This window comes from Aquarana catesbeiana, linkage group LG05 (assembly GCF_042186555.1).
Source record: "Aquarana catesbeiana isolate 2022-GZ linkage group LG05, ASM4218655v1, whole genome shotgun sequence".
NCBI lineage: Eukaryota > Metazoa > Chordata > Amphibia > Anura > Ranidae > Aquarana > Aquarana catesbeiana.
The window spans coordinates 108,019,037-108,163,215 of record NC_133328.1 but is presented as its reverse complement, the minus strand read 5'-3'; the positions used below and the strand labels follow the sequence as shown (position 1 = coordinate 108,163,215).

Genomic DNA, 144,179 nt, shown 5'->3' with positions numbered 1-144,179 from the left:
GTCATAAGTGATTGAAAAATGACAAAAAAAAAAAAATTACACAAAGTTGTCACTAAATGATATATTGCTCACACATGCCATGGTTATATGTGGAATTACACCCCAAAATACATTCTGATGCTTCTCCTGAGTATGGAGATACCTCATGTGTGAGACTTTTTGGGAGCCTATCCGCATACAGGACCCCGAAAACCAATCACCGCCTTCATGATTTCTAAGGGTGTAAATTTTTGATTTCACTCCTCACTACCAGTTTTGAAGGCCATAAAATGCCAAGATAGCACAACCCCCCCCCCATGACCCCATTTTGGAAAGTAGATACCCCAAGATATTTGATGAGAGGCATGTTGAGTCCATGGAATATTTTATATTTTGCCACAAGTTGCGGGAAAATGAATTTTTTTTTTTTTTTGCACAAAGTTTTCACTAAATGATCTATTGCTCAAACACGCCATGGGCATATTTGAAAGTACATCCCAATATACATTCTGATGCTTCTCCTGAGTACGGGGATACCACATGTGTGAGAATTTTTGGGAGCCTAGCCATGTACAGGACCCCAAAAACCAATCACCACCTTCAGGCTTTCTAAGGGCGTAAAATGGTGATTTTACTTCCTCACTACCTATCACAGTTTTGGAGGCCATGAAATGACAAAATAGCACAACCCCCCCCCCCCCCCCAAATGACCCCATTTTGGAAAGAAGACACTTCAAGCTATTTGCTGAGAGGCATATTGAGCCCATGGAATATTTTATATTTTGCCACAAGTTTCGGGAAAATTACAATTTTTTTTTTTTTTTTTACACAACGTTGTCACTAAATGATATATTGTTCAAACATGGCATGGTTATATGTAGAATTACACCCCAAAATACATTATGCTGCTTCTCCTGAATATGGGGATACCACATGTGTGGAATTTTTGGGCATTGTAACCACGTACAGGACCCGAAAACCAATCCCCGCCTTCAGGCTTTCTAAGGGCGTACATTTTTGATTTCACTCCTCACTGCCTATCACAGTTTCAGAGGCCATGAAATGCCCAGTTAGCACAAACCCCCCCCAAATGACCCAATTTTGGAAAGTAGACACCCCAAGCTATCTGCTGAGAGGCATGTTAAGTATTTTGTAGATCTCACTTTTTTTCACAAAGTTTTGAAAATTGAAAAAAAAAAAAAGTGACTTGTACTCTAATGCTGCGTACACACGGTCGGACTTTTCGACCGGACTGGTCCGACAGACTTTCCAGCGGACTTTCGACTGACTTTTGACGGACTTCCGACGGACTTTTTAACGAACGGACTTGCCTACACGCGATCACACCAAAGTCCAACGGATTCGTACCTGATGATGTACACCGGACTAAAAAAAGGAAGTTGATAGCCAGTAGCCAATAGCTGCCCTAGCGTCGGTTTTTGTCCATCGGACTAGCATACAGACGAGCGGATTTCAGGGTCCGGCGGAGTTACGACCTAAAGATTTTAAGCATGTTCTAAATCTAAAGTCCGTCAGATTTGCACATATGTGAACCCCGCTTCACTGTTGGAAACTAGTTTGTCTGAGAAATAGTTTCGATCCTGTTTTTTAGAATTTTCTCATTACTATGGTCGAAAACAAATATCAAATGGACACCACTAAACATTAGAAAATCGAATGAACACTTGAGTGTATTCAGGTGTTTTTGGTCCCATAGACTTCAATGGGAGCACCAGTATACACGCAATACATTTGTTTTGACCCCTTTCACACTGGGGAGTTTTGCAGGTGCTATTGCGCTAAAAATAGCGCCTGCAAACCGACCCAAAACAGCCGCTGCTGTGTCTCCAATGTGAAAGCCCCGAGTGCTTTCACACTGGAGCGGTGCGCTAGCAGGACGGGAAAAAAAGTCCTGCTAGCAGCATCTTCGGAGTGGTGAAGGAGCGGTGTATACACTGCTCCTTCACCACTCCTGCCCATTGAAATCAATGGGGCAGCACGGCTATACCGACAGCAAAGTGCCCCTGCAGAGGCGCTTCGCGGTGGTTTTTAACCCTTTCTTGGCCACTAGCGGGGGGGTAAAACCTCCCCTCTAGCAGGCGAATACTGCCGCAAAAACGACACTAAAGCGCTGCTAATAATAGCGGCTCTTTACCACCAATGCACCTCCCCAGTGTGAAAGGGGCCTTTTGAAATTTAGAACGTCTCTTCTTTAGAACTGCTCACATTCCCCTGCCTAACCCAGGAAGCCAATGCTTAACCCTTGATACACCTGCAAAAATGCTTGCACAAAGCTTTTAAAAATACTTGAAAAAGGACCTGAAAAAATACTTCAATATCACCAGGGATAAGTTCTCCTGGGGACATAACTACAGGAGTTGCAATTGCGATCCGGGCCCATGCGGTCCCTCTGTACACCTTGATAGGAGGGGTGGCGGGGGCATCATATAGAAAAACAGGCCCCCTCCATTTTCCTCCTGCAGCCACCGAAAGCCTGCTTCTACTCCTCTCCCTCCCACGGGCATTCAGCGACTGCAGGAGGAAAATGGAGGGGACACCTACCCTGGGACACTTACCTTTCCCAGGGTCCAGCGATGCGGGGGATCGAAGCCCCGCTCGTCCCCCCCTCCGTTCGGCGTGATTGGCCGCTCAGTCATCTGGGACCTGTAATGGGTCCCAGATGATTGACAAGAGGGAGGGAGCAGAGCTGAGCCCTTCCTGTGCTGAGGGGAAGTGATGTCACCAGCCCAGGCACTGAAAGAGGCAGACTACGAGGGACCCCCTAGCAACAGGCATTTAGAGGTGAGTAAAAAAAAAAATTCCAAATGTTTATTTTTATTTTTTTTTAGGCACTTTGGTGTATTTTTTTTTTCTGGGTGGAACACCACTTTAAGTAATCTTCCCTCAGCGTGGCTCCACCCTAGCCTCTACAAGTCTATAGGATACACTATTTAAAACTGTGCTGTCCAAGCCTGCCTTGCCTGAGCAATATTGTGTGTTTGGTTTCCTGCTTGCTATGTGCTCTACGCATAGGCGTCACTAGCAGGTGGCTATTGAGGTTGGAGCGCCGAATCTGGTGCCCATAGCCCCAAGTCTAGATTTGCCACCTGTCAGCTTGAGTGTGGTAAGGTAGCTGGAGAGAAGAGTTTGTGTTCTCCCTCCAGCCTGCAGGGGGTGGCAGAAAGCCGACACAGCTCAGTGTGTCAGCGTGGGACTGCAGGGAAGTGATGCGTGGTCAATATATGATTATTGAGGATCCGTAAGTGATCGAAATTCTTCCCCAAGCATTGTTGTAGATGCCCCTTGTGTGTCTGATGCTCCCTGTACTTTGACTCTCACCACCTTCAGATTCTTCTAGTCTGATCTTCCTGCTTGTTTAACTGTCTGCTGTATGACTCTCATCCTCTCCTCGCATTACTGTTCCCTCTGGAAGTGCTGAGCTGCCTCCTGACCCTGAGCCCTGCCTGCCTGACTTCTAAAAGCTGTCTCTTTTCATGCAAAGTGAACAGTCAGCCCCCTCTGCGATAATCCTTTACAAGGCTTGTGTAAACACTGAAGTAAGGTGTTTGATGGCAGGCAGAAAAGGTGCACTCTGTATTGTGTGTGTTTATAGCAGGGGTAGATATGGTGATTCTAAAGTTGGTGTATGTACAATGCAGCATCACAAGGGACAAAGCAGAGCTGAAATAGCTGAATGCAGAATTCACTAATGTGTGGGATATCTGCAAAATGAAATCACACTCCACCATAATTGGAAATTGACTAGGGAATAACTAGGTGCTATATTCTGCCCACATCCTAATCCTCTGGTCTCTCTGCAGAGTGCTGTGTTCTGCCCACTTCCTAATCCTCTGGTCTCTCTGCAGAGTGCTATGTTCTGCCCACTTCCTAATCCTCTGGTCTCTCTGCAGAGTGCTGTGCTCTGCCCACGTCCTAGTCCTCTCGTCTCCCTGTAGAGTGCTGTGTTCTGCCCACATCCTAATCCTCTGGTCTCCCTGCAGGGTGCTATGTTCTGCCCACATCCTAATCCTCTGGTCTCTCTGCTGGGTGCTGTGTTCTGCCCACATCCTAATCCTCTGGTCTATCTGTTGGGAGCTGTGGTCCGCCCACATCCTAATCCTCTGGTCTCCTTGTAGAGTGCTGTGCTCTGCCGCTCTGCCCACATCCTAATCCTCTGGTCTCCTTGTAGAGTGCTGTGCTCTGCCCACACCCTAGTGCTCTGGTCTCCTTGTAGAGTGCTGTGTTCTACCCACATCCTAATCCTCTGGTCTCCCTGTAGAGTGCTGTGTTTTACCCACATCCTAATCCTCTGGTTTGCCTGTAGAGTGCTGTGCTCTGCCCACATCCTAATCCTCTGGTCTCCCTGCAGGGTGCTGTGTTCTGTCCACATCCTAATCCTCTGGTCTCCCTGCTGGGTGCTGTGTTCTGCCCACATCCTAATCCTCTGGTCTCCCTGCAGGGTGCTGTGTTGTGCCCACATCCTAATCCTCTGGTCTCCCTGCTGGGTGCTGTGTTCTGCCCACATCCTAGTCCTCTGGTCTCCCTGCAGAGTGCTGTGTTTTGCCCACATCCTAATCCTCTGGTCTCTCTGCTGGGTGCTGTATTCTGCACACATCCTAATCCTCTGGTCTCCTTGCTGGGTGCTGTGTTCTGCCCACATCCTAATCCTCTTGTCTCCCTGCTGGGTGCTGTGTTCTGCCCACATCCTAGTCCTCTGGTCTCCTTGCTGGGTGCTGTGTTCTACCCACATCCTAATCCTCTGGTCTCCCTGCTGGGTCCTGTGCTCTGCCCACATCCTAATCCTCTGGTTTGCCTGTAGAGTGCTGTATTCTGCCCACATTCTGGTCCTTTGGTCTCCTTGCTGGGTGCTGTGTTCTGCCCACATCCTAATCCTCTGGTCTCTCTGCTGGGTGCTGTGTTCTGCCCACATCCTAATCCTCTGGACTCTCTGCTGGGTGCTGTGTTCTGCCCACATCCTAATCCTCTGGTCTCTCTGCTGGGTGCTGTGTTCTGCCCACATCCAAATCCTCTGGTCTCCCTGTAGAGTGCTGTGCTCTGCCCACACCCTAGTGCTCTGGTCTCCCTGTAGAGTGCTGTGCTCTGCCCACACCCTAGTGCTCTGGTCTCCCTGTAGAGTGCTGTGCTCTGCCCACATCCTAATCCTCTGGTCTCCCTGCTGGGTGCTGTATTCTGCCCACATCCTAATCCTCTGGTCTCCTTGCTGGGTGCTGTGTTCTGCCCACATCCTAATCCTCTGGTCTCCTTGCTGGGTGCTGTGTTCTGCCCACATCCTAATCCTCTGGTCTCCTTGCTGGGTGCTGTGTTCTGCCCACATCCTAATCCTCTGTTCTCCCTGCTGGTTGCTGTGTTCTGCCCACATCCTAGTCCTCTGATCTCCTTGCTGGGTGCTCTGTTCTGCCCACATCCTAATCCTCTGGTCTCCCTGCAGAGTGCTGTGCTCTGCCCACATCCTAGTCCTCTGGTGTCCCTGCAGAGTGCTGTGTTCTGCCCACATTCTAGTTCTTTGGTCTCCCTGCAGAGTGCTGTGTTCTTCCCACATCCTAATCCTCTGGTCTCCCTGCAGAGTGCTGTGTTCTGCCCATATCCTAATCCTCTGGTCTCCTAGCTGGGTGATGTGTTCTGCCCACATCCTAATCCTCTTGTCAGGAAGATCCTGCTAGTAATCAGCGTTCCAGGCTCACTGGCGCGCGTCCGCGAGCGTTACTGCGCACGCGCACACACGGACGCTACCGCGCACTCGCACCCCCATTGGCGCCAGGCGGGCTATTTAAACCTGCCTGTCACACTCAGTCCCCGCTGTTTGCTCTACAGCATTCCGTGTGCCAAAACCTGATCTGATCAAAACCTATCTGACCCGGCTTCCTGTTTGACTATCCAGCTATCTGCCTGCATCTGACTCTTTGGCTTGCTAAGACCATTCTCCTGTCTGATCCTTGGTACCTCTATTGTCCGCCTGATATCGACCACTAGCCTGTCTGACTATCCTCCTGCTTGATACCTGTTACCAGCCTGCTACCTGCTGTTGTCCTGGTTCCAGTCCAACATTCCAGTACCCAGCCTGCTACCTGCTGTTGTTCCTGGTTCCGGTCCAGTGCTCCAGTATCCAGTCTGCTACCTGCTGTTGTCCCTGGTTCCAGTCCAGCATTCCAGTACCCAGCCTGCCACTTGCTGTTGTTCCTGGTTTCTGTCCAGCACTCCAGTATCCAGTCTGCTACCTGCTGTTGTTCCTGGTTTCGGTCCAGCACTCCAGTATCCAGTCTGCTACCTGCTGTTGTTCCTGGTTCCAGTCCAGCATTCCAGTACCCAGCCTGCCACTTGCTGTTGTTCCTGGTTCCAGTCCAGCGTTCCAGTATCCAGCCTGCTGCCTGCTGTTGTTCCCAGTTCCAGTCCAGCATTCCAGTATCAGCCTGCTACCTGCTATCGTTCCTGGTTCCAGTCTAGCACTCCGGTGTCCTGCCTACTTACCTGCTGTTGTTCCTGGCTCCAGTCTGCGTTCCAGTCTCCAGTCTTCTCTCCAGTTCCTGGTTCCTGAGTTTCCACCACTCCAGGACTTCTGGGTGACTGTTGATCCTGCCAGGCACCCATACCACTCCTTACTCCTGTGTCCTCTGTCCCCATTCCAGAGGTCCGAGAGTGGGAGCCGTAGGGGAGGTCTCTCTCTGCACTTCAGGCTCAAAACCTACCAGGTACGTGACACCTCTGGTCTCCCTGCTGGGTGCTGTGTTCTGCCCACATCCTAATCCTGTGGTCTCCCTGTAGAGTGCTGTGCTCTGCCCACATCCTAATCCTCTGGTCTCTCTGCAGAGTGCTGTGTTCTGCCCACATCCTTATCCTCTGGTCTCTCTGCTGGGTGCTGTGTTCTGCCCACATTCTTATCCTCTGGTCTCTCTGCTGGGTGCTGTGTTCTGCCCACATCCTTATCCTCTGGTCTCTCTGTAGAGTGCTGTGTTCTGCCCACATCCTAATCCGCTGGTCTCCCTGTAGAGTGCTATGTTCTACCCACATCTTAATCCTCTGGTCTCCCTGCAGGGTGCTGTGTTCTGTCCACATCCTAGTCCTCTGGTCTGCCCCACTAGATGCTGTGTTCTGCCCTCATTCTAATCCTCTGGTCTCCCTGCAGAGTGCTGTGTTGTGCCCACATCCTAATCCTCTGGTCTCTCTGCAGAGTGCTGTGTTCTTCCCACATCCTAATCCTCTGGTCTCCCTGCAGAGTGCTGTGTTCTGCCCATATCCTAATCCTCTGGTATCCTTGCTGGGTGCTGTGTTCTGCCCACATCCTAATCCTCTGGTCTCCTTGCTGGGTGCTGTGTTCTGCCCACATCCTAATCCTCTGGTCTCTCTGCTGGGTGCTGTGTTCTGCCCACATCCTAATCCTCTGGTCTCTCTGCTGGGTGCTGTGTTCTGCCCACATCCTAATCCTCTGGTCTCTCTGCTGGGTGCTGTGTTCTGCCCACATCCTAATCCTCTGGTCTCTCTGCTGGATACTGTGTTCTGCCCACATCCTAATCCTCTGGTCTCTCTGCTGGGTGCTGTGTTCTGTCCACATCCTAATCCTCTGGTCTCTCTGCTGGGTGCTGTGTTCTGCCCACATCCTAATCCTCTGATCTCTCTGCTGGGTGCTGTGTTCTGCCCACATCCTAATCCTCTGGTCTCTCTGCAGAGTGCTGTGTTCTGCCCACTGTGTTCTGCCCACATCCTAATCCTCTGGTCTCCCTGCAGGGTGCTGCGTTCTGCCCACATCCTAATCCTCTGGTCTTTGCTGGGTGATGTGTTCTGCCCACATCCTAATCCTCTGGTCTCTCTGCTGGGTGCTGTGTTCTGCCCACATCCTAATCCTCTGGTCTCTCTGCTGGGTGATGTGTTCTGCCCACATCCTAATCCTCTGGTCTCTCTGCTGGGTGACGTGTTCTGCCAACATCCTAATCCTCTGGTCTCCTTGCTGGGTGCTGTGTTCTGCCCACATCCTAATCCTCTGGTCTCCCTGCTGGGTGCTGTGTTCTACCCACATCCTAATCCTCTGGTCTCCCTGCAGAGTGCTGTGTTCTGCCCACATCCTAGTCCTCTGGTCTCCTTGCTGGGTCCTGTGTTCTGCCCACATCCTAATCCTCTGGTCTCCTTGCTGGGTGCTGTGTTCTGCCCACATCCTAATCCTCTGGTCTCCTTGCTGGGTGCTGTGTTCTGCCCACATCCTAATCCTCTGGTCTCTCTGCTGGGTGCTGTGTTCTGCCCACATCCTAATCCTCTGGTCTCTCTGCTGGGTGCTGTGTTCTGCCCACATCCTAATCCTCTGGTCTCTCTGCTGGGTGCTGTGTTCTGCCCACATCCTAATCCTCTGGTCTCTCTGCTGGGTGCTGTGTTCTGCCCACATCCTAATCCTCTGGTCTCTCTGCAGAGTGCTGTGTTCTGCCCACATCCTAATCCTCTGGTCTCCCTGTTGAGTGCTGTGCTCTGCCCACATTCTAGTCCTCTGGTCTCCTTGCTGACTAGGATGTGTGCAGAACACAGCAGTCTGCATGGAGACCAGAGGACTAGGATGTGGGCACAACACAGCACTCTGCAGGGAGACCAGAGGACTAGGATGTGGGCAGAACACAGCACCCAGCAAGGACACCTGAGGACTAGGATGAAGGGACACTTGGGGGCACCTGAAGTAATGAGGGGGGCTCGGGGTACCCAATCAATTAATAATAACAAACCATGGGATCTACATACATAAATATCTATATACATATATATATATATATATATATATATATATATATATATATATATAGAGAGAGAGAGAGAGAGAGAGAGAGAGAGAGAGAGAGAGAGAGAGAGAGAATCTCTCTCTCTCTCTCTCTCTCTATATCTATATCTATATCTATATCTATATCTATATCTATATCTATATCTATATCTATATCTATAATAAACTTCAGGTGGGTTTCCCTCTTCTCTTTAATCCTGTCCGGTCAAGACACCGTCAAGGTGGACTCCCAACCTTCCACCATAAATGGATAAGAAAAACGTGGATCGATGCTTGATGCAAAAAGTATCCTTTACTGAAATTTTTCAAATATATAATACATGCAAGCCACTGTACAGTCCCGAGCGCAAGTCGCTCTTCGTCAGGCTTTTTCTGGCTGTGTGTGAAAAGCCAAAACACAGATTTTCTCTTATCAACACCCAGATTGCCTCACACATGTGTTAACTTAATTGATTACAAGGAGAAAACCACTAGCACATATCTAAATAATTAACCCCTATTATATCAACCAAACAAGGTGAAAAGTATACCATATTCCCCAATATACAATATTTACATCTTCCATTACTACTATGTTATATAGCAAATAAACTCTCTCATATATTCCAATATACATCTCATTAAATCAGTACCATAATTATAATAAAGATATTCTAGATAGTGTCTCAGATATCAAAGTTTCCAGCTGATATTCTTACATTTAATCTTCCCAACGGGAGTTCATTCCAATATACCTAAAGGAGTATAATATATACATACCGTGACTATGAACGCTCCATACCAAGTATCCATATCCTATACAAATAAGTATAAATCATAGTCCTTGTTCATACCATCTGGATGCAAGGACTGTAATTTATTGATCCACCAGACTTCACGTTTCTTCAGTTTTAGAATCCTATCACCCTCTCTCTTATCCCGAGGAATTTCCTCTAGTATCATAAATCGTAAGTCGGTGTCTCTGTGTCACATCTCAGTAAAGTGGCGCGACACAGGGAGACCTGACTGAGGATGTCGGATCGTACTACGATGCTGTGCAATGCGATCTTTTATTTTTTGGGTTGTCTCACCCACATAAAGTAAATTGCATGGGCACATAAGGATGTAAATTACATAGGATGACTGACATGTGTAAAAACCATTTACTGTTATCTTAGTTTTTGTTACAGGATGAAGGAAATGATTGCCTTTAAGCATTAGGTTACATTGGATGCAATTAAGACAGGGATAACATCCCTTCTTTTTCTTACCGAGAAAAGTAATTCTTTTCTCCTCCTGATATTCAGGTTTGAACTCAGATCGCACCAAAAGATCGCGCAAAGTTTTATTGCGCCGATATGCCTTCCTCGGGATTTGTTGAAATTCTTCTATCTGTGGATATGATCGTCTCAATATTGCCCAATGCTTCCTTAATACGTTAAAAATTTTATCACTGTAACTAGTAAATTGAAAAACAAATGGGATCCTGGGTCTGTCAGGTTCGTATTTCTTATATTGGCAACTACCAGTTGGTTTCAGAATTCTATTTAATTCTTGTCTGATCAAACCCTCCGGATAACCCCGCTCTTTAAACTTGCAACACATTTCATCCAATCTTTGATCTCTTATTGCAGCATCACTAACAATCCGCATTACTCTAAGTAATTGGCTTCTGATAATAGAACGAAAAACATGAGGGGGATGGTAACTATCATATCTCAATAACTGATTCCTATCCGTGGGCTTAGTGTATATATCCGTTTCAATACCTCCCTGCTTGATATATACCCGTGTATCCAAAAAGGGAACAGAGTCTCCACCAATGTGCATTTGAAACTAGATATTCGGTGAAAAGCTGTTAATCATTTGATCAAAGACTCTGAGTGATTCAATGTTGCCCCGCCATATAGCAAAAATGTCATCTATATACCGCCACCAGGTGGCGCAATGCTTCCGAAAATTCTCATTAGTAAAAATATATCTCTGTTCAAAATCATGCATGAAAGAACATGCATATGGCGGGGCAACATTGGAACCCATAGAAACCCCCGTCAATTGCACATAGTACTGGTCCCTGAAAAGAAAATAATTGTTATGCAGAATCAGATTGAACAATTTTTCAAAAAAGGAAATCTGGGCATCGGAATACTCCTGACAGTCCTTGATTAGGTTAATCGCTGCTTTTATACCAGCTTCATGTGGAATTGACGTGTACAAACTTGTTACATCCCAAGTGACAAGGATAAATTCTTCATGGATTGATGATAAACCCCTAATTTTGGATAGAAAGTCACCAGAGTCCTTAATATAGGATGGGGTGTTTCTCACTAGCGGTGATAGCACTCTGTCCAATAGTTTGGCTGTGGGTACAAAAATCGAATCTCTCCCTGATACAATCGGGCGTCCCGGTGGAGAATGTTTATCCTTATGGATTTTAGGGAGTATGTACAGGACCGGGATACGGGTATGTGCTGGTAACAAAAAATCATGCAGGTCATGTGAAATCAACCCTTCCTTGAATGCTGGTTTAACAATACTTTCTAGAGTCTTTCTTATACTCCATGTGGGGTCTGAGTGTAGAGGTTTGTACACTGTATCATCATACAACTGGCGTTTGATCTTATTCTCATATGCCTGAGGATCCATAATAACCACCGAACCCCCTTTATCCGCGGGTTTACAAATAATATCTCTCCGCTTGGTTAACTCTCGCAAAACTATTTTTTCTTGGGGAGACAGATTATTAGGTACATGATCTTTAAAATCCACTTGTTGGATCAGACGCTTAACATCACGGGTAACCTCTTGTACAAACATCTCAACTGGTACATAAGTAGTAGGGGGAACAGATTTAGACTTCGTTATCAATCCTAAGGTTTTGTTATCCAAACTCCCTTCAGTTGTTTCATTCAAAACAAATGGTTTATGAAGAAAATGAACCTTCCATCTAATGTTACGAAAAAGACGATATAAATCTTGATCTAACTGGAACGGATCTAAATGACTTTTTGGGCAATATGACAGACCACGGTTAAATAGTCCTACCTCTTCTGATGATAAGACCCGCCTGGAGATATTGTGTACTAAATCTCCCTTGATCGACCCCGGTTGCCTCGTGTATTGCGATATCTGTCTTGACTCCCCTCTCTGTTGTAACGGGACCTGGTTTGCATCCGAGTGGTGGACAACTCTCTCCGATCTCCTTGCAAAAAATTAGATGAGGAATCGGTGTCTGTGTTAGCTGAGGAATTATCAGACATATCTCTCCTGTGATTGCCATATTCATTACGACCCCGTCGATTGTAAGGACGGGGCCATCGGTAAACCTGATTCCTTTCATAATCCTCAATGTCCCGATCAAATTTGTTGCGTTTTCTAATTTCCAGTTCAGACCGATATTTGCTGATGTTCTCATCAGCCAACTCTTTGCATCTGTTGAATTCCTCCACATTCATTCCTGCACGTAACTCTGATTCGATCTTAGTAAGTTGTTCTGATAGCGAGGACAATTCCTTATGTATAAATGAAATAGTTAAAGTCATTATATCAAATGAACATTTATTCAAAATTTGCATGAATGTGTTCTTGAATTCATCGTTATCGCTAAATAGGGTCGGGACCAATCTTAACCTCAAACCCCTCGGAATCCGTTGTACCCGATGGTACTCAGCTAGCGTTAGTCCATGTAGTTCCAAGGATGTATGTTTCTTTCTCAATTTCTCCCATGTACGAGAATTATAAACCGGAGTATTTCCCGTTAGGAAATTTCTGGATCCTGAAATCTGAGACATAATGTGTGTGGTCTCTTCCTGGGTGTACGAAAATGTAGAACCATTCGTCTCCATCTTGAATGAAGGTAACTTACTCACTGGGAGTATAATAATAAACTTCAGGTGGGTTACCCTCTTCTCTTTAATCCTGTCTGGTCAAGACACCGTCAAGGTGGACTCCCAACCTTCCACCATAAATGGATAAGAAAAACGTGGATCGATGCTTGATGCAAAAAGTATCCTTTACTGAAATTTTTCAAATATATAATACATGCAAGCCACTGTACAGTTCCGAGCGCAAGTCGCTCTTCGTCAGGCTTTTTCTGGCTGTGTGTGAAAAGCCAAAACACAGATTTTCTCTTATCAACACCCAGATTGCCTCACACATGTGTTAACTTAATTGATTGGAATATATGAGAGAGTTTATTTGCTATATAACATAGTAGTAATGGAAGATGTAAATATTGTATATTGGGGAATATGGTATACTTTTCACCTTGTTTGGTTGATATAATAGGGGTTAATTATTTAGATATGTGCTAGTGGTTTTCTCCTTGTAATCAATTAAGTTAACACATGTGTGAGGCAATCTGGGTGTTGATAAGAGAAAATCTGTGTTTTGGCTTTTCACACACAGCCAGAAAAAGCCTGACGAAGAGCGACTTGCGCTCGGAACTGTACAGTGGCTTGCATGTATTATATATTTGAAAAATTTCAGTAAAGGATACTTTTTGCATCAAGCATCGATCCACGTTTTTCATATATATATATATATATATATATATATATATATATATATATATATAATGTATGACTTTCTTTACTTTGCTATGGGCTCTAGTCCCAGATCTTTTGTAGACCTAGCAACGCCCCTGGCTCTACGTCTGTTTTCTGTTACTGATCTTGGCTTGTTCCTTGACTATCCCTGCCTGCTTGTTAATCTGACCTTTGGCGTGTTCTCTGCCTATCCTAGTCTGCTAGTTGTCCCGACCTTTGGCTTATCTCCTGACTATCCCTTGTTGTTCTGGGCTGCTGCTTAGTCTCTATCCTCCTGTAGCCTACCGTGAGCCTGAGCTAGGAGACCCTGGGGGCCGCGACCTGGAGCCAGAGCCAGCACACACACTGCTCGCTCTTAGACTTTGCGCCCTGGGGAATCTTATGCTCTAGCTCCCAGTGGGATCCGTGTTGGTGCTCCAGTGGACCTGCTTTCCTGAACCACCCAAAGTTCCATCCACAGCAGTCAGCCATAGGGTCCACTACCTTAGCGGTGCACTCCTGACCCCAGCAGTGTGCATCTGTCACCTGGCCTCAGGTGACCTGACATATGCAAACTATTGTGTTCAAGTTGGCCGGGTCCTTTAAATAGAGTTCCAGAGAAATAAGAGCAGACCCTCTGTGCTAAAACAACTTTAGTCACTTGAGCATATGAAGAGAGGGTAAAAAGGGTTAAAGTGCCACTCTTTGAAATCCAGACGTCTTCAGCTAGCTTTGTAATGATGTGATCAAATGGATAGGGTATAACAATAGGCAATAGGGTATAACAACAGATTTAGTGGATCTGTGTATCCTTATTTTACTTCTCTTCTCTTACTCTTCCTGTATGATTTTAACTGTGTTGTATCCTGTCAGATTACAATTAGCAAAGATGTGAACAGAGATGTCTGCATACAGTGTTCTAAAGAATATACAAACTAGCTTCCAGTGGCACTACAAGTACCAGCAAACTGGGGAGAGTAAATGATGTTTGTATGCAATGTCCTCAATAATCTAAATGGGCTATGCCCGCTCACCACTCTGGATAAATAAGCAGCTGGAGCAATGCAGGCGATTAATGAGACTCTTTCAGGAACTCCCTCTGGATCCTGGCTCTGGGAACTGGCGTCTAGTGTCCACCACACCACGCTGCGGCCTACCTGGATCTGAAGTGCAGGCATCGCTGGATAACGTGGAACAGCCTATGGTCTGCTGGAGGAGAGAAACAATGCTGTCCGCAGAGGTCCCTCCGAGTGTAGCTGAACGGCTCCCCGTTGTGTAGGCCACAAATCAGCAACAGCTCACAATGGCATAGAGCTCCCTGCGTGCAGATTCAAACCAGTGTCCCAAAAGAGCGATGTAGGCTTTTCCAGCCCTTTTTGCAACCTCTCCCAGCAGTCTGTTCTTCTATTCCCAGCAATCTGGTAGTCGTAGTTCAAGCCTGTCCTGCTGGAATGGAAACTTCAGCGTTCTGAACTACACAGCCCACAATGCTTTGCTCTAAGTTTTGTCATAAGAAAAAGGAAATGACACATAGTCTAGCCAACTTATATAACAAAAATGTGCGCTTGCATAAATTATGTACCATTCATTTTACAGATAAGGATTCACAAAAACACTGTAACCCACAATATATAAATGTGACAAAACAGTGCAGAGTGATTTTACAAATATTGCATACTCAATATATCCGTGAAGTAAAGTGAAAAAAAAGAAGTGTGGAGAGTTCAATCAAAATATAAAAAATATAATAAGTAAAAGCACGATATGAATTTACATTAAAAAATCCAAATCGCACAAAAAACACATTCATCAGTTCATAGGGATCAAAATCCCAAAAAAACGCATTAAACAGTTCCTTTGGTGCATCCCATATGAGTTAAGAGGGAAAGTAGGAGGATTAGAGGAAACTTCCAAACCACCTTCACGGATATATTGAGTATGCAATATTTGTATAATCACTCTGCACTGTTTTGTCACATTTATATATTGTGGGTTACAGTGTTTTTGTGAATCCTTATCTGTAAAATTAATGGTACATAATTTATGCAAGCGCACATTTTTGTTATATAAGTTGTTTACACTTCACCGATATTTGAGGTATTTTGTTGCAGCTGCAGCCCCACTCAGTTCTTTTTTGCTCTTTAGCGCAGGTTTTTTTCTGTTTTTTTTGTTTCTCTCTACATAGTCTAGCCAACACAACAGGGAGCTAACCCCACATTAACCACTTCAGCCTCGGAAGGATTTCCCCCCTACCTGACCAGAGCACTTTTTGCGATTCGGCACTGCGTCAATTTAACTGACAATTGTGCGGTCGTGCGACATTGTACCCAAATAAAATTTACATCCTTTTTTTCCCACAAATAGAGCTTTCGCCTCTGCGCTTTTTACTTTTTGTGCTATAAACAAAAAAAGAACGACAATTTAAAAAAAAAAAAAAAAAAAGCAATTTTTTTGCTTTAATAAATATCCCCCAAAAATATATAAAAAAAACAATTTTTTTTCTCAGTTTAGGCCGATATGTATTCTTCTACATATTTTTGGTAAAAAAATCGCAATAAGCGTATATTGATTGGTTTGCACAAAATTTATAGCATCTACAAAGTAGGGGATAGTTTTATGGCGTTTTTATTATTACATTTTTTTTTTATTAGTAATGGTGTCGATCTGTGATTTTTATCGGGACTGCGACATTATGGCTATAAAAATGCATTGATTACTGTGTAAATGACACTGGCAGTGAAGGTGTTAACCACTAGGGGGCGATGAAGAGGTTAAGTGTGTCCTAGGGAGTGTTTCTAACTGTGGTAGGGAGGGGCTTCAATACACATTACAGCGATCACTGCTCTCAATGACAGAGAGCAGTGATCTCTGTTATGACACTAGGCAGAACGGGGAAATGCTTTGTTTACAAAAGCATCTCCCCGTTCTACCTCTCTGTGACACGATCGCAGGCACCCAGCGGACATTGAGTCCGTGGGATCCGTGGTCATGGAGAACGTGGCGCGCAGCACCGCTTCTTAAAGGGGATGTACCTGTACGCCCTTTTGCCCACCAGTGCCATTCTGCCGACGTACATCGGTGTGCGCTGGTCGGGAAGTGGTTAATAACACTGCAAAAATTGTCTCCGAATTGCAGGCATAATAGCCAGCTCCTGGCTACATACATAATAAAATAGAATAGTAAAAAAAAAAAAATACTGATACCAGTGGTGCAAAGGTCGCAATTGTGACTGGGCCCTGGCGTTCCACCACAGGACTCAGACAGAAGGGCCCCGGGCTCGTAAGGAAGAGCCCTTGGCTCAGAGGGAAGGACTCTGGCTGGGGGTCAGGGGGACCCTTCCTGGTTTCTTGCACTGGTGCCCTGAGGGTTCAAGTTATGCTTCTGCTCTCTGCTCAGGTGTGAATACAGGCTTATGGCCTTTCATAAGTGTTAGTTTGTGGCCAGGCAGGTAACTGTCATTCAGTTTGTAATGATGGCACTATATATGATATGGTGTGGTAAAAGTCTGTGCATTTTGCAGTTCATGTGCACTGCCCATTCATTAGATAGTACATATTCTATGAATAGACCATGTGCTCCTAGCATATCTGCTTGCCGGTTCCCACATTGTCAGACTGTTGGAGCCATGGGGCCATGTTATACAGAGTAGGGAAGAGTTCGTTTTATTGTTGCCATGTCCTGTTGGTAGTAGGGAGAGTTCCCCTCACTTCCTGCCTGTCCCAGAAACACAACAGGAAGTACTTTTCCAATCCTAGCCAGCTTATGTCAAAATTGTTTTTTCCATTTTGGATAGATTTAGAAAGAGTAATTCATTCTGTCAGGTTTTGCATAATGTGGCTGTCATCACCAGTACAGGAATACCAGACAGTAACAACCTGACAGAAGTTCTAACCCTTCACCATTTTCCTGGAAGAAAGCGTGTTTACTTGAAGTTTACTTGAAGTTTGTACCCCTACCAAAGAAATTTTCCATCACATTCTGTCTGACAGGAAGTGAGAGAAAATCTGCTCAGTGGGGACACTGACCACAAATAAAAAAACTGACAGAGGTTCTCTTACCCCTTCTGTTCAAAACTAAACAAGTTTTGAGGAAAGTTGGTTTAAAAGTAAGAGGGTCAGCATGACATCCAGGTAACTAGCGTTTAGTTATCAATAGCCTACTCTTTGTTGCCCTCATACCCTCAGGACATGATTCTCTAAGGCAGCCCATATTGATCTTTTTCCCCTAATCGTCTTTCAGGACAGCCACCTGAGAGTGCTTGGCTCCTCCCCTCTGTAGCAAACACCGCTCCAGCCTTCTATAAATTTCCTCCTCCCCTGATGGCTCCTCAGTTGTTTGTGTTTCCTCCAGAGGGGAGACACCACAGGAACCAGCCAGGAGAGCCAGAGGGAGGCTCAGGCAGCATGTCCTGAAAGAGGAGTAGAGACTCCTAGGACAGACCAGGGAAGAGTTAGTGTGCAGTCCTCAGACCCACAGTGGTATGGCACTAACCTGGTCAAAAGTTTTGTTGTTAATGTCACCCCCGCATCCCTGAGCGCAGGTGGAGGTTGGGGGGGCGCCTTTTCATCACCGAGCGTGGTGGAACGGAGTGCAGGTTCAGCAGTCCCATGCCCTCAGCAGCGTGTGATACAGCAAACACGCCGGGTATTGGGACTGCACGGCCTGTGGCGTGTGACGTCATATCCAGCCAAAGGGGCGTGCACTTCCGGGGTCGCGGCTTCCGGTTCCGGCCGCGAATGCTGAAAAGGAGCCAGGCATGGGCTGGAGAGGTATATATGTGTAAACCTCGCGCCAAAAAACTTTTTTTGTGAAAAATTTAAACAAAAAGCTGCTATCCCCCAAACTGGGTGAGAAATCCAGTGCGAATATGAAAATGCGTAGAGCGGGGGGGGCGCTGGATATAAATTTACTGTTAGCTACAATGTATAAAAATGTGAAAACCCAACAGCAATGATTTAAATATGCATCAATGTGCTATACAAAAAAACCTATGTAATAGTGTGTAGATACAACGTATTCGAAAAAGATAACATCTGTTTTAACATGTATAAAATGAGTAAATGTCCTTTTGTGAAAAAATATTAAGAAAACGTCCATAAACAATTACATAGAGAAAACTCAAATAGGTGACTCTTCCGCTGATTTGATGAACACCTTCACCACCAACACCCAAAGTGCTCTGTGTAAGGATGTCCGCTTACCAAAAGTTGTTGACCTTTTTAATTAAAAAAAAGATCAAATGGGCTTTTAGCAAGAAATGGCTTGCTGTAATGATATGGATGAGCTGTGCTGTGTAGCCTTTGCCTCTCCCCCGGTATGGCATCAGGATATATGCATAAGGATACAGAAAAGACTACAATAGTGTAATCCCATTTATTGATAGAAAACAGTTAAAAACAAAAAGCCAAATGGCTGCTTACATCTCAGGGTGCCTTCTCCCGGCAATGAGGCTGAACTGCTCATAGGAGGCTGAGAGCTCTGCTCGGCGCGTGGTTACTGGCGTGCGTTCCAGCATCAGCCGCCGACAACGCCTCACGTGCCTGGTTACGTAATTTCCTGATTCCAATTCCGGCTTCTGTGGTTGTCGGTGGCTGATGCTGGAACGCACGCCAATAACCACGCGCCAAGCGGAGCTCTCAGCCTCCTATGAGCAGTTCAGCCTCAGTGTCGGGAGAAGGCACCCTGAGATGTAAGCAGCCAGGTAGGGGTAGGTAAAGGACCCTCCGGTGTCAGAGGGTGGTTCATAGGGCCCCTGGTGAGGTAAGCCCATATGAAGATGTTGCACTCCTGCAATTTTGCAGGGGAGGGTGCTTAATATTAATTGTGTGGATTTTTTTCTTTGTCTTTTCAGAAAACAGACAAAACCAGGGCCCCTCATAATTCAAAAAGGAGGTGCCCTTCTTGTAAAACTACCCTTAGAGATTCCTGGGGGAAGGCATTGTGTAAATAATGTATCAGTAAGTTAGTACAAGAACATTCCACGGAGCAGAGTGAACTGGCGGCATCTGTTAACCTGTTGCCGCCCGCCCACCGTCATATGACGGCGGAGCGGCTCTTGTTCTGGGCCGCCGTCATATGACGGCGGCGGTTTAAACAGGGCATGTGCGTGATCGCGGGCGCGCAGCCCTGCTCTGTCGGTATCGCCGTGTCCCCGGGACACAGCGCGTCACCGACAGGGGTGAACAGCCATTGGGCATGGCTGTTCACCATGTGATCGGCCGCGATTACGTCACGGCCAATCACAAAGGGTATTCCCGCTTTAGACCGCGCATGCGCGTGCGATCGGGAGCGCGCAGCGCGGTCACGTCGGTGGCGGCGTGTTCCCAGGAACACTGCTCGTCACCAACAAGGGTAAACAGCCAATGGCTGGTGGCTGTTTACCACGTGATCGGCTGTGACTGTAAACATAGACCGGTTACTAGCTGTCACCGGCTCTTCTCTCCTCACACACCGTTTCCAGTGTGAGGAGAGAAAAGCCAGGAGCAGTGAGTGACCGATCTATGTGTGTTCTGTAGTGTACTGCACCAACACCACAAAGAGAACCTGTCACATTGCCCCCCCCCCCCCAATTACAGCTGTCACCCAACAGTCACCACATCAGTACTTATAAAAGTGCACCTGTCACCCGTCAGTGCCCTTTAAGTGCACTGGTCACCCGTCAGTGCCCACTAAGTGCACCTGTCACCCGTCAGTGCCCACTAAGTGCACCTGTCACCCTTCAGTGACCGCCATCAGTGACCGTCGTCAGTGACCCATCCGTGACCCTCATCTGTCACCTATCAGTCCAATAAAGTGCACCAGTCACCATCAGAGACTGCCATCAGTGACTGTTAACCGTTACCTGTCACCCACCAGTGACCGTCGCACATCACCGATCACCTGTCGCCCATCAGTGACCGTCACCTGTCACCAATCACCTGTCACCCATCAGTGACCGTCACCTGTCACTTATCACCTGTCGCCCATCAGTAACCGTAATTTGTCACCTGTCACACAGCCCATCAGAAAAAATGTCCAAAAGATTTTATACAAGTGAGAAGGCGTTCCAGATCCTCTCCATGACTGATGAGAGCAGCGGGGAGCTCTCATCAGATTCAAATGCCAATTCCTGTGAATCAAATTCAGCATTTGAACCGATCGAAAGTAGTGGATCGGCAAACGATTCAGAGGAAGAATGGATCCCTCCTAAAAGAGCACGGCGCTCTGGAAACCAGGCAGCCACCAGCAATATACCCCAGGATCAAATTCCCAGTACTAGCGCTGCTGCCAGCGATAGACCCCAAAACCAAAGGCCCAGTCCTAGAGCTGCCGTCAGTGAAAGGCCACAAGAAATGCCCAGTATTAGCACTTCCGCAGCATCACGCCCAAATGCCAGCACAGGAACTCCAACTACCTGCACTGGAGTGCCACGTCCCCCAAGAGCCAGGGCCGCTACATATCTCCCAGAAGGTCTTGCCAATCCAACATGGCTGCCTTCCGACTCAGGATCAGCAAGAATTCCCCCTTTCACGGCACAGCCAGGTGTGCAGGCCAATACCCAACATTTTTCTGCAATTGATTGTTTTAATTTATTTTTGCCCAACACTTTGCTGCAACTCATCGTGGACCAGACCAATTTATATGCCCAGCAGCATATTGCCAACAACCCCCAATCTTCTTACGCCAGTCCATTCGAGTGGAAGGATTTGACTCTGGAGGAGTTCAAAATGCTTATGGGCCTCACCATAAACATGGGGCTTACAAAAAAAAATGAAGGACATGCCTATTGGTCCACCCACCCCATTCACCACATGCCCATTTACTCTTCTGTAATGCCCAGGTCCCGATACGAAATGATAATGCGCTTCTTTCATTTTAATGACAACACCCAGTGCCCTCCCCGCAATCATCCAAATTACGATAAATTATATAAACTTCGCCCACTCATTAATTTCTTTTCCCATCGATTTGCAGAACTCTATGTCCCCGATAAGCATATATGTGTAGATGAGTCCCTGGTACCCTTTTCTGGCCGGCTAGGAATAAAACAATACATTCCTAGCAAAAGGGCCAAATACGGAGTGAAATTTTATAAGCCTAGAGAGAGCCTACATGGGCACAACTGGTAAAATTGTATGGGACCTGGCCTACTCACTGCTGAAGAAAGGTTACCACATATACCTGGATAACTTTTATACCAGCCTGCCCCTTTTCAAACACCTATACCTCGCACAAACCCTGGCCTGTGGAACCTCCAGAAAGAATAGAAAGGGCTTCCCACAAGCCATAGTAAACAAGAAATTGCGGAGGGGAGAAAGAGCAACTTTGAGATGCAACAAAGTGCTGGCCTTGAGGTGGAAGGATACCAGGAATGTGTACATGATGTCCACCATCCATGACGACACTACCATTGAAGTTCAGAGAAGACGAGGTCCCATTGTAAAGCCAAAATGTGTACAAGATTACAATCTGTACATGGGGGGGGGGGTGGATTTCAATGACCAAATGCTTCAGCCCTATTTAGCAATAAGGAGGTCCCGTTTCTGGTACAAGAAAGTAGCACTCTATTTAATTCATTTGGCCATTTATAATGCCTACATAATTTACACCAAATCCACCGAAAGCCAAAATTCATTGAAGAAGTTGTCACGTCCCTCATCTACCATCAAAGACCCCCCCCAGAAAACCTTCGCTCTGATGCTGTAAGCCGACTGCATGAACGCCACTTCCCGGACCACATTCCCCCATCTGAAGCAGGCCGAAGACGCCAAAAAAGATGTCGAGTATGCAGCAGTAAAGGATTTCGAAGAGATACCAGCTACCATTGTTCCCAGTGTCCCCTTGAACCCGGCCTTTGCATTGGTGAATGCTTCAGACTATATCACACATCCCTTAAATATTAGCCCATATTCTTAACCACTTCCCCATTTTCATGATCTGTGCTGACCATTTCCCATACTTCCTCAAAATAACCATTCCACTGCCTTGTATGTGAACTGACCCTGGCCTGTTTTTTGACTATGCCTTTGCCAACCGTTTGGACTGCTTACATGTGAACCGACCCTGGCCTGTTTTACCAACTACGCTTCTGCCTACTGTTTGGACTGCTTTCATGTGAACTGACCCTGGTCTGTTTTACCAACTATGCTTCTGCCTAATGTTTGGACTGCTTACATGTGAACTGACCATGGCCTGTTTTACCAACTACACTTCTGCCTACCACTTGGACTGCTTGCACGTCATCTGACCCTGGCCTGTTTTATGGACTTTGCTTTTGCCTACCGCATGGACTGATCTGTTGCCCTGCTACTGTAGGACACAGGGGTCTCACATGTGAGGGGCTCCAGAAATGTTTTTCTGGATGGAGAAAACAATTTTTTTTGTTGTCTCCGGGTTTCGTAATTTCCGGATTAGGGTCTGGAGTCCGAAGGCTTCATAGAGATTTGGGTGGGTCGAAGCCTCTACCCCTGTGCCCCTGTGCACAGGTCTTACCTGATTGCGGCCCTCAGCCTGCTGCTGACTTACTGCCGCCATCCCCCTGCCTGCAGCATAAACTGACCACACCTCTGCCTGCTACCTGGACTATGGAAATAATTGTAGCAAGAGGCAGTATGTTTATGAAGGGCTGGAGAGAGGTACAATAATGAGTGCAGGGAGGTAACGGTGTACCAGGACCAATATTATGGCTGTGTTGGCTGTCTCTGCCTGGACAATTTCTATGGACAAATGCTTTGGCTGTGCTGACGATATCCTTGTGCTGACTATAGACAATATTCCTGCCTGCTGCCTGGATAATTACTATTGTTGCTAAGCACATCCCTGCCTGCTGCCTGCTGCCTGCACCAATTCTCTCCTCTGGGGACACTACTAAAACCACAGGTAATACTTTTTTTTTACCCTTTCCTCAATAGAATTTATTTTGGAGTGTAATTTTTGGTATGTAAATGCAATGTGTTAGAAATATAAGGGCCTTCAAAAATAATAGGTTGTCAGGAAATTAGATGTGTAATTTATGCTTGTAGAACGCCTGAAGGTGCTACTTCAATGGTGGGCCTCTGTATGTGGTCAGGCTGTGTAAAAATCTGACACATGTGGTATCGCCATACTCAGGAGGAGTAGCAGAATGTATTTTGGGGTGTCATTTTTGCTATGTACATGCTATGCGTTAGAAATATCTTAAAAATGTTCAACTTTGTGGAAAAAAAATGCGTTTTCATTTTTTTTCCACATTTTCCAAAAACTTCTGGAAAAAAATGAACCGTTCAAAAGACTCATTATGCCTCATAGATTATACATTGGGGTATCTGCTTTCCAAAATTGGGTCATTTTGTGGGCATTTCCATTGTCCTGGGGCTCCAGGGCCTTCAAAACTGTAATAGGTGGTTGAGAAATGAGATATGTAATTTATGCTTGTAGAACGCCTGAAGGTGCTACTTGCCTGGCGGGCCTCTATATGTGGCCAGGCTGTGTAAAAGTCTCACACATGTGGTATTGCTGTACTCAGGAGGAGTAGCAGAATGTATTTTGGAGTGTCATTTTTGCTATGTACATGCAATGTGTTGGAAATATCTTAAAAATGGACAACTTTGTGGAAAAAAAAATGCGTTTTCATTTTTTTTCCACATTTTCCAAAAACTTCTGGAAAAAAATGAACCTTTCAAAACACTCATTATGCCTCATAGATTATACGTTGGGGTGTCTGCTTTCCAAAATGGGGTCATTTTGTGGGTATTTGTACTTTCCTGGCTTGTTAGTGTCTCATGAAATTAGATAAGTCTTCAGTACATCAGGTGTGATCAGGTGTGATCAATTTTCAATGATTTGCACCATAGCTTGTAGACTCTATAACTTTCACAAAAACCAAATAATATACACTAACTAGGGTTATTTTTACCAAAGATATGTAGTCGTGTAAATTTTGGCCAAAATTTATGAAGAAATATTACTAATTTGCAAAATTTTATGACAGAAACAAAGAAAAAGGCATTTTTTCACCAAATTTTCAGTCTTTTTTTATTTATAGCACAAAAAATAAAAAACCCACTAGTGATTAAATACCACCAAAAGAAAGCTCTATTCGTGTGAAAAAAAGGACGCAAATTTCATTTGGGTACAGTGTTGCATGACTGAGTAATTGTCATTCAAAGTGTGAGAGCGCTGAAAGCTGAAAATTGGTCTGGGCAGGAAGGGCCCTGTAGGCAAGTGGTTAAGGAATTGTCCAGTACTTTCGAATCCTTTAACAACCTTTTTGAAGGTATTCAGATACCGCAGCTCCAGACTGCTCCTCCTCCGATGCAGGCAATGTTACCAAAAATGCAGCCAATACCCTCTACTAGTGCAGGTCCTTCGGTAGCCCCTAGAGAGGAGGTGGAAGGGGAACCTGACAGTGCAACATCCGACTCCCAAGATTCCGAGGGTGAAGCTCTGGATGGGGATTCCAGAAAGCCATCCCGATACAAGCTTTCATTAGAAGAGGTCGACCATCTTTTAGGGGCCATTTATACCACACTAGGGATATCAACAGAGAAGAAACCGCTATCTTTGCATGATCAGATGTATGAAGGCTTAGGGGAACAGGAAAAGAAGAATTTTCCTGTTCATGAGGTCTTAATAGAGGCTATTAAGAAAGAATGGCAGGAACCTGAAAGAAAACCATTTTTTTCTAAAGCCTTAAAAAGACGGTTTCCCTTTTCAGAGGATCTGGCATCAGTATGGAACAAAACTCCAAAATTAGATGCAGCATTCTCACAGGTGTCAAGGCACACGGACTTGGCATTTGAGGATATGGGGGTCCTATCCGAGGCAATGGATAAAAGGATGGATGCCTTATTAAAGAAGTCATGGGACTCAACAGTGGGCAGCCTAAAACCAGCTATGGCGGTCACAGTGGTGGCTAGGAACGTAGAGTTCTGGTTGAACCAAATACAGGCTCACATTGAAGAGGGAACTGCAAAAGAGCAGATCCTATCTTCCTTTCCCACACTCCTGCGAGGCGTTGCATATATCGCAGACACTTCAGCAGAATTGGTTTGGATGGCAGCCAGATCCTCCGCACTAGCCATTTCCACAAGAAGGGCCCTATGGCTAAAGACATTGCAGGGAGACTGCATGTCCAAAGCCAAACTTTGCGGGATTCCCTTTACAGGGGACCTGCTATTCGGGCCAGGGTTGGAGAAAGTGCTGGACCGTACAGCAGATAGGAAGAAATCGTTCCCATTAAAACGTAAAGCAAATTGGAGTCAACCACAACAGAATAAAAGGAGACAAAGAGGGGACACAAAATCCCACTTTTTTCAACACCCAAGGTGGATAACCAGAGAAAACCCTGGGTTCTGAGAGGGAAAGGCAAAGGGGGAGCGATTTTTCGTCCTCCTGAGCAAACCCACAAAAAATGACAAAGTAGTCACAATGGGAAGGAATATACTCCAATCGATTTATTCTGAGAACAATAAAGAAAGGGTATCATCTAGAGTTCTCAAGATCACCCCCAAACAGGATATACATCACCAAACTTCCAAAGAACAGGGAGAAGGCCAGAGGGTTAATGAGATCCATAAAGGAGCTCAAAGAACAAAGGGTAATCGTCAAGGTTCCAAAGGGAAAGAGGGCAGGATTTCTACTCCCACATATTCGGAGTGTGAAAATCCTCAGGAAAGGTCAGACCGATCCTCATCCTCAAACCTCTAAATATGTCCATAACCTACAAGAGGTTCAGAATGGATTCCATATATTCAGTAAAGGCGCTATTACCGCCAAACTGCTATATGGTTTCCCTAGACTTAAAATATGCGTACCTCCACATCCTGATACACCAGGATTGTCAGAAATTCCTAAGATTAGTGATAGAGACAGAAGAGGAAATCGTGCATCTTCAATTTCAGGCTCTACCCTTTGGCCTCTCCTCCTCGCCCAGAATTTTTACAAAGATTCTGGCTGAAGCTCTGGCACCATTGCGGGTCAAAGGCATATCTATCATTGCCTATCTAGACGACCTTCTCCTGTTTGCAGATATGCCCAGGAAGTTACTAGAGAACCTCAAATATACGCAGACATTCTTAGAAAGTCTAGGTTGGCTGATAAATTTAGGAAAATCCAATCTACAACCCACGCAACAAATAATATACCTGGGATATATCACAGACTCAACTCAACAAAGAGTGTTCCTACCCAAAAAAAAATAGAGAAAATTTAAAGGGAAGGAAGCATTATGCAGACCAACTTACCATGTGCCATAAGGCAAATAATGTCAACGTTGGGGCTATTATCACCTGCAATCCCAGCAGTACAGTGAGCAGGCCTGCATTTTCGGCCACTGCAGATGTTCCTGTTAAAGATATGGGACCACAAGCAGGAGGCCTTAGATACCAAGGTTCTCATACCAGCAAAGGTAAAAAGAACCTTGTGGTGGTGGAGGAGAACCGAGAATGTGAACAGAGGATGGCTGTGGAGCCTACCCATTTCCTGAATCTTAACCACAGACGCAAGCGGCGTAGGTCGGGGAGCACATCTAGGCTCTCAGATAACACAAGGGACTTAAGAGAAAAAGAGGAGAGGATGAGATCATCCAACTGGAAGGAATTAAGAGCAGTAGGGTATGCACTTCAAACCTTCCAGAAAGAGTTAAGAGGTCATCATGTGCAGGTCAGGTCCGACAACTCGTCAGTGATCGCCTACATAAACAAACAGGGGGGAACAAGAAGCGGAACCCTGTGGACTTTAGCAGAGGAAATCTTGAAATGGGGAGAGGAAAACATACTCTCATTATCAGCAGTCCACTTGAAAGGGGATTTAAACAAAGTGGCAGATTTCCTCAGCAGGATAAAAGTGAGAGAAGGCGATTGGGTATTAAAACAGGAGGTATTCGAGCAGATTGCTCATAAATGGGGAATACCTCAGGTGGACTTGTTTGCCTCAAAGGAAAACAGGAAAGTCAGAGCGTTCTTCTCCCTGAAAAGAGAGGACGGAGCGCTCGGGGTAGATGCGTTAGCACAGAGGTGGGCATTCAACAGATGCTATGCTTCCCCCAGTACTACTACCAGCAGTAATAAGGAAATTACGTACAGAGAATACAACACTTATTCTCATAGAACCTCACTGGCCCTGGAGAACGTGGTTCTCTATGCTCAAGGAACTCGCAGTAGAACCCCTCCCCCCGGTTATTACCGATCCAGGAAGATCTACTCTCCCAGGGCCCAGTACACTGCCCCCAAGTGGAAAGGTGGAACTTGGCCGCATGGTGTCTGAGGAGCAGCTGCTGGAAGCAAAGGGTTTCTCAGGCCGTCTAATAGATACACTGCTGAAAAACAGAAAAGTTGAAACACTTACCATCTACCAGAGGGTATAGAAGTGCTTTAACAGATTGTGCACAGACAATAACAGAGCTCAGTGGCAGTCTTAGAGTTCCTACAGAGCGGGATAGACAATGGACTAAGCCTTAGCACGTTAAAGAGTCAAGTGTCAGCACTTTCGGTTTACCAGGAAAAGAGATTAGCATCTGATCCGTGGGTAATCAGACTCTTTAGATCTGTGAGCAGACAAAGACCGATACAAGGTACAGTCTTTCCAAAGTGGGATCTGTCATTAGTGCTGCAAACTATGACAGCAGACCCCTTTGAACCATTAGATAATTGCAACCTGAAGATGCTGACGCTTAAAGCGGTCTTTCTGGTGGCAATTACTACAGCCAAAAGGGTCTGCGAGAAAGAGGCCCTATCAATCAGACCCCCCTTTTGTCAGATTTTTCCGGATCGCATAATCTTTAAAATGGATCCGGGATTTCTGCCTAAAGTGCCCTCGAAATTCCACAGAGGCCAGGAAATTGTGTTACCTTAATTTTGCCAAAATCCCTCTAAGGAACAAGAGGTAAAGTTTCATAGTTTAGACGTCCGGAGATGCGTCTTACATTATTTAGAATCAACAAAAGATATTAGGAAGACAGATTTTTTTTATTTATTTTAAATTCTGGAGCGAAGAAAGGGCACAAGGCCTAACAACGCACCATAGCCAGATGGCTCAAAGAAGCCATTGAACAGGCTTATAAGTTAGGAGGCATGCAGATCCCAAAGGGTATCAGGGCACACTCCACAAGGGCAATGGCAGCGTCACAGGCAGAGAGAGCTGGAGCAATGCAGGAACAGATTTGTAAAGCGGCAACCTGGTCCAGCTTTGACACCTTTGCTTCCCCCACGCCCAGTACCTAAGACACTATAGAGTGGATCTTTGGGGCGGCTAAAGATCAGATCTTTGGACGTAAGGTCTTACAAGCCGTGGTCCCGCCCTAGGGGTAAGTGCTCGTTTATCCTCTCAGGTGGCTGTCCTGAAAGACGATTAGGGGAAAAACGAAGTTACTTACCGGTAACGTTCTTTCATGGAGTCTTTCAGGACAGCTGGGTACCCACCCAAATGTGTATTAAGACATGAGGATTTCCTTACAGGAAATGTGATATAGTTAATTATGTGTATCATATGTTCTTGTGTCTCCCCAGCGGACTGGAGGTGCTCTTTAAAGAACTGAGGAGCCAGCAGGGGAGGAGGAAATTTATAGAAGGCTGGCGCGGTGTTTCCTACAGAGGGGAGCAGCCAAGCTCTTTCAGGTGGCTGTCCTGAAAGACTCCGGGAAAGATCATTAACGGTAAGTAACTTCGTTTTTTTTTTTTTTTCATTCAACCAGCTGGTTGAACAAAAAGTGATCCTATTCCCATCCCCACATTCAAAGTAGAGGGGGGAATCACTGTGTTATTGTAATAAGGTGGCGGGGACCCTCCCTACCAGCAGAACACAATGATCAGTGTTGCTGGCTATAGCCGGTTGGCACTGATCGTTTAAGAAGAAACTGACAGGCTGGTTGTACAAAAGTTGATCAATAGATTGACTTGTGTACAACCAGCTAGCCCATATATGGATTGGTCCCTGCTGGACTGGCCGAATTTCAATCTATGTGCATATAGCCTGCTTGAATTTTCTCTACTGTCATTGTGAATGAACAAAGTCACATAAGGTTTCCTGAGGTGCTGTTAATATATAACCATGGATTTGATAACTTGTTGAATCGTGTGTTAATATAAAACTTGATTGAACTAAACTAGAATACTTGGGTCTATGTTCACTGAAAAACAGTGGGTATATTCTATCACAATTTATCTAGAATTCCTAATTAAAAATGTATTTTATGAAGTCAAGTAAAACGCTGCATATATGATGGACAAAATTGAACAGTGTGACAGAAATGGCTGAAAAAAAAGTAATTTTAATGAAAATCAGAAATGTGGTATAAAATTGATAAGCCTCTTGAGAGGCTATAGATGGCCTGATTATCACAAGCAATGTCATCAACTTTTAAAAAAATGTAGGTGAAAGCATAGAACAATCAACTTTTATATGTGTAGTGCCCTGCTCCTGATGGGCAGGTGCTATCTCTGTAAATTTAAGTTTGTCTGAAGCTGTAGTATAGCTCAGACTAATTATGGTAAAGTTACTGGTTTCTGTATCGGTTCAGCTGGGTTGTGTCAGTTTCCACTTGACCGTGGGTGTCGCTGTGGCCCTCGGTAAGTCTTGGAAATGCAACAGGTTGAATGCATTGGGTACCCTTTTTACTCAGATACAGCCCGGTGGGAGTGGTTCACTCACTGTGCATTCTGGGTGAGGGTATTTAAGGTACAGGCGCCAATTGGTCGGGGTTTCTTTTATTGTTGTCCCTGTCCTGAAGGCCCTCCTGGCCAAGGGGGGCCGGGGCAGCTCTGCTGCCTCGGGGCCGGCTGGCCCGAGGCGTTGCTACTACAGTAGTTGGCCCAGAAGCTCTGGGGCCTGCTGATCCAAAGGGTGGTCCTGTGCTGTCTTGCCTGCGGGGAGAAGCCGATCGGTTGGAGGAGACCAGGGGAGGACTTCTCTGGAGGTGACCGAGCATAGTATGCTGGTATCTCAGGAGGAGCCTGGAAACTCAATCGAAGGATGCAACCTGGATCACCTATCTCACAGTATCGCCAGATCGGCTGAAAGAAACTGGTACTGTGCAGTTAAGCTTTAACTCTAGCAAGAGTTTGGTTACACCGTCCTGTGGCAGAGGATTGTGTTACGAACGCAATGATTGTTTCCTGTCAGGTCATTGCACCGGCTGCTAGGTCATTGAGAGATACCTATCCGGTGAATGCTATATCCAGTTAAGGAAATCGTTTGTCCTCTGGATAGAAGAAATGCCCTGATCCGCAATACAAGGTACCTGAATCCCCCCTTTAACCCTCCATCCCTCTATCTGACATTGAAGAATAAAAGAATTGCAAGAAAAGAAACTAAATGTTTGGTGCAGACATCATTGAATCTTCTCTCTTTAATGGGACCCCTATGACGGACACGGTGTAACGGTGAGGTAATGGTAAGCCCAATTCAAACCAGCAGCTCCTTCGGGGGTAAGTGCTACATATGTTTACTTATTTACAGTATTTTTCTTTCCTTTGACTATCTGTTATCTGCTTGCACTGTGGCTTTGAATTTACTAGAAGATTGGACTGCTTGAGTGTAGTGTTTTTTTTTTTGGGGGGGGGGGAATAGGTGCAGGAACTCATACCCTTCTTGCCAATCCAAAAAGAAATGGTAGGAGGGTCTTCAAGTGGGCATAGTTAAATAAAATCTGAGCCTACTTGCTGTAAACATGGCGCACACATGCTTTAACTGCTGTGGCACAAATGAGTCTAACAGACACATATAGCAATAACACAATTATTAAAAAAAAATAAACTCCCCCATGGCGCAGCTTGTTCCCATATGGGGTGTCTGGGGGTGTAAGACAATAATCCCTACCTCCAGCCCTCGGGACAGGCTACATTGTTCATGCAAGTGATTGTTAAAGGGGGCTTCCAGATTCCGATAAGCCCCCCACCCGCAGACCCCCACAACCAGGGTTGTGCGGACAAGGTGATTTGGGGGGATCCCAAAGCACCCTCCCCATGTTGAGGGCAATGTTGAGGGCAAGTGGCCTGATATGGTTGGGGGGGGGGGCGCTCGCTCGTCCCCCTCCTTTTCTGGCCTGCCAGGCTGCTTGCTCGGATAGGGGTCTGGTATGGATTTTAGGGGAGGACCACACGCCATTTTTTTTTTTTTTTATTTAGGCGTGGAGTTCCCCTTAAAATCTATGCCAGACCCTAAGGACCTGGTGTGGATTTGGGGGGGGGGCACTGTTTTTGTTTTTTTTATTTGGGGCGTGGAGTTCCCCTTAGAAGTCCATACCAGACCCGAAGGGCCTGGTATGGACTGGGGGTGGAACCCGACTTTTTCCTTGATTTTTCATCCATATTGCCAGGAGCCGGCAATACATTACAGCTGCAAGCAAGTTTAAATGACATTTTTTTTCCTTTAGAAAATGCTGCGGCACTGTTGTACATACCACACAGATGCGCCACTTTACAGGCAGGGACAAGAGGACCCCCCTCCATATTTAAAGGAATACTTCATTTTTATTGTTTCCCTTTTAAGGATTATTAAAATCACTGCTCCTGAAAAAACGGTAAATTTTAAACTTTTTTTTTTGCATTGATACATGTCCCCTAGGGCAGTACCCAGGTCCTTATACACTTTTTATGGCAATAACTTGCATATAAGCATATTAGCCTTTTCATATTCGTGTCCTATAGACTTTAATAGGGTTCACATGTTCTGGTGCGAACCGAACCGGGTGGTGTTTGGCCCATCCCTACTCATTTAATGCTCATACTACAGGGTTCAGGATTATGAAACATGCCTCAGGAATGTGTAACATAAAGAGTGCAGGGCTCAGAACTGCATATCGCATAGGACCCAAAGCTCAGCAGTGGGTAACACAGGCCAGTGTACAACCAAAAATTACCTTCCTCCTCCTAAACAAAGCTCTTCCCCAGCCTTCACCAGAACAGAGCTCTCCCCTTAAATATCCACCAGTACAGAGCTCTCCCCCAACTTCCCCCACGCCCAGTACAGAGCTCTGCCCCCACCCTCCTCAGTACAGAGCACTCTCCTCAATATTCACAGTACAGAGTTGTCCCTCCAACCACCCCAGTACAGAGCTCATCCCCAATACCCTCCCAATACAGAGCTCTGCACCCAACCATCCCAGGACAGAGATTTCCCCCATTCCCCAAGTACAGAGCTCTCCCCTTAATAACCCCCCTCAATACGGAGCTCTCCCCTCAATATCCTTGCCAGTACAGACTTCTCCCCTCAATATGCCCCCCCGTACAGAGCTCTACCCCCAAGGAGGGGGGCTCCTCCCCAATTCCGAGCTTCTCCACCAACTCCCCCTACCTTCACCAGTACAGATCCCCCCCACACTTACAAGCACAGAATGGCAGAGATAGGTGTTGCTGTGAGCAGCATGTACTTACTAGGGGAAGTCCTGGCTGGAAGTAAAGGCTGCTGGAGGAAGAGCTCCTGCTGCAGGGCTGGAGCAGCTAACCTCCTACCCTGTGTTTCCTGTGACAGGGAATGTATGCATCTGAGCCACCAGAGAGGGGTACTGTCATTGTAAACACAGAAGCTGGCAGAGAAAGCTAGCACCAGCTTCTGTATTTTTAAATAACAAGTCACTGAGCATAGGGGCTAGTGCCGGAGTTTCACCATGTTTAGGCCAAAAAAAGCCCCAGCCTCCTTACTTGTTTGACACACCTTGAGGCTGTTTTCAACTTGAATAAGCTACGCAGCCCGGCAGATGATGCTAATAATACGGACAATCACAAACACTAGTAAAAGGGGCAAAACCTAATACAGCAAATCACAGTTAACATAAATACTGTGATTAGCTAAACTACAGCCCTAAGAGGATGTGATTCTAACTGGGTACAGAAGATTGACACACACTTAAACAGTTCTGAACAGTCTCTACTTTGAGCTCTGACCTACACTCCTGACAGTGTCTAACTGGCCAGTTGATTTTGGCCAGCACTGGGGCCCTGTATGTCCTTCCTGGAGTGCTCATTGACTGGTCAACAATGTACTAATGGCCAAAAAGTATCTCAACACTCATGAAAGCTCGGGCAAGACCTCTCAGTGTGACAAATGTATAGTCTCCTCAGGTCTTGGAACAGTTGCAGTCTCCACCCCCCTCTTTGTCTCCAGCAGTGGTGCAGTGCTAGGGGTTACTTTGAAATCACTAACACTTACAATACACTGTCCTAGGGCTGGCCCTAGGGCAAAGCAGTAGGGATACTCACACAGTCTCTCAAGCCAGAGCACCCTGTTGAATGCAGTTCTTCTTTATCTCTCTTGCAGTGTGATGCAACAGGTCCAGGCAAGCTAAGGCTGGTAGTAGCTAAGTAACCAAGAACAGCAGGACTCAGTCAGACTGAGAAAGACAAATCCACAAGAAGAGGAGGAAGGTATGTCCACCTTTAGAATTGATAGCCAGTAATAGATGCCACAGTTACCGGCTGTCTCGCACCTCTGTTCCCCTCTGTGCCTCTCCACAGGTGTCATCTGGGTCTCTATCTCCACTTCCCCCACTTGGCAAACCCCTCACAGCCAATCACTGTCAATCCCCATCCATCCAGGCTCAACCAATATGGCCAATCCTTGGTGAAAATCAATCCATAGCTAAGCATTGTTAACGATAACCCCCGCCACTTGGTCTTTGGTAAGATGGCCATGGTCCATGTTGAAGACACTATCACTTTCAACCCTGTCCTGCAAGGAGAAAGATGCGCTAAGCAAAGAGAAAAATGTTCTGTAGTGGCAAACAGTCAAAATCTAGGCTACTCCAGGTAGGGTCAATTCATTAGCACAGCCTCTCCCTTCATGTCATATACCTCTCCTCTTCTGGAAGTGCCTAATTACTGTCTGTGCTGGCCCAGGCACCTTTGCATCTCCCTTTAGCTCAATGCATAACCTTCCATGTAGCTGCCAGGGGACACGTGAAGCAGAAAACTATAATATGTCACTTGAGTAAGTATGCTGGGACAAGATTGTAGGCAGGTGCCTACAATAGGAATATGTTGTCACAGCAAAAGAGCCCAGGCCAGGAAATTATTAAGTGTTTGCCACCGGTTTTCTGGGCTTTTTGGATCCTGCCTTCCTTCCTGTATATATAAACAAAGAAAAGGCCGAGCTCAGAAGTCTCTCTTTGACAAAACAGGACCGCATGGGTGCTGGAAGGTCGGTGTCACTAGGATAAATGTAACCTGCATCAAGTCATTCTTGATGGACACACCAGCATTGGACACTGCCAGTTTTGGGACTCTCGCCTTTTCAAGTATGCCTGGACATTCAGGAGTTAGTTAGGAAATGGACGAAGATTCACTTAATACTGGTTTGTTTCTGAAGTGCTTCCAGTAAAGTTCTGGAACTGTTCTTGAACCCAGTCTGAAGTTATTCAAAGGGATGCATGGTGGTATATGGCGTATCAGAGGAACAGGGCCTGTAACGCACATATGAAGCAAGGCCACTACAAAATGCTAACTTGGCAAGAAAGTTGGATTGTAGAATAGTTGCCACGGGTAACCAGGAACTGGTTGGAATTGTATAGCAGCTAGTCATGAATCGTGGTACCTGGCGTAGGTGACAGGTCCTCTGGTAGCGAGGGGGATGGTGATCTTTAGTTCCAAAAGAGGGACAGTCCCTCTAAATGAAAGCCAGCTGGGAAATACACTGTCCATGATTAGTCTCTCACTCACATTGTAACATTACATTGATTTTCTAATACAAACATAAATGGAATACATGGTATTTTTATATCTACTTAGACTTCAGCTTTGACTGTTGAATACAAAATAATGAAGCAGACAATGTTTATCTATGATAGATATATCTATAAATTAATAACGGTCACCTATATGAATAGTGTATATAGTTTATGAATAGTTACAAATATGAAACTGCTTCATTTTCAAAAAGTATTTGCTTATTTCTCCTTTTTTCTTAGTTCCTCTTTTTAGATTCAGTCAGCAGATTATATATAATGCTTGAATTGTATGATCATAAATCAGATGGTTATCTTATCTCTCTGATAAAGCGGATCTTAGTAAAGCTGTACAGATCTTCACTTTCTGCGATGCACGTGTTCTATTCAATCTTGAAGAATGGGTAATGACATCACATTAGATATGTAGAGCTACAGTTATTGCTGCATGCTTGCGTAACACTAACCTTTACTCCCAGCCTCTTTAATGATTACATTTTATGACATGTAGATGAGTCATAAGCTCTGGTACTTTTACATAAAAGAAGCAGGACAATTAATTTCTAGTTATTTCACAGACAAAAAGAACTGCTACACACAGGTCAGTAGATAATACTTTCTATGAATTCTGAGATGAAATCAGGCATGCTATATTTCACATTTCTGTGTCTTATATCAGATGCAATAGGTTTTTTAAATAAGTAAACAGATATGAATTACATTACATTTGACAGAACACTGTTCATTTACAGTAATTTAATTAACAAGTTAAATCACAGTGATTGAACTTGAGACTAAAAATACAAGGCTCCAGTCAGATCAGATATATGCCTATAGTTTATAGTTCCTATAGTTTATGTGACACCTTAAAGGAGGACTCCAGTCTAAGCTGAGGGAAGAAGTAGAACCTCTGTCAGGTTTTTAGTGCTGTCTGCGATAAAGCAGAGAGATCCATTCTCACTGTTTGCCGTCAGGACAGAAATTGAGAGGAATCCCAAACATGATTGTTGTTTTAATAGCAGGAGTAGAGAAAAATCTTCTAGTAGGGACATGGTGAGCGGTGACAGCTGTCAGAGGTGGGGAGATTGCTTCTTGTCACTTAAGTTCCACTTAAATCACAACTAATATTATTTTTTTTCTTGATAGAGGATCTTATAAATAAATGTTTAATTGCTGAGATTATTCTGTCAATGGATATATCCATAGTCCAAAAATGGATTGGAACCCCCACTGTTTTTGATGCTGTACTGGCATCCCTTTATTTATCCAAGGAAAAGCTATGAATATAATATTTTATATCCAGCCTATAATAAATTAACCATAACAAATAACATAATATATCATATAAATTATATAAAATATATAATTTTATTAAATAATCTACATTAAATCAACTCTATACCATAATGTTTTTATAAGATTAGCTCTTTTTAAGAGTACATAGGCACATTTTAGTTTAAAGCATGACTGGAATTGGGCAATACATTTTTTCCACGGTTGCTGTTTTGCTGAAATCTCATATGAAAATGAAAATCCTTTATGAGTTATCACTTACCTAGTGATTACTCAGATATAGATAAGTGACCTATTTAGTTCAATAAAGAATGCAGTTTTTAGGAAGTACATCTTAAATAACAGAACTAGCAATCAGGGGGAAACTTTAGTAAGCCTAATTACTATTTTGTGACTACCTTTAAACCAACCATAGACTTGCATGTCTCACTGAAAGTGATTGGTGGTGATGGGGCTGCCTTTCATTGATTCCAATGCTATGCTACAAGAACCAGTCATATTTCTTCCCTCCTCTCTTCCTGTACCAGTGGTTACTAACGGTTAAATGGAAATGCTCATTATGACCCCTATGAAATCTTTAAGGTGGCCATACTGTACGTGTAATGTTTTGTGATTGCTTTAGGTATGAACGACTGCAAACAAGCAATCAATCATAGATTAAAATATGATTACTAGTTTGAATTGAGGGTGAGGGTATTTGGCTTGTGATTTTTTTAATTCAATGTGCTTGTATTGAATGATATGGATACTTGCATGGCTACGATTGCACAGCTCAATTGTCACCTGATGGTTTCAAGAGATGCTAAAATTTGGGGCATCATTTGCAAACTTCAGGCCATGTATAGGCACAGCTGCTGTATAACCATCTGTGACCACCAAGTCACCTGTAACAAGCTCTCAGGTCAGTATTTCGAAAAAATAATGTCATGTTATTACTATTTTATGATTTCTTGCATGTTGTTCTTCATTTAACAGCTGCTTTTAAACTGGGTGACATAAATAAAGGGATGAATGACCTTACGGCAAATGGTTTAGGGCTCAATAAGCTTCAGCCTACAGCAGAAAATGATGGGATTCAGGAGGACCTCAAGTATGTATCAACAACAAAAAAAAATGTTATTGTTTTTTTTTTTTTTTTTTTTGTCAAATTATGCCCTACTTCACTGCTTTTTCACAAAAAATCAGAAAAACTGTATCTATTTGTAAAGACACCTTAATAGATGGAGACTCCAACTTCAATTATTTTACTTTGTTAACGGAAGGCTCTAACCAGGGACTCTGGAGTCACATATTATGAAGTTAGCAGTTCTTTTGTGTAATATTGAACTGTAGAAATTTTTGTAAAAAAGGCAAGCAGAAGGCAAAGGACTAGTCACCAATAATGCCTGTGGTCTACCTGATGGTGATCTTTTCCCTTTTACTTGTATTGCCATGTTCTACACTGTGTCTCTTTGTGGAAGTGGCCATCTTGGTAGAAGCAGGGCTTTGTTTCCTCATAATCTGATGACCGGTAGAGAAATATTTAAAAAGTAGCAGGAGACAGAGAATGCACAGATCAGGGAGATCCTTGCACTGCAGGTTCTCATGTACAGCGTCCTCTTCAGCAGGGAAAACTGTCAGCAGCACACTAGTGACATCACCAAATCTCATGCCAAATCTCTTGAGACTAGCTGTTAGATGAAGCAGTTCTATAGACCTCACACTGCAAATTTAGAGCTATAATGCTCAAGACAGGAAATGCACTGCGATTTCTTTCAGAAGTAATTAACCACTTGGCGCCCACGCTATAGCCGAAAGACAGCTACGGCATGGGCTTAAAATGCTGGGAGGGCATCCATGGACATCCCCACCATGCTCGCACTGCCCGCCCACTCTGTGATCGTTGAGTCCTTGGGACTCTGCTGATCACAGATCAGAGTAAAGGGCCAATGACGGTTCTTTACCATGTGATCAGCTATCAGCCAATGACAGCTGATCACATGATGTAAACAGAAGCCAGGTATTGGCTTTTTTTCCCTCACGCTGACAGCATGAGGAGAAAAGAATGAAGCCGATTACCGGCTTCTGTAAAAGGGACATCGGTCCCACACAGTGCTCACCAGTGCTGCTAATTAGTGCCCACCAGTGCTGCTATAATGAACTATGAAAACAGTTGGGTTTTTTTTCAACATTTTCTGTCTTTTTTGGTTTATTTTGCAAAAAAATAAAAAAAAACCCAGTGGTGATTAAATACCACCAAAAGAAAGCTCTATTTGTGTGGGAAAAAAAGATAAAAATGTAATATGGGTACATTGTAGCATGACCATGCAATTGTCATTCAAAGTGTGATAGCGCTGAAAGCTGAAAATTGGCCTGGTCAGGAAGGGGGCATATGTGCCCAGTAAGCAAGTGGTTAAAGACAAAAGGTAAGTCTTTTATGGTACTGCAAAGTCAAAATTAACATTTCTAGATGTTCCATATTAGATAGCAAATCTTTACCTTTTTGGCTTCAGGTCCTCTTTAAAGGAAACCAATAATGGGAGACTATGGAAGCTACCTCAGCTAACCTCTTCTGAAAATAATGGCTGCTTTGCACTAATCTAATAATGTCAATAATTTCTGACTATTCGTATGGACATCAGGAGTTGTGAATTTCTTATCTGCATGTAGACAGGTTTAAATATGTTAAGTTAGCAGCTGGCCCAGGCAAGGGGAAAGGGTTAACTATTGTAGCTCAGTTCCTGGGCTTTTTGGTGCTAGCCAGCCCACCTGTGCTATAAAAAGGGGGAAGGCTGAGGTCAAGCAGGAGGTAGTCGAACTGGTTGGTTCTGTTCTGCTCATGGCATCAGGAATGTTGACCTTGCAGTCCAATGAAGACACCCAGAATTTCAGAGACGTCCAAGCTATGGGGAATGCCAAGATAGACTCTCACCTCATGAAGGTATGCCTGGGCATCCACACTGCAGTAGTTAGTTTACGGACAAAGATGTTTTTCACATTGAACTGTTATGCTGCAACTTGTTCAGTAACGTTACATTAACTGTTCTGAGCTTGGTCTGAAGTTATTCAAAGGGGTTCATGTTGGTTTGTAAAGCACTATGGGGTATGAAGTAACACCACTACAAAGGGTTAACTCTGCAAGACAAGGAAGAGGAGTGTAGCTGCTAAAAGTAACCAAGTACAAGTTCAAAACACAAAGCAACCAGTCATTAGGCGTGGTACCTGGTAAGGTGACAGGTCTTTCTGGTAGTGAGGGAGTCTAGTTCCCTCCCTAGCAGTTGGATCCAAACCAGCATTACAGAAATCTATGTCCTGTCACAAGGTACAGGAAGTGAAGAGTAAATATGCGCATACATGCGGTCTGCGATAGGTGCACAGTGGGACCCCATTCTGTTTCTGGAAGTGAGGTAACAGAGGTACACTGGATTGGTGGAATGGGTACAGGCTTAGCACATCCCTCCTAATGCAACAGATATCATATACCATGTGTAGTGACATGGAACAGCACTTTTAAGAGGAACTCTGTATTTTATTACTGCACACAGCGAAGGCTCATCTCTAATTCTGGGAAATGCCTTAATTTGAGATTCTTCACATGACCGCAGTCTCCACCCGGCATTGATGAGAGAGTGCAGGTACACCCTGTGTGCAGGGCGAAGTAGGCCCTGTGTCATGGTTATGCAATAGAGTTTGTCTGTCAGCTTAACTGTCTCCACGTGTTCTTTTCTAGAGACCAGCTGACTCTCTCCTGACTGCTTTTATAATCTCTCCTCTAGCATGGCTCCACCCCAGCTCCTATCAGAGAACTCTATATTAACCTCTGCACTGCAGGCCAGCCCTGCTGATCGACCTTTGTGTGTTTGGCTTTCTGTTTGCCGTGTGTTCTACGTTTTGTTTCTGTTACCGACCTTGGCGTGTTCTCAACTATTCCTGTCTGCTCGTGACCCTGACCTTTGGCGTGTCCCTGACTATCCCTGTTTGCCTGTGACCCTGAACCTTTGGCGTGAACTCTGTTGTCCTTGTCTGCTTGTGGCCCCGACCTTGGCTTGTCTCTTACTATCCCTATCTGTTGCCTACTGTGGGCGTGAGAAGGGGGACCCTGGGGGTCGCAACCTGGAGCCAGTTGCAGCCCAGTCCATCCTCACCACTAGAGGCTCTGGTGAACACCTGCTGGCCCTTAGACTCCGCGCCCTAGGGAATCTTATGCTCTAACCCTGGTGGGCTCCGTGTTGGTGTTCCAGCAGCCCTGTCTTCCTTACCACCCTGACTCCCATCCGCAGCAGTCAGCCGTAAGGTCCACTGCCTTGTGGTGCACTCCTGATTCCAACGGTGTGCATCTGTCACCTAGCCTCAAGGTGACCTGACACCCTGCCCACATGCATGTTTGTCACAGATCACTGGCATTAAAGCCACAGACAGCCAAGAAACTAGAACAAGGTCATCAATGGCAGATCTTTATGACCAACTTTATTTTAGCCAGGATGGCCATGGGCAAGTTTCCAGTTATAAATTGTGTAAAGTTCCAGGGCTAAAGCTATGAGCGAAATCAAACCCTTACTGAGAACATGTTAGTTAAATATAAACCCATGACCCAGTCTAATGATTAAAATCTTACTTTTTCATATAGGGTTATAAAATATATTACACTTGTTCTGAAAAAGCAGTGAAAAAAAATAATAAGAGTATAGATGATTCTCTGGTGCTGTACTGAAACAAATTCACTGAACATACTTTTTCCTATTCCTATTTATTTTTATAAAATAAGACATAATTGTGTTTAATATTCTTGATTGCCCTTAAGGAAACCCTGAGCCATTAGATATTACTTGGCCTCTGAAAATTATCGCTATATAAACTTTGCAGCAGCAACCTCAGATGTGTGCTCTTACCTGTATAGAACTACCTGCCTTCTCAATGTGCCAGAAGATACTATGATCTCCTATTGCCTGGGGTCCCCATAATCTCCTATTGCCCGGGGGCTCCATAATCTTCTCCTATTGCCCGGGGGCTCCATAATCTTCTCCTATTGCCCGGGGGCCCCGTGAGTTGTCAGTCCGCCCCTGATGCCAACTTTCTGGAAGATGATGTTTACTTAGAGCTAGGTATCGAAAAGCATTTTCTGATGCTGAATCTTCCCTGGTTTGATTCACCAAGCATTCGACAAATCTTGAATCGGACAAAGTTTGGTGAAACCTGAACTTAGAAGTAAATCCCCATGAAGTCTATGGTAGGGGGGTTGGTGTAAATTCTGAAAATTTTTAGGATTAATAGACAAATTACTGTCTACATAAAGACATGAGAAACTTGACACCACCATGGGGAACATGCCTAACATTTCAGCATTGGGAACAACATTGAAATTATGCAATTTGTTTAACCACTTGCTTACTGGGCACCTAAACCCCCCTCCTGCCCAGACCAATTTTCCAGCTTTTAGCGCTGTCACTCTTTGAATGACAATTGCGCGGTCATACAACACTGTACCCAAATGATGTTTTTATCATTTTTTCCACACAAATAGAGCTTTCTTTTGGTGATATTTGATCACCTCTGGATTTTTTATTTTTTGTTAAGACCGAATAAAAAAAAAATACAAAACCGTTTTAAATTTTGTTAATAAATTTTGCAAACAGGTGATTTTTCTCCTTCATTGATGTACGCTGATGAGGCTGCACTGATGGGCACTGATAAGGCTGCACTGATGGGCACTGATAAGGCTGCACTGATGGGCACTGATAAGGCAACACTGATGGGCACTGATAAGGCGGCACTGATGGGCACTGATAGGTGGCACTGGTGGGCACTGATAGGTGGCATTGGTGGGCACTGATGGCACTGATGTGTGGCACTGATGGGCGGCACTGAAGGGCATTGATAGGTGGTACTGAAGGGCACTAATAGGTGGCACTGATAGCTGGCACTGATGGGCACTGTTGGGTGGCAGTGATGGGCACAGATTGGCACTGGTAGGTGACACTGATAGGCAGCACTGCTAGGTGGCACTGATGAGGCACCACTGGTGGGCATTGATAGGTGGCACTTGTCAGCACTGATAGGTGGGACTGATTGCTGGCACTTTTGTACTGTGGGCACTGACTTGTGGCACTGTGGGCACTGATTTGTGGCACTGGCAGGCAATACTGGTGGGCACATAACAGGCTGTTCCTCTTCGGGACTGATGTCCCTTCAAACAGAAGCCTGTGATCTGCTTTTTTTCTCCTCACGATTACCGATCTTCTGTGTACATCATGTGATCAGCTGTCATTGGCTGACAGCTGATCACGTGGTAAGGGGCCGTGATGGGCCCATTATTCGGATTTGTGATCACCTGAGTCTCATTGACTCAGGTGATCACAGCGCACGCCGCGAGCTCCCTTCAGGGGGCGTGGCAAGCCTGCGAAGGGGAGGACGTCAATAGACGTACTCCCGGCAAAGCAGATCCGCGCTGTAGCCGTCATTTGGCTATAGCGTGGATCTGAAGCAGTTAGAAAAAAAAAAAAACCTGCTTTGAGCATGCTATAAAGCTGTATTTTGTGTTACAGGGCACTACAAAATTTATGAACAGTCTCAGCAACATAGACTGGCTAGGCATATTTGACTGTGTAGTTTATTTTCAACTTTTACAATCATCGTGTACATACAACAGCAGCACCCCAGTCTGATTCATTTCAGTTTAAGAAAACTGGATTTTTTTTTTCCAGGGACTTTTTCATTGATAAATAGATCCACTTTGACTGGCAGAAGAAATTGGCTAGTCATTCCCTGCGGCTGTTCTTGTTCTCACTGATGAAAAACTGTCCTTTCGCAGGCCTATTTTTATGAAGCTCTTGTTAAGAAATAAGAGACCACAGTTGATACAGCAGTGAAAATTGTCCAGCAGTAAGGTTTTTCTAATGAGGAAATTTAGACAAAATGTGCTAGAGATAAAGAGTACAGGCAGCTGTTTTACCACAGATTATACAGTACTGTAGTGTAAAATTGGCCAACAGCAGGAAAATTTTAATAAATAAGGCTAGGCCCAAATTTACTAGAGACAAAGAACAGTGACTGAGGTTTTTAGTAAAAGAATTAAGATACTGCATAAGATAAAGTAGTATAAAATTGCCTAGTAGCAGGGTAATTTTAGTCAGGGATAATGGGCCTATCTGGTGTATTCCCAACTTACTGTATATAATGTGAAATGGTTTCGTTTTTTTTTTCCAAGTGATGCATCCATGTGTTGCAAGAAGAAAGCAGCTCCAAGAACAGATTGTCAGTAACAAGTGAATGCTCCACTTTAAGCACTCCATATTTTACCCCAGCACTGCAAGGATTAAATGCTTGTTAAGTGTAGGAATAGACAAATAAGATATAATACCTAATTTCTTGCTCTGGCAGGCTTCGAACAGTCACCTCTTCTCTTTGACACTCTGGGTTGTGGGAGGGCCTTCATTTTCCTCACGTACAATGCAGGACTACTACTATGGTACATATCAAACCTTAGTCAGCTACCCCTAGATTTAGCAAGCATTTAACCCTTGCAGAGTGTGGGGGGGGGGCTTCAAGAGTGTAATTTCAAAGCTCAGCTTTTATAAAAGTTTCTATTACCATAAAATAAAAAAACACCACATGAAAATCTCAAAATACTACCCCTGAAACAAGCCTTACAGCAAAAAGTAATTTGCTGACCTAAAGGGATAGTTCACCTTTACCACAAAACTGCCTATGCAGATAAGGGGCATTTGTAGATAAAAACTAACTGTGCAGCTCTGACTAAAGTTGAATAAAGCCCTCCTATAGGTGTAGGCCATTTACATACCCTATGAAGCTTTACTTGAATACTCCCAGGACGTTGCTAAGTACTCCCAGGACATTGCTAAGTGAGGCCTAGTCGTCACTGCTCACCTCCACCAACACAGGAGTGTGCTCTCAAATGCGGAGCTCAGAGTTACTGTATCAGGGTAGAGAGAGTATATTAGGGGGTTTTAATCAGAGAAAGAGCTCACTCCTGTGATGGTGGAGGTGAGCAGTGATGACTAGGCCTCACTTAGCAATGTCCTGGGAGTACTTAGCAATGTCCTGGGAGTATTCCAGTCAGGCTTTATAAGGTACCGTATATACTCGTGTATAAGTCGAATTTTTCAGCCCCTTATTTGGGGCTGAAAGTGCCCCCTTCGACTTATACACGAGTCACCGCCGTCTGCCTACATGATCAGCGTGTCATGCAGGCAGACCGCGGCCAGCGTGTGCTGCATAGACTCGGCAGCGGCTCTCACTGTTCAAAAGCCGCGCCTCCTCGTCTGTGATAGGCAGTCAGTGTACAGCCTATCACAGACATTCTCTCATCCTCGTCCGTGGTATGAGGATGAGAGAATGTCCTTGATAGGCTGACCGCTGACTGCTGGGAAATGGAGGTTTTTGGAGGAGGCGCGGCTTTTGAACAATGAATGGCCGCTGAATACTACACGCTGATCGGTGCAGAGCGGCGCACGGAGGATGCACAGGACAACAGGTAGGATACACACACATACAGACACATGCACACAGGTACATATACACATGACACATGCACATATACACAGGACACATGACACATATGGACAGGACATATGATACATGCACAGGACACAGGGAGGTATACAGCTGCAGATGGGCATTGTTGACCCTCTTTTTCCACTTGCAGTAGCTGCTGCATTTCTCACCCTCGTCTTATACTCGGGTCAATAAGTTTTTCCCATTTTTTTGTGGTAAATTAGGGCCTCGACTTATACTCGGAACGACTTATACTCGAGTATATACGGTATGTAAATGGCCCACACCTATAGCAAGGGTATTATTTATCTCTAGTCAGAGCTGCACAGTTTGTTTTAATCTACAAACATCCCTTACCTGCATAGGCAGGTTTTTTGTAAAGGTGAACTATCCTTTTAAATAAACCATAAAATAAAATTAAGCTAAAATGAAGGACAAAGAAGCCCCTAATAATAACATCATTTAAATACAGTTTCCTAATCAACCCCAGTCTTGCCTTATGCAGTTTATCAGCTGTCCCTCCAACATATTCCAATTCACTGACACTATGACTGTTCTTTGCCCCCCCCCCCCCCCCTTTTACAGTGAGAGGGCTGGCTTAACCAAAAGCCCCTATATTGGTCTTTGTAAGCCTGCTGGACATAGTTCCAAGTCTATGCAGTGCATTATGGTTTACAAAAACTTCTCCCAGTCAGTAACAGTGGCTTAATTGTTAGCACGTCTGCCTTGCAGCAGCACTTTGAATCCCAGTCAGGGCACTGCCTGCATGAAGTTTGCACGTTCTTCCTGTGCTTTTGTGTGTTTCCTCCATGTATTCTGATTTCTTCCCACACTCCAAAGACATGCTGATAAGTTAACTGGCTCCAGGACTGAAACTAGGGAGGAGAGTGGGCATTGAGAGGGGCGCCCCCAGTCGAAACCCACAGCTGCCGACTGCATCTATACTGTGTAACCAGCAGCTATCAGAGATCTGGAGCTGGGGGAGCAGTAGGGGGGGGAGATCAGATGAGACATCCCTTCCTCTCTAGGTGGCAGCTGTCAAGTAACCAGAGGATGCTTCCGTAGCTGGTTATATAGTAAGGATGCAACCCGACAGCTGCGGGGTTCAGCTCCCACTGAGTTCCACCTCCAGCAGGCGGGGGTTAACTGGTATGTAACCCAACTACAAAAAAATTCTGATTAGAGCTCCGCGAACCCCCCCCCCCCCCCAACATTCTATTCATAATGCATGAAATCTAAAGAATGAGGCTGCTGTGACCATTGAAATATAGTATATACACTTTATTAATATACAAATTCTTAAAAACAATATTGCATGAATACTGTACATTGCTCCTCAATTTGTATGTATTTATAGGAGATTATGTTTTTTGTATCTCTTATGGATGTAGTTGGAGCTTTTAATTTAACCGTTGTGTGCTTTTAGGAATTTGTGCATTAATAAAGTATATATACTGTATTTCAATGGTCACAGCTGCCTCATTATTTAAATTCCACGTGTTATGAATAGAATGTTGAGAGAGTTGAAGGGGGCTTTTTTGTAGTTCGGTTACATATTAGTCTTTATCAGGAGCTCCTACCCCACTTACTATTGATCTCTGACTTGTGACCTCTGCATCACTTATGCCCCGTACACACGGTCGGATTTTCCGATGGACATTGTCCGATCGGAGCGTGTTGTCGGAAATTCCGACCGTGTGTGGGCTCCATCGGACATTTTCCATCGGATTTTCCGACACACAAAGTTGGAGAGCAGGAGATAAAATTTTCCGACAACAAAATCCGATCGCGTCAATTCCGACCGTGTGTGGCCTGTTCCGACGCACAAAGTGCCATGCATGCTCAGAAGAAATTCCGACACGGGACAGCTCGTTCTGGTAAACTTAGCGTTCGCAATGGATACAGCATTTTCGTCACGCTGCAATGTTAAAAATGGTTTAATACAGTGCACTCTCTTCTTCTTTATAATGTGACAAGAATTAAGTCGTTTTGCTGCTCATATTCACACACACTTCTCACAAACTTTTATTTGTGTTTTTTTAGTGGGATTCCCTGAATATATTGTTATTAGTTGTCACATCTGACAGTTTTATATTTTTTAATTTTTTTTTATTTTGGATTTTAAGCCTTTTTTTTTCTTTAATGTTTGGATTTTTTCCAAGGCTGATCTTTGTTCAATGTTATTTTTATTTTTACTCCCGAATATTTTTGTGTGTGTTTTTGTGTGTCAAGTTACCCCAACACCATTGATATCTTTTATTATTTAATCTCCAGGAGGTTGTTTGGTGTTGGTGTCCCTTGTTCATTTCACATTGTATATTTGAAATGTACCCGAATCCTCACAAACAAACTGTCATTTTTGAAGTAAAACACATAGGAGAGTATAATTCAAAACAAAAATCCTTTATTAAGGGATCAGAACCAAACAAAGAGGAAGGCAACACTGAATCAACAAGAGAAATTAGTGAAGCCTGGGACCCCCACGGCAGACATCAATTCTTCAACATCAAAATTGGTGGCCTGAGGAGTCCATATCTAAGGGAGGGCAGTCTGGTCCGGGATTCGCAGAGATACAGATAGCAGCAGATGACATCTGTGTCCCCAGGCTGTGGTACCACAAGAGGCTGCATCTTTTGGCCGACCAGACTGGATCCAGGGCAATCACTGTCTGGTCTTCCTTCCACGCTTCCTTCTGGGCTGTGGCTGTGCAGTTGGAGATGTGGCAGGAGGAGGAGTAGGACCTGGAGGAGGACTGGGAGGACCTGGAGGAGGACTGGGAGGACCTGGAGGAGAGGGAGGAGGAGGAGGACCTGCAGGAGGAGGAGGACCATCCCAAAGATGTGTGTGAGGTGTAATTTGGCCCCTCATACCTTTCTCCAGAGCCTCTGATATGAGGGCCTCAGACATGGCTTTTTGGCCCTCCTCCATCCTCTGCATTTTATATGCTATGAAGGCAGCAATGTTCTCCTGCATGGTGTGGGGTGCTCCCAGGACCTCTGTAGCCCTCCAAAAGAATGCCATAGCCGCCTCCTCTAGGGTACTCATCCTACTGCCACTTTCTCTTTTCAGGGGGGGTGGAGGGACCTTGATATCAGCCAGCCGGCTCGGCTCGGCCACCTCCTGGCTGAGACTTCCCTGTGTATGAAAAAGGGACATAGTTTTAGTTTTTGCTTCATCAATCACAATCCTAAATTAGTACTCCCAACTAACATCTAGTTAACATCATTGATTGGACAAGCAGAAATATTTAGAGGAATGCTATACCTGGCTCAATCTGGGCTCCTCCACATATGGCCTGGAAGTCCCAGGTTGGGCGTCAGAAGCCTCAGCCGGGGGGGAAGGAAGCATGGAAGGAAGACGGGAGAGGGATGGCCTGGGTTCAGTCTGGCCTGCCAGAAAGTGCAGCCTGTCGTAGTACAACATCCTGGGGACATAGATGTCATCTCCTGCTCCGGATCTCTGTGAATCCAGGACTTTCTTGCGCTCCCTTAGATATGTACTCCTCAGGCCACCAATTAATATCTTTAAATAGGTGATGTCTGCCGTGGGGATCATCTGCTTCACAATTTCACACAATTGCTCCAGTGCTGCCTTCCTCTTTGTTTGGTTCTTGAAATGGGGGTGGGTAATCTCCCACAGACAGGGCAGCTCCCTTAGCATATCTATGAATACTGACATGAAGTCATTATCTTTCATTAAGATATCCATGTTCACTGCAAGACACAACACAAGACAAAGCCTAATGTCAGACAAAACTCTCCTAATCTTGTTACAATATAGGCCCCAATCTAGAAGCAGTATAGGCACAAGTTTGTCTCTTACCTTCGTTCTTACGATCGGCGCGTCCAATGCTCCTTCCTCCGCTCACAGATCGTACGTAATACGCACGCGTGTTACGCTTTATGCACACTGCGCATGCGTGTAACTCCGCCCGCCCCTGACGTTCTTTCTAGTGTATTCCCCGCCCCTTTTCGTTCGGCGCAGTGGGTGAAGAGCACATGGTGGAGTTACAGCAGGTGCGTGCTAATTATAGCAACGAGGAGGAGGAGGAGGAAAGCCCAGATCCAGGCACGTCCCGATCCAGAAGGAGACGTTTTAAGGCCACAAATATGTCGTTTGGGGGGATGTTGGAGATGGTCGACATCATGAAGAAGTCCGACTATGACGGAAAATATGGGCCTTACCCCAACCCCAATATCCGAAAGGCCAAGATCATGGCGAAAGTGGTCAGGAGTCTTGAGAGGAATTTCGGGGCACGAAGATCAAAAGATCAGCTCAGGAAACGGTGGTCGGACCTGAAGTTGAGAGAGCCAGAGCAGTACCGAAAGATCCGGAGAGTGCTGCAAAAAAGTAAGTAGTTGTGCTGTGTTCCTATTCTTTCTGTCTTTATTCCGTTCGTTCTGCTCCATATGCTTTTATTAATTGTAACGTTTAAAAAGGTCAACTTTAATGTTCATGGGCCCATTATTCGTTTGTATCAAACATTTTTCTTTCGGCCTCTAGAACACCATTGTTTAGGCCATATGCATTTTCACACATTTTTGGGGGCCTACTTGGATGCCAAATATTTGTTTGTGTAGATGGGTTTGTTACTAGAATGAAATGCAAACTAGATTGTGTGTAAGGAGAGGACACTGAGCAGCTGTTTTCACATCTGGACACTGGAGCACTAGTGTGGGACCCCAGAACACCATTTTTATTAGGGGGGGCACATCTGTGAAGCTTGTACCAAACAGGTAAAGTATTGCAGCTTGACAAAGGACACTAAAAAATATACATCTTGGAACTCGGCTAAAATAGACAATTTTACCCCACTTCCAAGCAATGTTTCCTATTTCTAGTTCTGCCATCAAATATCTGTGTGCTAAGTATACCATTTTTGTTTTACATAGGGGAGAAAAGACTCGGAGGACACCCCTCATCCCAGGAGACCAGAGACCCCCCCCCTCTGGAAGAAGGGGAAATACCAACCCAAGAAGCTGAGCAGGAGGAAAAAGAAGATGTGGTGGAGATTGGCACCACAACAGGTGAGTGTCTGCGACCACAGGCTCAGGTAAAAGAGATGGATGTTGGCAGATTTTTGAGACCTTTTTTTTTGTTCTTTATCTCTTTTTAGGTGATCGTGATCCAGAACGCTTTACATCTGAAAGTGCCCAGATACTGATCGGGGAGATCATGGGGTGTAATCTCCAATTGCAAAACATCAGCAACAAATCGGTGATGTTATTAAAAAAAATAATAACATCATTGATGTTTTGGGGCGAATTTAAACCCCACAAAATCACCTGTTTTATCTTACGAAAATTTTTACAATGTTTAGAAAAGCCAAATTTGGAGGATGCACACAGTGTGCCAACATGTGCTATCTGCCATCACGGGAGATCAATGGACGCGTTTTGGGGGTGCAACCCCTTCCTCAATTATAAAGTCGCATTGAGGAAGGGCTTGCTCCCCCAAAACACGTCCCTTGATCCCCCCTGATGGCAGATAGCACATGTTGACATTCGTAAATTGGTGTGCATCTTCCAAATTTGGCTTTTCCAGGGGTGATTTCCCCCCATCTGAACGCTATATCAAACCCAGTTCCTAAATACTGATGTCTGATATAGCCTTCAGGTTTTACCATATGTGAACTTTGTAAGTTCAAGTTTTTTGGCTTTCTTGTTGGTTTTACACAGGCCTGTTTTATCTGAAATGGATATTTCGATTTTTGATAATGCTACTGCAAACATTGTTATACAACAAACATGTTGGTTTGTTTTAAAAACCTTTGGGAAATGCACATGTGATGGTGCAGGTATAAAAAAGTGCCTTACTCAAGAATGTGTGGATTATTGTCTCAACACTACAACACTTTTGGGGTGATGTAATTGCTGTTTTATGCAAAAATGGGGGTTATTTCCTAAGGGCAAATACACTTTGCACTACAAGTGCAGGTTCAGTGCAGTTGCAAGTGCACTTGTAGTGAAATGTGTTTTGGCATTTAGGAAGTACCAGCCAACACTGTTTTTTATAAGGTTACCCAATCACGACATTTTCTGCACTCAACACATTTCTGTCAGGGTCAGCTAAAACAAACACAAGCAGTAAATGTCCACAAAGAATTTCTTTTGGTTGTTTTTTATTTGAAAAAGGTGTCACAGATTGTCTGGCATATTGATAGCCCCCCTACCCGCAAAGAACTCCAGGTAGCGTAACCGGACATCACGGGCATTCAGGGAGGGCAAGCCAGGACGGCCACTTTCAAGCGCCGTCAGTGTTGATGGATTAGGGATTCCGGCCTCAGGCCCAACTGAGCCAGCATAGTTGGCTGAATGTTTTCTTAAAAAATTATGGAGAACACAGCAGGCAAGTATTATATGGTTCAGTTTATACTCCGCCATATGGATGGGTGTCAGAAATAATCGGAACCGGCTGGCCAGGATTCCAAATGTGTTCTCCACCACTCTTCGGGCTCTGGCCAGCCGGTAATTAAAAACCCTCTGTTCCGGGGTAAGGGTCCTCATCGGGAATGGCCGCATCAGGTGGTCCCCCAGCGCAAATGCTTCATCAGCAACGAACACAAATGGGAGACCTTCAACATTGTCCTCTGGAGGTGGCAAGTCCAAGCTGCCATTCTGGAGACGCCTGTAGAACTCCGTCTGGGCGATCACTCCACCATCGGACATCCGGCCATTCTTCCCCACGTCCACATACAAGAACTCGTAATTAGCCGACACCACCGCCAACATCACTATACTATTAAACCCTTTGTAATTATAATAGTACGACCCCGAGTTGGGTGGTGGGACGATGTGGACGTGTTTCCCATCAATTGCCCCTCCGCAGTTAGGAAAGTCCCACCGCTGGGCAAAGTGGGAGGCCACAGTCTGCCATTCCTGTGGCGTTGAAGGAAACTGTTGAGGAAAAAACAATAAACATTAATATTTTTTCAAAGATACATGGCAAGCAGATTAGACACAAACATTATGGGGCAACCTCCAGATAGCATTTACTAAGGGGAATTTAACAAGGCCAAAGTATAAGGTACACCTATCATATTCCCCCTCCCCCCCCTCTCATGGGCCATTTCTAACATTATAGGGGGGGAACTCTTGGGCAGGTAACCCTCTTCACTTCATTGAGAGATGAATGCCTAAATAATGGGTATTACTTGTAACAGACCCTCCTTAGTTACACTATTGGCAGCCCACTGGACAGGTAAGAAGTGTCATAATACAAAGATATAAATACACACAGTACACATTTGAGGACATTTGGACATTCTGCTATTACCTATCAAGATAATAATAGAATAACAAAACTTTAAACAGTACCATTGGAAAGTATACAGGCAGGCCCTTGCACTACATGCTTTGGGGAATTCATCCATAAATCTGACCAGTAAAGAGGTGGGTATAGTGTGTATGGGTTTGGCAAAGTCAGCAGATAGATGATTGAGGATAGAGAATTGGGATCAGTTGACTTAGCAGTTGGGGGAGGGAGGGTTAAAAAAAATTGGGGGACACCACAAAAAAAACCCTCTGGCACTCTGCCTGAATTGAAATCAAAAATCACATTTCCAAACATTTTAGGGGGTGTTTGGGGTAAAGCACTACTATAGAGCTGATAAAATACATTGTTAAGTGACTACATGAGGTGAATACCATGCTGGAGAGGTTATTGAAGGGCAAATATGTATGAAGGACCTAAAATAATAATTACATAAAAATCCAGCATGCATGAGGACAAAGGGGACATTCACAGCATATTACAATCATGGTAATTAGGGAATGAGGGAAGAAATACAATATATTATCAAACATTCAATACAATAAAATGTGATATAAAAGGATAAAAATCTTACCTTCATATATTCCTTCTGCAGGACCTGGATGATGGCAGAACAGGTCTCTGGGATAATGATCCCCAGAGCCTGGGGGGAGATGCCTGTCGAGAACTTCAAGTCCTGCAGACTTCTCCCTGTGGCCAAATACCGCAAGGTAGCGACCAACCTCTGCTCCGGAGTGATGGCTTGCCTCATGCAGGTATCCTGCCTGCTGATATAGGGGGTCAGCGAAGCCAACAGACGGTGAAACACGGGGTCCGTCATCCTGAGAAAGTTCCTGAAATCATCAGGATTATTCTCACGGATCTCACGGAGCAAAGGCATATGAGAGAACTGGTCACGCTGAAGCAACCAATTCTTGGTCCATGAACTCCTCCCCACCCTGTTCATGGACTGGACTTGTGTCAAGGTCAGGACCCCAACACCAAGCCCCCGCACAGCACGAACTCTACGAGGAGTACGCATACGAAACATGGCTAGAAAACGGTTGGCTGCTCAGAACGAAGTAACAGAACGCACTGAAGAACAGCAAGGCCTGTGAAGAGCGACCTGAAAAACAGCAACGAGCGGGCAAGATCGCACAGAAAACTCCGATACGAACTGACTGCACGCACTGAAGAGCAGATACAAACCCACAAGCACAAACTGAACGGCAGAAAACGATCTGAAAGCCACGAGTCTGAAAAAGCGCAAATCGTCTCTCACCAAACTTTTACTAACACGAGATTAGCAAAAGGAGCCCAAAGGGTGCCGTGCTTGGTTCTGAACCGGCCTTTTCTAGTCTCGTCATACGTGGTGTACGTCACCGCGTTGTTGGCGATCGGAAATTCCGACAACTTTGTGCGACCGTGTGTATGCAAGACAAGTTTGAGCCAACATCCGTCGGAAAAAATCCTAGGATTTTGTTGTCGGAATGTCCGAACAAAGTCCGACCGTGTGTACGGGGGCATTACTATTGATCTATGAACTCTGCATCACTTACTACTGAACTCCTGCACTCTGCTTCTATTTTAACAAAGGCAGGGGTGTATGTACAGGGGTAGCAGGGGTTGCCATTGCAACCTGGCCCCATGCTCCAGGGGGTCCGTTCGGCCCCCCTGTATGCCTGGATAGGAGGGCAGCAGCATGTAGAGGAACCAATCCCTCCATGTAGCAGCTGAATGCCTGCTTCTCCTCCTCTCCCTCTGTAGATATTCAGCGGCTGCAGGAGATAAATGGAGGGCATCAGTTCCTCCACACACCGCACCCGCCGCTTCACTTTCCTATCCTACTGCCCCGGGCCCCTGTGTGCTTCCCTGGTCCCCTCACCCTCTCCCACCTTCACTGCTGGGTTTCCCCCTCCCACTGGGATCTGTCAGGATGGAGAGCAGGGAAGGGGCCAGGAAATGTCATTTACCAGACCCTTCCTTGTCTTAATGAATAGAGTCAGTGATTGGTACTGATTCCGAATCTGTCCTTAGTCCCTTTCGCTGTCTCAAAAGTGAGACATCAGGGGTTTGCTTTGACCCCTAATATTTCACCAAAGCCCCCCAACAGGGGTCCTAAAAAATCTATAAGAAAATAATAAAAATAAAATTGTAAAATAAATAAAAATGGTAAAAAAATTAATAAAAAAATAAAACAACAAAAATCAAACACTACTGACACCTGTGGCAGAACTACCAGGGTTACAAAGGTCACACTTGCAACTGGGCTCTGGTGTTTCGCCACTGTGGGGACACCCCGAGGCGGCAGGAAGATGGCCTGTTGTGGGACCAAAAAAGGGGTACCACGATGGGAGTAAAGGGTTCTGGGATCAGTGGGAAGGGCCCCGGTCGGGGGGCCAGGGGGGCCCTTCATGGTTTCTTTTAGACATGTGCAGTTTGTTTTGTCCCGAATTCATTTTTCGATAAATTTCGACAAATTCATTAATTTGGAAATATTCAAATTAACGAAAACCCGTTTAATGAATTTTTCAGAAAATTTGAAAATGAGAAAATTAGAAAATGAAAAAATTCAGAAATTCGAAATTTGAAAATTTGAAAATCCGAAAATTCAAAAGAACGAAAATCAGAAAATTCTTAAACATGAAAGTTTGAAAATCCGAAATAATAACTAACTAATAATAATAACTATTACTAATGCCGCATACACACGAGCAGACTTTCTGGCAGACTTGGTCGGGCGGACCGGACTCCATCGGACAATTCGATCGTGTGTGGGCTCCAGCACACTTTTTTTTTACCAAAAGTCCGGACCTAGAAATAAAACATGTTTGAAATCTTTCCGATGGACTCGAGTCCGGTCGAAAAATCCGCTCGTCTGTATGGTAGTCCGACAGACTAAAACCGACACTAGGGCAGCTATTGGCTACTGGCTATCAACTTCCTTATTTTAGTCCGGTTGTACGTCATCACGTACGAATCCGTCGGACTTTGGTGTGATCGTGTGTAGGCAAGTCCATTCGTTAGGAAAGTCCGTCGGATAGACCGTCTGACCAGTCCGGTCGAAAAATCCGCTCGTGTGTACGCAGCATGATTATTAAATTATAGGTATTGGAATTTCATTTCAAATTTGGCTGTTAGTGAACATAACGAATACGAATTTATCTGAAGTTACGAATTATCCGAAATAACGAATGCCACATCTAAAAAAATGGAACGTAACAAATTAATTATAATAAATAATAATAAAAACTTTTTATTATTATGAATTCATTACGTTCCATTTGTTTAGATGAGGGATTCATTATTTTGGATAATTCATAACTTCGGATATATTCGTATTCGTTATGTTCACTAACAACCAAATTTGAAAGGAAATTCCAATACCTATAATTTAATAGTTAGTTATTATTAGTCAGTTCGTTATTTCAGATTTTCACATTTCTGAATTTCCACATTTTTGAATTTCCGAATTTCGGATTTTCACATTTCTGATTTTTCCGAATTATCTAAATAAAGAAGAACGCATCTAAAGGAATGGAAAATAACGAATTTTAAAATTTTTACGAATTTATTCAAAATAACGAATTTCGATCATAACGAATGACCCAAAAAACGAATGAAACCCACACAAACAAATTTTTCAGCAGTGCACATGTCTAGTTTCTTGCACCGATACCCTGAAGGTTCTAGTTATGCCTCTGAACAATGGCCAATATTCAGTACAATAAAACCACACGCATGTGCCTCACTTTCTTTTTCTTGCTCAGGAGGGTCTAACTTATGATCTTACACACAGGCCAGATGGCTTTCTATGTCACTGGCACCCCGTATTTTACTGTGGGATAGAATGCTACATGTTTCAGCATGGTGCGCTGCATCTCACACCCTACTCTCCCAACCAACCCCTCTTCCTTTGGTGTCGGGGGGGTAGGGGGGGTGCAGTATGAATATAAAAACAAATGTAGGTATGGCGCTGTTCTAGTGAAGTGAGTATTTAATAATATAACCACTGTGTTACACCCTATGTAGTCTCCCAAACTAGATGTGAAAAGTTGGAGCGTTTAGAAGGTGTATATTATAAATTAGCAGCAGATGCCTTGAACCTTGTGTGTATACACATTTAGCAGGGTGTGGTGCTATAAACGAATGGTGTCCATTAGTGATTAAAACAAATTCAAAATGAGAAATGTGTAGATGGATAAAGAAAAAAGAAAAAATGTGTTACAACCTCTGGCAACTAGTTAATGGTGGATCTTAAAAGTGTATCCGGGTTGTGTTGCAACCTCTGGCAGCTGCTTAGCAGTGTAATTTCAGTGCCAGAAGGGGTGCTCTAGCGTAGAAATAATATAGCTGATTACAAGATTGTGTCCCATATGTGTATTGCACCCTGTGGATATAAACCAGAAGATTAAATATATGCTATCCCCCAATTTTGTGATTGGGTTATAGTAGATAAATAAGACAAATTTAATATCACATACTATAAAATTAATATAAATGAATAAACCTTAATAAAGTGCATTTGAAAAAGTGCTTTGTGTTCAGGATATATATGCTAGTTAGCAACAGAAAGAGCTAATTGACAAAGTGACTTGTGCTCAAAAGATAAAACAGTGCTTGCTGAAAAAACAATATTGTTTTTAAAAGTCTTCTTATCTGACAAAGTGACTTGTGCTCAGAAAGAACCAGTCCTTATTGAAAGACAATATTGTTTAAATGGTCTTCTTCTTCAAGCGCTGGCTTGGTGATAGTGCTTCTTAATCGTGCTCCTAATGTGCATACACTCACCGAATAGCCTCACCCCTGCAGGAGTATTGCATGGTCACAGTATCTGCCACTGTGTAGCAACCCTTGGCAGCTCTGGTTTGTGCTTTTAATGTTGTCTAGCGACTTTTAATATGTTCAACATGTTAAAGAGAAGGGATGCCCATAGTGTAAAACCGTTTTAAAAAGCTTTATTTTGTAAGTAAGCAAAGATGGTACTCACATTTTAAAAGATTTGTATAAGCATGAAAAGATCAATGAGTAACAACCTGTGTTCTTCTAACTGGAGGTGACGCAAGACGTTCGTAAACCCCACCCTACGCGTTTCGTCATTGGACGTTAACAGGAACGTCCATCTTGCTACACTTCCCGCTCTTAAATAGCATGTTGTGTCCTCAATGCGGTTGCGCACTTTTGTTTAGCTGCGGCCATTTTGGCGAAGATACTGCAGACCGAAGCCCGTTCCGCTCGGATAATGGGGATGACTCCCAGCTACGACCCACCAGTCCACCCCAGCGCAATGAAGTTTAGACTGAGATCCGGGTCGGTGACACAATAAACATGTCACTATCAGCATCCGAAAGTTTTTTTGGGATTGTTTGTGCATATCCAATGGTGGTTTGCTTGTGGTTAGTCAAAGGACAAGAAAACATAATATTAAAATGAGAATAAAGATAAATTACCGCATGCTGACATTCAAGGTGCGTTATTCTGACGGTATACACAGAACAATTTATTAAAACATGATCAAATTAATAAATGCAAATCAAATATATAGAATAGTGATACGAATATAAAAATTAAAATAAAAATCAAGATCTGTCACCTGCTGGGTGAAATTATAAGTAGATCAATGGTATAATATAAAATATAAAATCTGTCTACTTCTGAAATCTATTTACTTCTGAGTTATGGAAGAGAATGTGGGTTGATAATAAAAACATTTTTTTTTTAAATTCCAATAAGGATAGAAAAAATATATTACTAAAGAATGGGGAAAAACATAAAATAAAAAAGTACATGCCCTGGGCAGTGCCCAGGGCATGTTCGCCCTGGGCACTGACTAACCTGGACTGTCTCCTTTTCAAACTGGCCCCTTGTTTGTGCATGCATATGAGATAGGGAACTAAAAAGCTTTTTTGAGAGCAGGGACAGCCCTTGCCAGGACTATGAATCTCAACCAGCAGGATTCACCTTTAACCCAGCTGTATTAGAAAACTCAAACTTTATCCCTAGTCCTGGCACTGGTATTTTCAGGTTTATAAGGTTGATCTTTAGCGCCATAGACGATCCTAGAGCAGTAGAGGTGAGTATGCAAACAAAAGGTTAATTGTACATTACTGAAAGTTAATGTTAGGAGTTACAGAGAGGGTTAATGTTCAGGTTGAGGTTGCAGGGAGGATTAGTATTAGGGTTGGGGTTACAGTGATATTTAGGGTTGGGATTATGAGAATTAATGTTTAAGGTAGGGTTGTATGAGAGTTATTTTTGTGTTGGGGTAAGTAAGGGGATAGTATGAGAAGAGAGTAGGATAGAGCATTGCTCTCTGCCAATAAAAAACAGCTAATAAATAATCCATACAGCGACAGTGTTTGGGTCTGGCAATGGGTCATTTAGGCACCAGACTTTGCATTATGAGAAGCAGTGGAGGAGTGTACACATGCACCTGTATGGTTTTTAGGGGGGTTTTGTAGTGGATTTGGAAGGAGGGCAGGACTGCACGGATAGAAGCAGGATTATTGCCTTCTGTAAACTTTGAGCATTTTTTTCCTTTGTAAGTTCTCATTATACATCTGCTTTAACTGTCACTATACAACTTGCTTGTTTTCTGAGCCTGCCAATGCTGAACTGGTCAACAGGCATCACATAATTATTATGCAGTGTGTCTAAAAGGTCCTTAAAGTGGACCTTCAGTCATTTTTTACAACTTTCCATCGATTAAATCTTCTGCCCTTGTTGTTTTAACTTTGGATAGTAAAACATTTTTTTTTCTGCCAGTAAATACCTTGTACAGCCCACTTCCTGTTTGTCACTGGTAAAAAGCCTAGGTTTATGACATCATGCACAGCTTTCTCTAACTCTCATGAGAGTTTTCCAGGAAGAGGGCCAATGAGAGCTGCAGAGCTGAAGGTGTGCCTCTGTGTGTCTCTGTAAATCCAGAAAGTGAACAGACAGCGGCTTTAGCTGCCCACAGTTAAAATGACTGCAGCCAGACTTAGTGGAGGGAGATTTCTGCAGCATATTTGGCAAATACAGAATTACAGTATATATAAAATAATATGCAAAGTGGATGGAGGGAAGCTTCAGAATGGGAAAGATGTTTTTATTACTAATTATGTGCGCAGACTGCAGTTCCTCTTTAATGAAAGCTTTTCTTTACATATCTTTTTAATTGTCTGTCGGCTAACAAATAGAAGATATATACCAGCAGTTGTACTATATACAATGCCAACTTATTCACATTCACTCGATGGTTTAGTACTAATAAGATAAAGAGGTATCAAACACCCCCATATACATATAACCTTAATAGCACATGTGAAATCGATTCAAATGTCTTAACTGGCTGATTGAAAAGTGAAGAATAAAGATTAATATAAATAAGTGGCTCATAGCAATAAATACCATTGTGAAAATATTACGAGTTACAACCACAAGTCCTTTCTCAGCCTTAGCAAAATGCTTCTATTAAATGCAGTCATTATTACTTCTCCAGGAATTCAAAAATGAAAAACAAAGAAAAAGAAAAAATGAAGGCTGTTGGCCCAATTCAAATTGTAAGTCACTCCAACATTATAGTTTTTAAATATTTAGTGACAAATATGACTTTTTCCTTTTTAATATATTTTTTAATCTGTTTTACTTTGTTGTTTTATAGTTTCGATATGCCAATGGGCTTGATATCTTTTATATGATTATCGGAATTCTTGGAGCCATCGGAAATGGAGTTTCCCAACCTTTAATGTTCATTGTGTTTGGCGATATGACTGATAGCTTTTTATGTCATGATTCAGCTCTATCAAACACATGTAAGACTTGTTCACATAATTCTGATTAAATAATTAGGGGGACATAGTAAGCAACTAACTGCAGTGAGTTTATATGTGCATTCAGGGACCCACACCCAGTACACAGATGTCATATTTGGGACACAGCGGCTGTGTCCGTACAGCCATTGTGTCCCGGTAGACAACAATGGGATCGCTGGCCTGGGGCTGCATGCAACACCTGTGCATCCCTGTGCCAGGAAAACCTAGTCCTGCACAGGCATGGATGTAAATGCCATGTGTAAATGAGGCCTATAAATTATCTCACATTTCTACATATTAAAAACATATACAGACTTTGTAAATAGTTCATTTTTATTACAGAGGCCCACAGCACATGAAAAAAAGCACTCAATGCTCAATGTGTACTCAGTGCTGCATTTTCATGAAAAGCAATGCTCACTTACCCTGCAGGGTTTGCACTTAGAGATGGAGCCATAGCCCTTCTACAAAAATGCTAGAAGGGGGGTAACAGCGTCAACCCCTGACCTTTTTGCAACACATACCTGTATTTTACACCATTCTCAGGAAATAGGGGGAGAGATTTGGGTTACATGCAGTAAAAATATGGGTCTTTTTATACTTTAAGAACTGAAAAAATAGGATTTTTTACTTACCGTAAAATCCGTTTCTCTGAGTTCATTGACAGACACAGCCTTCTTTATTCAGAACGGTAGGGTTATATCCTCTCCGCAGAAGTAGGACTAGGCAGAACTAAAAAAAAAAGACCTGGCTACGCCCATGGGCTGTCCTCCATCAGTATATAACCCCCTCCCTGCTCTAGGTATTCAGTTTAGTAGCAAGCAGTAATAGAAGTATCAAAAAACTCCATAGAGGGGTGGGTGCTGTGTCTGTCAATGAACTCAGAGAAACGGATTTTACGGTAAGTAAAAAATCCTATTTTCTCATTCGTTCATTGACAGACACAGCCTTCTTTATTCAGAACGGTAGGGATGTCCCAAAGCAGTGCTGAACATGAGGGGTGGGACAGTGAAAAATCCCAAGGCTAACACCTGCTTGCTACTAAACTGAATACCTAAAGCAGGGAGGGGGTTATATACTGATGGAGGACAGCCCATGGGCGTAGCCAGGGGTTGTTTTTTCTTTTGTTCTGCCTAGTCCTACTCCTGTGGAGATGATATAACCCTACCGTTCTGAATAAAGAAGGCTGTGTCTGTCAATGAACGAATGAGAAAAGAGCACCTCTACCCTTTTCTCAACTCCATGAAATAAAACGGAGATGTTCTGTAAACCATAGAGGAGAACTGTGCAGGGCAGATAACGCTGATAACTTCAGTGCAGCAGAGGCAGAGTGAGTGCATTTACTGTTTTTTTTCCTTGTCAAAAGAAGTTTATTGAGTATACAATGTTATAAAGATACATAAAGTAAGTTTACAAGGATCTATAAAGTAAGCTCATTGTTTTACAGTAGGGTTTATATAGGTAAATATCATGAAATTTCAAATATTAAACATCAGGTTCACGTAAACCTAAATTAAAGATATATATCATTTCCTTAGTTACTTTTGTAGGTATTTAAATGATTTATACCTACTATACATATTGTTTACAAGTAGAGTGTATATAGGTCAAATAAATTCTGATAATGAGCTTTAATCGTAAGGTGGAGAAAAGGAAAGAGAAAGAAGAAAAAGGGTTGAAAGGTAGAGGTATGGTCCACAAGGTTGTCCCGCTCGTCAGTTTATTATTCTTTTTAGTTCTCTTTGAAGCCTTAGAATGGGTGTCTGTGTAAGTCATTTAATCTGTTACCATGGCAACAGGACAGAGTCATTGAAGTTTGACAGGAACTGTTGTTTTATCCAAGGATGCCAAAGTTTTTCAAATTTTGGAATTTGATTTTGATCGATGGCTACCATCTTAGCATGGGACATTGTATTATTCATTCTGTGAATTGTTTCTGCTAATACCAATGTAGGAGATTTCCATGCCTTGGCCACTGTTTGTTTTGCAGCCGTTATTAGTTGGATCATAAGTTTGAATTGAGAGAGTGTTAACCATTCCGGTTTTAGATTAAGTAAAGTTAAATATGGATCTGGTTGTATTATTTTTTAAAATATTTTAGATGCAATCACGAAGACTTCCTTCCAGAAGGTTTGGATTACTGGGCACGTCCACCATATGTGTAAATATGTGCCTATTTCTGGGCATCCTCGAAAACAAAGAGCTGAGGTATTAGGTGAATATTTTGCCACTCTAGCGGGTACAAGGTACCAACGAGTTAGGACTTTATAATTTGTCTCCAGTGCTAAGATGTTGGGTGAAGATGACTTAGATGTGAGCCATATGTTAGACCAGTCCGTGTCTTCTAAAGTTCGTCCCAGGTCCTCCTCCCACCTCTGAACGTAAGAGGGTCTATTAAGATTTGCTACTCCATATAATTGATTATAAAGTGATGAAATTGTACCTTTAGCAAATGGATCTTTCGTACAGATTGATTCAAAAGTGGATAATTGGGATAATGGTGTATCCCCCTTTAGGAATGGTGTATAGAAATTTTTGATTTGAGATATCTAAATATCTCAGAGTTTGGTAGATCATATTTTTCTCTAAGCGATGGGAATGAAAGGAATGATTTAGATGCTATGAAGTCATTTAGTGTCTGAATGCCTGATGTTGTCCAAGCTTTAAAAGAATTTGGGTAGATCCATGCCGGATAAAAGGCCGGATTTCTGATAAAAGAATGGAGAGGATTGTGTGGAGATTGTAACTGATATTTGGTTTTTAGTTTATCCCAGAGAGATAAGAAGTGTTTAGTTATGGGATTATGAATTTTAAAGCGGTCTTTAGGATCAAGCCATAATAAATTTGATATTAATAGAGGGTCATTTTCTGAAGCCTCTATAAATACCCATAATGGGATTTCCTGTTTTGCATGGTATTTGGACAGACTGGCCAAATGTGCTGCTCTGTAGTAGTTAGTAAAATTAGGGTATCCCAGGCCTCCTTTATTTTTGGGAAGATGTAGTGTGTGTATAGGTATACGTGGTTTAGAAGAGCCCCATATAAACGAAGTTGCTCTTTTTTGTACTATTCTCAAAAAATAGGAAGGAATTGGAATAGGGAGGACTCTGAATAGATAAAGCAATTTGGGTAGAATAGTCATTTTGATTGCATTAATCTTCCCTATCCAGGATAAAGGAAGTTGCGACCATTGTTTTATTAGATTTGTGATCTGTCTTAATACAGGAGGATAATTGGTTGAGAATAAGTCAGAATGAGATGCTGTTAAATGAATTCCAAGATATGGGATTGATTTTTCTGCCCATGTGAATGGGAGTGCAGCCCTAGCCGGGATCAATTCCATGTTTGTGAGTGAAATATTAAGCACTAGGCATTTCTTAGGATTAATCATAAGGCCGGATAGGGCTGCAAATCCATCAAGAGCTGGTATTAAGTTAGGACCAGAGACCTGTGGTGATGATAGAAAAAGTAATATATCGTCTGCAAATATACATAGTTTGTGTGTAATACCTCCTACTTCAATGCCAGTTATAGTTTGGTTTGTTCTGATGTATTGGGCCATGGGTTCGAGTATAAGGGCAAATAATAAGGGAGATAATGGGCAACCCTGTCGGGTACCTCTTTCGATATTAAAGGCTTCAGATTTGTATCCAGCATATTTTATATAGGCTTTGGGTTTATTATATAATGCTTTGATCCATGTTAAAAAGTGGGGTCCAAAACCCCATTTTTGTAATGAATATTGCATATATTGCCAGGATACTGTGTCAAATGCCCTCTTAATATCGAGAGATAGAAAACATAAAGGGATTTTCCGTTTTTTAGCAATATGTGCCAATAACACTGCCCTGCGTATATTATCGCCTGTTTGTCTATTTGGCATGAAGCCTACTTGATCTCTATGTATTAATTTTCCTATAATGCTATTGAGGCGTTTTGCTATTATTTTTGCTAATAATTTAATATCGAGGTTTAACAGAGAGATAGGCCGATAATTCACACAGGAAGTATCATCAGAAAGGGGTTTTGGGATCATACAAACAATTGCCATTAGTGTTTCTTGCCGAAAAGAATGTCCATCTAGAAGTTTGTTAAAAGTTTCAGTGAGAATGGGAGAGAGTATTTCTGAGAATGTTTTATAGTATAAAGCCGAGTAGCCGTCTGGGCCTGGTCTTTTGTTAAGTTTTAGGTCTTTTATGGCGTTAGCAACTTCATCTATAGTTATAGGCTCATCTAAACTGCTTTTTTGATTCTGAGATAACTCAGGTAAGGTTATTTTTGAGAAGAAGGATTCAGCCTCTGTAGGATTAAATTCATTGTTTGTCTTGTATAAAGTTGCGAGATGTGAGTGAAATTTATGGACTATTTTAACTGGATTACAAGTGTAAACATTTTTTGATAATTTCAAACGTATTGGTTTGAAAGATTTGTTAGTTGAATTTAATGCCCGAGCCAAATATGTACCTGGTTTGTTTGTATTCATGTAGAAATTGTGTTTGGAGCGTTTGAGGGATTTATCAACTGACTCAGTGAGAAATAGATCGTATTCCAATCTAGATTTTTCCAGATGAGATTTTGTACTCTGAGATGGATTATCTTGAAATGATATGTAGGCTGCATTAAAATTGAGTTCTAGTTTTTTTGCTAGATTTTTGCGTTCCCGTTTAAATAGTGCCATTTGTCTTTGTATTGTACCACGCAAGACAGGCTTATGAGCTTCCCACAGTGTTATTGGGGAGATGTCTGTTGTATTACTAATTGATATGTATTCCTTTAAAGCTTGTTCAATGGCCATCTGATGTAGTGGGTGTTTGAGCATTATGTCCGGTAAGTACCACGTTGGGTCATGCGCTTTTGGTATGGCTGAGGCTATAGTAGTGTATACTGCATTATGGTCAGACCACAGAATCGGAATTATATCTGATGTCCTGTTTTTTTTTTTTTTCTTTTAAAGAGGCAACACATGGGGAAATGTGCAGGAGAAATGTACTAAATATGTGTATATACATTTTTTTCATACATTCATACACTTTAACAGTCACAAGAGAAACAGCAAGTTCAGTTTATTAAATGCACAAAAACCCAAGGACCCTTGCATTCTATGTTGATGACATAAATAAAACTGTAATATTATGAGGTTGCTTGATAAATATTATAGAGTTATAACAGAGCCTATACCGAGAACTGTGGTGTTTGCCAGAAGGACAGATGTGTCTGCTAGGATCAGCTTACCCTGTCCTTGCTCAGTTTGGTTATATGAAAATTGTTTTGCTGTATACAATACCAACCAACATTTACACACAAGAAAAACTTTTATTTGTATTTGTATTTTTTATTTTTTGCAGCTGAATGTGCTAAATTCAGACCACTAAATGAACAGATGACTCTGTAAGTTGACAATATGGACATTTTTGTTTATTTATTTTAAACATGATTAAATATAAAACAACTTTTCTCACATAGGTGGACACCAAAGGGCTGAATCATCTAGTGACTTCTTAAAGCTCTAGAGGGCTTAGAATTTACAGCCCTGCCTCACATTAGTGACACTCTTCTTCAGTTGTTTCCTGTAGTGAAAATAAATTAAAAACCCAGCGTGAGACTCATACAAATGATACAATGCCAATTTCTTGTGGGCAGTGCAGGGATTGTGAATGCATAAATCTTGCTGCTAGAGTGCCTAAGAGGTATAAAAGGTAAAGAATGATGAGACTTACAGATATCTAACAAAAATGAAATATCACACTTCCATGGAACGACTCTTTAAGTGATATATCAGGTATATATGAGGTCTAGAGCAACCTTTTGCAACCCTTTTACAATAAAGGAACCCTTAAAATGATGCCAAGATTTTAGGGAAACCCCTGCTAAAACCAATTCATTGTGGGGCCAGTGGGAAAACTACCCCTTACATTGGTGGTCATGTGGAAGAATGCCCCCCTTACCGCAGTGGTCCAACTGCCACCCCTACTAACAGCTAAAAAGGTCTCTGGTGTCATGCCACTGGCTTTGCTAAGTTGCGTTGGCTCTGGAATGATACAGCTTCTGGAGGAACCCTGGTTAAGAATGGCTGGTCTAGAGAGATAGGTCATCCACTACAAACTTTTTTTTTCCTGTGGACCCTAGCAATGATATATTCCTCCAGTGGCTCTGTTACAGCTAATCTTGAAATTTTGTGTTTCTGCCAATCGTACATGGAAGCACTTTATGTGGGCAGTACTGTGGTCTTAAACGTCTCACCGCAGAATTATTCAAGAAACATAAGAGATATCTAACCTTTCAGTTACTACGTTTTTGCTTTTTTTCACCGATTAATGTATTTTCTTTTTCAGGTTTTCCTTCTACTATGTAGGAATAGGAGCAGGAGTTATAATTTGTGCATACTTTCAGGTCTCCTTTTGGGTTCTAGCTGCTGCAAGACAGACTAGAAGAATGAGACAAATGTTTTTTCATTCTGTGCTAGCAAAAGAAATTGGTTGGTTTGATGTCACTCCGTCTGGTGAACTTAACACTCGTCTTACAGAGTAAGACATTTATTTTATTTTTAAATTCATCCTGTTTGACTAAAACTTTTTTTATAATTTACTTGTATAAAAATATAATTTTCTTAAATATAATATATGTTTTTGCCTTTGCCAGAGACGTTAACAAAATCAATGATGGAATTGGTGACAAAGTCGGACATCTCATTCAAAATATTTCAACCTTTGTAGCAGGTTTACTAATTGGATTAATCTATGGATGGAAACTTGCTCTAGTTCTCATGTCAACTGGTCCCGTGGTGGCAATTTCAACAGCCATATCTTCAAAGGTGATGAATAATTTGTGGTATCAAACACTGTGGGACTTATAAAGAAGAAGGCTTATATAAAAAAGAAAGGAGCACATGGTGTCCAGAGAAATGTGACTTCTAAAATATGGTTCATGGACATTTATTAAAAATTACCAATATGTACATCAAGCCAGCGCATTTCAGGGGAATAGACTTCCCCTTCTTCAGAGTTGTTGCTGCGTACAGAAACCTTAATCCAACATAACCACTCATGGGAATCGTTCCCACAAAATAGTACACAGCAACATCTCTGAAGAAGGGGGATTCTATTGCTGTACATGTTGCTACTGTTTAACCACTTCAGCCCTGGAAGACTTTACCCCCTTCCAGACCAGAGCACTTTTTGCGATTCGGCACTGTGTCGCTTTAACTGACATTTGCGCGGTTGTTCGATATTGTACCCAAACAAAATTGACGTCCTTTTTTTCTCACAAATAGAGCTTTCTTTTGGTGGTATTTGATCACCTCTGCGGTTTTTATTTTTTGCGCTATAAACAAAAAAAGAGTGACAATTTTGAAAAAAAAAGCAATATTTTTTACTTTTTGCTATAATAAATATCCCCCAAAAATATATATAAAAAAAATATTTTTTTCCTCAGTTTAGGCCAATATGTATTCTTCTACATATTTTTGGTAAAAAAATCGCAATGAGCGTATTTTGATTGGTTTGCGCAAAAGTTATAGCGTCTACAAAATAGGGGATAGTTTTATGGCATTTTTATTTATTTTTATTAGTAATGGCAGCGATCTGCGATTTTTATCATGACTGTGACATTATGGCAGACACATTGGACACTTTTTTACACTATTTTGGGATCATTGTCATTTATACAGTGATCAGTGCTATAAAATGCACTGATTACTGTGTAAATGACACTGGCAGGGAAGGGGTTAAACACTAGGGGGCGATCAAGGGGTTAAGTGTGTCCTAGGGAGTGATTCTAACTGTGGGGGGAGGGGCTACCTAGGACATGACAGCGATCACTGCTCCTGATGAGAGGGAGCAGTAGATCTCTGTCATGACACAAGGCAGAACGGGGAAATGCCTTGTTTACATAAGCATCTCCCCATTCTACCTCTCCACACTGCAATCGTGAGCTGCCGGTGAACATGGAGTTTCCGTGACCCGCGGGCACGCTCCCGCGTGCACCCGAAAGGCGGCAAATTTAAAGGGAGGTACCTGTATGCCCATTTGCCTGCCTGTGCCATTCTGCCGACGTACATCTGTATGCGGCAGTAGGCAAGTGGTTAATAAACTTCCATATTTTAAAAATCACATTTGATACTGTCATGAAAGAATTATGGTGACTGCCATTGCTGGCTTCCTGAAATTGCCAGGGAAAATTACAAAACACCTGGAACATGCATTCTCTAAATAAGTGTCAGAAATCCTTATCTCTAAACCTGTTCAGGGACAACCACTCTGTCAATATTGAAGACAAAGAATCAGCATTGCAGCCAGGGAACTAGAATTTTCAAATGCATAGGTCAGCAATGGCAGCCTCCATCATCTCTCATTGTAGATTCCCTTTAAGCCTTAGCTGAATACTGACTTATTGCAATTCCTTAGATGATGGTATCACTGACAAGCAAGGAGCTTACGGCATATGCAAAGGCTGGAGCTGTGGCTGAAGAGGTCCTCTCCTCCATACGGACAGTGGTGGCATTTGGAGGACAGGAGAAAGAAATTAAAAGGTTTTTATCACCTTCATGTATATATAAACACACAAGTAGTTTTACAAATATTTAGTAGATGTTTGTGTGTGTGCTGAAAAAAAATGTTACTTACTTTTTCTTCTGTGTATTCTTTTCTATATTCAGATACACAAATAACTTGGGAGAAGCTAAAAAAATTGGTATAAAAAAGGCTATCACTTCCCAATTGGCTGTTGGAATTATGTTCTTTATCATTTATGCTTCCTATGCACTTGGTTTTTGGTATGGAACAACGTTAGTGTTGAATGGAAAAGAATATACAGTTGGTAAAATTATGTTGGTAAGTTCTACATTTTGACTTTAGTAAATCTATAATTGTTCTGGTTATTAAAAAATAAAAAATAAACAATTTAAAGAGCACTATGGGTTTTTGAAAAGAGAGTACAGTAGAAGCTGTCTCTCTCTAATTAAAACATTGTATCACAGTCATCTACAGAAAACAGGAGGGAGGAAGAGAATGGCATTGGGCGGGGGGGGGATTAGTCACATCTTCCACTTATTCAGTTCTCTGTATAAAATTCAGCCCTAGCTATTAAACTCTGTAAACATTTTTTGTTGGAAAGCAGATAAGGTAAGCTAGAAAATATGAAATGTGAACCAAGAGGTTTTTTTTATATAATATTGTTTAGTTTTTTAGCTCCAACCATATTAAATAAATAAAAATTCAAAACAATTTCATACTCAATTTCACCAAGGAGTTGAATAGAAATGGCAGGATGCAAATAACTGCTTTATCCAAAATGGATTGTTAGTAATAGCTATCTTATATGTAGACATTTATGTGTAGGCAATTTAAATAGCGGAGAAATATAATGTTATAAACATGTACATTATTTTATTATGTAATTAGTTGCCTATTAAACTTACAGGTCTTCTTCAGTGTGGTCTTCAGCAGCTATTGTCTTGGTCAGGCAGCTTCTCATCTTGAAGCTTTTTCTGTGGCAAGAGGTGCTGCCTATAACATCTTCAACATCATTGATCAGGTGGGAAACTGAGCATTATACAATATAAATATTAAACTTTATGAAAAAATCCAGATTAGTGTTTTCAGTGCTGACCCCCTAGAAGGGAAAACAGTCTGCTTCTGAACATCTGCTTACCTTTTAAAATTAAAATCACTTAAATATAATGAAAGAAAAACTACACCAATTAATATTTGTATCTACAAGTACACTATAACATACCACATTTAAGTGAATCCTCCCCCTTGCAGAAAAGCAGTATAAAAAAAAAAACAACCTTAGGGAATAGGAAAAATATATAGTATATCCCCCCCCCCCCTTTTTGCCTGTGGTGCCTAGGTGAGGGTGAGATCATCCTTCTTGGAGAAAGATCCTGGGGAATGTAGAGCATTCCAAAATTCCAAATCTCACTTAGAAGACACCACTAGAACTGTGCTGTAGTATATTTTTTGCGAGATTTGGAGTACCACCATTCCCCAGGATCTCATCAGCAGGTGTTTTTTTTTAAGTTTATGCTGCATTTCAGTAAGGGGGCACTTCAAAGGCTGACATTCAAGCTTGTCTTGGCTCTGAGCACTTTCCTGAGATAAGCAGTTGCAAGAAGAATGCAGATGCTGACACGTTACCCTCCCTCCACAGTCCTCTTACTGCTGCTTGTCTTGGGAAAGTGCTCACAGCCAAGACACAATGCCATTATGAAGAAGCCATTTCCTGCATAACAGATTTTGATTGGCCACTGCAAGAGTGGAAGGTACAGGTTGAACCTCATAGCTGGGGTTAGAAAGCACATAGCAACATGGGGTAAAGTTGTACAAGTACTTTGTCCCATTGGTGACAGAACTGTGATAGATCTCCTTTAAAGTAACTTATGTAATAAAGTTTACTCACGGACTTAGACAATATGCAATATGGCCATCTGGAGGCATTCTGTACACAGATGGTTTGCGGAGTGCCCCCAGAAATGCCATTTCCTGCTTGTGTGATTACATAGTAGGTGAGGTTTATAAAATACACAAGTCCATCAAGTCCAAACTATGTGTGTGATTATATGTCAGTATTACCTTGTATATCCCTATTGTTGGGTCACCAGTATGGTAGCGTCTCTTCTCCAGAGAGAATAAGTTCAGTGCTCACAACCTTTCCTCATAACTAATATCCTCCAGACTCTTTATTAGCTTTGTTGCCCTTCCTTGTACTCGCTCCATTTCCATTACATCCTGCCTGAGGACTGGTGCCCAGAACTGGACAGCACACCCTAGGTGAGAGCAGGTATGAACAAAGAAATCTGGACAGCCGCACACCGGAATAAGTTATATTCGCCTTTATTCGTAGAACAGGATCATGGAGTACACAGGGCACCACAGTGGAGTGGTACAGAAAAGCATCTGACATGTTTCACACTTACACTAAGTGCTTACTCATAGCTGACAAACATGGGAATAAAAACCACATATATACTCAAAATAAACGGACATGTGACCATGTAATGGTGAAAAGATTCAAAACAGCTGTGAACCAACCGTGTGAGATCTCTACACCTGTCCTTGAGTAACAAGTTGTTAAAAGTGGGAACACCCATGATTAGTAGGTGTATAAGAAACGGATAAGAAGAAATGGGAAATAAATGATGAAAAAGAAAAAAAAAGTGAGAAATGAGATGTAAAAATGACCTAATTACCGTGAATAGATGTCATATTCGTGTAATAAAAGTGTACTATGAAACAAGTGGGGTAATAGGACAGAAAAGTGAAATATGTGGGCATAAAAGTAAAAATGAAAATAAAATTAGAAATATATAAAATAATAGTGCATAGATGATGCAAAAATAATGTTCTAAGGAACAATCAGTTCCAAACGTGGTCTTATGTAAAAAGATGCTTTTCTGTACCACTCCACTGTGGTGCCCTGTGTACTCCATGATCCTGTTCTACGAATAAAGAGGAATATAACTTTTTCCAGTGTGTGGCTGTCCAGATTTCTTCACTCATACCTGCTTGTACCAGCATTAGCCAGCACCTGGGGCTCTCTCCTTTCTGGAGGTAAAGGACGCATGCACCTTGGCTTGGTTTGGATCTACCTGAGCGGTAGAACTTCATTTGAATTTCTGGATTTATACTCTAGGTAAAGCTGGACCAGAGTCTTGTAGAGTGGGAGAATTATCGCTTTATCCCTGGAGTAAATCCCTTTTTTAATGCATGCCAATATTCTGTTTGCATTATTAGCAGCAGCTTGGCATTGCATGCCATTGCTGAGCCTATCATCTACTAGGACCCCCAGGTCCTTTTCCATCCTAGATTCCCCCAGAGGTTCTCCCACTAGTGTATAGATTGCATTCATATTTTTGCCACCCAAATGCATTATTTTACATTTTTATACATTAAATTTGCCATGTAGTCGCCCACCCCATTAATTTGTTCAGATCTTCTTGCAAGGTTTCCACATCCTGCGGAGAAGTTATTGCCCTGCTTAACTTAGTATCAAATACAGAGATTGAAATGTTTACCCCATCCTCCAGGTCGTTTATGAAGAAATTAAATGGGATTGGTCCCAGCACAGAACCCTGTGGAACCCCACTACCCACCCCTGACCATTCTGAGTATTCCCCATTTATCACCACCCTCTGAACTCGCCCTTGTAGCCAGTTTTCAATCCATGTACTCACCCTATGGTCCATGCCAACTGACCTTATTTTGTACTGTAAACGTTTATGGGAAACTATGTCAAATGCTTTTGCAAAATCCAGATACACCACGTCTACGGAACTTCCTTTATCTAGATGGCAACTTGCCTCCTCATAGAAGGTTAATAGATTGGTTTGGCAAGAACAAATTCTTCATGAATCCATGCTGATTACTGCTAATGATACTGTTTTCATTTCTAAAATATTGTACATAGTCCCTTATCATCCCCTCCGAGAGCTTACATACTATTGATGTTAGGCTAACTGGTCTGTAATTCCCAAGGGATGTATTTTGGGCCCTTTTTAAATATTGTTGCTACATTGGCTTTTCTCCAACCTGCTGGTACCATTCCAGTCAGTAGACTGTCAGTAAAAATTAAGAACAATGGTCTGGCAATTACTTGACTGAGTTCCCTAAGTACCCTCGGGTACAAGCCATCCGGTCCCAGTGATTTATTCATGTTAAGTTTCCCAAGTCTAATTCTGTCCTCTGTTAGCCATGAGGGTGCTTCCCGTGATGTGTCACGAGGATTAACACTGCAGTTTTGGTTACTGAAGCCCCCCGATTCCGTCGTGAAGACTGAGGAGAAGAATACATTCAATACCTTTGCCATCTCCCCATTCTTTGTAACCAGATGTTCTTCCTCATTATTTATGGGGCCAATATGGTCTGTCCTCCCTTTTTTACTGTTTACATACGTAAAGAATTTTGTGGGATTTTTTTTTGCTCTCCTGTGCTATGTGTCTTTCGTGTTCTATTTTAGCCACCCTAATCGGACCCTTACATTTCACATTTCATTTGTTGCATTCTTTATAAAGTCTAAATGCTTATGATGATCCCTCAATCTTGTATTTTTTGAAGGCCTTCTCTTTTGCTTTTATTTGCATTTTTACATTGAAGTTTAAATGTATTACCCAATGGGATGCACTGGCTAATGTCCTTATTTAATATGCTCTTAAAGCGAACCCATCTCTCCTCCGTGTTTTTGTTCCTAAGATTTTATCACAATTTATGCCTTCTAGCAAGGTTCGTAGTTTAGGAAAGTTGGCTCTTTTGAAATTTAGTGTCTTTGTATTTCCCTTATGTTTCCTATTTGTGTGATTTATACTGAAGCCAATTGACATGTGATCGCTGTTTCCTAAATTGCCCCATATTTCCACATCCGTGATCAGGTCTGTGTTGTTGGTAATCAGTAGATCTAGTAATTATTTATTTCTAGTTGTTCCGTCTACCATCTGAACCAAGAAATTGTCCTGCAAGACATTAAGGAACTGGCGAGCCTTAGACTAATGCACGGTTCCCTCCGCCCAGTCTATGTCTGGATAATTAAAATCCCCCATTATGATAACACTTCCCATCCTTGCTGCTAAGCCAATTTGTGATAGGAGGTCTGTCTCCCCCTCCTCCCTCAGGTTAGGGGGCCTATAGCATACTCCCAGTATTATTTTCCTCTTAGCTTCATCCCTTTGGAGCTCTACCCATAAGGATTCCACCTCCTCCCTAGCTCCCTTAGTGATGTCATCTCTCACATTCACTTGTACATTATTCCTGATATATAGACATACCCCTCCCCCTTTTTTACCCTCCCTATCCCTGCAATAAATGGTATACCCTTGAATGGTTGCCAGCCAATCATGAGAGCTGTTGAACCAAGTCTCTGAAATTCCAACAAAATCCAAATCCTCCTCGTACAACAGTATCTCTAGTTCACTCATCTTGTCCGCCAGGCTCCTGGCATTGGTGAACATGCCACGTAGTTTAGACCGGTTGCATACTATCCTCTTATTGGGTGTTCTGAGATTGCAACTAGGACTTGTTACTATGCTTACCTTAGGTTTATGTGCTTTAGTCAATCTACCACTAATGCCCCTAATACTACCCTCTGGACTATTTTCCGCGCTGACTATCTCTACCTCTGGACCCTCCCCCCGTTGCCTATTTTAAAAACCCCTCTAACTTTTTAGCCATCTTTACTCCCAGCAGATCTGCACCCTCTTCATTTAAGTCCGTCCGTCCCTTAGTCGGCCCAGTCCTCCAGGAAGCCAAACCCCTCCTTACTACGCCAGTTCTTCAGCCACTTGTTTACTTCCCTAATCTCCCTCTACCTTTTATGGTGTGGCTCGAGGTACTGGTAGTATTCCTGAGAATACTACCTTGGATGTCCTTTTCCTCAATTTAGCTCCCAAGTACCTAAAATCCTTCCTTAGGACACTCCAACCGCCTCTGACTTTGTCATTGGTGCCAATGTGCACCATGACAGCCAGGTCTTCCCCAGCCCCTCCCGGTAATCTGTCCACCAGACCCATGATGTGCTGAACCCTAGCGCCCGGTAGATAACATACAGTTTGGCGCTTCAGGTCTTTGTCACATATTGCCCTCTCTGTCCTTCTAAGAATTGAGTCCCCAACCACCAGAATCTGTCTATCCTTTCCTTTCGCTTTCCCTCCCACGCTCACTAGAGGAGTTCTTCCCTTGGCAGCTAAGAGAGTCCCTCAGCTCCAGCAGTGCTGGTCCCTGACTAGTTTCACCAATGTCACTCAATGGAGAGTACTTATTGGGATGCTGCAGCCCTGGACCGGCCTCCCTGGCACTTCCCCCTCTATCCTTCCTGACTGTCACCCATCTACTCTTTTCTGGTGCCTGAACCTCTTTGTCCCCACCCGCCTCTGTGCTGACCCCTGCCGGGTACATTCCCGGCTCTCCTTTAGTATGGAGGGTCTTCTCAGTGGTGACAGTTGCTTCCCTAGATACAGAACCTGGGCTTCCAGGGAAACAATGGGCTTACATTTTGCACAGCAGTATTCGCCCTCCATCAGATGATCAAGCAACGCATACATGCCGAACGATGTACACCGAGTCACATCTCCACACCCGCCGGGCATCGTACCTACTAATTTAATGAGGATTGACACTAATACTCAACAATACAATACACAGGTACTCAACAAGACAATACACAGGTACTCGCTGCCCACGTGCACTCGCCGACAACATGCACTCGCAGACCACGTGCACTCACAGCCTACGTGCATTTGCAGCCTACGTGCACTCACAGACAACATGCACTCGCCGCCCACGTGCACTCGCCGCCCACGTGCACTCGCCGCCTACGTGCACTCGCAGCCTATGTGCACTTGCAGCCTACGTGCACTTGCAGACAACATGCACTCGCAGCTCACGTGTACTCGCAGCCTACGTGCACTCGCAGACAGCGTTCACTCGCAGCCCACGTGAACTCACAGACATTGTGCACTCGCAGCCAATGTGCACTCGCAGACCACGTGCACTCGCAGACCACGTGCACTCGCAGACCACGTACACTCGCAGACCACCTGCACTTGCAGACCACATGCACTCGCAGCCTACGTGCACTTGCAATACACAGGTACACACAATACACTGGTACTATTGATCCACACACACTACTCAGACAATACTCAGGTACTCACATTACACGTGTACTTTGACCCCTGTTATAACCTCCTGTTTTCAACTCTGGTTTTTAACCCACCACTTAGTCCAGTTCCACTTGGTCTAAGTTCCAGCAAGAAAAAAGGTGGCCAGCTGGAAGATGAGCAGGCTCAAAATTAGTTCTACAGAAAGTTATATAGGCCTCAAGCTTACCGTTTTTTCCAGTCTGCACTAAAACACAAGTCAGAGTTTACTCCCGAAAGGTTAATCACTTCTAAAGGGATGTAGACATACTCTTTTGCTTAGTAGAACACTGCAGGTACATCAGCTGATTAAAAATGAAAAAGCCACTCTCGTTCAGATTGGCATAATCAAAAGTTTTTTTCTTCAGAGAGGAAGCAGGTCGGAATCTGTTAAAAAGTTTGCTAATATCCTTGCAATGTACATTGATCACCCAGAGGGGATTGTTTTCACATCACTCCCTTTAGGGTCTGAATTCAACACTTGGAGTTGAAGAGTGGCTTTAGAGCTTTATGAGTGAGCTGCAAGTAATAAAACATATTATCCTTCTTATAATTCTAGCCATCCCAAATTGACAGCTTTTCAAGAGAAGGATACAAGCCGGACAATATAAAGGGAAACATAGAATTTAGAAATGTGCATTTCTCCTATCCATCAAGAATAACTGTTCAGGTAAGGGATATTTAAGTCAAAGTGTTCCTTGGACATGTCTCATTATAATAGTACTTCACCATGTAGCTATTGGTTAGCTACTTAGTGTTTTTTTTTTTTATATTTAAACTTAGGTTGGGAAAGTTTTGCCTGTTCTTATGACAGGGGCAGATGTAATGGGACCCATAGCACAACACCACAAATAACTCCGTATCTAAACTTCTTGGGTTAGGTAAAGGAAATGTCTTTCAGTAACATACTACAGATCTGTTTAGTAAATTCACAACCTTCCTACCTGTAACGAAACGTCCCACACTCCACTTGAATGCTTTCGTTATATACCGCTTCCTCCCAGTCTGAATATAGATATCAGATATTCCAACCGCTCACAAGCACAAAACAAGTCGATACTTGTTTAGTTGCTGAACATGGACTGTTTATTAGAACCAAAATACAAGTCTTATATACAGTAGAAGAGGAGGTCCCCCCTCCTGCTCATATTACTCTAGCAATACACCTGTAACCAGAAACCTAATTAACATGAGCTAATTAACTAATCCCTTAAAGCTGCCGATGTGACTCCATGCCCTCCTGGGCACTGTTATGATTAATCAGAATTTCACTACAGGTCAGACTTGTTGTCATCGAGCTTCACACAGTAGATTATACATTATCATAAGTATAAACACAGGATACCTTCTCCCAATAGCAGGAGCTCCAGCAGGAGTCGGCCCGTCCCCTACATTGTACAGAGGCCAATGTGATCAGCTCTCTCAACTAACATGTTGAGTTCAGAATCAAACAAACCAAGAATAGTCTTTACATATATCCTGGGAGATATGGTGGATAAAAATTACTGTCCCATTTTAAGTAATCCAAGATATATTTTCTCAGTCAGGGTAACTTAGACATAAGAGGTGCATGGGGAGCTGAAACAAGGGTTTCCCAACCTTTCCAAGGGATTCTGGGTTCCAAGGGCCCTCCCATCACATCTCTCCCCTTTCGGCAGAAGACTAACACAGGAGGAGACCCCAGACAGGTTGACTCCAAAGTTAGTCCATAGTTCCTCTAATGCCTGTACCCACACAGTGCCCAAAACAAATTGTTCCAAACAGAGCATTACTCACCCAGCCACCCTCTGCCTCTCTCATAGAACATACCCGCTGCTGGGGGGAAAGTGCTGACTGGTCCTTCCCCCTGGAGTCTCTTTAGCCGCAGGAGAGAAGACAGGGTGGCTGGGCTCAGTCCGTCATGCTGTTGGGCATCTGGGCCGACTGCATCCCTGAGGTATACAGGTGGAGACTGAAGTCCCATCCACCTTTACAGGAAAGTCATCCTCTGTAAGTTGAGGGCAGAGGCCAACAGCACTCTGCCCTATTGCCAGCCCTTCGGCTGGAAACCCCGCACTATCTGCTCCGGCTAACTGTTGGGGAGGGAGGCTGACTGCCCTGACTCCCTGGAACTCTGTAGTTGTTGCCGATGCTTGGCAGAGGTTGGTAGCACTCTGCCCGGTTGCCAGCACTTCTGCTGGGTTTATGCTAGCGGAGACAGCAGGCCCATCCACCGACACCAAATCAAGCTGCAGTTGTGAGGTCCCGAAGGCATTCTCTCCTTGGGTCCTGATCTGCTGCTTGGGAGTGACTGCCACCTCCTCACCCTGGGCCTCCAGATCTGTCGCGGGTGTGGGGCAGAGGTCTTGGACCCTCTGTCCGCTTGCCAGTGCTTCAGCTGGGTTGTTGTCATCATTCTGGGGAGCCGTCTGCTGTTGGAACTCCCTTTCACTGGTATTGTCTCCCAGGTGCACGAACCCTTGTTGGGGAGGGGAAATGGCTGCATCTCCTCCCTGCATCTCTAAAATTCACTGGAAAAGAGGAACCATCACCTTCTCACCTCGAGCCTCCGAAACTGCCACAGGTGTGGAGCAGGGGTCTGCAGTACACTGTCCTGCTGCTAGTACTTAAACAGGTGATGCATAATCTATAACATCCTTTGATGAACAGTCCATTAAGTCCATACATTCTGTAATCTGTGGCTGGAGAGATGAGCCCGACTGCCACAGCACCCTGGAACTCCACAGTTGCTGCCGATACTGGGCAGAGTTTGATGGCACTCTGCCCTGTTGCCAGCATTTCTGCTGGGGACTCTACATCATCCGCTTATTAGAACCAAAATACAAGTCTTATATACAGTAGAAGAGGAGGTCCCCCCTCCTGCTCATATTACTCTAACAATACACCTGTAACCAGAAACCTAATTAACATGAGCTAATTAACTAATCCCTTAAAGCAGCCGATGTGACTCCAATGTAAGGAACATTATTCTCACTGACCACCAATGTAATAAACATTATTCTCTCTGACCACCAATGTAAGAAACATTATTCTCTCTGATCACCAATGCGAGGAACATTCTTCTCACTGACCTCCAATGTAAGGAACATTCTTTCTGCTGACCACCAATGTAAGGAACATTCTTTCTGCTGATTACCAATGTAAGGAACATTCTTCCCACTGATCGTTCTTTCCGCCGAAGTGTACATATCTCAGTGTTGTATATAAGGAATAGCACTCAATATACAGATATCAGTGTTAGGGAAAAGCACTCAGTGTATAGATGTCAGTGTAACACATAGGGAATATCACTAAGTGCTTTTCCCTATATATATATATATATATATATATATATATATATATATATATATATATATATAACTGACATCTATACACTGAGTGCTTTTCCCTAACACTGATATCTGTATACTGAGAGCTATTCCTTATATACAACACTGTTATCTGTACACTGAGTGGCACTCAGTGTACAGATATCAGTGTACTAGTGAATAGCACCAGATAAATGGGCACTGGGAAGAAGGAACTCTCAGTCAGCCTGTCTGGTGATAATAGACACACTAAACTGCAGTGATTACACACAGACCTGCTTCTGCACACAAGGCAGGTCAGGTGGCTATCTCCACTCTGTCCTCACTCTGCAGCTCTCACTGGCATTCCCCCGCGGCATGGCTGTATACTGTGGCCCCGCCCCTCTGCTGAATTCCCTAGGAGGAGAGGTGGCCAGAGCGCCTTTCACTGCTATCATCCTCATTGCTCCATGATCGCTCTGTAATCCCGGCCAGCACCTGAGTCCTCTCATATAGCCTCATCAACTGCAGGCAGGGAAGACATAGCTCACTGCCTCCACGGTGCATAAACTTCCCCTATCCTGCATGATAAGCTGTGGGCACATCCAGGGGCAGACTGAGCCACTCATGGGGCCCCCCTGACCCCGGGCCCTCAGTCAGTGCCCGAGTGCCCGAATGGTCAGTCCACCCCTGCACAGGACACCTTCTCATAATAGCAGGAGCTCCAGCAGGAGTCGGCCCGTCTCCTACATTGTACGGAAGACAATGTGATCAGCTCTCTCAACTAACATGTTGAGTTCAGAATCAAACAAACCAAGAATAGTCTTTACATATATCCTGTGAGATATTGTGGATAAATATTACGGTCCCATTTTAAGTAATCCATAATATATTTTCTCGGTCACCCTGTGCCAGGATGAGGTGCATGGGGAGCTGAAAAAAGGGTTTCCCAACCTTTCCAAGGGATTCTGTGTTCCAAGGGCCCACCCGTCACACTACCTATGCATGCAAAGGAATGAACAAAATATTATGTCTTTAGAGACAAGTATTGACTACACAAATACGTGAATAGATGTCGACCCTACCGCTGATCTGTTCATAACTGAACTTTATAAGGTTTATAGATGCTTTAGTTATGAGAGATTGATGACAGCAAGCATCATCAATATACCATGTATATACTACCTGTTCACAAGCATACAGTAAATAAACATCTGACAATAAAGCCAGAAGAAAGTTCCACCCCATGGGCCTTAGAGCATCTTTGCGGTGTAATACATAGGTAGTTACAGCATTGTTTATCAATAATAAAAACACTGAACTCCATTATCAATAAGCATAAACTGAAGTATTAAACAAAGTTTGCATAAAAAGTCTTGGCTAGGTTGAAAGCTCTTTAAAAATTGCTAGTGCTCAGACACTGTTTTCTCTCTTTAAACTTATAACTTGGTGCTTCTAATGATCCCAGCTCTGAGATGGTGGCAGCACCCTTTGCTCTACAGTACTGAGCCTTTTATGAGCACAATATCCTTCTACACTGCTTTCCTGCAACCAACTTTTCATTAACTAGTTCCAAGGGATCAGGAGAGACCATGAAAGTGATAACAGAATAAAACTCAGTCCATTATACATATACACCACAATGTATAAAACAAAATCATAAAGCATTCATTTTAATTATTACTTTTTGACATGGCAATGAGATCATAGCATACTGCTCCTTGAGTTACACCCTTAAGGGACATTCATCTGAGGACCCCAGAACTAAATGTGTTATGCTTGAGAGATACCATCTCTTCAAAACGTTTAGTATCGTAAAATTTAAAAAAATTTTCACATAATAAACTAATTGTGGGGTCTGCCATCTAAAATTTCATGAAATAACAATCATGCTCTTACTCTTTTTCTAATGGGATACAGAGTGTGAGAAAAACATATTTCTTGTGTGAGTGTGGTCATAAAGTAAAGGGAAAATGCTTATAATTTTCACTTCTATTCTGTGAAGGTACTGAAAGGATTTAACCTGACAGTGAAATCTGGTCAGACAGTGGCACTGGTAGGACAAAGTGGGTGTGGTAAAAGTACAACGGTGCAGCTGCTGCAGAGACTGTACGATCCACAAGACGGAGAGGTATTTATGTTTTATTTATTCAAAAGGGAACCTTATTTGTATTAACTAATAATTTAATAAGTGTAAAGCTAAACCGCTCAGGGCAAAAGTGACAACCTCTTCCTAAGCTCACAGTTTCAAACCAGCTTATATTCACCTTTCATTCAGAGAATAATTTTAATTCTCTCAATGATTGCAAAGCATTCTCTGATTGGACTAGGTAGAGAGGTGGGGCGGTGACATTAAAATCTCACAAAGTATTCTCTGAATGACACCCATGCTGAACAAGTGACCTCCTGTGTTCACTAATCAGCAGAGCAGCCTGCTTGGCATGGAACCTGAAAGCTAGCGCCCATCACTGTAGTTGCAGTGTCTACTAGAGTGAGTTCCATCTTCCATGGGGATCTTTCAGGTATGAGACATGCATACGTACATTGGTTCCAGTTGGAGAATTGTAACTATACAAAAATATGCCCACCTAAATGTCAGCTTAAAAGTGATATTAAAGTCTTAATGGTGCTGTACCCCCTCTTTTTTTCCGAGTGCCCCAATAACAAGTTGTTGTGGGGGTTTCTTTTTGTTCTGGTGTGCTTCCAAATGGGCACCCTGGCCTCATCTCTCCCTCCCTTCTCACAGGATTTGACTAACAGAAGCAGGAATCATTGGCTCCTGCTATTCTCAATGCAGCCTGTGGGAAAGGAGGAGAAGACCTGCAGCCGGGCACAGCACTTAAATGATAGAGAGTTCAGGTAAGCGTTTAGTGATGGGGGAAATAGCTAGTGGAAGGTTTTCTATCCTAATGCAAAAAAAGTAGAACTATGGGCAAAGAGCAAGGGAGGGTTACAACCCCTGTCAGATTTTTTTTTTTTTTTTTGCCATCTGTGTCCCATTTCTGAGATTCCCCTTCACTTACTGTCCCATAGTCAAACAGGAAGTGAGAGGAAATCCATAAAAATTAATCAAATCTCTTGGGGACCCCCCAGGTCACCAGAACTAGTGTCACTATTGGAAGATTTCCCCTCTATTACAGCTGCTTGCTATGGGGACACTCAACAGGAGGGAGGGGCCAGGAGCACCTAAGAGGGACCCGAGAAGAGGAAGATCAGGGCTGATCTGTGCAAAACCATTGCACAGAGTAGGTACGTATAACATGTTTGTTATTTTTATAGAAAGAAAAACAAGATTTTACAATCACTTTAAAGGGGTTGTAAAGGTAAAAATTTTTTCACCTTAATGCATTCTATGCATTAAGGTGAAAAAACTTTTGACAGTACCGCCGCCCCCAGGCCCCCCGTTTTACTTACCTGACGCCTCGAATCTTCGCTCCTCGTCCTCGTCAGCTTCATTGCAGCTCAGCCTGGTCGCTGATTGGCTGCAGTGGATGGATTGAAAGCAGCGCAGCCATTGGCTCGCGCTGCTGTCAATCACATCCGATGACGCGGCGCGCCGGGGGGCGGGGCCGAGTGATACAGCGAGCGGCTATAGCCGCCGGCTGTATCACGGGAGCGCGCCCGCAAGCACTCACCACCGTGCGAGGGAGCTCGCATGAAGGTGGTAAATGCTTGCGGGGAGGAGCTGAAACAGCCGCCGAGGGACCCCAGAAGACCAGGTTCGGGGCCACTCTGTGCAGAACGAGCTGCACAGTGAAGGTAAGTATAACATGTTTGTTATTTTAAAAAAAAAAAATAAATAACTTTACAACCCCTTTAAGCTTTTGTTGTTATTTTTCCACACTCCCTGTTCTATGTGACATTTTTCAACTGGAATAAGAAAGTTAAAAGTTGATAGAGGTTCTTTCCCTTTCCCATAATGTGAATATTGTGAATATTACGTGTCCTATTAGGTGAAAAAATAAGGACATTATTTAAATGATATTCGTTATGCATTACATGTGCAGATGTGTATTTTATTCTGACTAATGTGTTTTATCCTGTCCCTTTTATCAGATATTGGTTGATGGCCATGATATACGGTCTCTAAATATCAGACAATACAGAGAATTAATTGGTGTGGTCAGCCAAGAGCCTATACTTTTTGGAACAACAATTAAAAGCAACATTAAGTATGGAAGATTAGATGTGACAGATGAAGAAATTGAGAGGGCGGCTAAAGAAGCCAATGCCTATAACTTCATTATGGATCTTCCTGATGTAAGTATCTGCAAGCTACAACAATAGTTGGTAATGTAAAACAAAAGGTTGTTCATAAATATATCCATGGAAGCAAGTCATTCTATTGAATACCAATATTGCCTGTGATTATGGGGTTATTGCTAAAATCCTAGAGGGTGATAGTCATAAAATCTAAATTGGCTCCTGCACCATCGGTGAGGCAGATGTCACTCTCAGAAGCATTTGTTGAAGATGAGTAATCTCCCTTCAGTATATGTACACCTGGGCTGTGGAATACCATCAAGCTACAGTATATTGCTAATATACAACCAAAGTCAGAATCTAATTTTCATTGACTCCTTTCAGTATATGGGAATTTAAGGAAAATGCATACAGTATATGGTGCTATGGTCAACAGAGATAATTCTTCACCCAAACTCCGGGGTTGATTTTCTAAAGATGTAAATTGTTTACTTTGCAAAATGTATGCTCACTTAGCTTAGTAAAAAAAAGAAGCTGTGTTTTGTTTGACTACCTAGTCATGCACAAAATAAATGATTAAAAGGGGCTTTTGCTTGCACATGACTGGATGGTTGACATGAACCCAGCTTCACCTTATTTTCTAAGCAAAATGAACATTCACTTTTGGAAATGTACACATTCTACACCAGGAAGTAGAACAGGGATATTCAATTAGCGGACCTCCAGCTGTTGCAAAACTAAACTACAAGTCCCATCATGCCTCTGCCTCTGGGTGTCATGCTTGTGGCTGTCAGAGTCTTGCTATGCCTCATGGGACTTGTAGTTCTGCAACAGCTAGAGGTCTGCTAATTGCATATCCCTGTTCTACACCTTTAGGAAATCAACTGTGTTGTGATAAACAAGGCCCATTGGTATTGATTTATGAAAACTGAAGCAAAGAACAAACAGCGGATTTGCCCATATTTCTATATCTTTGCATGTACTTTAAGGTACCTGAAAAGTTCCTGAAGGGCAAAAGACTTTTTGAAGTTTATTGTTTCTGTATTATTCTCTCATCTGCAGTGAGGGGATTAAACATAAATGGGGAGATTCAACATATGAGATAATGGGAAAATTCAACTTTTTTTTTTTTTTTTGTAGTTGCACATCGTAATGAAAATATTACAAAAAATTTTTATGTTATCTCATTTCTTTTTTATAGAAATTTGACACCCTAGTTGGAGAAAGAGGAGCCCAGCTTAGTGGTGGCCAAAAGCAAAGAATAGCTATAGCTAGAGCCTTGGTCCGAAATCCTAAGATACTCTTACTGGATGAGGCTACTTCAGCTCTGGATACTGAGAGTGAATCAGTTGTACAAGCTGCCCTAGACAAGGTAGTGTTTACCGGCAATATTACTGGGATCTTCTACAGAGTTACATCCATCGTTTTTTACAGCAACTGCACATATATTATAGGTGGTAAGTCAAAAATTATGACTTTTCTCTTTCAGGCCAGTGAGGGGCGTACCACAATTGTTATTGCTCACCGTTTGAGCACTGTGTGGACGGCAGATCTCATTGTAGTTTTGGAGAATGGTGCTTTGGCTGAAAAAGGAACTCATTTGGAATTAATGGAGAGGAAAGCAATATATCATTCACTCGCAACAGCTCAGGTACTGTGAATTACTAGCATAAGAATCTCAGTCCAAATGATGGGCAACACCTTCTTTCAATTGATATAACATGATCACATATAGGTTTTGATTGAGATCTTAACAAGAATATTAATCTCTCCATTATTGTGATTATTTTTAGGCCATACAGACAACAGTGGAAACTGAAACAGGACAAGGGAAACTGGAGAAGCCATCTTTAGTACAGAGGATAAACTCCAATATGTCAACTGGAAAATTCTCCATATCTGAAAAAGGGGAGGAAGATGATGTTGCAGAGGTTGAAGAGAAGGTAATATGGAGGTTTTTGCATAGACATTTAAAACCATGCAAATGAAACCCTTATATTGCAAACAATGGTATAACCAATACTTTCCATGATGGAAACTGATGTATAAAAGTATTTTTACCTTGAGGGCTAAGAATGACTTAACCCTCAATCAAAAACTTCTGGCAGATGTTCTAAGTTTTCTCCAATCAACTTAAAAACACGTTTTTATTGCTGTTTGTGATCTGATTGTAATGATTTCCTATGACTATCCCATGATTTCCCATGAAATTAAGAAAATCTCCAAAGTGGGGTCGCAACCAGCAAAAACAATACCAACTGGCAGAAGTTTAATTTTTCCCTGCTCTATTGCAAAGTATTTTTTTGTCTGGAGTTGAACTTTTAGTTTTAATTCTGAAGTCATACCTGACTTAACATCATCCCTATGAAGTGCTACCCCCGCTGGAACCGCTGAATAAGATGGGCCCTTGTGTTCTTTTCCTTGACCTTCTCAAGGTCTATCTATGTATTGTAAGAACATATACACTATATTACCAAAAGTATTGGGATGCCTGCCTTTACACACACATTAACTTTGATGGCATCCCAGTTTTAGTCCGTAGGGTTCAATATTGAGTTGGCCCACCCTTTGCAGCTATGACAGCTTCAACTCCTTGTTTGTGCACTGGTGTGCAGTAACGTTGGAACAGGAAGGGGCCATCCCCAAACTGTTCCCACAAAGTTGGAAGCATGAAATTGTCCAAAATGTCTTGGTATGCTGACGCCTTAAAAGCTCCCTTTACTGAAACTAAGAGGCCAAGCCCAACCCCTGAAAATAAACCCCACACCATCATCCCCCTTCACCAAATGATTTGAACCAGTGCACAAAGCAAGGTCTATGAAGACATGGATGAGCGAGTTTGAGGTGGAGAAATGTTACTGGCCTGCACAGAGTTCTGACCTCAACCTGATAGAACACCTTTGGGATGAATTAGAACGGAGACTGAGAGCCAGGCCTTCTCGTCCACATCAGTGCCTGACCTCACAAATACGCTTCTGGAAGAATGGTCAAACATTCCCATAGACACACTTCTAAATCTTGTGGCCAGGTCAGTAGAATGCTTTAAGAAAAGCCTGGATACTTTCCTAAATGTACATAATATAACTGGGTACTATCATTTATAGGTAAAGTTGATCCAGGGAAAATCCGATTGCCTCTCTGGGATCAGGAAGTAATTTTTTCCCCTGCTGTAGCAAATTGGATCCTGCTTTTCTGAGGGGGGGAGGGTTTCGCCTTCCTCTGGATCAACTGTGGGTATAGGATTGGGTATATGGGATTGTATGTTTTTTTTAATTTTATTCATTTTTTTATGGTTGAACTAGGTGGACTCTTTTTTCAACCTGACTAACTATGTAACTATGTAAGTGAAAATGTCCACACTGGGCCCAAAGTGTCAATATTTTGTGTGGCCACCATTATTTTCCAGCACTGCCTTAATCCTCTTGGGCATGGAGTTCACCAGAGCTTCCCAGGTTGCCACTGGAGTCCTATTCCACTCCTCCATGACAACATCACAGAGCTGGTGGATGTTAGAGACCTTGCGCTCCTCCACCTTCCACTTGAGCATGCCCCACAGATGCTCAATAGGGTTTAGGTCTGGAGACATGCTTGACCAGTCCATCACCTTTACCCTCAGCTTCTTTAGCAAGGCAGTGGTCGTCTTGGAGGTGTGTTCAGGGTTGTTATCATGTTGGAATACTGCCCTGTGGCCCAGTCTTCGAAGGGAGGGGATCATGCTCTGCTTCAGTATGTCACAGTACATGTTGGCATTCATGGTTCCCTCAATGAACTGTAGCTCCCCCAGTGCCGGCAGCACTCATGCAGCCCCAGACCATGACGCTCCCACCACCATGCTTGACTGTAGGCAAGACACACTTGTCTTTGGACGCCTCACCTTGTTACCACCACACACACGCTTGACACCATTTGAACCAAATAAGTTTATCTTGGTCTCATCAGATCACAGGACATGGTTCCAGTAATCCATGTCCTTAGTCTGCTTCAGTAAACTGTTTGTAGGCTTTCTTGTGCATCATCTTTAGAAGAGACTTCCTTCTGGGATTACAGCCATGCAGACCAATTTGATGCAGTGTGCGGCGTAAGGTCTGAGTACTGACAGGCTGACCCCCCACCCCTTCAACCCCTGCAGCAAAGCTGGCAGCACTCCTACATCTATTTCCCAAAGACAACCTCTGGATATGATGCTGAGCACGTGCACTCAACTTCTTTGGTCGACCATGTTGAGGCCTATTGTGCGTGGAACCTGTCCCATTAAACCTCTGTATGGTCTTGGCCACTGTGCTGCAGTTCAGTTTCAGGGTCTTGGCAATCTTCCTTTTAGCCTAGGCCATCTTTATGTAGAGCAACAATTCTTTTTTTTTCAGATTCTCAGCGAGTTCTTTGCAATGAGGTGCCATGTTGAACTTCCAGTGACAGGTATGAGAGAGTGAGAGGGATAACACCAAATTTAACTCACCTGCTCCCTATTTACACCTGAGACCTTGTAACACTAATGAGTCAAATGACACCGGGGAGGGAAAATGGCTAATTGGGCACAATTTGGACATTTTCACTTTTGTTGCAAGCGGTTTAGACATTAATGGCTGTGTGTTGAGTGTTTTTGAGGGGACAGCAAATTTATACATTGTTATACAAGTTGTATACTCACTACATTGTAGCAAAGTGTCATTTATTCAGTGTTGTCACATGAAAAGATATAATAAAATATTTCCCAAAATTTGAGGGGTGTACTCACTTTTGTGAGATACTGTGTGTGTGTGTATGTATATGTATATATAATATATCAATTATTACCACAAAGCCCCCTGAGACAAGGCCTGATACCCAACAATAATATTCCATCAGCAAAACAATCACAAATCAAAGTTAAATCAGTGGTAACCAGACAAACATAGGATGAGTTGAACAGGGGAAGCCCCACTGCAAGGGTAACTTAACTTTTAACCGAAGTTCAATTTTAAACATGATTAGGCATGTCCGCAGATAAGAATCTTTTTTTACTTATCTACATAGTCATAGAGAGCTGAAATATTCCATAGAGTGTATAAAGTTATTCACATCAGTCTCTTTTGCTTGCATAAGCCTACATGTGAGGAGGTAAAGTGTGTTGCAGTGGCAGTAAACACTCAGAGTCCAGTTGCAGAGAACAGAACTTGTATCAATGTTAAAGTTCAGCAATTCACAATCCTGGTGGGAAAGTGTTCGACTGGGAACACTCACAAAATGCAACAGTGGTGTGTAGCAGAGCAGGTCTGGAATATGCCAACAGCATCTGTTTTGAGGGGTGGAATGTAGCCTGGTCACTCCCTGCCCAAATGGGGAGGTCTCCATGAAGAATGGCATCATCCTGTCATTTTCCTACTCATCTGGAACCTCTCATTACTTATAATCACTGTCCCTTTCAGGTGGGTGACCTGTCCCTACACTACCCACATGGTAAATGTATGCCTGGGAGGCAGGGCCTTAAATAGGCTCTGACTGACCCAAGATGGCTGCTAGAGTCACATGGGGCAGCAGCATCCTATCAAATAGCTTCCCCAGTGACCCAGGAACTATGTTCCTCTTGACTTCCCCTCCCACTGCAATGGTCCTGTGGTTAAGTACCACCTACAGTGGAGTAAAAAGACTTCAACTGCCTACATACAGGCCAACTTTTCTGCTACAGACACATATATATGTATACAGATTGAATTTTGGAGTAAATTATTTTGGCTTACCAGTTTTTTGTTTCCCTTTGGATTATAAAATCTACCCAGATATGAAGAAAGTAAAAGTAAAATGCTATGCACTGGTGTCCTTAGTGGTAATCAAACCTAGGACCCCAACACTGCCAGACTAAAGTTCTAACCATAAACACTATGTTTCTTTTTTTTTTTTTTTTTTTTCAGGAAAAGCTTCCAGAAATTTCATTTTTTAGACTACTTAAATTGAATAAATCAGAGTGGCCTTATATCTTGTTTGGAATCCTTGCAGCATCGGTAAATGGAGCGGCCCATCCAGGTTTCAGCATTATATTTGCCAAATTCATAGCAGTAAGTATTTTTATATCAAAGTATATTGTAGGTAAAACTACTATAGATAATTATAGCAATGGAAGGTTACCGAAATATGTAGGGCATCACTGCTGACTATTTTTTAAAAGTGTTAATTTCCTGGCTTTCCTTGGCTTCAGTCATCTCTCAATCACTGAACAAGAACACAGCAACTGTCAGTCAGAATTTAAGATCTGTATACTTATTTTTTCTATAGTTTATATTTACTTGTAATGAAGTATCAATGACATTGGTTCAGCCCTATTTTTTTTTTTTTTTAGTACAGGTTTTCTTTAAAATACAATAATTTTGTAAGCATGCACTAATTGAATATACGTTGCTCTGTGGTCATAAGCAAACTGAGCTTGGAAATTGATTAAATGATTTTAGAATTTTTTTTTTTTTTTGGCGTGAGTTATTTGGGAAAGTGTCTCTGTATAACAATGGGTTTCTATGTTTCGTTGACATACATTTCATTATATCCATACATGTGCTATATTAACTAATTTAACTTTTTTACAGATATTTGGAACTGATGATTCTGCTTTGATTCAACGTGAAATTAACATCTACTCCATCATAATTACTATGATTGGTGTGGCATCCTTCTTTACATATTTTACACAGGTAAACACATTTATAATTGGAAGAAAATGTGGGAAATGTGTGTTAATATTTAACAGTTAAAATCTCAAGCTGACCCAGATTGTTAGACTTATTACTGGTTATTTACCCCAGCTTTAAACTAGTATGCATGTGTATGTGTTATGTTTTATTTCTTGTACTCTTGTACTTTGAAATAACCTGCAAAAACACCTTTTAAAAACGACATTTTAAGCTGACATATGGAAAGAAAGAATCATTTGATAAAAAAGAAACTGGAACAGGATCAAATACTCAGTCTCTATGATATGAAAGTGGGTAGATAAGATACTTGTCAAAGCTCATTTACTTCATCTTTCATATTCCATTTTCTTATATCCACCTGCATTTGCAGGGATTTATGTTTGGAAGATCGGGGGAAGTCCTCACTATGCGCCTGAGACAGATGGCATTCAAAGCAATGTTACGCCAGGTTAGTGTGGAAGTAATAGACGTTTTACCTGTACATAAACTACCAGTTTATATAAGTGATACTATACTCTAACATCCCTTTCTCACTCCAAAGGAAATATCCTGGTTTGATGACAAGAAAAATAATACAGGAGCTTTAACAACCAGACTTGCCACTGATGCCGCTCAGATACAAACTGTAAGATTGCTATATCTGCTTGTTAATTAATAATATATATTCCTAATCCATGGAAAAAGTACACCCCTCACATTTTTGTAAATATTTTATTATACAGTGCCTTGAAAAGTGTTCATACCCCTTGAAATTTTTCACATTTTGTCATGTTACAACCAAAAACGTACCGTAAATGTATTTTGTTGGGATTTTTTGCAATAGACCAACACAAAGAGGCACATAATTGTGAAGTGGAAGGAAAATGATAAATGTTTTTCCAGATGTTGTACAAATAAATGTGTGAAAAGTGTGGTGTGCATTTGTATTCAGCCCCCCGAGTCAATACTTCGTAGAACCACCTTTCATTGCAATTACAGCTGCAAGTCTTTTTGGGGATGTCTCTACTATCTTTGCACATCTAGAGAGTGACATTTTTGCTCATTCTTCTTTGCAAAATAGCTCAAGCTGTCAGAATGGATGGAGAGCGTCTGTGAACAGCAATTTTCAATTCTTACCACGGATTCTCAATTGGATTTATGTCTGGACTTTGACTGGGCCATTCTAACACATGAATATGCTTTGATCTAAACCATTCAATTGTAGCTCTGGCTGTATGTTTAGGGTCGTTGTCCAGCTGGAAGGTGAACCTCCACTCCAATCGCAAGTCTTTTGCAGAGTCTAACGGGTTTTTGTCTAAGATTGCCCTGTATTTGGCTCCATCCATCTTCCCATTAACTCTGACCAGCTTCCCTGTCCCTGCTGAAGAAAAGCATCCCCACAGCATGATGCTGCCACCACCATGTTTCACGGTGGGGATGGTGTGTTCAGGGTGATGTGCAGTGTTAGTTTTCCCCCACACATAGCATTTTGCTTTTAGGCCAAAAAGTTAAATTTTGGTCTCATCTGGCCAGATCACCTTCTTCCACATGATTGCTTTGTCAATGTAAAGTAGTGAGTGTACAGCTTGTAAAACAGTGTAAATGTGCTGTCCCCTCAAAATAACTCAACACACAGCCATTAATGTCTAAATTGCTGGCAACAAAAGTGAGTACACCCCTAAGTGAAAATGTCCAAATTGGGCCCAATTAGCCATTTTCCCTCCCCGGTGTCATGTGACTCGTTAGTGTTACAAGGTCTCAGGTGTGAATGGGGAGCAGGTGTGTTAAATTTGGTGTTATCGCTCTCACTCTCTCATACTAGTCACTGGAAGTTCAACATGGCACCTCATGGCAAAGAACTTTCTGAGGATCTGAAAAAAAGAATTGTTGCTCTACATAAAGATGGCTTAGTCTATAAGAAGATTGCCAAGACCCTGAAACTGAGCTGCAGCACGGTGGCCATGACCATACAGCGGTTTAACAGGACAGGTTCCACTCAGAACAGGCCTCTCCATGGTCGACCAAAGAATTTGAGTACACGTGCTCAGAGTCATATCCAGAGGTTGTCTTTGGGAAATAGACGTGTGTATGCTGCCAGCCTGTCAGTGCTCAGATCATACGCCGACATGGAGGAGTGGAAGAGGACTCCAGTGGCAACCTGTGAAGCTCTGGTGAACTCCACACCCAAGAGGATTAAGGTAGTGCTGGAAAATAATGGTGGCCACACAAAATGTTGACACTTTGGACCCAATTTGGACATTTTCACTTAGGGGTGTACTCACTTTTGTTGTCAGCGGTTTAGACATTAATGGCTGTGTGTTGAGTTATTTTGAGGGGACAGCAAATTTACACTGCTATACAAGCTGTACACTCACTACTTTACATTGCAGCAAAGTATCATTTTTTCAGTGCTGTCACATGAATAGATATAATAAAATATTTACAAAAATGTGAGGTGGGTACTCACTCTTGTGAGATACTGTGTGTGTGTGTGTGTGTGTGTGTGTGTGTGTGTGTGTGTGTGTGTGTGTGTGTGTGTGTGTGTGTGTGTGTGTGTATATATATATATATATATATATATATATATATATATATATATATATATATATATATATATATATATATTATATTACATGATTTTATATATAACTTACCAACCTGCCTATGACATTTGATTTAGGATTTTATATTTTGAATAATTTTGCAATTTCCATTTTATCCCTTTTTTTTTTTTTCTTAGGCAACTGGCTCCAGACTTGGTTTAATTGCAGAAAACTTTGCTTGCATGACGCTCTGCGTTGTTATTTCTCTAGTTTATGGCTGGGAGTTGTCCTTGCTGATTCTAGCACTTACACCTGTCCTCATTGCTTCTGGATTTCTGGAGCTCAGAGCACTGACTGGCTTTGCTAATCGAGATAAAAAACAGCTTCAGCAAGCTGGCAAGGTAATGGTATACATGTTTTATTATCATGCAAGCCTCAAATTTTATCACACATGTATTAAATTAGCCATGTTGCAGTGCACTATTTACTTTTACAGTTTAGAGTTCTAGTAATATTGTCATTAAAATGACAGTCTTACAATTTAAAGTGCACTTTCTATAGAGTAAATAATAGCTGCTGAAAATGTAATTAAAGGATGTAGCTGTCAACCCAACTGGAAGGTATAGGTGTATCTCAAGAAAGCCATAAAAGCGTCTTTCTATGGAGGCACTCGCCTTAGAGGAGGAGTCTGGAGCCCTGGCGGGGCACCCCAGAAGAGGAGGATTGGGGCTACTCTGTGCAAAACCATTGCACAGAGCAGGTAAACATAACGTGTTTATTATTTTAATAAAAAAAACTGAAGCTTTAATATTACTTTAACAGACAAAGGTATCACAAAGGTAGACAATATTGAAAAAATTCCTTTGCCAGATGCAGTGACAGTCTGAATGAGACGCAGGTAGCTATATTCTGCCTGTTCTGATACGAGACACGAGCCCAACATATCTTATTAGTACTGGCCAAGGAAGCAAATGCCCTATTGCAGTATTTTATCAGGAAAGCCTAATCACATATCTGATGAGGGATGCTTAACAGCAAAGCTCAGTGGACCTGTAGGTACCTGGAGTTTCCTGCTGCAACATGCCACTGACCTGCCAGTTTACTGAATTTAAAGGAAAGCTGCAAGGAATCAAATATAGAAGCTGCCACTTCTATCTTGTCACTAAAGATGCATGTTGTAGTTTGGTCATCCTTAAGCACTTTACAAACGCTCAACACTTTTGTGCAGAAGGGTGGGCATTAATGCCCAAATGCCACACATATGTATCACTGGGTGGCCATTGTTTATGTGCTGAGAGCACGCTCACTGTGTGCTCCTAGCACAAAAAACAGACTGTCCAAGACAGCTCTGGATAAAGATTTGTAGCCAGTGGGATCAGTTACCCGATCATGTGACTACTGTGACAGTAGTCTCATGATCGCCAATCCTTCCCACCCCCAGATGTTCCAAACTGTTTAAAGGTACACTGGGGTTGGCAGGAAGAGGTCAACCTTTTTTACTACAAATAGTTCACTGACACATAACATGAATATGTATATCAGGTGTCCTGACACCTCACATACACATGCTTGTTACAGGTTAGTGAGCCACCGAGGGATGATGGAAGAATTAGGAGAAAAGCCCGGGGACTTTTTCAGAAACAAGTCAACAATGTCAGCTCTCATTTTTCTCACCTGTAACCAGGACACACTTCTTGCCAAACTAAGCAAATTGTTTTTTTTTTACTTCTCCCTACTGTCTTAGTTGACTGGCTTTGGCCTATTACCATACACAGGAAGATTTAACTGACAGTAATATATGTGTTGTGATGTGTGCTGTCCCAGGCCAAGGTTTACTTTGGCTTTTCAGAAATTCAGCCTTGACTGTAACTGGATTTCAGGTTTGCATTCCTGTTTGCAGTTTTGTATTTTTAATTTAAAGAAATGTCTCCTTAATCACTATTCTCTCATTGTCTGATTGTTTCTTTCAAATGTACAAATGTGCAAAAATAGGGCTTTCTGTAGCTATAAAGCACAGCTGTTCAAGCGGTAGTAAAGGTTTTTTTTTTCCCCCAAAATAATAAGCATGTTAAAGTTACCTGCTCTTTGCAATTGCACCACACAGCCCCAAACCTCTTTTTCTGGGGTCCCCTGCCAGCACTCTCAGCAACCCTTTTCTTTGTGTGCCCCCATAGAATGCCGCTTTCTATGGGCTCATTTCCAAGCCGTGCTGTGTGCATCCATTGACACACAGGATGGCTCAGACTCGTCCCCTCTCCCTACTCACAGGATTTGATTGTCATCGCCAGGAGCCAATGACTGTGCTGCATCAGCAAAGCCTGTGAGAGCGGAGAGAGGGGAGAGAGCAGCTAGAGAAGCGCACATCACTGGATTGGGTGAGGACTAATAATAGGAGTATTTAGGGGGTGAGGGGTCGGTACTATTACTTGGACGTTTTTTAACTCTACATAGGGAATGCATTAAGGTCAAATGTCTAGCCTTCAGAACCACTTTAAGCTGAGCAAGCCCAACCACTGGGAAACATTTATAAGCAACAGGTTTGTGTTCACTACCTTGTTTCCCCGAAAATAAGGCCGGGTCTTATAATAATTTTGGCCACCAAAAACACAGTAGGGCTTATTTTCAGGGTAGGGCTTGCCATTTAATGTGCTTTCTTCTCTCCCCCTCTCCCTCCCTGCCTGTCAGGAATCCCCAGTTTGAATAATAGTAAGTGGATGTAAAATGTTCAAAATCCTCTCTATTACTGTAGTATAGAATGTAAAAGGTGTATGTTTCTGTAATCAAATTGAGTCAAATACCTTCTTATAGCGTCGATTGTCGCTTCCATGACTTGCCTGAGCTCTCTTCCCCACTCCGAGCACTGCACAAGAATGGGCCGTGATCCCCCACTGACAGCCAGGAGAATAGAAGGGGAGAGCAGCGGGAGATCAGCTGAACAGCGCTTCTATGGCCCGCTCTGAGCACTGCAGGGGGAGGGGGGGTCCGAGATCCCCCGCTGACACCTAGGAGAAGCGCTTCCATGGCCCGCTCCGAGCACTGCAGAGGGAGGTGTGGTCTGAGATCCCCCGCTGACACCTAGGAGAAGAGAAGGGGAGAGTAGCAGGAGATCAGCTGAGCACCGAGCCGTGCTTTAAGACGCTATTTGACTCAATTAGATTACAGAAACACCTTTTACATTAGAGGATACATAGAGAGGATTTTAGCAGTTTACAACCATTTTAAGCCCTGGGCTTATTATCGGGGTAGGGCTTATATTGCAGCCCTCCCCAAATATCACAGTAGGTCTTATCTTCAGGGTAGGTCTTTTTTTGGGGAAACATGGTAGTAAAACAATACAAACTGATTAAATAATAGCTCAACAATTTAAACTATGTTTTGATTGAATGATCAGATTGCAACAGAAGCAGTGGATAACATTCGAACAGTCGTGTCACTGACCAGAGAGAGAACCTTTGAAGAGATGTACTCCGAAAGCCTACAAAAGCCCTACAGGTTAGATTATTATAATTATTATTCTATGAATGTTAGTATTACAGTGAGCATTTTCCTATCTAAAACACACATGTGTAATCTCCCCTCTGTCTGGAAGTGCATTATTGACAGATCACGCTTTTGGTGTCACCCCTTGACCACAGATTTGGCAGGTCATTGCATCTGATATGAAAAAATGAGTGAGCTCTTTATAAAAGAGATAGGGTGAGAGAGATCACATGCTGTGACCATTTGCCTCTTTCATCCAGTGGTACTTTACTGCAGGATTGCAGTTTTTTCTGTGTATAAATTACTGCTGCCATTCAGATTTCAAGGGTGTCACATATATAAAGTTGTGCTCATAAGTTTACATACCCTGGCAGAATTTACGATTTCTTGGCCTTTTTTCAGAGAATATGAATGATAACACAAAAACTTTTCTTTCACTCATGGTTAGTGTTTGACTGAAGCCATTTATTATCAATCAACTGTATTTACTCTTTTTAAATCATAATGGCAACAGAAACTATCCAAATGACCCTGATCAAAAGTTTACATACCCTGGGGATTTTGGCCTGATAACATGCACACAAGTTGACACAAATGGGTTTGAATGGCTATTAAAGGTAACCATCCTCACCTGTGATCTGTTTGCTTGTAATTAGTGTGTGGGTATAAAAGGTCAATGAGTTTCTGGACTCCTGACAGATCTTTGCATCTTTCATCCAGTGCTGCACTGACGTTTCTGGATTCTGAGTCATGGGGAAAGCAAAAGAATTGACAAAGGATCTGTGGGGAAAAGGCAGGGCCGTCTTTAGCGCAGGGCAAACGGGGCACTTGCCCTGGGCCCAATATTTGTTGGGGGGCCCGCGCTAGCCATGAATTGGGGCCCCGATCACAGCTTTGCAGAGCGCACAGAGGACACGGGAGGATGTATTCCTCGCTAGCCAGCTGAGAGGGGGCGGGGCCGGGAGCTCCGCTGACGCTCTGATCCTGCCCACGAGCAGCCTGTGTACTCGGAATAGAGCTTCTGTAGTGAGAGCCAGTGATCGGAGTGGGAGTGTCAGTGGAGCTTCCGGCCCCGCCCCCTCTATACTGGCTGGTGAATACAGAGGTCCTTGGGCGGGGCCGGGAGCTCCAATGACACTCCCACTCCGATCACTGGCTCTCACTACAGGCGCTCTATTCCTAGTACACAGGCTGCACGTGGGTCAGTGGAGCTCCCGGCCCCGCCCCTCTCAGCTGGCTAGCGTGGAATACATCCTCCCGTGTCCTCTGTGCGTTCTGCAAAACTGACATCGGGGCGACCATTCACGGGTGATGTGGGCCCCCCAACAAAGCATCAGTGGAGCTCCCAGCTGCTTTAGTGAGAGCAGAGAGTGGAAGCCCCACCCACAGTCCTGAATGTATGTAGTAAGTTTGGCTGGCCAGGTATGTCCTTACACTCATAAAATGCCTGAATGTTTAAACCCTGAGCTGTGTTATTTAACTGTAAAGCTGTGTATTGCTGAAAGTTCTCTGACCATCACCTGTATAATGTCTGCAGTCTCTGATTGTCTCCTGCAGTATGTCCGCAGTCTCTGATTGTCTCCTGCAGTATGTCCGCAGTCTCTGATTGTCTCCTGCAGTATGTCCGCAGTCTCTGATTGTCTCCTGCAGTATGTCCGCAGTCTCTGATTGTCTCCTGCAGTATGTCCGCAGTCTCTGATTGTCTCCTGCAGTATGTCCGCAGTCTCTGATTGTCTCCTGCAGTATGTCCGCAGTCTCTGAGTGTCTCCTGCAGTATTTCCACAGTCTCTGATTGTCTCCTGCAGTATGTCTGCAGCCTCTGAGTGTCTCCTGCAGTATGTCTGCAGCCTCTGAGTGTCTCCTGCAGTATGTCCGCAGCCTCTGAGTGTCTCCTGCAGTATGTCCGCAGTCTCTGATTGTCTCCTGTAGTATGTCCGAAGTCTCTGTTAATCTCCTGCAGTATGTCTGCAGCCTCTGAGTGTCTCCTGCAGTATGTCTGCAGCCTCTGAGTGTCTCCTGCAGTATGTCTGCAGCCTCTGAGTGTCTCCTGCAGTATGTCTGCAGCCTCTGAGTGTCTCCTGCAGTATGTCTGCAGCCTCTGAGTGTCTCCTGCAGTATGTCTGCAGCCTCTGAGTGTCTCCTGCAGTATGTCCGCAGTCTCTAATTGTCTCCTGCAGTATGTCCGCAGTCTCTGTTAATCTCCTGCAGTATGTCCGCAGTCTCTGATTGTCTCCTGCAGTATGTCTGCAGCCTCTGAGTGTCTCCTGCAGTATTTCCGCAGTCTCTGATTGTCTCCTGCAGTATGTCCGCAGTCTCTGTTAATCTCCTGCAGTATGTCCGCAGTCTCTGTTAATCTGCAGTATGTCCGCAGTCTCTGAGTGTCTCCTGCAGTATTTCCGCAGTCTCTGATTGTCTCCTGCAGTATGTCCGCAGTCTCTGATTGTCTCCTGCAGTATGTACACAGTCTCTGTCTCCTGCAGTATGTCCGCAGTCTCTGTTAATCTCCTGCAGTATGTCCGCAGTCTCTGAGTGTCTCCTGCAGTATTTCCGCAGTCTCTGATTGTCTCCTGCAGTATGTCCGCAGTCTCTGATTGTCTCCTGCAGTATGTCCGCAGTCTCTGATTGTCTCCTGCAGTATGTCCGCAGTCTCTGATTGTCTCCTGCAGTATGTCCGCAGTCTCTGATTGTCTCCTGCAGCATGTCCGCAGTCTCTGATTGTCTCCTGCAGCATGTCCGCAGTCTCTGATTGTCTCCTGCAGTATGTCCACAGTCTCTGATTGTCTCCTGCAGTATGTCCGCAGTCTCTGATTGTCTCCTGCAGTATGTCCGCAGTCTTTGGTAATCTCCTGCAGTATGTCCGCAGTCTCTGATTGTCTCCTGCAGTATGTCCGCAGTCTCTGAACCTCTCCTGTAGTATGTGTATTAATGTGCCCCTTTACTTGCTCAATTATTTGGGATTGCTCCACTGCTCAGTGAGAGGTAATGATGTGCATGAACCTCTAGCAACCAATCAGCAAACAGTAGTGATCTGCTTTAATCTCTAGCAACCAATCAGTAAGTGCTAATGATGTGCTGTAACCCCTAGCAACCAATTAGTGAGCGCTAATAATGTACATTAACCTCTAGCAACCAATCGGCAAGCAGAAATTATGTGTTGTAACCTCTAGAAACCAGCCATTGAGCAGTAATGATAGGCTGTAACCTCTGGCAAACAATTGCAATCGCTGCGTGATCTGCTGCATTTAACTGATTTTGAGTCTACCTGCTATTTTTTGTATGTCTCAGAATGGAGGGGGGGCCCCAAGAAAATGTTTGCCCAGGGCCCAATCAAAACTAAAGACGGCCCTGGGAAAAGGTAGTTGAACTGTTCTGTTGAAACTAAACCACGGTCAGGTAGACCAACTAAAATTTCAGCCACAACTGCCAGGAAAATTGTTTGGGATGCAAAGAAAACCTGGCACAGTCATTTGGAGTGATGAGACCAAAATTGAGCTTTTTGGCCACAACCATAAAAGCTACATTTGGAGAGGAGTCAACAAGGCCAATGATGAAAGGTACACCATTCGGATCGCTGGATTGCTGATGTTTTGGGGATGTGTGAGCTACAAAGGCACAGGAAATTTGGTCAAAATGGATGGTAAGATGAATGCAGTATGTTATAAAAAAATACTGGAGGAACATTTACATTCATCAGCCAGGAAGCTGCGCATGGGACGTACTTGGACATTCCAACACGACAATGATCCAAAACACAAGGCCAAGTCCACCTGTCATTGGCTACAGCAGAATAAAGTGAAGGTTCTGGAGTGGCCATCTCAATCTCATGACCTCCATATCATTGAGCCACTCTGGGGAGATCTCAAACATGCAGTTCATGCAAGACAGCCCAAGAATTTACAGGAACTGGAGGCTTTTTGCCAAGAGGAATGGGCAGCTTTATGATCTGAGAAGATAAAGAGCCTCATCCACAAATACCACAAAAGACTTCATGCTGCCATTGATATTAAAGGGGGCAATACACGGTATTAAGAACTGGGGTATGTAAACTTTTGATCAGGGTAATTTGGGTAGTTTCTGTTGCCATTATGATTTAAAAAGAGTAAACACAGTTGATTGATAATAAATGGCTTCAGCCAAACACTAACCATGAGTAAAAGAAAAGTTTTTGTGTTATCATTCATATTCTCTGAAAAATGGCCAAGAAATCATAAATTCTGCCAGGGTATGTAAACTTATAAGCACAACTGTACATTCTGAACTGGGCAATCCTCTTGTTTCTGGTGTTCTTTTTAATTAGAAACTGCAAAGTCAGATGATACCTCGGGTCAACAGGTTTGATAACAATCCACTGCACAATGCCGATCCTTTGCAACAGACTTTATGCAAACCCATTATGCTAATGAATACTGAGTAACTGAGTGAAACTATTACAGCTGTCTGAAATTTCCTTTGACAAAGATTTGTGTTTTTTCTTTCATTTCCTTTTCCTTTCTCCAAATCAAATTTTTATGTTTGATTTTTAAACTGATATATTTTAGGAACTCTCAGCGTAAAGCTCAAGTGTATGGCATCTGTTTTGCGTTCAGTCAGTCATTCATACATTTTACCTATGCTATAAGTTACCGCTTTGGAGCATTTTTGATAGAAGTTAACAGGATGACTCCAGAAGACTTATTTCTGTAAGTATCTTATTTTTTTTAAATAAATTGCACTATTAACTTATTGCTTATGCTAGATTTCACCTGCAGGAAAAAAGTAAGTCATGTAAACTAATATAGTGTACATCTTTGAGAAGCTACATTTGAATGTTTATGTGATCAGATCAATGAAGTGTTCCAACCTTTCCCTTAAACCAGGGGTCTCCTAACTTTCTAAACAAAGGGCCGGTTTACTGTCCTTCAGACGTTAGGGGGGCCGAACTGTGGCCATTGGGAGTAAAAATTGTCCTGGCATCAGTGGGAGTAAACAACACATTGGTATTGGTTGTTGGTATTAGGGAGAGGAATAGTGCCCTATCGATGGTGTCAATGGAAGAAACAGTGCCCCATTGTTCATCGTTGGTGTCAATTTGAGGAATAGTGCCCCATCATTGGTGTTCATGGTAGGAATAGTGCCCCATCATTGGTATCAGAGGTAGGAATAGTGCCCCATCATTGATGTTAGAGGTACAGTAGGAATAGTGCCCCATCATTGGTGTCAGTGGGAGGAATAGCACCCCATCATTGTTAGTCGGAGAAATAGTGCCCCATCTTTGGTGTCAGTGGAGGAATAGTGCCCCATTTTTGGTGTCAGTAGTAGAAATAGTGCCCCATCATTGGTGTCAGTGGGAGGAGTGCCCCATCATTTGAGTCAGAGGGAGGAATAGTGCCCCATCATTGGTATCAGTGGAAAGAATAGTACCCCATTGTTGGTATCCGTGGAAGAAATTGTGCCCCATGGTTGGTATCGGTGGAAGGAATAGTGCCCCAAGGGCTGTATAAAGGCAAGCAATGGGCCACGTTCGCCCCCCGGGCAACAGTTTGGAGACCACTGCCTTAATCTCCTGGGATTTCCAAAATACCACTAATATATTAACATATGCTCCCTTGCTGTTAGATTTTACAGAGTGATTGGATGTGTAAGGTTTGCATAAGTGGATTCTTCTCAAGCTGGCATGTTGCCAGGAATAGTAGACACTGGGATACTTTTTATAACTTGTCTGGCTAGCCATTCCTCCTATGTGTCTACATAAGAACATGAAATTGTCACTTGAGAGTACCAAAAATGTTTGTCATCTTTTGTCTATTGCTATTGGTACTTTAAAGCCCAGATGAACTTTTAATTTAAATCAGCTAAATACAGTGTAGGGCGGGGGTTGGCAACCCATCGATCGCGGTCCACCTGTCGACCGCCTGCAGGTGACAGGTAGACCGCAAAAAAGTTCCTGCGCCGCCAATTCTTGCCTTCTAGGTGCTGGTCCTTTCTTTTCTCCCAGCCTCCTTCGTGGCTCCGCCGCGCTTCTATGTCCCGGTCTCTCTCTCCCTCCAGCCTCCTCTGTGGCTCCGCCGCACTTCTATGACCCGGTCCCGGTCTCTCTCTCCCTCCCGCCTCCGCCGCTGTCATCAGTGAACGGCTGAGACCTGGAGGAAGCACAACTCAGGACAGAGGGGAGGGGGAGGAGCCGGCCAAATAAACTTTTTAAGTTAAACTGCTGGTGATTGGTTGCTAGGACACAGGGTGGTCCTAAGCAACCAATCACCAGCTTGCTAATATGAAATCTGACTCTGCCAACTCCCGCCCTCTGTACAGAACTGTGCTGCTATGGGAGGGAAGGGGGGCCAGAGGTTACTGCTATAAGGGAATGGGGGTGCAGAAGACATCACTGTGTGTGTGGGGGGGGGATGATGTGAAGGGGAAGAGGACAATGTTGTGGGCAAGGTCACCCCATAGCAGTGTCCTCTACCACCCCCCACCCCCTTGAACCCTGCATTCTAAGCCTAATACACTCCCTAACCCTGAATTCTGAGCACAACGCATTCCTGATCCCTGAATTCTGAGCGCAATGCACTACTGATCCCTGCATTCTGAGCGTAACGCACTCCTGATCCCTGCATTCTGAGTACAACGCACTATTGAACCTTGCATTCTGAGCGCAACACACTCCTGAACCCTGCATTCTGAGTGCAACGCACTCCTGAACCCTGCATTCTGAGTGCAACGCACTCCCGATCCCTGCATTCTGAGTGCAACGCACTCCTGATCCCTGCATTCTGAGCGCAACACACTCCGGAACTCTGCATTCTGAGCGCAACGCACTCCGGAACCCTGCATTCTGAGCGCAACGCACTCGAACCCTGCATTCTGAGCGCAACGCACTCGAACCCTGCATTCTGAGCGCAATGCACTCCGGAACCCTGCATTCTGAGCGCAACGCACTCCGGAACCCTGCATTCTGAGCGCAACGCACTCCGGAACCCTGCATTCTGAGCGCAACGCACTCCGGAACCCTGCATTCTGAGCGCAACGCACTCCGGAACCCTGCATTCTGAGCGCAACGCACTCCGGAACCCTGCATTCTGAGCGCAACGCACTCCGGAACCCTGCATTCTGAGCGCAACGCACTCCGGAACCCTGCATTCTGAGCGCAACGCACTCCGGAACCCTGCATTCTGAGCGCAACGCACTCCAGAACCCTGCATTCTGAGCGCAACGCACTCCGGAACCCTGCATTCTGAGCGCAACGCACTCCGGAACCCTGCATTATGAGCGTAATACACTCCTTAACCCTGCATTCTGAGCATAATACACTTCTGATCCCTGCATTCTGAGCGTAATACACTCCTTAACCCTGCATTCTGAGTGCAGCGTACTCATGATCCCTGCATTCTGAGCGTAATGCACTGGTGAACCCTGCATTCTGAACATAATACACACCTTAACCCTGCATTCTGAGTGCAGCGCACTCATGATGCCTGCCTTTTGAGCATAAAGCACTGGTGAACCCAGCATTCTGAAAATAATACACTACTCAACCTTGCATTCTGAGGGCAGCGCACTCATGATCCCTGCATTCTGAGCGTAATGCACTGGTGAACCCTGCTTTCTGAGCATAATGCACTCCTTAACCCTGCATTCTGAGCACAGCGCACTCATGATCCCTGCATTCCGAGTGTAATGCACTGGTGAACCCTGCATTCTCTGCATAAGGCACTCTATTGCCCCGTACACACGGTCGGATTCTCCGACTGAAAATGTGTAATAGGACCTTGTTGTCGGAAATTCCGACCGTGTGTAGGCTCCATCACACATTTTCCATCGGATTTTCCGACACACAAAGTTTGAGAGCAGGCTATAAAATTTTCCGACAACAAAATCTGTTGTCGGAAATTCCGATCGTGTGTACACAAATCCGACGGACAAAGTTCCACGCATGCTCAAAATAAATAAAGAGATGAAAGCTATTGGCCACTGCCCCGTTTATAGTCCCGACGTACGTGTTTTACGTCACCGCGTTCAGAACGATCGGATTTTCTGACAACTTTGTGTGACCGTGTGTATGCAAGACAAGTTTGAGCCAACATCTGTCTGAAAAAATCCTAGGATTTTGTTGTCGGAATGTCCGAACAAAGTCCGACCGTGTGTACGGGGCATTAAACTCTGCACTCTTATGTAATACTTAAAATATTTTTACCTCAGAACAAAAATAAAATATCAAAAAAAAGAAAGGTTGGTCTTACTTTCTTTTTTTTTGGGGGGGGGGGGGGGGGGGGAGGGGGTGGCAGTGATCTTTGACTTTATTAGTGTTGTTAAAGTAGATCTTCATCTCTCGAAGGTTGCCTACCCCTGGTCTAGGGTCATGAAAACAAATGGTGTACAAAGTTCAATTGGGCTTTGAGGCAATAAAGATCATAACTCAAAACATTGCTAAAGAGAACCTGTGGCCAGGATAAAGACATTCAATATTTACATTCTTGAACCCCAAATGGACTTTAAAACAAGCCGTCACTGATCTATGTAGCTGCAGGCACTCTGAATCATCAATGTTTACAGCATAAGGGCTTAACATTTCAGCTAACCCTGCTCCCCTCCTCCCCCATCCGAGAGCTTGTGCTCTGTGTTTATATTGAAGTTTGGAAAGTTGCATAGTCACTGCTGGGAAGGGTAAGCTCAGACTTGGAAAATGTTAGTGCTTCTGCTGGTAAATTGCAGCTGGTGAGGCCTTGTTTTAAAGCACATTTGCTGCATGTTAAGAAAATGTAAATGCTTAACTGTCTATAGTCTGGCCACAGAGGCAATGAAAAGTTACTGTATCTAGCAGGTGCTGGTAGTGGGTATAAATCACGTGGCATCTAGTAAGGTACAGAATGATTTCAAATGCCATAACTCAAGAAGATCAAAAGAAATATGTATCATTCTAACAATGTTTATACTAAAAGCACGGGAATAGAGATTATATCAGGGGACAAAATGTGAAGGTTAATGTTTGAAAATCTAGTCCAGTTATGATCCAATAGATTTCCCCTTATTGCCAGTTCTGTCTAACACTCAATAAATAGACAAAAAGGGAGGAGAAATCTCCCACAGGGTGTATTAAACAGTTGACAAAAATTCTAACCACACTGACCAAAACAAAAAAATAATAGTTTTGTTTGGAGCAGGGTTTCCACACTGGACCACCAAGAGTCAGATCAGGCAACCTGATCCATCACTGATTGGTCCTCCTAATAACGTTAAAAGCATCAGTGATCTGGTCATCCTTTACTGTCCTATCCAACATTGCCTCTCATTTAACTATGCATACTAAACTTTCTTTACAGTGTGTTCTCTCTCCTGGCATATGGTGCGATAACCGTAGGACAGACATTGTCATTCGCTCCTGACTATGCTAAAGCCAAGTCAGCAGCTTCCCATCTATTTGCATTGTTCAATAGTCAGCCAGCTATTGACAGCTACAGTGAACAAGGGCAAAAACTGGTAAGTCATGTAGCTGAAAAAAAGGAAAACAATTCTTATTCATGACTGTTCTAATAATCTAAGAAACCGTATTGTCTTACAATTTCTTTTGTTACTAACAGGAAAAATGTCAAGGAAACTTAGAACTGCATAAAGTCACCTTTAATTATCCATCACGTCCAGATGTGCCAGTGCTCCAAGAATTATCAATCAAAATAACCAGTGGAAAAACTGTGGCATTTGTGGGCAGCAGTGGCTGTGGGAAAAGCACTTCTGTTCAGCTCCTACAGAGATTCTACGATCCCCTCCAGGGGGCAGTGGTGAGACTTGTGGCTACTATCGTTTTCTGAAATACACTCCTCTGACAGGTTTTATTTGTCAGAAATGCTTGTCTCTAGAAAAGTGCACTTTAGCCCTTACAAATCCTATACCTAGACCTGACAAAATGTTTATATCTTAGCTTAGCCTTTCTGTTTAATGCCAGTACATAAATCATATTATTGTGCAGGGTACTGAAAAAGGATACGAGTGTACCTTGCTTATTAAGGAAAAAAAGGAATGAACTGAAATCTTATTACCTTAGTCTTCTCGAGATTCCATGTTGATAGATTTGGGTATTGAAAACAAGCTAAAATTACAAAGGTCCACTAAATTCTCCCAAACAAAAACATGTCTCTAATGTTAAGGCTCCCAATAACACTTAAAGGTACTCTCCAGTTCTGTCTGCTAAGACCTTCAGATCTTCCTTGGTTGCATAGCTGTACTGCATCAGTCTATCTCACTACTTTTTGTTAATATGGTGATAGTGGAACTCACCTGCTCGTGATTCTGGAACACACACTAATGCTAATACTAAAACATTGATCATGACCACCAATCATATTCACACCTGTCTTGGAAGTTGAATTTAATTCTTGAGAGAAATTTTCACAACAAAGGCTTTAGGAAATATGCTCCTACTGACCCTTATGGGTCAGTAGGACGCTTGTGCATGCAGTGGATTACAGAGAACACAGGTAAAACACAGGTTTACTTAAAGGCAAGTTTTATTTATTACATGGTGCCCCTCCCCCATCTCCTGGTATTTTAATGCTGCTGCTGCAAAAAAAAAACACCTATGGAAAATAAGTTAGAATCTATGCTTATCTTACCTGTAGCGTTTGCCCATAATGCGTAGGTGAAAGCAAGTTAAAAAAAATATTGATCCCTTACCCACAGCTTTTGCCCACAGTGTCTAGGTAAAAGCAAGTTGGAAAATATTACCTTACTCCCAGCTTCTGCTCATAGCGTCTAGGTGAGGTTAATGTCATGATCCTTTCGTCAAAATCCTGTGAATGCTGAGGTTATTAACAAGTCCCAGGATTTTGTCAGAAGGATTGTAACTTCACTCTCTACAGTGCAGAAGTCGGGTAAGGTAAGTGTACTTTCTGACTTTTTTCCCACAGGTGCTTTGTTTCTATAGTTCCCTCCCCCCTCTCACACACACACACACACACACACACACACACACTTAAAGGGGTTGTAAAGGTTTGTGTTTTTTCACCTTAATGCATCCTATGTATTAAGGTGGAAAAACACCTGTCAGTGACCGGCCCCCCAGCCCCTCTCCCCCATTTTACTTACCTGACCCCTCGAACTTGACCCACGGGGACACGCTGTCTCTCTCTGCCCGGGGTTCTCGGCTGTTGATTGGATAGATTGATAACAGCGCAGCCATTGGCTCCTGCTGCTTTCAATCAAATCCAATGACGCAAGCATCAGGGGGCGGGGCGAGTCCTGCATTCAGCCTCTGTGGATGCCGAATGCTGGACTTGGGAGCGCTTCCACAAGGTAACCCCCCGGGAGAGCGCTTCTCCCAGGGGGTTATCTGATGTGGGGAGGAGCCGCGAGAGCCACCGAGGGACCCCAGAAAAGCAGCTTTGGGGCCACTCTGTGCAAAACGAGCTGCATAGTGGAGGTAAGAATGACATGTTTGTTATTTAAGAAAAAAAAAATGAACCTTTAGTGTCATTTTAACCTAAAATGATGCCTAAACTCTTAAGTCAACTTAGGCCTCAACCCTAAATCATTAACCTGATCTTAAAACTTAACCCTCACCTTATCCCTAATAATTAGCCTAGCCACTAAAGTAAAATCATGATGGTATATCCTCTAAAGCAGGGGTGCCCAACCAGTGGCTCGTGGAGCCCTCTGATGTGGCCCACGACCTTCTGCTCTGGGCTGGCAAGCCCAGATCCCGGATTGCCGACCCACCATCCAAGAGCATCAGTGCTGTGAATGAAGCCAGCACTAGAGAAAGCAAGTGGATGCGGAGCAGAGCCGTATAAGCAGATGCTTCCTGTATAGCACCGACTCCTGCCACAGGGAGAGTGATACCAATTGCACTCTGCCTGGGAAAGCAACAGCCGGAGATACCTGAATGGAAGACTGTTATTAAAGTTAAGTTTATTTCTAAAATCACAGTGTATATATGGGCATATCTGATCTGCAGTGGTTACTGGGCTGCGTTCAAACTAATCCACAAGTGCACTCGCAGGTTACCTGCATTGAGCCATAGACTTCTGTTATTACCTGCGGGTTTGGTGTGCTTTCTGAAAGTGCACTACACCTGCAGGAAAGCTACAGGTGCCCTGCGCTGCACCTGCAGTGTGAGTAAACCACAGCTCATCAATGTGATGCCTTAGGACCCTTTTACACTATCGGTCCGACCCAATTGGACCCTCCATTCAGCTCTATGAAACAACAGATGTAAACAGACTTGTGCCCATTTACACCCACTTACCTCCAATCTAATCCACTAAAAAAAGCAAAAGGAGATCTGTCTCCTTCCATCTGGGCAGATAGGATTGGAGGGCCCATAGAATAGAGCGGGCTGTGTCTGTGTCAGCCCTGCATATGTGGAGTGGACATGGACCTGTCATCCGCACACTCCACTCATTGTGGCCCGCGATTGGTTACCAAGTCGCTTAAGTGGCCCTTGCTCTTCAAATATTTTTGGCACCCCTACTCTAAAGCCATATTTAAACTCAGCACTAATTGTTCAACAACCCCCTTACCCCTGACCCTACTAACCTAACCCCTAAACAATTTCCTAATACTGAAACCACATCTTCATTATACTTCCCTAATCCTGCACCGGGCATCCTTTCATTGCCTTTTCTCATAAATCAGAAATGTCATCTGACTGTATGTAAATTGTAGCCTCATAAAAAGGCCCATTCTTCTAGGATGTTAATAGTCTATGTCATACAACTTTTTATGTAACTATTAAAAGAAAATGAGGAGTTCTAGGAAAAAAATCTACTGAAACAGTTAATGGAGCAGAGTACATAATGGAAAGGGAGCAGCTCTTCTTATTTTCAGAAGGTTAAGTAAGAATTGTAAAGTTTATTTGATCGTATTCCATGTACGTATTTAGCACTTCCAGTGGCTAACTGCTGTTTACAGAATATGCTGTCCAGAGATTATGATTTGTACAGGGCTGGCGCTCCCGCTAGGTAAACTAGGCAGCCGCCTAGGGCGCACTGCTGCCTAGGGGCACGGCTGCTGACTTCACCTGTAGCCTGGCCGGGGAACACGAGGGGCTGATAAATGCCTGGCGGGCACAGCTGAGGAGGCGGAGGACAGTGGGGAAAGGATCATAAGGAGCCAGACAAGGCAGGCACAGCTGAGGAGGCAGAAGAGGATAGTGGTAAGAGAATCATGGGGAGCCAGACGAGGCGGGCACAGCTGAGGAGGTGGAGGAGGATAGTAGGGAGAGGATCATGGGGAGCCGGACAAGGCGGGCACAGCTGGAGAGGCAGGCACCATCAGGTCTCCGGTCGTGGAAACTCCCCTGTCTGGTGAGTCTGCTCTGACCCTGTTCCCTTTTGTTCCCTTTTGTAGTCACTTGCACCCTAACAAGACTGGTCTTGCCTAGGGCGCAAAATAGTCAAGCATTGACCCTGTATAACCAGATGAAAAAAGTCCATTGCCCTTCCATAGCCTTGTTCAGGGATCTATAGGGAGATTATACACCATCATTGTACTGAGCTGCTAAGCACAAAACACAATGAGAAAAGATGTCATAATTCACATGCACATTATATAATCAATCAGTACAGTAGCAAGATTTTATGTTTATATACCAGGGGTCTACAAACTTTTTAAACAAAGGGCCAGTTTATTGTCCTTCAGACTTTAGAGGGGCTGGACTGTGTCCATCGGGATAATTTCCTAGCATCAGTTGGAGTAAACAACACCCCATCTTTGGTGTCAGTGATAGGATTTGTGCCCTAGCTTTTGTGACATTTGGAAGAATTGTGCCCCATCGTTGGTATCACTGGGCCCCATTGTTAGAGTAATTGGGATGACCTGTGCCCCATCACTGGTAGGAATTGTGCCACATCGCTTGTGTCATTGGGAGGAATGGTTCCCCATCACTGGTGTCATTGCAAGGAATTGTGCCCCATCATTGGACACCATTGTTGGTGTCATTGGGAGGAACTGTGCCCCATTGTTGGTGTCATTGGTAGGAATTGTGCCCCTTCGTTGGTGTCAGTGAACAAAATAGTGCTGGGCGCAGTTTGGAGACCACTGTTGTATGCCATTAAAGCTGAACTTCAGCTTTATTTGCCAAATAATTTGTATTTCTGTCCATCCAGATTCACCCAGGGGAGGTGAGGAACCTGAGCTTTCTTTTCTGCATTTTCACTTATAGGTCTCCTCCCCACCAACATTTTGTGAGAGGGCTGTGATAGCGGCACAGTGATCAGCTCATCTCTCGGGTCATTATGTCATTCTAATCACGAATATTATCAGCAAGCTCCTTCCATAGAAGCACACCTGACTGGCTCCTTGTGCTGTTTTTCCCTCACAATTTCTGAGCTCTGCTGTGTAGGGACTGTTAGAGGCTGAAAAATACATTTGCATAAAAAATACATTTAATGATGTATACATTATTACAGAACTGCCTTACTGTGTGTCTGTTATATTTTCTTGGAGTTCAGCTTTAGAATATTTTAATAATGTCTATAGTAACATTCATGCAACAACATATTTTTTCCAGAAAATGCATTGTTTACAGATACCATTTAAGAGCTGTCTTTTAACCAGCTTTGTTTAGAATTAATCAGCACACTATATTCTATTGTTAACTTTAATACTAATAGCATACAATTTTCTTTCCATTTTTAGATGTTTGATAACGTTGATGTGAAGAAATTAAATGTACAATGGCTCCGATCTCAAATAGGCATTGTGTCCCAGGAACCTGTGCTGTTTGATTGTAGCATTGCTGAGAACATCGCCTATGGGGACAACTCCCGTGTGGTCTCCATGGAGGAAATACAGGAGGCCGCCACAGCAGCCAATATTCACTCTTTCATAGAACAACTGCCAGAGGTAAGTAATTGTGATCAGAATTGTGATATTAATAATAGTTACAAGATTTTTCTTTTATTCAAGTGATTTAAAAATGTAAAACTCAGTGTTTCAAATCACCATAGCCAACATAAGTTATAGAGGGCCCCTGTGCACAAATACTATTTGGGATCCCTTTTTACACTCCTCACTGTTAGGCAACACATATGAATGTCCTGTCAAGAGTTTGTCCATGGCAGGCTATGTGAAGTATGTTGCTGTCAGTGCATGTTGCCTGTTTATTAGAATACCCCACCAATCACTTTCCAATTGGTTTCAGTTGCAAACTTGTGGGTGAGGCTAAAAGCGACCTAGTGGGGACACTGTAGAACTGCACTCGCTAATGCCTGTATCGCAGGCATGAACTGCGGTCATGTGAAATCAACATTAGGGTGGTACTCCAGAATTATAAGTGAGCAGTACACTTGCACAGTTAGCAGCTTGTAATCTGTGGCCATACTTCTTACACCGTTAACACCAATGCACAATTTTTTTTGAGATCACCTCTCCCCAGGTGTGCAACATTTCTGAGCCGGGTACCGAGGAGCTCGTATCAGTCTGCATCAACTCAGCAGTCTTGTCACCTCACTCCCAGCGACAATGTTCTGTATGTTGCTACTGGATACAGGAAACATACTTCTCCATAGCTTCATGCTTGTTCTCCTCCCGGGACCCCACTACATTTTACTCCATGAATTCAAGCTGGATTCCTGGGTACTCTGTGCCATTTGGCCGGTCCCTCTATGTGGAGATCCAGTTGCTAATGAAGGGGCCAAGCATAACATCTCTTCACTACAAAAGTATCTGCCACCCCTGCCATGTGACCAGTTTCTTGGCTGGTTAGTAATTGATACAAATACAGCAGTCATTAGCAGCGGCAATATAGCTTCCTTAGGACAGCTCTCTGCATGTTAGACCCCTGTACTGTATTTTCTCTAACCTTTCCAGTACCCTATTGAAAGCACTGTTCTTTTGATACACCTTACATGCACTGCTTTACACACTTCCAGTGCACAGTTCTCTAAGTGCTCAAAAGTAGTGCCCCATGAGGTAATCTTACCGGCAGCAAGTAATCCACATGAGGTAGCAATAATCTATAAACAGGGTCCATTTGAGGTAGCACAAGACCATAAAGATTTACAGGCTCCATACCCCACCAGTAACCCTGATGAGGCCCCCCCCCCCCCCAAGAGGCGGTATACCTAACAGCATAACGACTAAATTTTGGCAGTCTTTCCCTAACCGACCCCCAAGGGCAATAATGAGCGCCTATTTATATGGTATGACCTCTAGGGAGGCAGTAACCTTCCAGGAAAGAGCAGAAAAACCTGGCTAGCAGCGTTACCCTTCCTTTCTCAGGAAGCTCCATCTGAGCAAGGTCAACCAAGGACACAGTGCAATAAAACTACATTGGAGCAAATGGCTTTTACACAAAAACACAGTTGAAAAACCTAAACCCTGGGCATAACATAGCAGAAGAAAAACTTTTGACACACAGAACCTTTTGGAAGTACCTGCTTACACAATAGCGTCACCAGAAACAAAAATTGAGGTGTTGTGCCTTTACAATAGGGAACTTCAGTTCTCAGTAAAGGAGGAGAAAACCTTTCTCTGCTTTTTCCACCTGGCTCTCCACCAAGCCTTTTGTGTTTATTTGCAGCAAAACATGCAGTTTGTCCATCCCTGATGCCCCAGCAATTGTCAGTGACACTGCAGATCTCAGTCTAGGAGAAATGGTATTGCTGGGTTGTATTTTTCAGATTGGGTTGGATTACCTACTACTAATAGCCTTATGTCCATGTTTGTGGAAGTGGTGGGAAAAAAAAGATTCTTACCTAACTTTGTAAAGATTTCTTAACACTGTGTCGTTTTATAGGAATTTACTCTAAAGATGCCACACTGTACCCATAAAATAAACTTCTAATACATATTTCTTATAATGTCTCTAGAAATATAACACACCAGTTGGTGGCAAGGGAACTCAGCTGTCAGGAGGTCAGAAGCAAAGAATCGCCATTGCCCGGGCACTTATACGTGCTCCGAAACTACTATTGCTTGATGAAGCCACCTCGGCACTGGACAATGAAAGTGAAAAGGTGAGAATGAAACTTAGCGATCTTTTACTTCCTTACTGGCAAAATGTAATTATACTACTTTCAATGAAGTCATGAGAATTTAGAATTTTATAAAAATGTATAGAATAGAGTATGGAATGGATAAAATTCCTGCCAATTTTTTTTCTTTTGCTGTTTGTGCAGCAGTAGGAATATTTCTGAGCACTTCCTTTTCCAGAGACACAACAGGAAGTTAGAGGAAATCTCCCAAAGTGAGGGGGGCCTCTGTCACACTTGCACCAGATTATACCTTCTTCTGAAAAATGATCTGCGGTGTATACATTTTCAAACAGCCGGTTTGCAGGCATTTAGGAGTTGATACTACCTCCTCTTTCATGGCTGTATGTTTGATCCCCAGAAGAATCTTTTTTATCCCAATTTTTGAATTTTATGATGAACTACTATGTGGTGTGGTCCTAATGGGCGAGTTTGACAGGAGCTGTGCCTGCTGAGTTTTAATTGTTGTAACTCTAAGCTCAGCATTGTGGCCGTGCCAATATATACTCACTCCTCCAGCTGCCATGTAATTTTGGAGGTAGCCAATTGAGGGGCAGTAAAAATGCAGTTCACTTGCCTGTTTTACCACCCTCTCCTTCCACCGCTGAAAATAGGTACTTAGCTTTAGACAGTTGTTCCCAGGACAGGTGTGCCCATGGGAAAATTTCCCATTACTTTTTTTTCTGGGGTCAACTTTAAAATGTTGTCTTTCCCCTTCATTTCTGTCTTGGTTAAAATTGTCATCAGGACAAAAAGTCATAAATTTCCCCAATGTTGACACAAACAGCAGTAAAAACTTGACAGAGGGCCTAACACCATCCAAACAAAAAACTTTAATATATTTCAGCTTACCAGTCCTTAAATTACATATCTACATTAGTTTTCTTTTTTGGGCTTATTTCCCTTTTTTTTTTTTTTTTTTTTTTTTTTTTACTTGATAATCCTGTGAAAAAACACATTTCCTTTTTCACAATGGTTTTGTTCACTCACTCCACTACATCTATTAAGGAGGCATAGTCGTCATCCATAAACAAAACCATATCTGGAAGTGCTTTGGATCCACAATATTAATATTTGTAAGCTCTTACTGGTATGCCAACCTTCACCATAAAATAATAAATAGTTGAATAAAAAAGTCCATCAAATGAATAAAAGCAATACAGTCAGTTTATTATTATTGAAACCATTGACAAACTATACAGCGATCAGTGCTATAAAAATGCACTGATTACTGTATAAATGTCACTGGCAGGGAAGGGGTTGACACTAGGGGGCGATCAAGGGGTTAACTGTGTTCCATATGTGTGTTTCTAACTGTGGGGGGGTGGGACTGTCTAACAGGTTTTCATACATAGCATGAACACACGATCTGTCTCCTCTCCCTTGAAAGAATCGGGATCTGTGTGTTCACACACACAGATCCCGGTTCTCTCTCTGTCACAAGCGATCGTGGGAGCCCGGTCACTCCCGCTGGGCATTCGCATCAGCTCCGGGCACACCCCTGTGCGTGCCCCTAGTGGCCAAAAGGCGAAGCGATGTAAGGTAACGTTGTCCCAGCCATGCCATTCTGCCACAGTAAAACTATGATGACTGGTCGGTAAGCGGTCAAAGAGTTAATTCATTATAAGTTATTTCATTTTTATTTCATTTTTATTTATCATACCTGTTTCTATATTCCAACCTAGACTACAAAATTATGAATTTCTGGGTGCTAATTACAAGGCTCTCTGTTAGTTTTTCTGCAGTGTGGTTATACAATACATTTTGTTTTTGATGTTGTTGTGGTTGTTGATACCTTTACAATATAATACACTAGTAAAGTGAACATTCGCTGTTTATCAAGTATGTATTTCTACCATTTGGTAAGATAAAAGGTACCATGAACAGGCAGGGAAGTTATTATCTATTTTTTCTAAATAGGTCATTTTTTAAGTCTCCAAACTAAGGTTGAAAGCTGTTACTATGTATTACTTACTTAGAATGTTTATCAAATTCAGGTTGTACAACAAGCTCTTGATCAAGCCAGGAAAGGAAGGACCTGCATCATGATCGCCCACAGACTGTCTACAGTCCAGAATGCTGATCTTATTGTCGTCATGAAGAATGGGAAGATAATTGAACATGGAACACATCAACAACTTCTGTCACATCGAGGAGCATATTTTGATCTTGTGAACGCACAAACGATAACTTAATTAGAAAAACACACAAAAGCGTGGATATAAATTAACGGTTTACTCTATAGAAGAGAAAACCCATAAAAAGGCCTTCTGAAGAGGGACTGATGCAAACCAATGCAAAGCATGAAAGTGCTGTATTGTTACATGGCTATAGATCTGGAATGAAGGGTTATTGAATACAGGATGTGTTCTGATAGATGCATGCAGCTCAGTTCAAATCTGATGCTGGGAAGCCTGAAAACTGATAAATGACTTGTCTCTGCTCAGATATTATATCGAAAAGGATATAAATGGATCTAGAAATGTGCAAAGATACAATCTGAAATGTGTGGTGTTTCTCTAGGGAGGTATCCAATCACAGCTGGTATCTCTTGATATTTAAAACTTAAAGCGGAAGTAAACCCATCCATAAAACGTACCTGAAATGTAACATTCCCATTGTTTGTGCTCTCAACCAAACTGTAAAGCCATCCAATGGCTGATGTCATAACTGATCACATGTGCAGTTGTAGATTAAACAGAGGCCAAGATGGCAGCTTCCTTGGCTCAAAATGATAGGGGGGTTTACTTACACTTTAAATGCTTTGTGAAACACTGTTTTCTAAAAGGATCCATGTGACAAAGTATACTTGACAGAGTGATGTCTCCTGACAATTATTTAGTGTAGGGACAAATTTTGCAGAAGTTGAACTAATATTTTTTAAATCATTGTTTGCTAATAGAGCTATGCAATGTGTCAAGATGTACAAAATATAATTTTTCTCACTTTTCTGCCCATTGTATTGTTTTGTTAATTGGTTGAAGATGAAAAAATTCTTGAAAAAGTTCATTACTCTGAAATACACATGGGTACTATTTCTATTAAATGCAAGTGTTATATTTTCTTTTTTTTTTTTTACTAATATTTTGTAAAGTTTTTTTTCTAAGTTGAACTAGGGAGTCCATTGAGTCTCAATATGCTCAGCCCCCTGTAACTAATCACTATAATAAGAAATAGGAAAAACTACTGTTAATAACACTATTAAATAAATAAGTGATAATAAATTACTGGGAAAAGCATATTGCTCCAGGTTTCAGTACGCCTATAACTTTCTCTGATCACCCTTGCCAGAAGGTTGAAGAGAACTAAGGCTCTGCCTGGTAGCCTTACTGCTGTATTGTGAACTTTTCAAAGGACATCATTCCTAGTTAACATTCTTCATAATACACTATTATAAACACTGTTTAAATGGTAAAATGTATAATAATACAGAAAGCACTCTAAAAAATGCTGATTGGTAAATGATATTGCAACTGCAAGCTTTTCAGTAAGTGGCTTGTAACGCAGGCTTTGTTTGAACTAGTAAGCAATCCATAGGACCCCTGGCACATACTCCTTTACCAAATCAATTTATAGGGACAACAATGTGAAAGCTCTGAGCAAAACATAAAAAATAGATTTTCTACTATATATATGCTTTTTTTTTAATATGATGGAAGTGAACTGAAATTGAGACAAAGTTGGGCAATACCAAGTTTTGTGTTTTCACTGTTATGCCTTGTACACACGGTCGGACATTGATCGTACATTCCAACAACAAAATCCATACATTTTTTCCGACGGATGTTGGTTCAAAATTGTCTTGCATACACACGGTCACACAAAGTTGTCGGAAAATCCGTTCGTTCTGAACGAGGTGACGTAAAACACGTACGTCGGGACTATAAACGGGGCAGTAGCCAATAACTTTCATCTCTTAATTCATTCTGAGCATGCGTGACACTTTGTGCGTCGGATTTGTGTACACACGATCGGAATTTCCGACAATGGATTTTGTTGTCGGAAAATTTTATAGCCTGCTCTCAAACTTTGTGTGTCGGAAATTCCGATGGAAAATGTGTGATGGAGCCTACACACGGTCGGAATTTCCGACAACAAGGTCCTATCACACATTTTCCGTTGGAAAATCCGACCGTGTGTACAGGGCATAACATAAATATGCCATTGTCATATGCCAGCATAGAGTGACATTTCAATGTGCCAAGTCTTGTAAATGTGTATGTACTATTTGAACTATTCTTTTGTTGATTTAATTTTCTATTCTTTAATGAATGCTTTCACCTTTGATATTTTATATTTAGAATAGACACATCTTGCAGAATACAGTCTTTAATGGTACCATCACTGGTCACCCTTCAGTCCTTTTTCTTACAGGTGTGTGTCTTTGGTTTTATTACATTTTTTATCATAAACAAGAAAAAGTTTTGTTAAAGTGGTCGTAAAGGCTGAACGTTCTTTACCTTCATGTGATCTATAAATGAAGGTAACAAACCTTCTGTGTGCAGCTCCCCAGCCCCCTTAATATTTACCCAAGCCCCATCTCGATCTAGCTATGTGCATGAAAGCAGCAGCTGTCCCGGATCTCTCAATCCTCACTGGCTGAGGCACAGCAGGCAGTGAGGAGGGAGCTGGGTGGGGCCGAGCCATGCTCTGTGTGTCTTATAAACACACAGAGGCGGCTCAAAAGTGAGCACTCACAAGTGCTCCCATAGCTTGCTATGGGGGTACTTGGCAAGGTGGAGGGGCCAGGAGCATCAACGGGGGGCCCAAGAAGAGGAGGCTCGGGGCTGCTTAATATTACTTTAATATTACTTTAATCTCTGAATGTCTTTTTTTAGGGCTTAGCGTCAATGGCTTAAAGGTTGAAGGTAACAATTACAAATAGCTTTGCATTATTAGAAAGTATATATACATCATTCATAATATATCATAAATGTTTTAATTTTACATATTCAATATTATTTTCTTATGCACATTTGCAAACTTCGTATAATTCAATATCTTTATATGATCTGTCTAACCAATAAAAATCTAAAGTATTCAACTGCTATATTGCTTCTTGAACAATTTTTTTGCATTAGTGCAATATAAATTCTTTCTTTTAACCCCTTTTCACTCCTGCCCCCTAGCCCTTTAAGGAATTCTAAATGGCAGGAGACAGAGGCAGGCTATCACAGCAGTCACATGATCAGAAGCTCCCAATCACAAGCATGCATAGGGAGCTTCCCGTGACATCTAATTTCAGTGCTCAGAGCACGCTGTCAGCACAGAAAAATGTTCCCCATAGATGCAAACATGTGGCCGCTCGGAATTAAAGCCCACTCACCCAACAGTTGCATATATGCATATGGTCAACAGGAACAGGTTAAAATATAAATACAGTATAAAAGAACCCAAATATGAAATTGTACATTTACAGTGGGGCAAAAAAGTATTTAGTCAGCCATCAATTGTGCAAGTTCTCCCACTTAAAAAGATGAGAGAGGCCTGTAATTGTCCTCATAGATATACCTCAACTATGTGAGACAAAATGTGGAAACAAATACAGACAATCACATTGTCTGTCTGATTTTTGAAAGAATGTATTTGCAAATTATGGTGGAAAATAAGTATTTGGTTAATATCAAAAGTTCATCTCAATACTTTGTTATATATCCTTTGTTTACAATGACAGAGGTCAAACGTTTTCACAAGTCTTCACAAGGTTGTCACACACTGTTGCTGGTATGTTGGCCCATTCCTCCATGCAGATCTCTAGAGCAGTGATGTTTTGGGGCTGTCGCTGGGCAACACGGACTTTCAACTCCCTCCAAAGGTTTTCTATGGGGTTGAGATCTGAAGACTGGCTAGGCCACTCCAGGACCTTGAAATGCTCCTTACGAAGCCACACCTTAGTTGCTCGAGCGGTGTGTTTGGTATCATTGTCATGCTGAAAGACCCAGCCACGTTTCATCTTCAATGCCCTTGCTGATGGGAGGAGATTTGCACTCAAAATCTCACAATAAATGGCCCCATTCATTCTTTCATGTACATGGATCAGTCATCCTGTTCCCTTTGCAAAGAAACAGCCCCAAAGCATGATGTTGCCACCCCCATGCTTCACAGTAGGTATGGTGTTCTTTGGTTGCAACTCAGCATTCTCTCTCCTCCAAACACAACGAGTTGTGTTTCTACCAAACAGTTCTACTTTGGTTTCATCTGACCATATGAAATTCTCCCAGTCCTCTTCTGCATCATCCAAATGCTCTCTAGCAAACCTCAGATGGGCCCGGACATGTACTGGCTTAAGCAGGGGGACACGTCTGGCACTGCAGGATCTGAGTCCCTGGGGGTGTAGTGTGTTACTGATGGTAGCCTTTGTTACGTTGGTCCCAGCTCTGTGCAGGCCATTCACTAAGTCCCCCGTGTGGTTCTGGGATTTTTGCTCACCATTCTTGTGATCATTTTGACCCCACGGGGTGAGATCTTGCGTGGAGTCCCAGATCGAAGGAGATTATCAGTGGTCTTGTATGTCTTCCATTTTCTAATTATTGCTCCCACAGTTGATTTCTTCACACCAAGCTGCTTGCCTATTGCAGATTCAGTCTTCCCAGCCTGGTGCAGGTCTACAATTTTGTTTCTGGTGTCCTTCGACAACTCTTTGGTCTTCACCATAGTGGAGTTTGGAGTGTGACTGTTTGAGGTTGTGGACAGGTGTCTTTTATACTGATAACAAGTTCAAACAGGTGCCATTAATACAGGTAATGAGTGGAGGACAGAGGAGCCTCTTAAAGAAGAAGATACAGGTCTGTGAGAGCCAGAAATCTTGCTTGTTTGTAGGTGACCAAATACTTATTTTCCACCATAATTTGCAAATAAATTCTTCAATGTGATTGTCTGTATTTGTTTCCACATTTTGTCTCACATAGTTGAGGTATATCTATGAGGACAATTACAGGCCTCTCTCATCTTTTTAAGTGGGAGAACTTGCACAATTGGTGGCTGACTAAATACTTTTTTGCCCCACTGTATGTGACACGTAACAATAAACACATCGATATGTCCAAATCAGAATTTTACACAGATTAAAAGAAGGTGAATTTACTAAAAGGGCTAGGCCATATTTTGCCTTTGCATGTGTGATGTTGTAACATTTTTTTGTCTCCTCTATGGTTCTTGCTATTTTCCAAATCTTGCCCTCCCTTCATTGCAAAAGGAAATCAACAGAAGCTGGCTCATCAAACAGGCAAGGTATTGAGTGGTGCCTCTGTAGCTTCAGATGCCAGCAATCATTTTGGCTGAAATTGGGGTTGTGAGCTGAAAGGACAGACAGTTCCTGCCCCCCAGCACCCTTATCACTGTACTCTGGAATCTGAACATCCCTACCCCTTAGCACCTCAGCTGCTGCATTCACCACCACTGCTCTCCCCTTGTCACATTTGCAGGAACACGCAGAGCTAAGGAGAGGTAGAGCCTAAAGTTTCCACGGTTGACTCTGTGCACTTCCTCTTATCTCTGATAATACAGGCTGTAGATGCAGATCATCTCGCAGAGATTGAAATATTTTCCTTAACCACCAGGAGACCTGAGAGCAAGGTTGGGACAAAGGAGGGGGGGGGGATGTTGTGGCAGAAAGGGCATGTGCCCCGGACAGTGTTGATATATGGAGGGGGGTATACTGGGGGCTTCTCATGTGCCTCATTGACAGGATTGATTGTAGTGTCAGAAGGGGCAGGGGCCCCAATGCTACTGGAGGGAGGATTCTTCTCTCTTGTCCCTCCAATAGCAGGCTGCTATGGGTGGAGGAGAGCGAGCACAGAAAACACACAGACAAGGATATGACTTCAGCAATCAAGCTGACCCTTACAGCTTTGGATATTAATCACTTCAGCCCCGGAAGATTTGGCTGCTTAATGAGCAGATTTTTGCCGTATTTTTACGATGCGGCACTGCGTGGCTTTAACTGACAATTGCGCGGTCGTGCAACGCTGTACCCTAATAAAATTGACGTCCTTTTTTCCCCACAAATAGAGCTTTCTTTTGGTGGTATTTGAACATCTCTGCTGTTTTTATTTTTTGCGCTAAAAACCAAAAAATAGACAATTTTGAAAAAACACAATATTTTGTATTTTTTGCTATAATAAATATCCCCAATTCTTTTTAAAAAAAAAGCACATTTTTTTCTCAGTTTAGGCTAATATGTATTCTTCTACATATTTTTGGTAATAAAAATTGCAATAAGCGTATATTGATTGGTTTGCGCAAAAGTTATAGTGTCTACAAAATAGGGGATAGATTTATGGCATTTTTATTATTATTATTTTTTTACTAGTAATGGCGGTGATCTTTGATTTGTATCATGACTGCGACATTATGGCGGACACATTGGACACGTTTGACACATTTTTTGGACGATTGACAATTATACAGCGATTAGTGCTATAAAAATGCACTGATTACTGTATAAATGTCACTAGCAGGGAAGGGGATAACACTAGGGGGCGATCAAGGGGTTAACTGTGTTCCCTGACTGTGTGTTCTAACTGTAGGGGACTGACTATAGGAGATGACAGATCGTGGTTCCTAGCTATTAGGAACTCACGATCTGCATCTCCTCTCAGAACAGAACAGGGATTTGTGTGTTTTTACACACACGTCCCTGTTCTGCCTCTTGCGCCCGCGATCGCTCGTGGTCGGCGGTCACGAGCATCGGCACCCCCATAGTGCGGCGGCGCGCGCACACCTGATATCCCGTTTAAAGGAACCGACGTATAGCTATGACGGCTCGCGGGATCGTGCCAACCTGCCCTAGTATAATGACGGCGGCTGGTCGGCAAGTGGTTAATATAAATATCCAGGATCATAAAATTTATAAAACAGTCATTGATGACAATAAAATCTTGGGGACCCCACTATACCGCAACCCATCTGACAAAAACCCTTTTGTCTGTGCACACAGTGCACACCCTCCAGCACTAGTCCATTGGATTCCATATGCCCAGATGCACATTGTGAAAAGGAGCAACTCCAACACCATAAGGCCTCTTGCCCATGATACTTCTGTTTGAGCATCTATTTTTTCAGCTGTTTTCTTTTTTATGCATTTGCGCATATTTTCGTGCGTGGAAACTTATTCTTGCGTTTACAATATGTCAATGGACATTTGCGTGCATTTGAGCACATGAGGCGAAAAAATGAAGACTCTTCTTCTTTTTTTTTTTTTTACTGTAGAATACACAGTGCTTTCTTACGCGCCTCTGTGCATAGGCACAGTACAATTAATGGGCTGTACTTTAGCTAAGCAAAAAAATAAGCTGTACTGAGCTTTTTCAAGCTGCACTGTGCAAGAGGCTATTTTGGTCATTAATTGACACCTTATGTGCACAGGTGTGATAAATGAACATTCAATATATAGAGCAGGTAGTATTGGACGCACTCACCAACTCAGGCAGCAGGTGCAGTGCGTGGTGGTGGGAGCAAGGTGGGCCAGGGACATGGCCTCTCCACGGGAGCCGAGGCGGCGTAGATATAGGTGCGACATTGGGCAATCTGGAATGAAGAACGAAGGATTTGGTGAGTGCGTCCAATACTACCTGCTCTATATATTGAATGTTCATTTATCTATATTTTTTACTTTTTTACATGGACATTATGGTTCATTATATTTTTATATATACTTTACAGGAAAATTTGTTTACATCAGCTCCTGATGAGTGGGTATAGACCCACGAAACGCGTCGAGCCTTGCCTTTTGATGCCCTAACTACAATCTACATGGAACCATAGTTATGTATACTAATTGGTTTCCTTTGAATACATCAACCATTTTCCTACGTAGTTAATGCACATTTACAATGTGGGTGCACGTATCGTGATCAGGCATGTCGCTGCTAGCAACATCATGCTTTTCTACCTCTTTTATTAACATCTATCTCGTGCTGCTATTTGTGTATATTCTTTATTATGCCTATATTATGTGTACATCATTTCTATACATATGTAATGAATTATTTTATTATATATGAAATCAATACTCCTTTACTATGTATTATATGTTTTACTATCAATAAATATTTCATAATGTAATTTATAGATGGTTTACTTTACCTCCACTACCCAATTGCTTCATTTTAAAGTCCCAACCTCCTATTCATTTATTATCCTGTTAACCATTTTCAATTATGATGCAAAAATTTTATTGTACCGGGTGTCCACATTATGCCTAGGTAATTTTTTTTTATTGGGTGTCTTACTAGGTGTCCGCACCCTCTCCCTTTTTCTGGGATGGGTTTTTTTTTCAGTAGTGTTAGTTTTGAGGATCTCACTACCATTCCCACTCTGCAAACTGTTCATATATATTTTTGTTTAGTATAACAGTCATGGTTATTATCTGTAATGCTACACATGGTCGGACTTTGTTCGGACATTCCGACAACAAAATCCATGGATTTTTTCCGACAGATGTTGGCTCAAACTTGTCTTGCATACACACGGTCACACAAAGTTGTCGGAAAATCCGATCGTTCTAAACGCGGTGACGTAAAACACATATGTCGGGACTATAAACGGGGCAGTGGCCAATAGCTTTCATCTCTTTATTTATTCTGAGCATGCGTGGCACTTTGTCCGTCGGATTTGTGTACACACGATCGGAATTTCCGACAACAGATTTTGTTGACGGAAAATTTTATATCCTGCTCTCAAACTTTGTGTGTCGGAAAATCCGATGGAAAATGTGTGATGGAGCCCACACACGGTCGGAATTTCCGACAACAAGGTCCTATCACACATTTTCCGTCGGAAAAGCCGACCGTGTGTACGGGGCATTAGAGTGAATGGGATATACTATGGTTATCTTATTTTTATATATTTTTTTTAGTCAAAACTATGATGTCTCATGTTCTAGAGACCGGCCGAGGTCTTCCGCACTTTCCCATATGACAATTTGCTGCAGCTATTTTGTGATGCATATGTTTCCACTGATATGTCTTGTTTATATTTGTAAGGTTTCTATGACACATGGCTGGTGGTAGCCCTCTTTGACCTGATATATTCTATGTGTTTTTTTATTTTACGAGTGTTTTGTAAAAGTTAAAAACTTTACAGTAAAAAGTATTTTGAAACAAGTTGATACTGCTGAAAGCTTTTGCTTCCCATGTTGAAAATTTGCAGCCTCGTTGATAAACTGCAAAACAACCTTCTTCATTGTTTGCTGAAATGATGAAGAGAGAGGCAAAAAGTGAAACTATAGCCCACCTGCTAAGCCCAGATCAGATTGAGAAGCCCAGAGTCTAAGAAAGAAGATGATGTGTCTGTAGGACTTTCCTTTGCGGCTGCTTGCTGAGTCACAATGTACTAATGCTGACAGCCTGAGAAAATAAATTCTTGTTGCAAAACCCATGTTGAAGAAGTTGACCACAGAAGAGGAACTGTCTGCTGTTGGCACACATCAGAGGCTACAATGAAGCATTCCCAGAGCTGCATGCACTGTCATAGTTGGCAACATTTCAAAAAAGTTTTTAGAGTTTTTTTTTTTTTTCTGTGTGTCCAGAAAGCCGCTATAGGTGGAGCATGTACTTTAATTGGGGGCAGGGTATTCATTCAATTTGGGGGTGGTTCTACAAGAAGGGTAATCATGTGCTTCCATCAGGGATCTGATGGCAATTAAATTGGTAATCATGTCTAGGCACGAGAGATCTCCTAGCAATAAAAGGGTTAATAAAGTCTGTAGCCACCAGGGATCTTAGGCTGGTAAGATCCCTGGTGGCTACAGCCATGATTAACCCTTTTATTGCAAGCAGATCCTTGCTGGCTGTACATTCTTGGAACCTATGCAAGAGGCTTGAAAGGTCCCTGTGGTGGCTAGAGACATGATGATTAACCCTTTATTGCTTGCAGATCAGACGTTCTCATCTGCTAGCAAAGCGTTCATTGTCATGTTTGTAGCCACCACAGGGATCTTACAAGCCTATTGCATAGGTGCCAAGAATGTACAGCCAGCCAGGATCTGCTAGTAATAAAAGGGTCAAAGATTAACTTTGCTGGCTGGACATGATTCTTGGCAACCATGCAATAGTAAAATCCCTGTAGTGGCTAGAGACATGATGATTTACCCTTTGTTAGCAGATAGGACCTCGCTGCGCTGGCAACTATGCGATGGGTAGGATTTTCTGATGGATTTCAGATTGCTTAAAGAGGAAGTAAACCTATATAGGTAAGCCTATAATAAGGCGATCGTGGCCGCACCGTGTTGCTAGGACACAGCACAACCCGATCTCTGTAAAGAGCCGCGGCTCTTTAACCATCTGATCAGCTGTGTCCAATCACAGCCAGTCACATGTAAACACAGAGATGCCGGTAATCGTCTCTCCTCACCTCACACTGACAGAGTGTGTAGTGTGTGGTGAGGAGAGCCGATCAGCGGCATCTCCACGCAGGGGGACATCTAGGAATGTAATCAGGGCACTGATCACAATATAGCAATACAGTGTCACCAATCAGTGCCCACTATTGCCCACCAATGCCAGTAATCAGTGCCCACCAGTGGCAGCAATCAGTGCCCACCACTGCCCACAAGTGCCACCAATCAGTTCCCATTAGCGATGTCAGTCAGTGCCACCTATCGGTGCTGCCCATCAATGTCCATCATTGCTGTCGATCAATTCCCATCAGTGTCGCCCATCAGTGCCACCCATCAATGCCCATCAGTACGGCCAATCTGTGCCACCTATCAGTGCCGCCTATCAGTGCCCACCAGTGCCGCCTATTATTGCCCATCAGTGCCACCTAATAGTGCCCATAAGTGTGGCATATAAGTGCCTCCTCATAAGTGCCGCCTCATCAGTGCCCATAAGTGCCACCTCATCAATGCCCACCAGTTCAGCCTATCAGTGCCGCCTCATTAGCACACATCAGTGAAGGCGATAAATATAGCGCCTGCAAACCGCCCCTAAACAGCCTCCGCTGTTTGTTCAGTGTGAAAGCCCGAGGGCTTTCACACTGAAGCGGTGCGCTGGCAGGAGAAGAAAAAATCTCCTGTCAGCCGCATCTTTGGAGCGGTGAAGGAACGGTGTATTCACCGCTCCTAAACCGCTCCTGCCCATTGAAATCAATGGGACAGCGCGGCTATACCGCGGTAATACTGCGGCTATAGCCGCGCTATACGAGGGGTTTTAACCCTTTTTCGGCCACCAGCGGGGGGGTTAAAACCGCACTGCTAGCGGCCGAATACCGCGGTAAAACGGCGCTAAAAATAGCGCTGTTTTACCACTGACGCCCCCTACCGCCAGAGTGTGAAAGGGGCCTTACTGACAGAAAAAAGTAAACATTTTTTTTTTCAAAATGTTTGGTCTTTTTTTTTGTAAAAAATAAAAAACCCAGCAGTGATTAAATACCACCAAAATAAAGCTCTATTTGTGTGAAGAAAATGATAAAAAATTTGTTTGAGTACAGTGTAGCACGACCGCACAATTGTCATTCAAAGTGCGACAGCGCTGAAAGCTAAAAAAATGGCTTGGACTGGAAGGGGTGTAAGTGCCTGGTAGGCAAGTGGCTAAACAAGACAGACAATAGAACAGTCTCTACACAGTCCGTGTTCAGATCTCCATGCATTTCAGCCTGATATCCTGCAGATAAAGGCCGCCTCAGTAACACAGACACCTACAGCTCTGTCCGCTCTCTCTGCAGCCTCTGAGCCTCTCAGCCACGTGCACTTCAAGGAAGACAGGACCGGTGGGATCAGTGGAGGCTGGCCACACCCCCTTCTGTTAGTCCTGCCCAATCACTGCCTTTCTCGCAGCAGGCTCCGCCTCACATCCTTACACATCCAGGGAGTCCACAATAGCCACCGAGTGAGGAGATGGAGGAAGGGATCTGCGCCCGGTCACATCACAAGGCAGCACTGCAGTGAGATCGTGAGCATCACTCTGCTTGCCCGAATTACAGTAGTCCGTGACCGACCTTGATTTCCGGGACAGAGCCCGGGACAAAGTCAGGTCGGGGCACATTTTAAAATCCATGAGTGACCTGGGCAATTGGGGACAGTTGGCAACTATGCACTGTGTGACAGTGTAATTGCTCTGGTGATTGCGGTGTCCTCAGCATCATGTAAGAGTTCATTCTCCACACTGTCCCTTGATCTACCACCATTCCTCTGCATGATGATGCATCACAGAAAAATGTATTTGGTTGTTTTGGCTCATAAGAAGTCAATTGCTAATCATCTAGACATAGATGAGTTTGTCAGAGTTTTGACCAAAAAAAAACAAAAAAAACAGAAGGCTGTTCCTCTGATGTGGTAATAAATCTGAATAGTAAAAGGTGAAAAGGTGATAGGTTTACTAATGGGAGGAAAAGTGGGGGATAAAATAAAATGTAAAAAATAATAGAAAAATAAAATATAATAAAAAAAAGTTTGTATTTCAAAAATGTCCAGGATTGTTAACACTGTTTTTTTGCACCCGCTATGTCATGTGCATACACCCAAATGTTTGTCTTACTATTATATCTCAATATATGACAAAGTCTACTATATATCTTATGTTTTTTATAAAAAATTTCAATAAAAATTATTGAAAAAAAAAAGTTCATAGTAATGTTCATGTTGCTTCTGTTTTGTCCACTTTAAGTTTATAAACTTCATATACATAAATGGACAGTACATGTCTGATCTAAAATATGGAGATCTAGGTAAACAAATTATCATTTCTCCAAGGCTGAGGCACACAAAGGGAAAATTAAAAAGGCTATTAAAAATAAGAACTGCTCAAAACATAAAACCACAAAGATAAAAGGAAGGTGTGTTGATAATATGCCCCCCTGACATTTATTGCTGCTCCCCAGATCAGACAGGCTGGATGCAGGCCTGATGCTCAGATGTGCGGTTGTGCAGCATAAATCTGCATCTTGTCATTGATTTGTACAGGCAGCTGTCACTCCCGCCTACTGAGGTACACTCATTTTTTTATGGTGTATGGCTGTAAGTGCCCGTGTAAATGAGCCCTTAATGAAGTGGGTTATCTCAGACATGCAAACTGCAGTCACCTGAAATGACCCATCATCTGCCACTAGAAATGCTTATTTCAAATGTCTAACAGTGTCATCAGCAGGCTTTTACTGCCATCTAGTGGTCAAATTATTTAACTTCTATCAAGAATCAGCTGGTGAGTATTTTCCTGCCTTATGCTGCCTTGCTGTAGGAAAAAAAAAAAAAAAAACAGGGCCAGCCTGTAAAAGAATATTAAGCAGTTCAGCTCTCACACCTATACACTCCTTATGGACCAGAGCAATTGTCATATTTTTGCTTTAGGCCTCAGATAAAATGCCTGATTTGGCTATAGCTCTGTCTAAAGGGTAACTCCACTTTCCTGGCAAGAAAACATATATTAAAAAAAATAATACAGCATATAAAATTGCTGCACAAGCCATGTTGCAAATTATTATGTTGCAAGTTATTAAAAAAAAAATTCCTTTTCAATCTGAAGCGCTGTCATTTTCTGCAAAATGCAATGCAACATGGCAACCTGGATGCTTTCTGTCCGCTGTTGGTGTAAAGAACACCCCCCAGCAATGTCATTTCTTTTCTGTATGGTTGGCTCACAGATTTTCCCAGATGTCTGCACTAAGTCAAATTTTAGGCACCCCTTTTAAGTGAAATGTAAGCTTTGGTGAGATACTCCCGAAGGGTTAAATACTTCTAAAGGGATGTAGACCCTACAGCTTTTCTTATTAGAACACTGAGAGTGCACCAGCTGAATATAATGAACAAGTCTCTCTTATTCAGAATCAGTCTATAAAGGACACGGCAAAACAAAAAGCTATTTCATCAAAGCAACAAAAAGTAGGAATCAACTATGACGTTTGTTAAAATCCCTGCAATGTACATTGATCACCCAGAGTGTTTTTTTTTTTCCTCAGTAAAAGTGGAGTTATTCACTAAGGTAAATAATTAATACATACACCTTTTTGGGGTATAATTTGTCCCCTTTGCAATGACACAAAAATTTAGATGCTGGTAAAAAACATTGTGAAGTTACTTACAGATGAAGTACAGGTTTTTCTTCTATTTTGAATTTTTTTTTTTTTTTTTACATGTGACATGAAGAAATTACCAAAAAAAAAAAAAAGAATGAAAAAAAAAAGTTTAAGTATTAATGCAAAATTAAACCACAACACAAAAATCTATTTTCTTGCAGCTTACCAATTCTTAGGTGTGGTGGCTGCATTTTTTTTTCTTGAAGCTTTTTTCCTTAATTTCACCTTGTGATCTTACCAATAAGTCATTTTTCAACTTTCTATAACAGATCAAGCTGTCCGGTAAAGTGGCAGTTAGAGGGTTGAGACAAACCATTTATCACTGACATACTGTAGATGCTTAAAATAATCAGCTTGTATTCATTTATGTAGAATTTTAATCCCAAGGCCAAAAATAAACAAAATGTAACTAGTTAAAAAGTGTTAGCTGGAGTTCAGCTTCAAGCTGTTAGTCAAATCCATCTAAATCTGCTAGTACATCTAACACTACCCTCTCCCCAGGTTAATAATGCTTCTGTCTGAGGGTGGGTCTGATTTTCAGTGTGATTTTGTAGTGTGTTTTTGATGTGTTTTTCACCGTTCCTGTGGTTTTTTTTATAGGGGAAGGAGACTGGATTTTACACACAAAACTTTTCCAAAAATGTACTAAAAAGGTGAGTACATGCTTTTTACATGCCTTTTACATACTTTTTTGGTGTGTTTATATTAAAGTCTATGGGACCAACATCTCGTTCAACTGCTCCAAAGTACCACATGTACTTTTTCCAAAAACACGTTAATTCCATTGTCGTGCGATTCTGTGCCGCTGAAGTCACATCTGAAATCATACAAGTGTGAACCAGGCCTTAGGGCTACTTACCTTGACAGCATATGCAGGTCACTCCTTAGATCTGTACATAAATGAAACAGAGTGGACACAATGCAACAATAATATACAGTGGAACCTCGGTTTAAGAGTAACTTGGTTTGAGAGTGTTTTGATTTGCGAGCAACTTTTTTTTTAATTCTGACTCAGTTTGCGAGTGTTGTCTCGCAAGACGAGCAGAATTCAACCTAATAGGGCCTGCAGTACCGCATTTGGCCTGACGTGCGGGGGCGCCAGAGCCGAGCAGAGCCAAACAGCGACGATCCCAGCCGATCGCCGCTGTTCGGCAATGCTCGTAAAGACATGGAAATACACGGAAATACTCAGTTTCTGAGCCTTTCCGACGTTTGCCAAGGTCAGCCAACGTGTCCTCAGGCCTTTCCAGCCGTTTCCGAGGCTCTCCGGCGCCGCCCACCTCTGGCCGCATGCGGTATTGTATCCCATTGAAGTCAATGAGGAACAAATTGTTTTCGTTTCCATTGACTTCAATGGGAAAACTTGCTTTGATATGCATTGTAGTGCTTTGGATTAAGAGCATACTCCTGGAACGGATTATGCTCGCAATCCGAGCTTCCACTGTATGTGCATTGTAATTCTAAATCAACTTTTGAACACTGTTCAGATACTGTTTGTTTTACAAAGCAGGCAGCGTGAAGCGATGAGAGCTGATTATTGGCATTTCCGTGTTTACATGTAACCGGCTGTGATTAGACACAGCCGAACACATGGTTAAAGAGCCGCGGCTCTTTACAGAGATCGGGTTGGGGTGTGTCCTAGCAACACGGTGCGGCCGCGATCGCCACGCTGCGCGCCCCCCATCATATGATGTCCACCCAGAACGAGAGCCGCACCATCCCTCCATCATTTTACGGTGGAGGGGCAGCAAGCAGTTAAAAAGACCTGGATTCTTTCCTAAATGTACATAATACAACTGGGTGCTAACATTTATAGGTAAAGTTGATCCAAGGAAAATCCGATTGCCTCTCGGGGGATCAGGAAGGAATTTTTTCCCCTGCTGTAGCAAATTGTATCATGCTTTTGCTGGAGTTTCTTGCCTTCCTCTGGATTAACTGTGGGTGAAGGATTGTGTATATGGGATTGTATTTTTTTTGGGTTGAACTAGATGGACTTGTGTCTTTTTTTAACCTGACTAGCTATGTAACGATGTAACATGGTAGCTAACTAATATATATTGATAGATAGAGAGAGAGATACAGTATATCCCTTTCCTTCTCTCATCTGTTTGTGTGTGTGTGTGTATATATATATATATATATCTATATATATATATATATATAGATATATATATATATATATATACATGCCTTGAAAAAGTATTCATACCCCTTGAAATGTTCCACATTTTGTCATATTACAACCAAAAACGTAAATGTATTATATTGGGATTTTAAGTGATAGACCAACACAAAGTGACACATAATTGTAAAGTGGAAGGAAAATGATAAATGTTTTTCAAAATTGTTTACAAATAAATATTTGAAAAGTGTGACGTGCATTTGTATTCAGCCCCCTTTACACTCAGCCTGTTCTCCTCCAAAGATCACACTTCTGCTCACAGGCCCCACCCCCCCCCACCCCACCCCCTTTGCACAGCCATTCACTGGGAAGATCAGTGTTAGGCTGTTTATCCTCCCCATCTCTCTGAGCTCCTTAGGAAGCTGAGAACAAAGGGTATATGAACACTTAAATAAAAGGAAGGAAAAGGGTATTTATAATTTTTACGCCTTTCATTTCTATTTTAAACTGAATGGATTGTTTTACAAGGTGAGGGTTTTAATCACTTCAGCACCGGAAGGATTTGCCCTCTTCATGACCAGGCCATTTTTTGCGATACAGCACTGCATCGCTTTAACTGACAATTGCGCAGTCGTGTCGAATGAATTTGTTATTTTCATTATAATTTCTATCGTATTCTTTAAAATTCGTTATTTTTCTCTTCGGAAGTTCGGATGCATCTGAATGTTCCGAAAGATGGAGAATTTGGCCAAATTTCAATTCGTTATGAAATGAATTGCACATTCCTAATGTAAATATTAAAATGTCAGTAGCTTGGCAACATGTTCACTAGACCTCTTACATATTTGTATAATATAAAGTACATGCAATGAAATGTTTCTCCCACCCTCTACTCTGTTGCTATTTATAAACGCAGTAAACCAAATGCAATTTTTTTGTAGCATCATGGTCCCACAGCCATTTACAAAGGAGCTGTGTAAGATGTCAGAATCCCCACTTTTTTTCTTTTTTACAAACATATATTACAAGCACTGGATGAAAGATGCAAGGGTCTGTCAGGAGTCCAGAAACTCATTGACCTTTTATACACACACACTAATTACAAGCAAACAGATCACAGGTGAGGATGGTTACCTTTAATAGCCATTCAAACCCCTTTCTGTCAACTTGTGTGCATGTTATCAGGCCAAAATCACCAGGGTATGTAAACTTTTTATCAGGGTCATTTGGGTAGTTTCTGTTGTCATTATGATTTAGAAAGAGAAAACACAGTTGATTGATAATAAATGGCTTCAGCCAAACACTAACCATGAGTGAAAGAAATGTTTTTGTGTTTTTATTCATATTCTCTGAAAAATGGCCAAGAAATCATAAATTCTGCCAGGGTATGTAAACTGACGAGCACAACTATACATGTAATGCAATCAAAGGGATTGCAGCAGAAACAGCATCAAGTAATACAATGCCATTCCATCTTATAAATGCATACCATATAAAATAACATGACGAAACATTTAGGAAAACAAAATACATACTAAAAATGGAGTATAACGTAAGGCACTTTCAAGTCACATTAGAAAAATAGAGTTTAGCCTCGTACGCGCAATCGGATTTTCCGCAGACAAAAACCTCAGACTTTTGTCCGAAGGTATGTGCCTGGATTTCGTCTTATATACAAACGGCAAGGAATTGTTGGCCAACACACATGAACGAGGTGACGTACTACGTTGTTTTTCAGCTTTTTAGCGCCACCCTTTGGGCTCCTTCTGCTAATTTCGTGTTAGTAGAAGTTTGGTGAGTGTTGATTTGCGCTTTTCATTTCGCACTTTTCATTTCGCACTTTTCATTTAGCGCTTTTCAGTTTGCGCTTTTCATTTTGTGCTTTTTGGTTAGTTTCTGAACAGCTGTTCATCAACCAGATATGTTGCGGAATCGGAGGAGATAACGTGTTATTTAATATTGGCCTTGGAGTTATTGCTTTGACCCAAATCCAGTCCAGGAACAGGAGGAAGAGGATTTCTTGGACCAAAAATTGGTTGCTTTATTAATGGTGACCAATTATGTCATATGCCTTTGCTGCGGGAGCTCCAGGAGAATAATCCGGATGATTTTCGGAATTATCTCCGGATGACGGACCCCTGCTTTCACCAACTTTTGGCATTGTTGACCCCCTATATTAAGAAGCAGGACACATGCATGAGGCTTTTATTTTATTTTTTGGTTGAATAATAATAATTTGATTTGTTATATTTTCTATATATCTATTGGATGCATAGAATGCACTGTTTGGGTAAGTTCTATTGGTAGATAGCATGTCTAATTTTATTTGTTTACTTTTTTAATGCATAATAAAAATATTGTGGAGAATAATACTTGGCTATGTGTTTTATTTCAAATGACAGTTTGGGTGTAGGCAGTTACATTTAAAAAAATCCAACAACAATTGTCGGATGGAGCGTACAAACGATCGGATTTTCCGCCAACAGCCTGTCCTCACATATTTCCCGTCGGAAAATCCGATCGTGTGTACGCGTATTAAATCTGGGTGCAGGGTCCAACATGTGGGAAATTATTAAGTACATAGAATATACATAGTATAAACCAAAAGCGGTAATCAGATCCCCTACCTTAAAGTGATACTAAACACTAGAGATGGGCTATCTGTTCGAGTCGAACATGAGTTCGATTCAAACATTGGCTGTTCCCCCGTTTGCCGAACAGCGAACAATTTGGGGTGTTTGCGGCAAATTCGAAAAGCCGCGGAACACCCTTTAAATGTCTATGGGAGAAATCTAAAGTGCTAATTTTAAAGGTTAATATGCAAGTTATTGTCATAAAAAGTGTTTGGGGACCTGGGTCCTGCCCCAGGGGACATGTATCAATGCAAAAAAAAGTTTTAAAAACGTCAGTTTTTTCGGGAGCAGTGATTTTAATAATGCTTAAAGTGAAACAATAAAAGTGAAATATTCCTTTAAATTTCGTACCTGGGGGGTGTCTATAGTATGCCTGTAAAGTTGCGCATGTTTCCTGTGTTTATAACAGTCCGAGAGCAAAATGACATTGCTAAAGGAAAAAAAGTAATTTAAAAGTACTAGCGCTAGTGCTGGCTATTAATGAATTGTCAGTCCCAACAATACACATAAAAGTCATTGAAAAATTTCAAAAAAATGCGTGGGGGTCCCCCAAAATTCCATTACCAGGCCCTTCAGGTCTGGTAAGGATATTAAGGGGAACTCCGTGCCAAAATTTAAAAAAAAATGGCGTGGGGTTCCCCCAAAACTCCACACCAGACCCTTATCTGAACACACAACCTGGCAGGCCGCAGGAAAAGAGGGGGGACGAGAGTGCCCCCCCCCTCCTGAACTGTACCAGGCCACATGCCCTCAACATGGGGAGGATGTCCCTATGTTGATGGGGACAAGGGCCTCATCCCCACAACCCTTGCCCAGTGGTTGTGGGGTCTGCGAGCGGGGGGCTTATCGGAATTTGGGAGCCCCCTTTAACAATGGGGACACCCAGATCCCAGCCCCCCCGTGTGAATTGTAACTGTAATTTCACAAAAAGAAAGTGGTAAAATGTTAAAATACCACACGAGACAGCTGGGGACAAGTCCTTTATTAAAAATAAAAAAATAAAAAAGAGATTCCAGCGATGTAATCCAATAAATCCATGCTCCTACTCCAGTGATGTAATCCAATTCTCGATCTCCAGCGATGGATGATCTCCAGCGACTCCAGAGTGGAACACGCACAGGATCCTGCCTCCACCGGAGGCACCCAGCCAATGACGCGTCGCTAGCTTGACAGCTCTTATGTAGCTGAGGGCAGGGCCACCCGTCACATGACCCCATCCCCCTCTGACAAGGGGAAACGCCAGGGTTTCCTAGTGATGTGTACGGGTGACCCGCCCCCCTCTGATGCAACGCAGGATTCCCCTCAGCTACATAAGAGCTGTCAAGCTAGCGCCGCGTCATTGGCTGGGTGCCTCCGGTGGAGAGCAGCAGGATCAACCAATTTTTTTGCAGAATACAGAAAACAACTCTCATAGTGACTGAGTGAGTATAAACAGTATGTAATACACCATTTATTGATAGTTTTTTTATGATGTGAGTTTAATGACACTTTACTAAAGTGTTTCTAGGAAAATAATAAATTCCCTATATAGGGACTTCAAACCGTTTTACCTTTAAGAATGTACAATATATATCTATTATTTACTCGTTGACATATACTATGGAAAAAAACATAGTTTGTGTGCTTCAGATTTCAGTGAGGTCAGCCATATAATAATTCTACAGTCGTAAGCAATGAAGCAATTAAGTTCAAGCTACTGCACATTATTTTTAACAGCAAATTCTTGTGAACATAAATTATAGGTTGCAGTGTATTGAACTAATAATATCTTTTTCAGTTCAGAGGATAGCACGTTATTAAAATGTTTTAAGAAGCCGGGAGCCTTGTTTCTTTTTTTATGGCATTTTTTAAAGTAAAATGTGTTGGAAGTTACTTATATAAACACTATAAAAACAAGCCCATCTGCTAGTTTTGCTTTTACAGTTTACTTTTTTAAATACATTTTATTACAACTACCCTTTTTTCCTGCAGCTAAAAACAGAAATGGCACTATCATTCCTTATGGTTAATTGCTAATTAGATCCTTAAAATGTCTACTTCATACTAAAATGTATCCAACATTCTCATGAGCTGCTTGGTTGATAAATATTAGTTTTCAGGCAATCACTTATTCTACCTTACATTAAAAAGGCCATAGCCCAAGTGGTGGGACAACTTTGACATCACAATGCACCAATGAAAGCATCATCCTAATGCATTTATGAGACCTCACATCCAGAGCAGGGCTATTGGCTTGATGACTTCAGGAACACTCCACTGCACAAGACTGCTAGACTGTGGGGGGTGCAGGAGCCGCAGGGACCAGTCTTATGCAGTGAGGCTCAGAGGATCAGGTAATTATATCTCTATTCTCCAGTCTCCTAGATAAGCATAGCAATGAGCAGTTGACCCATGGGAGAAAACACTTTTTGCTCGGAGTTCGGCTTTAAATATACACTCCTTCGAACATTTTATATTCAATCTAATTTTATTGAAAAAAATAGAAGTTTTAACATACAAAATATCAAAACACCAGACATAAGCCCTGACAATCTGGAGCAAGTACAAAATAAAAAGAAAAAAAAAATAGCGCAGAAAAGAAAAAGAAAAAAATGAAGTGGATTGTGCAAAAAAAACAAACAATAATAAGAGAGATACAGCAATATTCCAAAACAGCAAAACAGAAAAAAGAAAAAAGAGAAAGGTCTGCTGTCCCCAGTAACACACTTCCATCCCTATAACATATAGTAAAACAAAGGATTCGCCCTGGGACTTTAAATGAAGTGGGTACCGTTTCCGCCAGTAAACATAACAGTAGTAAATACAGTATATGGTTTATTCGAGTAAAATTTTTACATGCATAGATAACACCAACAGTTGCCAAAAAAGATATATAGAACAAGAAATATTGGTACATGGATGTAATAGCAGTCATAGTACACGGGCATCATAATACCCGACTAGTTTCGGGAAATCCAGCTTGCTCTTCAGGGGTGGATGTGTGTAACATTGTACCTAAGATAAAAAAGTATATAGTTGGCAAAATGGCACAGTATTGGTTATAAAGGCACAGGGTAGGAGGGGTTATGGGTCCCCATACTCACCACTGAGCTTGACCATGGCTACAGGTGTGCGGCTCCAAGATAGCGGCAGCAGGTGCCTCACCAGGGAGCTGACAGGGCGAAGTCAGATGGGACCCCACAAGGGGCCAAACAGCGAGCAGGCATGGCATAGGTGTAGTGATGTAATCCTAGAGACCTCGTTAGTTCATAAAGAGTGTAGGCTGTAAACATAAGTATGTTTGTCAGGCATCTAAAGTAATAAAGTAGAATCAATAAGTATTAGCATGAAGATATATATGCATGAAATGAGAGGCCTGTACCCAAAGATGGTAGGGAACATGGAGATGGTAGGAAACATAGGATAACAGAGGGATACTAACAGGTGCAAAGATAGAAAAGAAAAAGGGAAGTGAAAAAGGTGGACTGTGATTGTGTAATAGTAGGGTAGTGATGTATCCCTAGTAGGGTAGTGATGTATCCCTACTTTTACTATATTCCAAAACAGGAACATTTCCAGGAGGCCAGTAAGATAGAAAGGAGAGAAGAAGAAGAATAGGCAAGAAAGAAAAAGCATAGCCCAAGGAGGGCGCCCTCAGGTGCAAAGGGGAATCCACCGATTGGACCAGAGAGGCTAATTAACCTTCAACCCTTTAGCAGGTCCTGAAGCTCAGAAGATACTCTGTACATAATCCAGGAGAGCCACGTATGATGACAATGTTCCTGTGTACCTAGTTCTTGTGCCAGAAGTGATTCCATGCATTCAGTGTGGCCCATCTCCTCTGCCCATTCCAGTTGAAACGTGAGTCGTACGCCTCCTTTGAAAATTTTAGGGGTATGCTACACTGAAGTATTTTTTATTTGGCTTTCACACCAAATACACATTTGACCGATAGACAACCTCCAAAATAAAGTTTAAAACAGGTATATTTAAGAAAAACTGGGGTGGTTCCGAGCAAATGGCTGTTATTAGTTTCTATGGGAGCTGATGCCTCCACTGGGACAACTACCCAGGTAGAGTCTGTGATAAAGAATTAAGGAGTAGTGGGTGTGGTGCTTCTCTGCTAATAATGTTATGTGTGTGATTCCTTTTAACATATAAAATTAAATTAAATTAAATATCTTCAAAAAAGTGTCTGGTGCTCTGTGATTTGCAATGTGGTATCCATATGAAACTACACATTTAAATTACCAATACTGAATTGGTGACAAATACATTCAAATAAGTTTGTAAAGTTGTAGTGATATTACCGCGCCAACCCTAAGAGCATAAGCAGCCAACACAAAACAATCAGACTAATTGTGCGTGAAAAATGTGAATAAAAAGCGTGGCGCTGATAGTACGTGGGTATCAATAATACAGTGTAATGTAATCTGTGAGTTTACTATGCCAGAAATATTTAGTGTAATGCTTTGAATATCAGAGTAAAATAACAATGAATATAATAAATATGTGCCGAATGGCAACAATGCGACTGTGCCAGGATTCAGGGACGCAAAATGTGAAAACAGACAAACAAAAGTGTGAACAATCCTGAATCCCAAAAATTTTAAAAATAAAGACATTTTTTAATAAACCCCTTATTCATCTATTGGATTTACACCATGTGGAGGCTTTCTTTTTTTTTTTTCTATATTTTGGTTATCGTTATTTGCTGAGAGGATCTGTGGACTACGATTGAAATCCTTTGCAACTTTGGCTGAAGTATTCCATCAATTGAGACCGGATTCACATCTAATGCTTGTCGGTAAAAAGCTCGAGTGACTCACCGCTAGCGCCGTGTGTGTCCACCACTGTTGGTAAGAGTATCTCAGCTTTTACTTTTATGCCATGTAATGTGAAGACTTTAACCAGAATGCTGGCTCAGATATTCAGAGCATTACACTAAATATTTCTGGCATAGTACACTCACAGATTACATTACACTGTATTATTGATACCCACATACTATCAGCGCCACACTTTTTATTCACAAGTTTGTAAAGTGACAGGTGCTCTTTTGGACCAGATATTAGGTAAATATTACACTCTATAACAGTACAAATGACCAATTTGTGTTGTGTGCCATAAAGTCCTTGGGTAAGTAATCAGTTTATATATACATTAATATGCATTCACTTGATAAGTGTATAAAGTGACAGGTGCTCTTATGGACCAGATATTAAGTAAACATAACCTCTATAACAAATGACCAATTTGTGGTATGTGCCAGAAGGTCCTTGAGTAAGTAATCAGTTCATATATGATTAAAAAATAAAGTAACCGGTGCTCTTTTTTCGTACATGTCACAAATACATGCTTGTGCTAGTGCTCCACTTTGTGCTGCCCTTATGCTACTGCACTAACCAGAGAGCTATCCCCTCAAGGGTGTATCTCACATTTACAGTTATACTGCTGTATGGCAGGACCCAGATCCCGGCTTATATATGTCTTTCCTCTCCTTTCTCCCTTAGAAAGTTCTATCCTTTCTCCCTTAGAAAGTTAGCCCCTTCGTCTCATCCATATGTAGAGAGCAATTAAATTCCATAGCACAATACTGTTTATACTATTTATTATGTTCAAACAGTCAGAATTGCACTTACAATTTGTCAGCATTAATAGGCATAGGAATCAGGAAGTCCGGGACGTTATACGCTCGATGGTCCCGACAGGAAGTGACGCAATGACACCGGAAGCTCTGCTCGCTCACCCCCCCCCGACACTTTCCTGACCTGCTAGGCTGCATGCTCTGATAAGGGTCTGGTATGGACTTGGGGGGGACCCCACGCCGTTTTTTTTCTTTATTTTTTCAATACCTGGGTGCCGGCAATTGTAACCGTGAGTCATTTTACATGTAATTTGACTCATTTTTTTTCTTTATAAATGTCTGCTTTGCTGTAGCATGTTCTATATATGCTACAGATGAACCACTTTACAGGCAGACTAATAGGACCCCCAAGGCACTATATTTAAAGGATTTTTTAATTTTTATTTAGCACTCTAAGCATCATTAAAATCACTGCTTCTAAAAAAAACAATAATTTTTAAAACTTTTTTTTGCATTGATACATGTCCCCCAGGGCAGTGCCCAGACCCCCATACCCCTTTTATGGCCAATTACTTGCATATAACTTATAAGCCTTTTTTTCAAACAATCACTGCAGGGTCTGACCATTGCCCGAGTTACCACATAGTTATCGTAAGCTTGGAGCAGTACTTAAAGCGGGGTTCCACCCAAAAGTGGAACTTCCGCTCATCGGATTCCTCCCCCCCTCCGGTGCCACAGTTGGCACCTTTCAGGGGGGAGGTGGGTGCAGATACCTGTATAATACAGGTATCTGCACCCACTTCCGGGAATAGACTCCTGCGGGAGTCACGTCCCCTCCCGCACTCCCCCGCTGTCTCCTGGGAAACACACAGGTTCCAGGAGATAGCGGGGACCATTAAGAACGCGCAGCACGACTCACGCATGCGCAGTAGGGAACCGGGAAGTGAAACCGCAACGCTTCACTTCCTGATTCCCTCACTGAGAATGGCGGCAGCAGCACCCGTGGACCGAGGGACGGTTCGGTCTCGGGTGCCGACATCGCTGGACCCCGGGATAGGTGTCCTTATTTTAACATTAAAAATGTTTTCGCGGGACGCTTTAATTACTGTATGCATTTATTTATTTATTTCCTTTAGTGAATTGACTTTAATGCCTTTTTATGCGTTATTTATTGACCATTTCTGGTGTTTCCATTAAGTACCGCATACGAGCGATAGTGAATTTACATTTTCGTCATCGCACGCGTTGAGTGATCACATGACCATAAGCTTTAGTGAATTGTGCCCTATATGTTAAAGGAGCTAAACACATATTACATTAATAGCAGAGCAGCGCCACACCCACTACTCCTTAATTCTTTAAAACAAGTATAGCCTCAAGTATTAAACATGGCAAAAAAAAAAATATAAGAAGTAATAGCAATATTCTGATAGTATACAGTTCATCAATATGTAAGGAATAATATCCATGGAGATTCAATGTTATATTAATGTTATATTAAAAAAGAGATCAATCCACAAAAAGTAATTGGCCCACATAGTGAAAGTCCAGCATCCAAGTCTTGACAGAATATCAAGGCAGGTACTCTAGCCCCAGTGGCAGCTGGGGTTTTTTCTTTTGGGGGGTCTTACGGTCGGTCTGTCGGTCATCCAGCCCCACCTTTACCCCATTTAGGTTGTGGGCAGGCAGGGCTCCTATGGTCGGCTGGCATCGGCTTCTATCGCGTCTCCTCTTCCTAGGTGTCCAATAGGATCTCCTGTCCTTTCAGCCAATTGGGTGACAGGTCTCGGGACACTCTTCCTGAGACCTTCCGGGAGGAGGATCAGTGTGAGAATAGCGAATTAATTCACTATTCTTGCACAGTGCTCTGTGCCCCGAGCCCACCCTCTTTTGAAGCCTTTTAGAGCCTCTGGCTCCAATCACGTGCTTCAAAGAACACACCCTCCCATTGCAGTTAATGCGTCCGGTGCTCTGCATGTAGATTAGGGGGCCGGACTCATAGATATGGGGGGCGGCGCCCATGCACCCCTAATGGACGGGCTGCCACTGTCTAGCCCATGAGGAATATGGAAAAGAGAGGATTAAAAAAATAAATAAAGGAGCGTGTTGTCACCCAAGTAAGTAGAAGAAAGATATACAGAAAAGGCTCATGCACACAGGGCTTAAAAATAAACATCTTTTACAGGCATTTGGTGTTTTTTCTGCCCGTAAATGCACCTCTATGTTAGCCTATGTGTCCATGAACACATAGGCGTTTACAGGCATATTAAAAGAGAAATTTCCCTATAAGTTTGAAGCTTAAATTAAAATTATTATAATTCTGTGTTATGTGGAAATAAGTACATTTGATGATTTCCCTCATGGTAAAATCACATGTGCATTCAGGAGAGGAGCTTTTGAGAAGAAAAGCTTGACGTGCGCAAACACTTCTAATTGCACCTAAACACACAAGACGTGTTTATCACTTGAGCGTTCATTCAATCCAATGGCTAGAATAAATGAATATTCTGGTCAATGGAATCCATTAATGCTCCAATGCTTGATGCACCCTAATGCATGTGAAATACTCGCTGCAGGTGCATTTTTTAAGCAACTTTTTCCTGCCAGGAGTAAAAGACATTTAGAGTAGTAAATCAAACATGGGGGGGGGGGGTTTATTTACTAAAGGCAAATCCACTTTGCACTACAAGTGTACTTGGAAGTGCAGTCGCTGTAGATCTGAGGGGACCTTGCAAGGAAAATAAAAAAACAGCATTTTTGCTTGTACATGGTTGGATGATAAAATCAGCAGAGCTTCCCCTCATTTCAGATCTTCCCCTCAGATTTACAGTGACTGCACTTCCAAGTGCACTTGCAGTGCAGAGGGGATTTTCCTTTAGTAAAGCAACCCCTCTGTGTTTATGAGTCCAAAGAGGAGAAGAGAGTGAGGGAGAGCCTCTAGTTGTATTTTGCATCAGGACGTCAAAGCACACAGCAACCTCTCTGCTTTATCTTTTTTCCTATAAAAATATCTTATCCTATGTGCATTGGAAAGGGAGGAGGAGGATGTCCCACAGGGTAGCTTCACCAGCTGTCCAATATAAGCCAGGGGATACAAAGTGAGATTTTAAAGGTAACAAATTTCATACATGTAATTCCACAATTATAACTTAATTTGCCTGGCAACATGTATATTATAGTGTGGGAACATTTGTTTTAAAGCAAGATTATGTTACCTGGAATTTCCCTATAAATTTGAAGTTGAAATTCAAATAATTAAAATTTTGTTTTATGTGGAACTAAGTACATTTGATGATATCTGATTCCCCTGATGGTAAGAGCAAGGGACCCGATTTTCTAGCTAGGCAGGACTTATTAATCATGACCATTTCTACATAGTGGGGAAACAGTGGCATGGGATCTATAACCTACACTGTTTCCTTAAAAGGTCCATCCATCCAAAACTAGTTTGGGCCACAGTAGTCACATGAATACAAAAAGACTGTAATATAAGGCATTTACAAAGTACATTTTTTAGCTTCTGAGGTAGGAGTTTAGTAGCATTATGCAAGCTCAACTTTAGGATACCTTTTGAGACAGAACCTTTATATGTACTTTAACCACTTTCCCCCTGAAAGGTTTTACCCCTTTCATGATCAGGCCATTTTTTGCTTTTAGGCACTATGCTACTTTAACTGACAATTGCATGGTCATGCAATTTATATAATTCTTTTCACACAAATAGAGCTTTCTTTTAGTGGTATTTGATCACCACTGGGTTTTTTATTTTTTATGATATAATTGAAAAAAGACTGACAATTTTGAAAATAAACAATATTTTATACTGTCTGCTATAAAACATATCCAATAAAAAATGTAAAAAATCAAATGTCTTTAAGAATTTAGGCCAAAATGTATTCTGCTATGTCTTTAGTAAAAAAAAGTTTCAGTAAGTGTATATTATTTGGTTTCTGTGAAAGTTATAGCATCTACAAACTATGGTATATATACTGGAATTTTTATTTATTTATTTGTTTATTTTTTATGCTAGTTGTGAGGAGAGGGCCGTGGAACCCAGAATTCCTTGGGGAGGTTTTGAAACCCTTATTTCAGCTCCCCATGCACCTCCTATGTCTATGTCACCCTGTGTCTCTAATAGGGGCTATTAGACTGGAGAAATGCAGTCTGATCTGTACTCACTATACAACCACACTGAAAAGTGTGTGTGTGTGTGTATATATATATATCTATATATATCGATATATATAGATATATAGATATATATACCGTATATACTCATGTATAAGTGGAATTTTTCAGCCCCTTTTTTGGGGCTGAAAGTTCCCCCCTCGACTTATACACGAGTCACCGTCGTCTGTCTGCATGATCAGCATGTCATGCAGGCAGACAGCAGCCAGGGTGTGCTACATAGCACTCAGCGGCGGCTCTCGGCTCTCACTGTTCAAAAGCCGCGCCTCCTCATCTGTGATAGGCAGTCAGTGTACAGCCTATCACGGACATTCTCTCATCCTCGTCGGTGGTATGAGGATGAGAGAATGTCCATGATAGGCTGACCGCTGACTGCTGGGAAATGGAGTTTTCTGCCTATCATGGATAAGGAGGAGGTGCGGATTTTGAACAGTGAATGGCCGCCGCACACGCTGATTGGTTCGGAGCGGCACACGGAGGATGCACAGGACACAGGTAGGATGCACACAGACACATGCACACAGGTACATATACACATGACACATGCACACATACACAGGACACAGGTACATATACACATATACACAGGTACATGACACATGCACATATACACAGGTACATGACACAGGTACATATACACATGACACATGCACATATACGCAGGACAAAGGTACATGACACACGCACATATACACAGGACACATGACACATATACACAGGACACATGACACATGCACATATACACAGGACACATGACACATATAGACAGGACACATGACACATATAGACAGGACACATGACACATATAGACAGGACACATGACACATGCACATATGCACAGGACACATGACACATGCACAGGATACAGGGAGGTATACAGCTGCAGATGGGCATTGTTGACCCTCTGCATTTCTCACCCTCGTCTTATACTCGAGTCAATAATTTTTTCTCATTTTTTTGTGGTAAATTAGGGCCTCGACTTATACTCGAGTATATATGGTAGATATATATATATATGAATTTTGGAGCCAATTAGCAGGTGATCAATCATTGGCTGGGACCTGCTGATCGGCTTGTGCTGTAACAAATCACAGCACAGCCAGGGTGACAGGCGCGTGTGCCCCTTACCCAGAAGCGCTGATCACGTATCAGATACGTGATCCAGTGCACAGCAGCCGCCCTGCCCAAGTAAATGTACATGGGTCAGTCACTAAGTAGGGGCGGCACAGTGGTGTAGGCGGTA

The 144,179-nt window shown here is 42.7% G+C and overlaps 1 protein-coding gene across 3 annotated transcripts; it reads left to right on the top strand.

The window, feature by feature from the left end:
* The first annotated feature begins 35,416 nt into the window (after positions 1–35,416).
* Positions 35,417–117,853, top strand: ABCB5 (ATP binding cassette subfamily B member 5). Of its 3 annotated transcripts, XM_073630046.1 has the most exons (28): positions 35,417–35,468; positions 37,136–37,250; positions 59,385–59,445; positions 59,547–59,697; positions 65,043–65,085; positions 66,030–66,221; positions 66,337–66,508; positions 68,100–68,224; positions 68,351–68,525; positions 69,115–69,228; positions 75,882–75,992; positions 80,615–80,740; positions 82,666–82,869; positions 84,014–84,184; positions 84,302–84,463; positions 84,606–84,755; positions 88,701–88,844; positions 89,367–89,471; positions 89,842–89,919; positions 90,013–90,096; positions 92,191–92,394; positions 95,385–95,485; positions 100,012–100,152; positions 104,770–104,926; positions 105,028–105,225; positions 110,081–110,287; positions 112,255–112,401; positions 114,414–117,853. In XM_073630046.1, exons 2-28 carry the CDS (start codon positions 37,168–37,170, stop codon positions 114,609–114,611), a joined length of 3,804 nt encoding a protein of 1,267 aa, XP_073486147.1. In that variant the 5' UTR covers positions 35,417–35,468; positions 37,136–37,167; the 3' UTR covers positions 114,612–117,853. The 3 variants fall into 3 exon arrangements, with proteins under 3 accessions (XP_073486147.1, XP_073486148.1, XP_073486149.1); XM_073630048.1 differs by lacking the exons at positions 35,417–35,468; positions 37,136–37,250; positions 59,385–59,445 and having other exon boundaries at positions 59,599–59,697; positions 66,088–66,221; positions 114,414–117,852; XM_073630047.1 differs by lacking the exons at positions 35,417–35,468; positions 37,136–37,250; positions 59,385–59,445; positions 65,043–65,085 and having other exon boundaries at positions 59,575–59,697; positions 114,414–117,852.
* Positions 117,854–144,179: the final 26,326 nt, after the last annotated feature.

Excerpts from the sequence above, each read along its gene's own strand:
- ABCB5 (XM_073630046.1), top strand. The coding sequence starts at position 37,168 with ATGAATGACCTTACGGCAAATGGTTTAGGGCTCAATAAGCTTCAGCCT. Across the intron at positions 68,225-68,350 it reads CAGGAGAAAGAAATTAAAAG|ATACACAAATAACTTGGGAG; the intron begins GTTTTTATCACC and ends TTCTATATTCAG. Across the intron at positions 89,920-90,012 it reads TCAAAGCAATGTTACGCCAG|GAAATATCCTGGTTTGATGA; the intron begins GTTAGTGTGGAA and ends CTCACTCCAAAG.